The sequence below is a fragment of the Rhodamnia argentea genome, chromosome 5, assembly GCF_020921035.1.
Source record: "Rhodamnia argentea isolate NSW1041297 chromosome 5, ASM2092103v1, whole genome shotgun sequence".
Taxonomy (NCBI): Eukaryota; Viridiplantae; Streptophyta; class Magnoliopsida; order Myrtales; family Myrtaceae; genus Rhodamnia; species Rhodamnia argentea.
The window spans coordinates 29,222,003-29,334,092 of NC_063154.1; the positions used below are offsets into that span (position 1 = coordinate 29,222,003).

General features: G+C 39.5%; 1 protein-coding gene and 6 pseudogenes across 1 annotated transcript; all 7 read left to right on the forward strand.

The window, feature by feature from the left end:
• Positions 1 to 7,124: 7,124 nt before the first annotated feature.
• On the forward strand, positions 7,125 to 8,002 carry LOC115731993 (annotated as a pseudogene).
• Positions 8,003 to 17,244: 9,242 nt separating this feature from the next.
• Positions 17,245 to 20,480, forward strand: LOC125315319 (annotated as a pseudogene).
• A 2,651-nt stretch (positions 20,481 to 23,131) lies between these two features.
• Positions 23,132 to 26,331, forward strand: LOC115733953 (annotated as a pseudogene).
• A 25,129-nt stretch (positions 26,332 to 51,460) lies between these two features.
• On the forward strand, positions 51,461 to 64,200 carry LOC125315320 (disease resistance protein At4g27190-like). Its single transcript, XM_048279770.1, has 5 exons — positions 51,461 to 54,322; positions 58,992 to 59,263; positions 60,375 to 60,681; positions 60,773 to 61,489; positions 64,153 to 64,200. The coding sequence occupies exons 1-5, from the start codon at positions 51,461 to 51,463 to the stop codon at positions 64,198 to 64,200; spliced, it is 4,206 nt and encodes a 1,401-aa protein (XP_048135727.1).
• A 223-nt stretch (positions 64,201 to 64,423) lies between these two features.
• Positions 64,424 to 72,213, forward strand: LOC115731864 (annotated as a pseudogene).
• A 16,713-nt stretch (positions 72,214 to 88,926) lies between these two features.
• On the forward strand, positions 88,927 to 92,201 carry LOC115732290 (annotated as a pseudogene).
• A 2,451-nt stretch (positions 92,202 to 94,652) lies between these two features.
• Positions 94,653 to 97,988, forward strand: LOC125315321 (annotated as a pseudogene).
• Positions 97,989 to 112,090: the final 14,102 nt, after the last annotated feature.

Below are 112,090 nucleotides of genomic sequence, written 5' to 3' on the forward strand. Positions count from 1 at the left end.
GAATAGCATCTTATTGTCCTTTCACGGTAGTTGTCGTGGCTAATTGTGGCCGAGTGTCTCTGGTGCTTTTGGTGTTCACTTTGGCTTCGAACTTGTGTTTGGTCTGTTGCTTTTGAAGGTTTTGTGAGTTGGGTGATGGGTTGGTGGCGTTCCTTGGTTCTATTTGTCTGTTTGCAGTAGATTCTCAAATTGGGCACATCCAATATTTTCTTATCAGTTTCTCAATTCATTAGAATTCGAAGTGAAATCGGGAATGGTGGACGAGATTTTCTGTTTGTCACTAGCTTTGTGGTTAGCCATCTTTGGGAGCTTAGAAGTGAGTGCACAATCGAAACCACTAAGCTGACTTAATTTTGTCATCTTCCTCTGCTTGACTTGATAAAAAGGCTTGTTTTTTTCCTTGTCACACAAGGGATGAGTTGGTCTTTGTCTTTCAAAAGAACATTGTCTGGAAATTGGAGATTTGGCTTTGTCCATAAGTAAACAAAGCATCATGTGCTTTTTGAAGTGATTGGTGAAGTTGATGGCCTGTGTTCACTCTGCAAAATCTTCCTGCCTTTTTCCTTGTTAATTCCCACGACTGATTTGTACATCAGCACTCATATAAGAAGTTGGGAGATCTCTGGTGGGCATCTATATTGGGTGCTTCTCCAGGCATCGAATGCTCCTAACTAGTTGTTTGAAATGATTGACATTTGGTTCCTTCATTTAGAGTTCTGACTTTTAGAGTGGATGCTGCGCCGAGTTTAAGTAGCTTTGAGGATGTACCGAGATTGATGTTTTTGTCGAAGCTAATCCTCATGGTTAAAATCTAAGTGGCCATTTTTCATGCAGAGTTTCCAGGAACTCGAAATCATCCAATTTGCTGCTCCAGGCAAACCATTCTTCGCAAATTGGTTTTCCATCTGATATAACCGCGGTTTCATTGGGTGGTAAATTATCTTCCAGTGGGAGGGGTGTTGTTGCAGCAAAAGCTGCAGTGATACCTGACGGAGGTGAAACTTTGTCTTGTCCTGGTGATTTTGCGGTGAGCGAGACTCTGATTGGTGAGGAATCAGTTGGCATTCAATTGCAGCCTGATGCAGTAGTGTTTGGAGCGCTTGCAGCTGATACTGCACCTATAAGCACTTCTTTCCCCATTGAAGATGATGAATTTGACTTGGACCAACCCACGACAGGCTTTGCATCTGTTCCAGAAGCAATTGAGGACATCCGCCAAGGAAAGGTTGGTATGCTTTTTGTATCACATCGTCGAGTGCATTTTAATTGTTCATCCATAAATGTCTATGTCATGGTTGGAACTGAATTCCAGATTGTAGTGGCAGTAGACGATGAGGACAGGGAGAATGAGGGTGATCTTATAATGGCAGCAGAAATGGCAACACCTGAGGCTATGGCATTTATTGTGAAGCATGGCGCTGGGATTGTTTGTGTGATCATGAAAGAGGAAGATTTGGAGCGCTTGCAACTTCCTTTGATGGTGAATCAGAGGCAGAATGAAGAGAAGCTTCGGACTGCATTCACTGTGACTGTGGTATGTGCTTTTATTACACCATATCCTTTTGCAATACATGAGGTTTTTCTCAAAACTTAGAGTTGAGTTTTTGATTGGAAATTAACAGATGGGGATAATTTGAACTTTTTGTTTTTCATCAATGTGTATTTATTGTTATTCTGTTTTGCTTTCTCAGAGGTTCATGTACTTAAGAAACGGCCCTCTGGAGAGCAAGACACTTTGAATTTTTTCTTGTCCGCAGTCCGTAGAGATCTTGATTTTTGAAGTATTCTTGGAAATGAATGTTAGAAAGAAATGAAGCAAAATGTGGTAAGAAGAGATCCTGAGATAATAGTACTCGTGCAGAATTTGGTCTGGTTAACTTGTGTTAATTATCATACCTTTTGTGTTCTTACTCATAGATCATTTGCTGATAAAAAATCGAACCCCGCAGACTGTGCCACACTGTTTTCTTAAGGGGCGCATCGATGGAAGCATGCAAGCCGCGACTCTTAAATGTTCGGACAGCTCATGACCACCGAAGCTCCTGCACTACACACAACGTGGCTCGGGAACTTCTCTAAAGAAAGGAGATGTCCGCATGTTCAAGCTTTTTAGAATTGATGCTATTGAACTCAAAAGTCTCCCTTTTCGGAAGGAATGTTAAGAATTAGGCGTAAACTTTGGTATGCCTACAAAAAAATTTATGGTCTGCTATGTTTTGTTTAGTGAATCGGATCAAAGAAAGCAAACCTTTCTGCTTCAAGTGATCGAATGGTGATAAAATTTCCTGAGGTTTTTTAGAGACTAGTGAAAATTAGTCAGGGAAATTGCATTTTCCAAAATTCCAATCTCTCTGCATGTTTGCTGTCTTTATTCGACAAAGTATAAATCGAACTCGTCCACAGCATGGGATCGATAAAATAAAAGGTCATAAGCAATCCTTATCTCACGCCAATATGTAGAGTTGAACAGGAACATAACAGAGATTTGAGAATATTTCTTGAAGTAATTTCCTTTACCCTTGAGGTGGTCTTAGAAAAGGAAAGAAAGAATGGTCCTGCACCAACTCTGTTCTCTAGAAAAGTTCGATGATGGAGTGATTCTTTATTCTAATTGGATCTCATCTCCTTAAGATGATAATTTCATGCTCTGCTCTAGTCCTCAGCTGCCTCTGGTTGTCCTACAAACTCTATACAATCTCTGAAACAATCACTCAAATTCATTCCGGCTGCCCGAGAATATGCATGGGGCAGAGTACTCTTCGCAGGTTCATCAAGATACATATTCGGGAAAACAAACAAGTTGCGAGCTCTTAGAGATTTAGAAAGATCGTGGCCGGTGAAGATAAGGAGCTAACCAATCGAGCATGTGGCGTTCTCCTCTGCCGGCCGGCGAGCATTTGCCGCCATTGATGGAGACAATGTAGTAGTGTTCGGAGTCTCAATTTCCGGAGCTCAAGTTTGAATCTAAATTATGGTCTGCTATGTTTTGTTTAGTGAATCAAATCAAAGAAAGCAAACCTTTCTGCTTCAAGTGATCAAATGGTGATAAAATTTCCTGAGGTTTTTTAGAGACTAGTGAAAATTAGTCGTGGAAATTGCATTTTCCAAAATTCCGATCTCTCTGCATGTTTGTTGTCTTTATTCGACAAAGTATAAATCGAACTCGTCCACAGCATGGGATCGATAAAATAAAAGGTCATAAGCAATCCTTATCTCATACCAATATGTAGAGTTGATCAAGAATGTAACGTAGATTTGAGAATATTTCTTAAAGTAATTTCTTTTACCCTTGAGGTGGTCTTAGGAAAGGAAAGAAAGAATGGTCCCGCACCAACTCTGTTGTCTAGAAAAGTTCAATGATGGAGTTATTTAGTCCTTCGAATTCATTAACCGATGTCTTTAACCATTATATGTAACCATCTGTAAATAGTTACAAAAACCTATATATTTCTTGTAAACCTCCCTCAATCAATTACAAAACTCAATGCCTTTTTATAATTAGATTTATCTTCACTCTGCTATAATTTATCTTTCCTTGCGTTTACATGGCTAGCCGCGATTGCGTCTAATGTCCGTAACTTTAAGTTTCTTGTCATTTATGTTCCTGCCCCCTTTACGACCTCTGTCGATTCATACTGATTCATTCATATTCTCGAAGGATCTAATAGAAGGAATTGAACGAGTTGTCGGAATCTCAATGGTGAGTAAGCTAGCCCTCTTAGTCCCCATCGAAGTCAATTAGTTATTCATGGTCTAATTTTGATCAACTCCCACGTCGTCCCACTTTTGATGCCTTCGATTCCCCATGCGTTTTTCTTAACAAGCTTTCTACATATCATTGACTTTTCTTCGTCGTAATGATGAGCTAAGCTGGCTGTGGCCACTTGTATTAGAGAAGATGAACAGCTTCCCAGAGGTAGCTGTCCTGTAATCCCAGGAACAAATGTCTTCTCCAAATAAATGCTTCATCTAATTAAGTTGGCTCATATAAAGCCCCCACAGAACTATGCTATATTTAGATTGTTACACAACTTGTGCTCGAGGGATGACTTCTCGCCTCCAAAGAGAAGATGAACGGCACCGGCGAAGTTTTGCGCCGGAGACACCTTATTTCTGCAAGATCATACCCTCTCACGCACTTCACATTGGAAGGCTTGTAAGTTCTTTTCTTTAAACATTCTTTTGCATTTACCAAGGCTTGGAAGGCCAACGCGTTCTACGAGCTAGCCTTTTCTTTTGAGTCGGTTCGTGTTAAAACATATCCAGCACCGCTTGTTTATGAGAAACTAGGGTATTCCGAAGATGTTTATGAGAAAGTATGGCAAGTATCTTCCCGAAACGGTGCGTTTGATGGTTCCGAACAGTGGAAGTTGGAGTGTGGAATTGGAAAAATGGGATGATATGGATTGGTTATCAAAGGGATGGAAGGAATTTGCGGAGCATTACTCAATCTGTGAGGGCCCCTTCTTAGTCTTCAAGTACGTCGGGGATTTGGATTTTCACGTGCTCATATTTGACAAAAGCACAGTGGAGATAGATTATTCGCCAATGAATGCTAATGACGGCAAGAAATCGAACCTCGGCACCGCCGAATTTGTCCCGCCTAAAATGGGAGACGTTAATGATCATTGTAATCTCGGACTAGGTTCCAAATCGAAAGGCTTCCAAACCGATTAAGAACCGAAGCTTTTAGCACACGATTAAAAAGGTGTGTGAATCTTAGCCTATTAGTAATGCATGTGCTTTGTCTCGTTTGTTTCTTACGTTCTCTGCCCGATCGATTCGGATCGGATGGAAACTTGAAAACATAAGGTGTGCCCTTCCATGCTGGCTTCTTGTACCTTCACTTCTAAACGTTCGCGGGTAACTACGGCTCTCAAAGAAGCCAACAAATACGAGCTACAGTATCCTTCCTTCATAGTAGTTATCCTGTTATAATATGTCTCGAATTTGAGCCCGAAGCCAAAATCTGAATATTTCAAATTGGATACTTCCTATTATCGTAATGTTGTTTTTATCATTACATATATGCATAGTTGTTACAAACTCTCAAACCTATGGTTTCGGAGGCCATTGTACAAGCCTGTGACCACCTATAACAAAAAGATTACGTGATCGAAGCCCACTACACTTCCAAAATAAAACGCTCCGTAAAAGTCGGGAGGCTAACTACTTAGGCCTCGTCCTCGCTATCGTGTACTATCTCATCTATAGTTGCCAACTCGTACTCGTCCATCTCGGGCGGTTGCTCCGCATCAGAAGGCTCCACAACTTCCCCATCCTCTTCCGGCGCCACGACCTGCGGGATGGACTCCACGTCTTCGGGACCAGCGTTGGGGTGCACCACCACGCCATCCGAAGGTGCAGTACTAGTGGGGTCCCATTCCCCAACACCATCGTAGGGAATATTGAAGCCATTCAACGGACCCACTGTCAAATCCTCGTGGCGGTACGTCCACGCCATGTACGTGTAGGTCTTCCAAAAGAGCTCTCATGTGTCCACCCAAATAGTTGTCGCGTGTCTATAGTACACCTAATCGTCCCCAATCGGGGTACTCTATCACTACCGTTTCCATATCCCGGGGAATGCCAAACCTCCGAGGTGGGTCATTCATTGTTGAGGCGGAAGGTCCAAAAAAAAGAGCCCACGATGGGGTGAGAATAATTCTCAGTAAGAAAGTCCCTAAACCTAGGTTAGGGTGCTAGTGTCTCCAGACACGTCCTAAGTGAGCAACTTCCAATAATTCTTCCTTCAATCAAAAATTCCACAACTAAATTCCCGAATACTCCATTCTTTCTCCAAAAATTGCCACACCTTTACAAAAATTCCACGTTACTCCCATATTGACGTTTCACGCCTTAGACTGTAAATAAAATATTCCACGTACTCTAGAGCCCGCGTTTAATGCCTCATGCTATAATATAAAAATTTCACGTGGATCAAAAGCCCGCGTTTAACCCATCAGGCTATCATATAAAATTCCACGTTGGTCTAGAGCCCGCATTTAACGCATCGGGCTCTATTAAGAATATAAGGCAATTAACATCATCTACTTTGGAATCAATTCGTACTTGCAAATACGTCGTGCGACTAGTGAGTACATTGTACTTGGGAGCTCGGTTATGCACCTGTTAGGAATACATAACGGCCACAACCTAAAAAAAAAAAAATGATGTCTCATAGTACCCCGGACATATTTTGTTACATTGGTCTAAATATATCTATCCCTTAAAGGCTATACTTGACATTCTTTAATCCACCATGTATTTACAATTATATCCGTACACACAATAAACGATATAATTGATCGACCGATAAATACATGTGATAGATGAAAAACAACAATAGTCTTCCTTCGCACTCATGTCTCTCTCCATTTCGTAACAACTGATTTCCTAGACACGTCCCATAAAACCATATTAATTTTCATGACCGACGGTAACATGCTAAAGCAGCAACATTGATCCATTTCTTTGAGAACATAGTCAGAAGTAACATAGGATACAAATTGAGGTAATCAATTCATGAATTACCTCAAGGATTCAAACGATGAGTAAGTATGGGTAGTTATACTCATCTCCTTTATTGGTCGAATAAAGCATATGTAGTATGAATTACATACTATAGTGGATTTCTCTTTTCACAAGAGCTTATGTCATTTATCAAAGGGAAAATTCCAATTAAGAGCCTCAAGTGCCCTGATTTTTTCAAATGAGGGCCCAAAATGGATTTTGTTGCAAATAAGAGCCCAAAGTCCTTTATTTGTTTCAAAGAAGGGCCTGGTTTTTGTCTTTTTCTTTTTTTTGCAATTTTGTCTTTCTTTTTTTACTTTTCTTTTCATTTTTTACTTCCCCTTTTTCTTTTTCTTTTTCCCCTCCCCTCCCCGTCCCCAGCCACAGTTCACCATTGATGTCCGCTTCTCTCTCTCGCTCTCTCTAGTCATCCACACTCTCTCTCTCCGGTCTGATCTCTTGCAAGTCTCTGTCTCTTCGTTTTCACCTATTTGAGATTCAAAGAAAACCATCAAAGAAGGAGAGAGAGAGAGAGAGAGAGAGAGAGAGAGAAGCAAACACGCCGGCCGTCGCCCTCGAAGACGTTCTTCCCGTCGGTGTACGGGAAGAAGATGGAGGACGCGACGACCAACCACGATCGCAAGTACGACAGCGAACAGCCGACCATGTTCACGTCATCGCCGAGAGTAAGAATATTTGGCAGAAACAAAAACTTGAGACTGTGGCTGTCGTTGTTTTTGACCTCGGTCGCATCCGGAGGTCGGACGTCAATGGTGGACCATCTCTTTCATCAAGATGCTCAAGGCCCTCATGCCCGTCGCCGTCCACTCCATCGGCGTCTTGCTTAAGAGAGAGACCTTCAAGTCCCAATCCATGCTGAACATGGTGTCAATCTCGCTCGGCGTAGCCGCCTACAGCGAGGCCAATTCGACGCCTGGGGCGTGACCCTCCAGCTCGGCGCCATCGCCTTCGAGGCCACGAGGTTGGTCGTGATCCATATCCTACTCACCTCCACGGGGATCCAGCTGAACCCCATCACATCGCTATACTACGTTGCGCTATGCTACTTCGTCTTCCTGCTCGTGTCATGGGTCTTCATGGAGCACCCGGTGCTCGTCAAGTCCTTGAGCTTCCGGCCCGACCTCTTGGTCTTTGGGACCAACTCGCTCTGCGTGTTCGTGCTCAACCGGGCAGTGTTTCTACTCGTTGGGAAGACCTCGGCACCGATGATGAACGTGGCGGGCGTGGTGAAGGACTAGCTGCTGATCGCCTTCTCGTGGTCGGTGATCAATGACACGGTGACGTCGGTGAACCTGTTCGAGTACGGGCTCGCGTCGCGTACTACAACCACTCTAAGTTGCGGGCGCTCAAGGCGAAGGAGGCGCGAAGAAGGTGGCGGCGCGGGCGGGCGAGGGGAGGTCGGGAGGTTCTTTGGAGCGAGAGGGAAGGAGAGGGGTCGGTGGGAGAGAAGAGGGACTCTCAAGCCTAAGAATGATCGAGTCCTTGAACATTTGATGATCGAGAAGGAGAAATCAAGAAATCGGCGAAACGAAGAACAAAAATGGAGAGAATTTTAAGTGTACCCAACGGAAAAACTAATCCAATGCAGAGTATGCAAATGCATTCTTGCAATTTCTTGCTCGGCTTCACATGCTGGTAATGCTGGAGATCGGACTAGAGAGAGAGTGTGTGGACGAGTAGAGAGAGGGAGAGAGACAGAAGCGTACGTCAATGGTGGACAGTGGCTAGGGGAGGGGAAAAAGAAAAAGAAAAAGGGGAAGCAAAAAATGAAAAAGAAAGCAGAAAAAGAAAGATAAAATTGCAAAAATAAAAAGAAAAAGACAAAAACCAGGCCCTTCTTTGAAACAAATAAAGGACTTTAGGCCCTTATTTGCAACAAAATCCATTCGGGGCCCTTATTTGAAAAAGTCAGGGCACTTGAGGCCCTTAATTGGAATTTTCCCTTTATCAAATATATCCACCACATGGATCTTAGCCTAAACATAGTCATATGCTTTTCATGTACGTATGTTTAGCCCGAGTGCTATATTAGCTCGCTCTCTACAGCGCCCAATTAAACACTCGCATCCGGCTTCCATCGGGCATACATGATTATAGGAGTATCATGTTCGGTCTCATCATATATAAATCATAGACCTCATCTTGATTCCAATCAAGGCGACATAAATATATTATGTACTGAATTTGCTCTTCCAGCATCTTTCATACATACTGTCTCATCTCAACTCGCTTATTACAGCGCTTGAGGTGATTGCTCGTATGAGTGAGCCAATCATTGCCTAGTGACATACTTTTCAACAATATATGTGTGCTTATGCTAGTCTTATAAGGAATTGTACTTGACAATGAAACATCAATTCCTTTAATAATAAGTACAATATGTATATAGTACATATACATAATATAACAATCCTCGACAATAGTACATATTATATTCTACGCAACCCTAAAGACATCTTATGCGTCAAGAACACGTCTCTAGGAACAATCGTAGTAAATGGATCAGCAACCATCTTGTTCATAGAAATATATTGTAGGATTACTTCCTTTTGCGCTATTACATCTCCGATGAAGTTATTCTTTATGTCAATATGCTTTGGCCTACCATGATACTTGGGATCTTTCACATAGGCAATGGCTGCTTGACTATCACAATAAATCGTCACCGATTTTTGAACATCGGTGATTATGACTAAATATTCAAAGAGACGTTTTATCCATACTGTTTCTTGTACTGTAGCAAAGCATCCAATAAATTTAGCCTCCATTGTAGATAAAGCTGTGCATGTCTGTTTCTTGCTACTCTAAGAAATCGCACTTTCATTAAGGAAGAACGCATATCCGGATATTGACTTGCGCTCATCAAAGTCTCCTCCCCAATCAGCATCGGAGTAACTAATTAAGCGTAAATCAACTTCTTGATAACAAACTCGATAGTCCATTGTGCCTTTCAAGTATCTTAGGATCCTCTTGATCGCTTTCCAGTGTTCTTGGCCAGGATTTGACTAGTAGCGACTCACTATCCCTACGGCATGACATATGTCGGGTCGAGTACACATCATAGCATACATTAAACTCTCGATAGCACTAGAGTAAGGAACAATTTCCATTTCTTTCTTTTCTTGTGGAGTCTTAGGACACATATCAGAACTCGGGCGTTCGCCTTATATGATAGGGTATCAATGGGATTACAATGCTGCATATTGAATCGTTCAAGAATCTTTTTAATATAAGACTCTTGAGATAGAGCAAGAAGGTATCGTGAACAATCTCTTTCTATCTTAACTCTCAAAATATGAGCAGCTTCTCCCATGTCCTTCATTTCAAAAGTGGAGGACAACCATTCTTTTATGATGATAACTAGACCCTTATCATTCCCGGCTAACAGAATATCATCCACATAGAGTGATAAAATCACAAATTTATTCTCGGATCGTTTGACATACACATTGTGATCTTCTTCAATCATCATAAACCCAAAAGAAGTTATGGCTTGATGAAAACGAAGGTACCACTATCTAGACGATTGCTTAAGGCCATATATCGAACGATGAAGCTTGCAAATTTTTCGCTCTTGGCCTTTAGCTATGAAAACTATCGGTTGCTTCATATAGATTTCTTCATCTAGTTCTCCATTGAGAAATGTTGTCTTCAGATCCATTTGAAGTAATTCTAAGTCTAAATTTGCGACTACGGCTAGGATAAGGCGTATGGAGGCAAACCTTATAACTGGTGAAAAAATTTCCTCATAATCTACACCCGCTTATTGAGTATAGCCTTTCACCATAATGCGAGCCTTATACTTTTCAACGGATCCATCCGCCCTACACTTGATCTTGAAAATCCATTTATTTCCAATTGCTTTGCGTCCGAGTGGTAGATCAACCAAGTCCCGGACATGGTTTGCTTTCATAGACTCCATTTCATCTTCCAAAGCATTTTTCTATTCTTCCTTGTCAAGAGATGACAAAGCCTCTTCAACTGTATTAGGCTCTGCATCGTCTTGTGAAGCAACCATAAATGCTTCCACTTCAATCTCAAAACGACGACAAGGAATGCTTGTACGATTATTTTTACGTAACTCAAGTCCTTGTGAGTTCGGTTCATTAGACGATGCAACACTCCCACTAGGTCCAGTATGTTGAGGTAAATCATTATTTTCTTCATCAACATTAGTGGGTACATTATTAGTATTTTCCATCTCATATAATCTTAAATCCTTATCGATTTCACCTCTACTAGGAAAATCGTTCTCTAAGAACGTGACATCTCATGATTCCATTTCAGTCACACTTCCATCAGCCCGTTCACCTATGAACACATACCCTTTGGAGTGCTCAGAGTATCTAATAAAGATACATTTCTTCCCTCTAGGACCTAATTTTTCATATTTATGGGAAGAGTCATGAACATCTCTTGCGCACCTCCAAGGTCGCAGTCTAGTTAAATTTGATTTTCTACCAGTCCATAATTCATAAAGAGTGGAAGTGACTGACTTAGAAAGCACATGGTTAAGTATATATGCGGCGATTAATAATGCATCTCCCCAGAATGAGATCGGTAAATTTGCTTGTGCCATCATAGACCTAACCATTTCTAATAGGATTATATTCCTTCTCTCAACTACCCCATTTTGTTGTGGGGTATAAGGAATAGTCAATTGCCTTTTGATACCCTTTTCATCACAAAGAGCCTTGAATTGCTCGGATAGATACTTACGCCCGCAATTAGTTCTTAATATTTTTATTGTTTTATCTAACCGGTTCTCTACTAAACTCATATATCGTCTAAAGCAATCTAATGCTTATGACTTATGGGAGATCAGAAAAACATAACTGAAGTTTGTGAAGTCATCTATAAATGTGATGAAATATGAGGCTCCATGCCTCGCCGTCACATTTAATGGACCACAAATATCGGAATGTACTAATTACAATGGAAATTCAGCCCTAGTTCCTTTATCAAATGGTTTTCTAGTTGCTTTTCCTGCTAGACAGCATTCACATGTGGATAAATCGATATTAGCAAGTGACCCTAAAAGGCCTTCTCTAACTAATCTTTTCATGCTATCTAACCCAATGTGACCCAGTCTAGCATGCCAAATATTTGCATCAATATTCACATTTTGAGAAGATGCAATTAAAGAAAAACAATCATTTACATTAACATTGTATATATTATTGCTAATGTCTAAAACCATAAAACCATTCAATACATAACCGGAACCATAATAAGCTTCTTCAAACTTAATGTCAACGCAATCACCATGAAAATTTAAAACATAACCTAAGCCTAGAAGAACAACTACAAAGACCAAATTTCGCCGAATATCGGGAGCATAGAGGACATCATGTAGGAGCAGAGTTCAACCACCATGTAAATTTAATTTACATGTGCCAACACCCTTCACTTCAATTTTGGAGTTATTTCCAACATATATCCATCTTTTTCTTGGTAGTATCCGACGATACTTCACAAATGCTCATCGGTCTCTAGCTACATGGTCTGTGGCTCCTGAGTCTATAGTCCAAATAGGATGTGATTCAGCAAGTATTACAGTGCTAGAAACAAAAGCATTACTTAAAGTAATGGAGTAATCTGTTACCTTCTTTGGCTCGGTGCATTCACGAGCGAAATGACCCATTTTGCCACAATTGTATCGGATCATTTTGGCCTTATCCTTCTTCCCGGGACGCTTCTTGCCTTGAAGGGTTTTGGCTCTTTTGGATGCCTGATCGGTCTCCTTCTCTTTGTTGTTGAACTTATAGTTCCTTTTACGCTTAAAGCTTGAAGCTTTGCGCGAACTAGTTTGAGCAACATAAGCATGCGTAGAAGATTTAGCAGCCTCTAGGCACTCATCTTCTAACTTCAAATGACGCGCTATATCATCAAAAGTTGTGATATTCTCATTATGCGTCATGTTGATTTTCATATGCTCCCAACTTTCGGGAAGAGACTTAATAACGGCTTGAACTTGCTGCTCATCGGTTAGGATATGGCCTGTTGTCTTGAGCTCTCGTATCATGTTTGACATCTCCCGAAGGTGTTGCCTCATATTTTGATTTTGATGCTTTCAAAAGGTGTCAAACTTGATAGTGAGCCTCCTTAATTTAGTAGCAGACGTGCCCCCAAACTTTTCTTTCGGAACAGTCCAAATATCTTGAGCATTCGCAAGTCTTTCAAACTCGCACATGAGATCATCCTTCATACGGCTCAGCAATGTGATGCGAGCAATGCTATTTTTCTTTTTCCAAGTTTGATAAGCTTCTAGATCTCTTCTATGTTGAGCTGAATTTCCTTGCTCAGGTTGATCCATGGTGTGGTTGAGGGTTTTCAAAACCTCTTGTTCTTCAAGGATGTCTTGAACCTTTCGGTGCCAAATATCATGATTGTCACCGTTTAGTTTTTCACTCTTATTGATGTCGCCCGGGTTTTACATGCAGAAGCCATAGTCAATGACAATTCTATATTGATAGAATAAGCACAGAATTAATACTAGTACATCTTTCACATTAACACATATAATTAATTTTGAAGCAAAGAGCAACTTAAATAAATGATAATTGGACAAAAGACACCGAAACGAAAGTTTACCACGTTCCCAATTAACTTCTGTGTTATAATTGTCTCACTATCATGCATTTAGTTCAATTCGCACAAAATTCAAGTTCTAGGTGAGAATTCCATCGAATTCTACCAACCTACGAACTCCCACTAGAAAAAATAATCAAGACACATGATCCATTGATCATTTATCTCTTAATCATATAGGCATAGCATGATACATGCAATTCATGCATCAATCATAATCAAACGCAGAATATAAGATAACATAATCTCCTACCATTGTTCAAGTTTGCTTCGAACTGAAATTACAAGCATTTTTATACATGCTATCTCCGAACCATGAGTGGTCATGTACATGAAAGCAATATTCTGTATTTTCAAAAAATATATATATAGGGAAACATAGCTAAAAAAAATGCAATAATATCCCAAACTATACCCGTATTTTTCATATGTATTTTTAATTTAAGGCAAAACAGGAAATTTACGTGCTCAAAAAAAAATATCGCAAAATTGTCACCCAGTTGCAAAACAGGAATATTCTTGCGTGAGGGAGGGCAGAACCAAAAAAATATGCAATCTGGGAAAACAAAACATTCCGCTACAGCCGCTCGCACGCGCCCACACTGCTGACCCTACACATAATCTTTGGCGCATGGCTTGCACGCGCCTGCAGTTGGAGTGGTGCGTGCAACGCACGCGCTGCTCCATTATTCTTTTGCGCCTATTGACGCAACTATTCCCTTTCCTTTTTTTTTTTTCACTGCACGCCGAGCCAGTGGACCAATTTCTTCACTGTTCATCCGGCGCGACAATTTTCTTTCTATACGCATCCAGCGCGTACGTCGTTCCCATAGGACTATCACCAATCGTTTTTCTCGTCTCAACGAGATTTATCTCACTGTGCGATAAAAAAGTAATTTTCATGAACAAAATTTCTAAGAAAATCGACGATCAATACGGTGATTTATCGCGCTAGAATCGTTTGTAAATATTCATGCAATAATCTTAAAACTACCGATCAAAACTCAACATCTTGAATCTTCGCAACATCAAGCACTGAGGGATGGTTCCCATGAAATTGTCGTTGGAAAGGTCAAGTACAGACTGCGCTTGGCAAACTGATCCTGGCCTAAATAGCACCGACACCGATACGCGACACGGGACACGACACGGCTCGACACTCCGACACGTAATTTTTTAAAAATAAGAAATTTCGATACGTCGGGGACACGTTATATATTAAATATATATTTAAAATTAATATTTTGTAATTGATTTATTCAAATACATAAATAAAAAAAACTTAAATGAATTTACATTAAAATTGGGATAAATTGTAATCTCGTTAACCCAGATAGAGTCCTCTTCACCAAAAAAATATCAAAAATCAAGGAAAAAAAATCAAAATGGAGTAAATAGATATTTTTGTGTACTGCAGCTTGGCTATTGCCTCTTGCGTTCCAGCTCATGTGATGGGACACGTCCTTTTCTATTTGCACAGCCACGTCTCTTATCGTCTCCTTCACTTTCTCTCTCCATTTTCTCCATCATCTCTCCCCGTCCCTCCATCCAGGCGGAGACTTCTTCCTAAGCAGAGGACGGGTTCGATCGAGATTTGGATCTGGCCCCGCTCCTCCGTCAGCCTTCTCGCAATGCCTACCTCGCCTCCTTTGAGTGCCACCTCTACCGAAGACCTAAATGGAGGCAGGTCCCTTCCAGACACCTCTTTCCTTCCCTTTCAGCTTCCACCACAGCCTCAACGGCGGTGGCTGCTTCTATTTCTCGCCGATTCACTTTTCTGGTTGTCTCTTGATCCTCGAAGTCGACTCCCCCTCTTCCGCCGATCTCTGCCCTCCAGTTCCGTTCTTTGCCTGCTCTCCTTCCTCAACGACGCGCGTGTCGCCGGCGAGTCGCCTGTGTTGACCAGGTGTCGGATGTCCGATACGCGTTGACCGCGTGTCGGACGGGTCTCGGAGCGTGTCGGACCGGTGTCGGTGTCCGACACGTGTCCGATACCGACGCGACGGCCTTCCAGGCGTGTCGGTGCTACCTAGATCCTGGCACAGGGCCATGGAAATGATTCTTTGAGAGAGAGGAGAAAATTCAGGAACCGAACTCAGTTGACAGGAAGACGGGTTTATAGTGTAAAGAGTAGTGGAACCGAACAAAGCAGAAGTGGATGCAGAAGCATCAATTGACAAACAATTGTGGGAAATATCGAGATAAGTGAGGTTCTTGAACGGCTGAAACACATCAATGTGCAATGAGCCACTGAAATTATTAGGAGAAAGTGAGAGTTAGTTAAAGTCCTTGGAGTTCAAAAATAAACACTGGTATGGGTTCCTTTAAATTGTTGCTGTTCAAATCGAGCGCGTTTAGTTGACAGCAAGTGACATTTAGAGAATCACTCAGCTCACCAGAAAACTGATTGTTGGAAATTTCTATCGCCTTAATTGAAGCAAGTGTAAAGAGAGACAAGGGAATGGTTCCGTCGAATGAGTTGTACCGCAAATCTACTTTTACAAGGCTCAGAAGCTCTCCAGTTAGAGCATTGCGGGATAGCATAATCCGTGTCGGATGCTTGGACATACTAAATGAAGAAACCGAACCCATAAGATTGCTCAAAGACATGTCGAAATGGAGGTCGGGATCGATCCACTCAAACCGCAATTAACAATTCTAAACTAGACGAACTTCCGAGATTTTGCTGAGGACCACAAGATCGAGAGAACTATCCTGCGGAAAATTGGGCAAAGGACCCTGAAGAAGTTGGTTGCAGCAAAGGTCAAGGGTCCGAAGTGTCTGCATTTGAAAGATTTTAAAAGGAAACTCTCCATGCCACCCACAATAAATCGGACGAAGAGTAGTTAGATTGGGGAATCTAGCGAAGAACTCGGGAACTGTGGTTGACAGGTTGTTGCCATTGAGTTGAATGAATGACAAATTATGAATAGACATGCTCAACTGAAGTTTTTGCACTGAAGAGGACAATGCGTTGCACCATTCAAAGTAAAATTTTTTGTAGATTAGTGGCGACTCCAAAGTAAAATTTATTGAGGTGTCTAATCGACACATCGTAAAAAGATTGGTGACAACTCCAAGGTAAAATTTTTTGCATGTTGTAGCATAAACCATAAGTTGCGATTTGTTATGGACTTGATTAAGTCCAAACTAGGTTAATTGAATAATTAGCTCGATAATGTGAGTAGGTAGACTCCCATAAGAACCGGTAACTTACATTTTCCGACCATCACCGACCGCCGGTGGTGGCGGGCACCCACCAAGTCCTTCACCTCTCCTCGCGTCTTTCTCGGTCTCCCACTCTTGGTTGAGAATAGGGTAGAGTTACAGGAGTTGATTCCATAAAGAAATAAAGGATCCAATTGCACAAACAAAATAAGTGTAGATACTCCGGACAAAGCGGGAGAGAACTAGAGGCAGAGGTTCCCGATAAGAGCGACCTCAACACTCCGGACGCGAGCCGTACGTGTTGGCGTTGGCTTCTATAGGGGGTCATCGGAGCGATGAGAAAAAGAAATTTAAAAAATGATTAAAAGAAAACAAATTGAATAATGAAAAAATGATTAAGAGAAAACAAGAAAAAGAAGAACGAGCGAGTGAACGAACAAACAAGTGAGCGAGGCGACGGGGTCGCGAAGTCGAGGCACGTCATCATGGTGCACGAGCAAGGCGATGAGAAAAAGAAATTAAAAAAATGATTAAAAGAAAACAAATTGAATAATAAAAAAATGATTAAGAGAAAACAAGAAAAAGAAGAACGAGCGAGCGAATGAACAAACAAGCGAGCGAGACAACGGGGCCGTGGAGTCGAGGCGCATCATCATGGTGCACGAGCGAGCGAACGCACCAACGAAGCGACGGGGCCGCAGAGCGACGAGAAAAAGAAATTAAAAAATGATTAAATGAAAACAAATTGAATAATAACAAAATATTAAAAGAAAACAAAAAAAGAAATTAAAAAATGATTAAAATAAAATAATAAAAAAATTTAAAAAAATGTTGCTCGGCACTTAAGGTTCAGGCAGACCCCCAGGGGGAAATTTTCCGTTCTTTTATGACAAGGTTGCTCAAGAACGCAAGGGCAAATCGCACAAACCACCACCACCTCCTCCTCCTCCTCCTCCTCCTCCTCCTTCAGTGACCCCACGTGACACTACCGTACATGGCTTGCGGTCGGCGTCGGCGGACAGAAGATGGAAGTGCCGGGCTAGATATCGCGACTGGACCACGTCTTGAGAGTCCTCACTTCTTCAAGATCATTCTCTCCGACACCCTTCAATCTGGGAAGCTCGTAAGTTCAACATTTTCGCAGTCTGTTTCTTATGATTCAGCTCCAGTGTCTCGACAGTATCTGTCTTGGTTTAGAACTGTCGCCCTCGTGCTGTGTACAACCAATCTGGAGATCTTTCTATGCGTTTGGCTTTGTATCAACATTTTGATTCTTGCGAAAAGAAAGAAAGAACCACAACCCCGAAGAAAAAAGTGTTCAATTTTGAATTATTCTAGATAAAAATCAGCGCTTTAACTTGGAATTGAGGATTGATTGGCTAAGGATACTGTGGAGTGGAGAAAGGTGTTGAGTCTCCAGCTTTGTCTCTCGTCAAATGAAGCAACTATAACTGGAAGTCACCCTTACTTGCCCGGTGACACCCTGCTTGTGTTCAAACCGATCTTTCATCGCCCTGTTGCAGAATCTAAAATTTGCCCAGTGCTCTTCCTTTTTTCCCTGCACTTTCGATTTTGATGAATTTGAGTCCTGGACCTATAAGCTATAACTTGAGTTTTCCTTAATAGGGGATTCCGAAAAAATTCTTAGGAAGATATGGAAAGGATCTCTCAAGCTTGGTGCTACTCAAGGTTCCGGGCAGTTTGACCTGGACTATAGGAGTAGAAAAGCGAAACAATGGCATTGTTTGGTTGTGGAAAGGGTGGCGAGAATTTATGCAGCATTACTCCATTGGTCATGGTCACCTCGTAGTTTTCAAATATGAAGGGAACTCCACTTTTCACGTGATGATATTCGATAAGAGTGCTTCGGAGATCGATTATTCGTCGAGTGGCATATCGAACCTTGGGAGTGGATTTATCTCGCCAAAGAGAGAGTATGTGGTAGAAGTTGAAGTTTCGGAGGATTGCGCTCCTCGTCAAAAAATGAGGGTCGAATCTCATTCACCATGTTCTCAGTCGAGTCCATGCTGCTCATTACAAGATCTCGAAGGTGTGTCTTGTCATTTTGTGAGTCTTGTTTCTTCTTACAGAGCTCTCTCCTTTGCTAGTTCTTTTTTTAGTACTTGAGAACTTTTTGATAAGCTTGTTTATGTTGACTGATAACATTATGATTTCCGTCATGCTTATCGTGGTTAAGTAGTTACAACTTCTTTGGTGAAGAGAAGCGAATTTTTCATTTGGTCAACTTATCTAAATCTGATTTCTATGACGGTAGTTTCTTCCATTCTGCGTTAAATATGTTCATGGTAAGTAAATCAACTAATGAAAATTTCAAATTGGCGTAATCTATATATTTCATTGTTTTTTAGGAATAGACAGGGTCGAAGAGTCTAGAAGCAGAGCTAGCCATTCTAAGCCAGTTTTTGGTGGTTCTACAAGTTCGTGGCCTCTCTCTAGTTTTGAATTGGCTAGCAAATTTGACTCAGAGTATCCTTTTTTCAAGTTGGTGATCCGGCCATCTCACATTAAACATGATATAGTGGTAAGATCGAGAGTTTAATTCATTACTATTTTGGCTTTTTTCTTAAGCTGATTGGATTTCTGCAGGAAACTACATAGCATTTTCCTTGGATCTATTCGTTCCCATTTGTTTAAAAAGGCATAGATCCTCTACCCCTCATGCTAATTCTAAGAGCACAGACTTTGACGTTCTGTCTTTTGTCCTGTTAAGACTATTTAAGAGTTACTAAAATTACCATATCTATCTACATTTTGCTTGCTTGCTTGGATAAGGGAATGCTTCCTCAGTCTTTCTTTTTAAAGCATGGGTTGTTCAAACATGTGTCAGGGCAGAATGTTCCTCGTAGTTTCATCATGCAGCACATTCGACAAATCAAGAAAATCGCGACTCTCAGGCATTCAGACAGAACATGGCCAGTGAAGCTTAGTAGCTATCCTAGTGGGGCGATGTTCTCTTCTGGTTGGATGGCATTTGTGAGAGGAACTCGCTTGCATGTAGGAAATGTCTGCATGTTCGAGCTAACTGATAGAGATGATATTGTGTTCAGAATCTACATTTTCAGCGGCGCAGGTAGAAACTTGATTTACTTTGTTTGAAGTGAAACTTGTTCTATGCTAAAGATCTTCATCGTCAATTGAAGAACTATTCACACCAATAATGTCTCTTGAAGTTCTCGTTTTAACTCCAGGCAGGAACAAACAGTCTAGATGCAGAGTGAACCATTCTGAGCCGGTATTTTGTGATCCTACTCCTCCGGAGGCCTCTCACTACTCCTGAATTAGCCAGTGAATTTGATTCGGAGCATCCTTTCTTCAAACTGGTGATTCACCAGGGTCATTTCAAGAGAGCGGTACAATCTTGAGCCTAATCCATCACTGTCATATCTGAAGTTCGATTACGATCTCTATCTAATCTTGCCTCGATTTTGTGCTGATTTGGTTTGTATTGGGAACCATATAACATGCTATTTTCTTTGGAGTGATTGTGGGGCATCCCAGTGGTGGAGTGACGTGGATTCAGGAAAAACAGAACTAAAGGCTGTAATTAGGAGGTCGGGACTATCCATTCACTTGGATATCCTAGACAAGCTGCTCCATCACTTTCGCGTGAAAGGATGGACGGTCACTTGAATCGAGTACTAACCTAAAGTGGCAATATATGGCAGTAATTCGTTCAAAATGCTTTGCATCGCGGGTTAAGACCGATGGCTTTCATGAGCCTCTTAAGACTAAAAGCGGGTCTGATTATGCCTATTCTTAATCCTAAATGGGTAAAGCTCCCGAAACTCACAAAAATGGCCTTATGTGTGTGTGTTTTTTTTAACCAAGAGTGCATGCATACGTTATTGTCCTTCTTTCAGCATACATTGATCGTTCAATGTTGACTCATGTGCAGCATGTCCCTCGTCGATTTGCCGAGCAACATTTTGAAGAATTCGAGGGAACGGTAACTCTTAGGTATTCAGATAGATCGTGGCCGGTGAAGCTCTTAAGATTTACGCACCAAACCCCGAGTGTACTTTTCTGCTGGTTGGGCTGCATTTGCCAGAGAAACTCATTTGCGTGTAGGAAATGCCTGCGTGTTTGAGCTCGTTGATAGGGATGTTGTTGTGTTTAGAGTTTCCATCTTCGAAAATGGTGGTGAGGACCAGATTCACATTGATTGAGGTGATCATGAAATGTGTTACTCTAGGAAGTTCCCAGCATTGATATGAGTTCAGGATTCTTGACCATGTCTTCTTTATTCAGCAGTGGCGAATCAATCGAAGGAAGACTCTTGTCTGTTCGTGTTTTGTTGTTTTCCGGTGCTAGTTTCGATTCTGTACCGAAGACTCTTTTCCCGACATCCGCATTTCATTTGTTTCACGAAAAATGGATGATTTGCAAATTATTTTCTTAAAATTGATCACTTGGCATAATTAGTTAATAAAAAATGATTTCATTTGACGACAACAGTTTTTGTCTAAACATTTTAACGGATAATAAAAATATTTTTTGTTTATTCATTTTTATAAGCGATATAAGCAATCATTTTACTCTATTTGCTAAGCCATATTCAAATTTACATGAATGTACCGGTTCAGAAATTGAGAAATCAGAGCTGAGAAATTAAGAACTGATTTTTGAGTGTTAACACTCTTAAATGCTAAAATAGCAAGAATTTTCTGATTACGGGCGCCACGTGAGCACTTACTTGGTGCTTTATCAATCTGTCCATCATAAAATAAATTTGAAATGGCCACATTGGATTTTGGACTCCACTTATTTCGCCAAAAATGCGTCATTTGAAAAAAATATTTTTTTCAAAATACTCGCATGTGTATCACTTAAAATAATTAGTCGATAAGAAATATTTTCATCATCGATAACAATTTGATGCTTTAATTTTTTATTTTTTATTTTTGTGACGGGGACTATCTGTGGGCTCGGAGTGGCCATGATCGCTGGAATTTCGAGCTACGAAGCTCACTACTGCGTGGGCGATGGAGTTCCGAGCCACGAAACTCGCCTTGGCCGTGGCCACTATGCATGATGAGTGAGCAGAGAAAGCAAGCGGACAGAGCTCTGTTTTTGTTCACTATTCTCTAGTGGGATGGCCGGAGCGTCAATCAAACTTGTGAGCTTTGAGGTGAGTAGTGCCGTATGGCCGGGCCGGCGTCGTCCCTCTCTCTCCTCCCTTGCTTGTCCCCATCTGTGTTTGCTCGCGTGCCCCGCTCCGTCATCGTGTGATCGGGGTGACCATGGCGATCGCGAGCAAGCGGACGAGCTCTGTTTCGTGCTCGCTACGATCGCGAGCTTGGGGCATGCGCGGCCCGCTAGAGGCTTAGAGCTTGAGCGGCCGTGGCCGCCTCTCTCGCTCTCTTATGCTTGTTTGTTTAGCTGAAAGTGAGACATTTTTCGACAATATTTACGAGAGAATGGAAAATAACAAATTTTTCATTGTTTGACTAAAACTTCTAAATGAATAGTAAAATATTTTTCGCCCTTTGATATTGAAAATCTAATTTAATTTTGTAGGGAAAATTTATCAAAAATTTTGAATTATTTATTATTTTCTTCTCTATTTTCTTTTTCCCTCTTCCTCGGTTGGTCGGCCATGGCGGTAACTAGCCGCAAGTGAGGGACAAGCATGCCCAAGTCCGGTGGCCTCATCCCTCATCTGTTGGCTCGTAAGGCGTAGTCGCTCTTCATATTCGATCATACAATTTTTAGTATTGTTCTCTCTCATCACAGCTCGGTTGTGAATCTCGAGCTGCGTCACAAGCTCACGGCTTCCAAATTTGAATTCTTAGAGGTTTTTCCTCCCGCTTTACAAACTTCGAGCTAAAAGCTTCTAAATTCGTCCTAATTTGAGCGGAATCGGTGGGTCGTCGAGGCAGATTTGAGTACGTGGACGTGATTTTGGCTTTTGCAATCGGATTGTAAAATTTGAGTTGGAGATTGATGGGACAAGGCGGGGTTGCGGAGTCTTCTTCAAAGAGGCAGCAATCGGACGCAGCCGTAGGGGCTTGGGGGAGAGTAACATGGGGAAGAGAAGGGGAGTGGGAATATTTTCCTCTTTGAATGTGTTTTTTTATTGATTGAAAATGTTTTTCTTGACTACTTTATTTTTGTGAATTAAACGCCAAAAGTTCAAAAAAGATTTTCCTAAAAGTTGTTTTTTTGTTATATAAATGGACCTAGTTTTGTGTTTTTTCAATTCTTTTTCTCTTTGTTTGACCCAAAAAAATTATTTTTCTCTTTTTGTCTCTTAGGTTTTCTTTCCCTTATAATTTATGTTGTCTGATGTGGCAATACCATCACCTTGAATAAGTAATGGTGACTTGGACGACCATTATAGATTTGAGAATCAAGTGAAAGTTGGGGTTATATTTCGAGATAAAAAAAAATTAGAGATAGATTTGAGATTATAACTAAAGTTTTGAATTTCTTAGAGAATGAAGCCGGATCGAGGATGTGGCGTTTAATCTGATAAGATAACTCTACATGGCACTTGGGCAAGTAGTGATTTTCTGTAGAGAATTCTCGATTTATGGAAATAGAGTAATGGAGGCTATATTTGACTAAACAATAACTTGATGTGCCTCCTTACCGCGGACTGGATTGATGTTTGGAATTTTCTGTTTGGAGTAACCAATTTGTGCCTTTTCGGGGAATTAATATTATATGGTTTTATCATTTGGCGACAATAACATTATCAATCTCGGTAAGTTTCTTTTGTGAGAAGGTCGCCTCAAGAACAAAGGCAAATCGCACAAACCACCACCAACCACCTCCTCCTCCTCCTCCTTCAGTGAGCCCCGTGACACTACCGTACATGGCTTGCGGTAGCCGGCGGCCGAGGGAAAATGGGGGTGCCAAGCTAGATGTCGCGACTGGACCTCGTCTTGATAGTCCTCACTTCTTCAAGATCATTCTCTCCGACACCCTTCAATCTGGGAAGCTCGTAAGTCCCACGTTTCCAAACAGTCTGTTTCTTATGATTCAGCTCCAATGTCTCGAGAGTTTCTGTCTTGGTTTAGAACCTTCGCCCTCGTGCTGTGTACATACAATCTGGAGATCTTTCTATGCATTTGGCTTTGTATCAACATCTTGATTCTTGCGAAAAGAAAGAAAGAACAAAAACCCTGAAGAAAAAAGTGTTCAATTTTGAATTATTCTAGATGAAAAATCAGTTCTTGAACTTGGAATTGAGGATTTGTTGAGTAAGGATAGTGTGGACAAAGGTGTTGGGTCTCTCTAGCTTTCCACTCGTTAAATGAAGCAACTATAACTAGAATTCAATCCTTAGTTGCCTGGTGAAACCGTGCTTGTGTGCAAACCGATCTTTCATCACCGTGTTGCAGAACTTAAAATTGGCTCAGTGCTCTACCTTTTCTCCCTTGCACTTTCGATCTAATTTTGATGAATTTGAGTCCCGGACCTATAACTTTTGAGTTTTCCTTAATAGGGAATTCCGAAAAAATTCTTGGGAAGATATGGAAAGGATCTCTCAAGCTTGGTGCTACTCAAGGTTCCGGGCAGCTCGACTTGGAGAATTGGAGTAGAAAAGCCTAACGACGGCACGGCTTGGTTGTGGAAAGGGTGGCGAGAATTAATGCAGCATTACTCCGTTGGTCATGGTCACCTCATAGTTTTCAAATATGAAGGAAACTCCAGTTTTCACGTAATGATATTTGATAAGAGTGCTTCGGAGATTGATTATTTGTCGAGCTGCATATCGAACCTCAGGAGTGGATTTATCTCGCCGAAGAGGGAGGATGTGGTAAAACTTGAAGATTCGGAGGATTGCACTACTCGTCAAAAATGAGGGTCGAGCCTCATTCACCATGTTCTCAGTCGAGTCCAAGCTGCTCATCACAAGATCTCGAAGGTGTGTCTTGTCATTTTATGAGTCTTGTTTCTTCTTACAGAGCTCTCTCCTTTGTTAGTTCTTTTTCAAGTACTTGAGAACTTTTTGATAAGCTTGTTTATGTTGACTGATAACTTTATCATTTCCATCATGCTTATTGTGGCTAAGTAGTTACAACTTCTTTGGTGAAGAGAAGCAAATTTTTCGTTTGGTCAACTTATCTGGATCTTGATTTCCATGACGATATTTTCTCCATTCTGCGTTAAATTTGTTCATGGTAGTAAATCAACCAATGAAAAGTTCAAACTGGCGTCATAGAAATATTTCTTTTTTTCAAAGAACAGAAGGGATTGGACATTCTAGATGCAGAGTGAGCCATCCTGAGCGGAATTATGGTGGCCTGACAAGTTCACGTCCTCTTCCTAGTTTTGAATTTGCCAGCGAATTTGACTCAGAGTATCCTTTTTTCAAGGTGGTGATCCGGCCATCTTATATTGGACATGGTACACTGGTAAGATCGAGAGCTTAATTCACTACTATTTTGGCTTTTTTCCTAAGCTGATTGGATTTCTGTAGGAAACTACTTAGCGTTTTCCTTGGGTCTGCTATATCCCATATGTTTAAAAAAGGCAAAGATCCTCTACCGCTCATGCTAATGCTAAGATCAGAGACTTCGACATTTTGACTATTTTCCTGTTAAAGACTGTTCATGGAGTCGCTAAAACTACCATATCGGCCTACATTTTGCTTGCTTTCTTGAATAAGGGAATGCTTCCCCAGTCCTTCTTATAAAGCACGGGTTATTCAAATGTGTGCGGGCAGAATGTTCCTTGTGGTTTCATCAGACAGCACATCCGGAAAATGAAGGAACTCGCAACGCTTACGCATTCAGACAGAACATGGCCGGTGAAGCTTAGGAGCTATCCAAATGCAGCGGCATTCTCTTCTGGTTGGATGGCATTTGTGAGAGGAACTCGCTTGCGTGTAGGAAATGTCTGCGTGTTCGAGCTAATTGATAGAGATGACATTGTATTCAGAGTCTACGTTATCAGCAGTGCAGGTAGAAACTTGATTTACATTGTGCGAAGTGGAACTTTAGGCTGGTTATGGCATGACACAAATTCTATGCTAAAGATCTTCATAGTCGGTTAAAGAAATATTCACGGCAATAATGTCTCTTAAAGTTCTCATTTTATCGCCAGACAAGAACAAATGGTCTAGATGCAGAATGAACCATTCTGAGCCGGTATTTCGTGGTCCTACTCTTCCGAGGCCTCTCAGGACTACTGAGTTAGCCAGCGAATTTGATTTGGAGCATCCCTTCTTCAAAATGGTGATACAACGGTCCCATTTTAGGACATTGGTATAATCTCGAGCCTAATCCATCACTGCCATATCTCAAGTTTGATTACGATCTCTATCTAATCTTTCCTCAGTGTTTTCCTTGGTTGATTTGGTTTGTATGGGGAATCATATGACAATAGATAGTTTCCTTGGAGTAAGCGCGGGGCATTCCAGTGGCGGAGTAATGCGGAATCAGGAAAAAAGGAAGAAAAAACAGAAGTAAAGGCTGTAATAATGTTGGGACTATCCATTCACTTGGATATCCTCGACAAGCTGCTCCATCACTTTCCGCATGAAAGGATGGACAGTCACTTGAATTGAGTACTAACCTAAAATGGCAATTAATGTTCTGTAATTTGTTTGAAAATGCTTTACATTGCGGGTTAAGATCGATGGCTTTCATGAGCCTCTTAAGACTGTTGGCTAAAGCTCCTGAAACTCGCTAATATGGCCTTGTGTGCTTTTTTATCCAAGACTGCATGCTTAAATTATTGTCCTTCGTTCAGTATACATAGCATACGCTGGTTATTCAAACGTTTACTCATGTGCAGCGTGTTCCCGGCAAATTCGTCCGGCAACATATTGAAGAAAACAAGAAAACAGCAACTCTTGCGTATTCAGACAGATCATGGGCAGTGAATCTCTCAAGATATAAGCGGGACGCCCGAGTGTTGTTCTCTGCTGGGTGGCCTGTGTTTGCAAGAGAAGCTCATTTGCGCATAGGAAATGCCTGCGTTTTTGTGCTTATTGACAGGGATGATGTTGTGTTCAAAGTCTCCATCTTAAATAATGGTGACGAGCGTGTGATTCACCTCGATTGAGGTGATCGTGGGTCTGTGTTACTCTAGGCGGTGTTCGCAGCATCGATGTGAATACATTATTCCTAATAATGCCTCCTTTATTCAGCAGTGCCGAATCAATAAAAGGAAAACTCTTTTCTGTTCATGATTTCGTGCTAGCTTCGATTCTATACTTCCATTTTGGCAAGAGTTTAGCAGATTTGGCGCGTGTTTAAGGGTTCTGGCTGCTTGACTCACCTGAAGTGTTCATTTGGATTCTCCTAACATCTCATTGTTATGTCTTAACTGCCAAAGCTTTTTGTAGGAACAAAACAGTACACAGAAAGCAGTCCATTCGTTTGGTTTTTGCATTCCTCGCCTTTTGGCCTATCAACATTATGTATTGTTTATATTGTTTTATGGCCAAATGAAAACAAAATTAAAAGAGCATTTATAGAAATTTGCATGGGTAAGGCTTGATTGTACAGTGTTCCAATTCAGGTTATACATGAATGAACCGATTGAGAAATCAATGCTGTGAACTTAAGAACTGATTTTTAGGTGTTAACACTCATTTATCTCTATACAAACATAGGATCGCGACCACAATGGGTGAGTCCTAACCATATAGTTGGCTAGATCTCTAATTGCTATCAATTATTTGGCTTACCGAATGAATTAGGCGACCCTTTTGTATGTTAATTGGTTGTTTCAAAACAACTCTAATTAGGGGTGATTGGTTCCCAATTAAGTCCAATCCGATCCGATTTCGGATGGTCTAATCATTGGACCGGTTGCCTTTTCTTTTTCTTTTTTTGTAATTCGTTGTTAAATTTTTCTTGCTAACTTCATATTCACCGAACAACCTTTCGTTAATTATATTGCATTGTCACTACGCTTGAAAGTTATACTAGTAATCTTAGATTAGGTTTGGATTTATGTTTAGGAAAATTTTTTAAAGAAGAAATATTATTCAGATCGGTTCGATTCCCCTTGAAATTGGGAACCGGACCCAATTTTATGAAACCGGGAATTGGATCGAGGTCTCCGGGAATCAAACCAAACAGACTAATCCGATCCGGTTCCGGCGCTTCTCGATTCGATCAGTCCATTATGCTCGGTCCTAACTCTAATTAAAGTTATCTAACGAGCTTAATATCATCAACCTGTAAATTTTTAATTTCCAACCCAGGGGCTATCAAGCAGGTTGACAAGTCAAAAGTTTGGATATGACGTGTTCCTGATTTTTTTTTTAATTGTTTGAATCACTATCGGGGTATGTGGTTTCTTAAGGAATGTTTTTTATGTTGATTTTGTACTGTTTAGGCACTGGTCCGGGCCGTACTGGGCCCAAACTAAACCGGCCCATCTGCCATCCCTACTTTACTGGTTATGTCCTTAGTTTAGTCCATTTCGAAGACTGGATATGATCTGGCCGGAACAAATAGACCTAATCGCCGGAACTCATCCACGAAACAAGCGCTAACTCAACATAAATTTGGAGATACTACACTTGCAAATCGAAAATAATCGGCCTAATGCTAAAAGAATTTGATAACGTAGATGCAGCAAAAACCACTTAACATTCTTTGTGCACAGTAACGAAATAAGGGTGGCAATGGGACCACCACCACCACCGGATTCCAAACTATGACTTATTATGGGTGCCACATATATACACTTGCTTGGTGCTTTATCAATCTCAACCGTGATTAATGAATTGGTATGGGTTCTCGGTGTGTGATCTTGAATCTGGTGATCGGCCGTCGAAATTTTGTGGTGGTAGATCTGTTCTTGAAGGATGAGAGTGTACTTCTAGTTGCAGAATATGTTTTGTTATTTGCTTTCTGGTATTTGCCTTTTTTTGTAGTTATTTGGGAGCTTAAAAGCATTTTATATACCTCTCGAGTATTATCCCGATCAATGAATGGAATCTTTCTTTTGACAAAAAAGAAAAGTCTCCATGGTCGTCAAATAAATTGGAAAGACCACATTAAATTTTGATCACAATATAATTTAGTTCATCCTCACACATGAGTTAATTCGGAAAAAGTGTACAAAAGGTCTTAAACCTTTTGCATTGATGTCAATTGTCCGAAACTTTTCAATTGTACCAATTTAATCATAAATATTTTTATGTTTGTGCTAATTTAATCTATTCGACCAATTTTGGTCAAAGATATGGACATCTTCCGTCCTACATGGCGTGGCCGAGGCTGACGTGGATACCATTTAGTAATTTTTTTAATTTTTTTTTAAATTTTTTTTCTTGTTGAGGGCCCAGATGCCCTCACCGACTATCTAGCGAAAACCAATAAGCCCTTGCTGGCCATTAACGAGGCCACTATGCCCATGGCAAATAATTAAACAAATTACTTTGTTAAAAAACTTATTAAAGAAAACCCACATCAGTACCGGTTTCACTACATAGACGGACGACGTCCACGTCAGAACCACAACATCCTTTGAACAGCACTATTCAGCAGTTCGGTTTGAGACTTGTAGCTTTAATTTCTTTATGATAGAAATTAATTCCAAAAAGTCTATTGATAAAACTTGGAAAGTATCTCTCAAACTCGATGCTTCTCAACGTTCGAGGAAATTTTTGAAACACCCCCCCCCAAAAAAAAAAAAAAAAAGGTTCAAGGCAATTTGACCTAAACTATAGAACTAGCAATGTGTAATAATTATTGGGGCTAGCGGTATCACCCAGAGAGAGGTGAATAAGTGATTTCAAAGAACTTTAAAAATTAATGCGAAATTTTAAATAAATAAGCTCAGAGTTAAGTTTAAAGTTTGAGCAAGAGCAAGATCTAAGATGTCCTCAGAAGCAGTAGCGTGCACAATTCAACTATCAAATGAAAATGACAAGCGGTTCAAGGGATAAAGAATGTACACGTAGAGTTTATAGTGATTCGGCTTTATTCAAGCCTACGTTTATTTCTTCACGTTGACAGTCAATCAGCTGGATTCCATTCGTGAATAGCTTAGAGGTTACAACTCAATGATGATTCTCAAGTCAATAGACTTCCCGTCTATCACTTACACACTTGAATGAAATCCTGCAAGTATTACAGTGTTTAGATCAAGAATAAATGAAGGATGTGAAGCTCTTTTGAACTTTGAAATTTAAGATTCTGGACTATCATGTTCTCTTCAGCATTGAGATATCCTTTTATACTCTTTCACCTTCCAACTAGCCATTGCAAAGTCTCCAAAGGATAACTCTCCAAACCTTCCGTTTGGAAGAGATTGTATACAAAGGATTTCATTACCGTGGAGAATATCAAAAGAAAGAGTCTCCCATTCAATTAGATCACCCATATAATCGTGATCGGGGTTTCCCAAGATGGAGTTATTCGTATGGTATGCCATCCTCGTCTTCCGTAATCCAAACTCTTGAATGATCTTCATGATTGGTAATCTTCAAGAATAAATTCAGCTTGATTTATAGCTATTGTGATAATATAATATCTCAATTATATCATCTCGAATGTATCGCATAATAGTATGATCGTTGCATATGAAATACTCCCTCAAAGCTTGAGCTTTGCGACAACATCTGAGCTCGTCTTGCATCAACGTTTGAGCTAGTACAAACTTCAAATGCAATATGCAGTGCTTCACTTGAGTTTCCATCTTTTGGTCTATTCCAGCATATTAATAATCGTGGCTCTACCTTACTGTTCACCTATCCAAGGTCCTTCCAAACTTTATTAAACTTCCTTTTCTAGGTTTGTTTACCTTGTACTTAGGTATCTCCAGTTTGTAGACACCTCTACGTCCAATACCTTATTCACCATTGATAGAGAACTACCAACCTTCAAACGTTCTGCTAAGACAACATATGCATAACAGCTTGTGCATCTTTCACCTAGCTCTACTCAATCAATAAATGCGTCAGTAGCCTTTGATTATTTGATCATCTTCAAAATATCATAAGAGATTTCTCCTGACAATAATAATATCATTTCGTTGTTGAAACGGTGGCAGGAATTCACGGAGCCTTGCTCCATTGGTTATATTCACCTCGTAGTTTTTGAATATACATAGGACTCCCTTTTCGTCCAATATTATTCAACCAGAATGCTTCGAAGATATTATGACGGGAGTATCAATTATCATTGTCCAAAAACGCAATCATTAGGTCAAACTAAGCATGCAATTCAGTTAAATGGTGTACATTCCAAAGGCCACTCAATATGTGCATGAGTTCAATTGTACATTGACATGGCACTAGCGTTTTCTTAGATCGGCCTTAATTGACATGTAGCTGCAAAATTACGGCACTCCATTTAATTTCAGTCTCCTGCAAGGACATTTTAGTGTATCAATGAATAGCAATATGGAATAACAATATGAAAAAAAAAAGTAATCAAAATATTACGAACATAAAAGTGTGGTAACAATCCATAGCGAGGAGTTGCGAGTAAAGAAAGTTCCGGTCATGGATCAAGTTAGGCCCGGTTGTGAACAAGGTCGCATGCATGCCAGCAGCGGACCACTGCACGTCTCGATCACATAGGAGGCCCCATCCGGTCACGAATCAAGCTTTGTCTAGTTGTGGCTTGATTCATTCTTTCCCTTTTTCAATTACATGAAAATTATCCCTTTCCTTTGTCAATTTTAGCGTTGCCACTGCCTTGATTCAAACTTTTGCTTGAGGTGATCCAAAGGTGGCAAGGAGTCATGCCCAAGTATTGTATGACTCCACGCCATTACGTTTGGAAGGAGGGAGGGGCCGGGCAATCCAAAACGGCTTACAGACCTGACCTTCAAAATCAAAATGGATTAGCGCTTTGCGTGCATGTCAGTGGGTCTTCTTGAAAAACCACATTAATCGGTACCGTGAGGTCTTGAAATACTTGCTTGAAATTTTGAGACGAGTCGCATATCGATCCCTTTTTTTTTCGATGAAGTTGTTAACAAACTTCAGTTGTTTTAGCCAAAAGAATATCCATAATTTCTAAATTTGAAAGAATGCTTTTATATAATGAGAACGTGAGAATATTCAGTTGAGAATGAGCCTTGACTTTTCATGTATTAGGGATGAGTGATTTCGGGTTCCATATAGGTTTCACTTAAAATCTGAAACCTACCCATCGAAACAGGTTCCTCATTTTTGGAAACTTGGAACCTACCCTGCATGCTTTGGAACCTACTTTGCATATCTTGAAATTTGAAACTTACCCTGCATACCCTGAAACCTGAAACCTACTCTATCACGGGTTTCATGATATACTCAGGTTCCTCCAGTACTTTTAATTGAATGATTGCGGTGAATCATCATGATTAATGACCATAATTTGCTATTACAATCCATCGACCACAACTCATATTTAATCACACGAATAAATATGAAACATTAATCTCATTAATCAATATCGCTAAAAATAAAAAGCTCAAACTAGTAGTTCCATATACACATTCATCACCGGATGACATGAAATACCATAGGATTGTGCAAAGACATATACCAATAATAACACAAAAACATGTTAAGGTTCCATCTTTCTAGAACTTGGAATCTACCCGTTGGAACATGTTCTCCAATTTTTAGAACTTGAAACTTATCGTGCATACTTTGAAACCTAGAAGTTGGAACGTGGAACCGGATGCGGGGTCGGGTTCCGGGTTCTACCTTAGAACCATGCTCGCCCCTAATACATAAAAAGTCAAGGCTCAAATTTTTCCTTAGAACCATGCTCACCCCTAATACATGAAAAGTCAAGGCTCAACTGATGGTCAATGTTAATTAGATATAAGGGTCTAGGGATGAGCATGGTTTGGGTCGTTCCGGCTCCTTAAGGAATCGGGGACCCGACCGGTGGTCCCGATTCCCAATTTTAGGAAATCGAGGACCACACCATCGATTTGATCCTAATTCAATTTGAGCAGTCCAATGGAGCCGGTCGAAAACTAAAATAAGTGAGTTATGCATTCTATCTTTATAGCAAGTCATTCTCTCTCATTGTATCTCCTAATCGATGTGGGACACTAAAGAGGGAATGACTTGCACAATGAGCAAATAATTTGCTATAAGTATTTAGCCCACCCATTCTTTTTGTGAAGTTGAGCCATGGTGATCCGTTTTCTCATCCACATAGATGTGATGTACGAAAGCATAAACGAAGGAGGCTAAATTAAGTTTATGTTTAAATTTAATAAATAAAAAAATAAATAAAATTTATATGCTTTGGGCAGTCTTGTTCCTTCTTGGAATTGGACCGATCATAACCAATTTCAATTTATGAAATCAAAAATCAGACTGAAGCCTTTAGGAACTGGACCAACCCGATCGGTTCGGTTTGGGCGATTCCCAATTTGGGCGGTCCATTATGCTCAGCTCTATAAGAGTCTAAGCTAGCTCAAGTGTAATATGTCAATATGTAGAACATTATGTCTAGAGAAACTACCAATCAAGCATTTTCGAGAGGCGTTTATGCTTAAACTAGAAATTAGTATATTCCTGATTCAAGGTGGTTATTGCCTTTTTTTTCAACCCTATGACCTTGTGTCCTAATTTATGCAAAAGGCCATGAACACTTCAAGAAAGGAAAAATTGACCAAAAATTCCTAAACCTTTTATATTGTGGCTAATTTAGTCTAAATCTTTCGATTTTGCTAATTGAATCCTAAACCTTTCCATGTTTTGCTAATTGAGTACATTTGACCCTTTTTGGCGGGAAATTGATTGCGTGGTCACTAATCGACCTTACGAAGCATGGGCGGCGCCGGTGTCGACATTTGAGTTTTTTTTTTTTGAAATTTTAATTTTTTTTTTACTTTTTGTCCTGTGCTTCACCAACTGCGGGTGAGGACTGCGACGCCCAGATCCGATGAGGGTGTCGTGGCCCTCACCCAAAGCCCACAAGGGCTATGACACCCTCGCCTGGTGCGTGCGTGGGTGGTATGCTGGCCCTTAGGCCCTCCGACCATCGCCTGTTATGCCATGTAGGACCACCGACGATCAAGTCATCGGTTTCCGGCCAAAATTAGCTGCATGGACTCAATTAAAAAAACATGAAATGTTTAGGACTCAATTAGCAAAATTAAAAGGTTTACAACTGTATTGATTAAAATACATTAAGTCTAGGATTTTTTAGATAACTTTTCCCTTGAACGAGCATAACATGTCCTGTGGTTTCTACAGAAGCAAATTAACTTGGGAAAAATGTTTGGATAGTGGGGCACAAATGTAGAATGGGTAACATTCATAATGGACATATGCCAGTTATGAAAGGAGATCGGGGCCTTAGCACCATTACCTTCTTCAGAAAAGATGGTCCCATCCCATTCCAATAAAGGGATACTCTGATTTGAGTTATCTAGCTTTTCTCAAGGACAGTGAAAGGCTCAAGCATTTAGAACCATGGAAAAGATGCTCGAGAGCTCACTAGACATTTAGCTCTTGATTCAACATTTAAGAAAAGCCTTTGGAAAAATGTAAATGCTTTTAATCTAAAGGGATTTGGAGAAATGCATGACTATTTGATAAGCTGTAATTGCAAAGTGCATTGAAAAGCAACTTTAGACTAAATGTTGTTTGGTAAACATTACAATTGGAAAGCCCTTTGACGTGACAAATTTTAGTTTATTCATTTTAATTTGTTTAAAATTGAAAAAAATGACTGTAAACTTTTATATTTAGTGTTGAAGTAATGTAAAGAGACATAGCAATAAATTTATACAAGAGAGTCACTTCATTACAATAAATATGTTCACATATGTCCCCAACAAAGTATGTTATCAGAACCAAACACACATGCTGCATATTACAGACCATGAAATGCACAGATCTAACCAATTGAAAGCAGATCCCTCGGCGTCCCGGGGGGCGCTGGTTGTGGGAGGTAGAGAGGAACTTGCAGTCGAGCAAGCGGCGCAAAGCTAAGCGAAGCGAATGAGCAGTTGAGAGCGAGAAAGGCGATAAATTGAGCTAAGCATTCCTAGAAAATAGGGTTTTGATTCTAATAGGGAGAAATTGGACTTTCAATAATATTTTGTTCGGGAAAAGTACACTAGAAATGCCATAACTTTTGTACGGCGTTCACTTGAGTGCGATAACTTTCAAAAAGTTCACTTAAGTGCCATAACTTTTAAAAATTGTTCACTTGAGTGCCATGTTGACGTGGCAGCCGGAAAAGTTGACGTTGCAGCCGGAAAAGTTCTTGTAGATGCCGGAAAGTTATTGTACCACGCCGGAAAAGTTACTATAGCACTCAAGTGAATGATTTTGCTCCGACGTAACACTCAAGTGAACGATTTTTGAAAGTTATGGCACTTAAGTAAACGTTTTGAAAGTTATGGCACTCAAGTGAATGTTGTACACAAGTTATGACACTTTTAGTGTACTTTTCCCTATTTTGTTCGGTTGGCCCTAGACCATTTGGTCCAACTGTACAAAGGGAAAAAAGGAGAATACTGATGAGATTGAAACTAGTTCAAAAAAGAAAATAAAAGCCAAAAGTAAATGATGGTCGAATTCCTAAAAACATCAAACTTTAGGTCTAGTCGCAATTTTACCCCAAACTTTTTTTGTCCGAAAAAGCCCCAAACTCTGGGTCCAGTCCCAAATCTATCCCTAATTTTTTTTTCTCAAAAACACCCCAATCTTTAGGTCCATTCCCAAATTAACCCAAAACTTTTTATTTTGTCTAGGAGAAAAATCACCCATTTTTACTCTAATCTCAAATCTGCCTCATCAGCCCTTTGTCCAAAAACCAATGTTAGACGTCCCTAATTTCATATCCTGGAACAATTTCATTTTGTATAATTTCAATGATTTTTATTGTGGTCCATTTGTTATTCATGTGGAAATGTTAGGTTGGTCCGTACCTATTGCCCCATTACTTTGCTAATGTTAATTTTTCTATCAATGTGAAAATGTCACATCAAGTTAGAAATGGAGCACGGGGTCTATTTGAGAATAAATTGAAAGTTTATGATTTTTTTAAACAAAAAAAAATTTGGGGCAATTTTGAGACTGTAACTAAAGTTTAGGATTTTTTTTGCGACAAAGAGAAATTCAAGACAAATTTGATATTGGACCTAAAGTTTGAGGGTTTTTTTCGAGATAAAAAAAAATGGGGTAAAATTGAGACAAGACCTATAATTGAGCATTTTTTAGGATAACTTTCAATTGGCTTATCACAACCGAGTATACGACAGACACGTATTGGTATACTATTATGCAGCCTCAACTGAATCTTCCTTTGTTCATCTCGGTCGACCTAAATGAGTTTCTTACACTTACCGGGAGGCCAACCTCGATCGGATTGTACACTGGAGGCCAACCTTGCCTTCAAAGATCTTAAGGTATGTATTCTATCTAATCCTAGAACTCATAGCACAAATCGTCATGATAACACTCCTACAAACCCAGTTGACTCTTACCCTCTACATCGCTCACTCACTATGTTTGATGACAACAAGCATCACTTCAAGGTTTACGAGTGAGGAAGGACCTGACGACACCAATCGCTCGATCCCCCGTATCGTACGAGGGTCAAGAAACTCGCGGCCTGTGTCATTCTTTCCACTCATTTCCGCAACGCCCTCATTGTGAATTATGTCGCTTCCTTGCCCCTTTTCCTACCATCAACTCCAATGGAGTCGCGTGCTCGCCCAACAGAACTATTTTTCCTTAACATCGATAGCTTCTTTTTGTTTTCTTTTGTTTTTGTTTTGATGGTCGTTTGGGTTTTCTTTGGTCACCCGTGCGATTCAATGTGGCACTTTGGCCAACTGCTTTTCCCCTAGTAGCAACGTTTTATAGTCACCGTCGCTTTCAAAGTGTGACGCTTTGGCCAACCGCACTAACCTGGCAGCACCTTTCTTTCTCCCTAATAAGCACTTTTTTTTTTCTTTTCTCTCTTTTATATTTAGCTAACCAATGGAGGGTTTTTGCTTATTTATAACATGGTAGAGGACCCATCTTGTGATTCGCCAAATGGATCCAAGAATGTTTCCCATTTCAGTGAGGAACCGGTTTCTCTCTATGCCCCCATTGGCATCCTAGAAGCAAGTCAAAAGCCACACATTGTCCGAGCCTTTCCTTTTTTTTTTTTTTTTTTTTTTTGTTTTGGCTTTGGCGATTCACTCTTTGCACTCGTAGGACCAAGAAGACCGCAAGTTTCTTCCGATTCACACACCTACCGGAGGTATTCTTGCTAATATGCCATTTGTCGCGGGCTCGGAGATTCTTTGGCTGCGGAACGGCTTGTGGGGCGCCCGGCGAGTTGTGCAAGACCAGGTCAGCCCTTTTTCTTTAGGTATTTATGGAACACTCGGGCAAATGTCTTTCTCGTATCGAGTCATACCATGCTCACCTTAACTCGGGCATCCTTTGTATTGAGCAATAACATGTTGCATTAGGCACTACAACTAGTTTCGGCCTGCCATGGCATTATCGGGAGAGCAACATCATCTTTCGACCGGTTTGTATACGGGAGGTCATCCTCACCTTCAGAGCTCCTAAAGGATGTATTCTATCTAATCTTAAAACTCCTAGCACAAACTGTCATGACACTACTTCTACAGACCCAGTTGACTTTTACCCTTTGCATCACTCACTCATTATGTTTGACACCAATAAGCATCACTTCAAAGTTTACGAGTGTGGAAGGACACGACGACACCGGTCGTTTGATCCCTCGCATCGTATGAGGGACACGAAACTCCTGGCCCGTGTCACATACATCTGATTTAGACAAGTTTCTCTCTCGAACGCGGGCCAACCACCAGAATAAAGTCAAGCAAACACTAAAGAAAGATGGCAAAAAAAATGTCCATTTTCACTAGCCTTTTCTAGAATAAAAATCTGAAGTCCTCAATCCCAACCTGGCAATTTGAAGCCAAAATGCCATTAATATTTCGAACTCCTATAGTAACGCTTAAAGGATTGCTAACAGTGATCGTCTCTATCACATTCTCTCGGTTTATAAATCATATATGTCTTCTTTCGGTATACCTTTTTAAAAGAATCAAAAAGACGATCACCTCTAATTGGTAATCGTATGAGCCCATAAACTAAAGGAAGTGAAATTTTTCAAACCGACAGAACTTGTCGGTTGCTTGCGAAGCTGAACTATCAGTTGAAGCTTCCCCCAAAATCGACATTTTCAATCGTTGCCATCAGAAGAGAAGACCGGTATCATGCTGAGGCCTAAGGTCGACGGAATTGACAATGTGGTGCCCGTACGCTTAGAATTTAGGGCTTTTGTCAACAGGAAAAGCCCAAATCAAATCTAAGCATGCAATTCAGTAAAATTGTGTAGATTCTGAAGGCCACTCAATATATGCATGAGTTCAATTGAACATCTGCATGGTGCCTGCGTTTTACTACATGAGAGTAGCCTATATTGACATGTAGTTGCAAAATTAAGGTACCCCGTCATTCAATTACGCTCCCTCGCATAGTTGTATGCCAAAAAAGGTAATCGAAATATGAGGAATAGAAAATCGTGGTCACAATCAATTAAAACAAATGGCGAGTAAAGAAAGTTTCAGTCATGGATCAAGTTAGGCCCGATCGCAAACAAGGTTGCCTGCATGACGACAATGAACCAGGGCACGTCTCGATCATGCAGCAAGCCGTCACGGTCATTAATCGAGCTCTGTCTAGTTGTGGCTTGATTCATTCTTTCCCTTTTACAATTGCATGAACCTTATCCCTTTCCTCTGTCAAGTTTGGGCATCCCCACCTTCCACAAATGCCTTTCATTCGAACTTTTGCTTGAGGTGACCCAGTCCTCAGGTGGCAAGGAATCATGCCCATTCCATGGCATTACGGTTGGAAGGAGAGAGGGGCCGGGCTTCAAAAGGGCTTTCAGACCTAACGTTCAAATTTGAAATGGGCTAAGGCTTCGCGTGCATGTTACGAGAGTCTTCTTGAAAAACCACATTAATCCATGCCGCAAGGACTTGAAATACTTAAATGAAATTTTGACTTGGGTCATATATTGATCTGGTTAGTAAAATCCCGGGTTTTATCTTAAAAAATATCCATATTTCCTCAATTTGGAAGAATACTATTAAAGAATGAGAATGTGAAAATATCAAGTTTGGATGTTTTTATTTAGTCATAACATTTCTTTTTGTTAGAAATTAGCCGTAAACTTTTTCAAATAGTAATAACCATTATGGTTGGCAAGAAACTTAAGCATTTTGAAATGTTTGTTATGCACTGAGTTTTTATTTTTTCCCCTCATTTAAAGGGATGATTCGAGGGCTTTTGGCCAACATATGTGCAAGAATTTGAAAGATAATACATGACTAATGGTCAATGTTAGTTAGATATAAGGGTCTAAGTTAGCCCCGGGCTAATATGTCAATAAGAAGAAGGTTATCAGAAATTGCTATATATATTAAACGACCATTTTCCATTATAATGAGTGTTTTCTTAATTTATAATCTAGAAGTTTATGTTATTCTGATATGGAAAGCCGATAAAGAGAGAAGTTTCCAACTGATTGTGGCATTAGAAGAAGATAATCAAACAATGTCTAATGTATGACATGAATGAAATCTCTATATGATAAGTAGGAACACTTACAAGGTTAAGCAGTTGAATGAAAGGGCAGGGGCCGGAAAAAAGCACACAAGTGAACAAAAAGATTTGGATTTGATAAATACTCGTTCCTTACGCAACTCATAGAACAAATGCAAGGAGCCTTAACATTCAGAGCTCTTACACTATACTTTCGTTTTCTATGACATCCTTATCAAAGTCATTATTTCCAAAATAGCAGCCATGCATTATTACAGAAGTCCAAAAATTGAACCATTCATGCAAAAATATGGTCCACATGTACTCTTTTGTCTGATAAAGCTCTGTCAATTAAAAAAAAAAAAATAAGAGCTACGCACGCTGCTCAGGACCAGAAGATGCAATAATTGGAACAGACATAAGATAGTGGGGTGTCCCATCTCCATCCCGGGTCAACCTTTGGAAAAGATGCTTTATGAAAAAGCTAGAGAGTCCAAAGCGACGATTACTCGGAAATGGATTAGCATGTGGAGCATCGCACACAAGACACGTTTGCTACATTGTGGAAATAAACCAATAGATTAATGTTTAGCCAAATTGGCTATTATTGTAAAATTACGTGGGAACCAAATGATCTTGCAATTTAAATCCTATGTGAGAGAACGACATCACTATAGAAATTAATCAAGAATAATAAATAATACGGGAGATTTATGTAGTTCAATCAGAATATCAGTACATACTTCATGGGTGAGTCAATCGCAAAGCATATACTTATTAACTGGAGAATTATAGAGTTCTAGTTGCTCACGTTCAAGTATTTTCTAGCCCTAAAATACATCCAAGCCCACCGTGTTGGTGTCATGATGTGTTTATCTCACCTTTTTTCTTGGGAAGGACCTAAGTTTGGTGTTTCTCAAGCTTCCATTGGTTGTGGCAATGGCATAGTTTTAAAACATATCAGCATAATATGCATGAATATGGTTTCATGGTAGAATCGAGAATCAGATAACCAAACTAGTGAAAAATGGTAGGTTTCGGGTTTCAAGAATTGGGGTATTGGCTTTGACGGGTAGGTTCCACGTTCTAGAAAGCGGAACCTGGAACCTAGAACAAGTCATTGTGCTTTTTATGTTCTATGTCTGCGAGCGATACTATGGTATTCTACAGCATCCGATGATGAGTGTGTAATCAAGAATCATTTGTTTGAGCTTCCATTTCGGGCGATATCTACGATCGAGAGTTTTACTTTATTGATGTTTCATATTGTTATTGTGTTTAAATATGAGTTATGATCGGTGGATTGTAACGTCAAATTGTGATTATTAGAGGTAGTAATTCACTACAATCATTAATTGAAAATACAAGTAGAACTTATGTAGCCTCTACAACCGACCCGGAACCCTGTGATCGGGTAGGTTCTGGGCTTCGAAAAAAGGGGAATCGGTTTTGACGGTTAGATTCTAGGTTCTAAGTGGAATTTGAAAGAAGCCTAGAATCGCTTACCCCTAATATTAGGGGCTTCCATTTTTCACACAATAATATTTGGTGAAAGTGCTCCAACGATATATCATTCCTTCATTTCTAAGTGTTAGTTTTAATCTATTTTGCTTTTATTCATACTTCAATTTAACTATTTTTCTTAACCTTCTGAATTTTAATTGGGTCCTTATCATGATTATTTGTTAATTTTTTTTTACTGAAATTACAATATACAACACATCATATGGACATTCTTCTCGAGATAGAGAAATATTGTTGGCCTCATACTTTAACATCTCGATTGTCGTGAAATTAAGAATACTATATAAGGTATTTTTCAGAAGTTAAAATAAAGTTCCGGTAAAATATAACTTGAAGATTAATGCAGCCTATACTTTGAACTTGATGTTGCTGTAAAAATACGCTTGAGAATATTAAATTACTCAATCGAGTAAGAAAATCAATGACGTCTTCAACCTCACATTTTTACAAAGCATAATCCATGACAAAATCCATGAAAGACTTGTGCATGTATTTAAGAAGATCGCTAGTAATTAGTGAATCTCCTCCCTTCTAAATTTGGATTCAAAAAATTTCCAATATTCCATAATCTCTCACTTTTCCTTTCCCAACTATGGGAATTACTTTTAAAAAATGGGTCAAAAATCTTTACATATTTTTTTTAATGATCCAAGATCCGTCGGTCGTAATCGAGTTTCACCATTTCCGACGGTGACTATACCTGGAGGGAGGCTGGCCCCGCAGCCCATCAGCAAGGGCATTCCACTTAAGTCCGAGAAATACGTTGGGAGAGTTTCGAACCCTTGACTGTGGCTTACCCCGGCACCAAAGGGTTTGATTCTCACCAAACACGCCATGCCCGTGGTGGGTTACATACTCTTTTAGTCTGTAACATTTTGATTTTTCTCACCATATCTCTTCACATGCAACGCATATGCTCTATTTCTAATACTAATTAGAGAACAATTTAAAATGTAAATAAAATTACCACAACTTAACACGTTCATGGAGCTTGTAGGTCATGTTTCATATGATTCTAGGTAGCCGGGCGACTCGGGCCTTAGAATTTTCCCACCTGGATCATAAAAAGAAAAAAAACCAAAAAAAAGAAAATAAAATGGACTTAATAAAGCCATGTTTTCTTCCATGGTCGGTTGCAAATACAAAAATGCGGACATGCATTTTATTTTGAAGTAAATCTGCGTATTTGTCATGTCCAAAGAGAACATCCCTCTCGAGTTTAATTAGTCATAACTATTTGTGGTTAGAAATTAGTCATAATCTTTTCAAAGAGTCATAACAAATATGGGGATTTAGGAGTAAATTATGGTTGCCAAAAAAATTGAACAGCTTCAACTTTTCCTTATCAATCACGTTTGTCTATTTTTAGGGGAAAATTGTACTAGAATTATAAAACTTGTCGCGAAAGTGCAATTGAGCTCCAAAATTTACAAAAAAAAAGGCAATTGAGTAATAAAACTTGTCAAATTGATGCAATCAAGTTCTTTCGTGCATAGTATTTTCACTGTATACTTTTACTATTTACTGCGTGTATATTGTCTAATTCACGAGTTCTGAGAACTTCCTTGTTCTTTGCCTATAATGGCCAATGTGTTGTAATGGTTTGGGGCAGACAGGCCCTCCCCGAAATAAAAAGTGTGTTTCAATATTCCCATGGCTTTTTAAAATCTCTCTTCTTCTCCCTAGAATGATGTTGTCATCTGGTTAGAGTGGTATTGTTAGTTTGAAATGATGTTATGGTTATAAGTATGCTCTCCACCTTCCACTCGATGGATTCTGTAGAATCGAAATTCTAAAGCCATACGAGTTTTATAGCATAGTTTCATGATGCTTGAGAAAGTCCCTAGTTATGGCTTGAGGTAGCCATGTAACGAGGGATAGCATACCTACTGTCAAAGAAAATCGCGACATCTAAATTTCGAAGAAGAGACGTCGTGCAGAGCTCGAAAGAGTGAATAAATATTGCTAATTTAAAACATAGTACAGGGCAGATAAAGATATGGGGGACATGTGGGGTCTAGACTAAAGTCACATCACATCAAAGTCCTGACCATTGCACTCGCCCTTCATTGCAGTCTTTGAAGACAATACAATAAAAAACAAAGACTTCTTTTCAACTAATAGTCAAGCTATAATCATAGCGACTGACAGTGACAGCCATCTTTCTTTAAATTTTATTTTGGCCCAGTGACGACGTGGAGTAGTCTGCTACCATTCAACTTCTTGAGTCCATCTCCTCCCTCGGCATTACATTCCATGCCCATCTCTCCTCTTTCTTCCTCGGCGTGGCGTTTGGGTCGTTCTTAAGGTTCTAGATCGTTGGATTGCTGGTACTAAATCTTCGCCATCGATCCCTCGTCCTTTCCTGGGCACAACCATTCCTACTTAATTTTTTCCTGAAAAAAAAAACCTAAACTTTAAATTCAGTCTCAAATTTATGTCGAATTTTATTTTGTCTAAAAAATCAGAAGTTTACAATGTGTATCTAGTGATCCTATCCCAACTTGACGTGACATTTATACATCAACAAGCATCGGCAAAGTAATAAGACAATAAGTACGGATGGATATGACATTTTCATGTATGAAATAATTCTACCCCAATAAAGAAGTCCTCCAAAATTAAGCCATTCTATAATAAGAAAATTACAGACTAATGGCGATTTTAGGACAAAGGGCCAACAAGGCAAAATTGAGACTAGAGTAAAAATCGATGATTTTTTCTTAAATAAAAAAGTTCGGGATAAATTTAGAAGCGATACTAAAGTTTAACGTATTTTTTGAGATAAAAAAATTTAGAATAGATTTGAAATTGAATCTAAAGTTGAAGATTTTTTCGAGTAAAAAAAAAAGTTCTAAGCGAATTTAGGACTTAATCTAAAATTGAGAATTTTTTTTAAGAGAATGAGGCTACTTTTTATCACACAAAAAAAAGGACAGTTGTCAAAGAAAATCGCAACATCCAAATTTCGAAGAAGAGAACTCGGGCAGAGCTCGAAAGAGTGAATAAACATTGCTAATTTAAACCATAGTACAGGGCAGATAAAGATATGGGGACATGTGGGGTCTAGACTAAGGTCACATCACATCAAAGTCATGACTATTGCACTCGCCCCCAGCTGGCATACACTTCAATGAAGTGACCTCATTGCAGCCTTTGAAGACTACAAGAAAAATCAAGACTTATTTTGAGCCAATAGTCAAACTATAATCATCTACCGACTGACAGTGACAGCCATCTTTCTTTAGATTTTATTTAGCTACCATTCAACTTCCTCTTTCTTCCTCGGCGTGGCATTTGGGTCATTCTCAAGGTTCTATATCGTTGGATCACTGGTACTAAACGTGAATTTGGTTCGGCATTTAAAATAAGTTTTGAATAAATATAAATACTTTTAATTTAAGAAATTTAGAAAAATGTTAATTACGTTTGATAAAATTTCATTTGAAAATAAGCTTTAAATTGAATGGTATTTCGTAAAAGTAACATTCCACGGGGGCTTTCAATGTAATTTTTTAACTTTTAATTAAAAAAACTACAAATTACCGGACCGGCAAAGAATATAAACAATAAAAAGGAGGACAAAATATAAATATAGAGAATTGATGAGGTTAGTTTTTGAAGAAAAAAAATCTCTCGACATTTGATCAAATACTGAAAGCCCAATGCGGGTTACCGGTATTAGGCTTTCAACATTCCCAAGATCAACATTTGATCAAATGCCGACTTGAAGCTAAACCAAATGTTCAGCATTCTTTCAATGAGTATTAGGAGCTGAAAGCCTCTCGGGAATACCGAACCAAACACACCCTAAATCTATTTAGTCGTTGATCCCTCAATACTTTCTTGTGCACAACCATTCTTCCCCCTCCTCTCCTTCTCAAGTACCAGTGTCATCATTCTCTCTCTCTCCATTTTCTCGCTCCTTTTTAGCTGCATTATTAACTCATTACTTTACTTAGTCATAACATCTTTTCTTTAGAATTTTATTGTAGCCTTTTTAATTAGTCAAAATGTTTATATAGACACATTGAATTAGGAGAATTTGACATTCTAATCTATGAATTATAGTTGGCAAAAAAATGTAAACAAATTCAAACCGAGTTGTTCACTTAAAAAGAATGATTTGAGGGGCTTTTTGTCAACGGATCTATGAGAATTTGAAAGATGATACTTATTTTCAATTAACGGCCAAAATGTTGATTGGATATACGCATCGAAGTTAACCCAAGTCTATCATATCAATAGATAGAAAATTATGAAAAAAATTGTTGTTCAGTACATGAAACAGTAACATTAAACTTCATTATTTCCCTATATCTTAATTATAATGTTACTTCTGTATTGTTGATATCATTTCATTGACCGCGAAATGGGCAGGTTTAGGACTAGTACATAATCAATGTTTGTCCATTAACATGCCGGAAAAAATGGAAAGGATGGATTGGGAATAGTACATAAGGATGAAAGGACCGTTTTCGGTGGGGAAGGATGAAAGGATAGACAACTCATCAACATTTGTCCGTCAAAGGTGGAGGAAAGAGTAGGAGACGTGGACTGTGGTGATGGTAATTGGTCAGTAAATGAACAAAAATGCAACAATTATCCATTTCTATACCAAGGGATTGACTGGTGTTCGGTTAATGCATTAACTAAGGTTAGGTTAGCATCTCTATTATGCAATTATTGAATTATCCATTTCTATACCAAGGGATTGAGATTGACTGATGATTTTATTTTATTTTATTTTGTCGATTTGATGATTTTATGCTGACGTTATCATTTTCTCGAGAAATGATACAGAATGCAGAAGAAATGTACTTACTTTAACATAATGATAACTTTAAATGGTAGTTTGTTCATATGCACTTGTTCTTGATAAACTAGGTAGTTATTATGCCAAAGATCCTCGTCAACTTAATTAGAAAGAGAACATCCCTCGTAACATTAATGAGTCATACCATTTCCTTATTAGAAATTAGTCATAACATTTTTAAAAAGACAACAAATATAGGAATTTTGGAGTAATTTAACATTTTGATCTAAAAATCATGGCTGAGATTGAGAAAATGCGTAAAAGACCCAAACCAACCGAAGCATTTGCGATAACTAGAATCAAAATGAGGGGCCACGAAGCAATGTCAGTCGTGGCTTGTTATCATTTCCCATATTAATTTTGTTGTGTACAGAGCATCAGTATTTAAGAAAGCAAACTAGTTTAAAATGTTAATAAAAAGCAGAAAAAGTTTCATCTCATTCGAAGTTATGCTCTAACAATTCCAATTGAAATTTCGTCTAATGTGACAATCACAATTGACATTCTAATATAATATATTAGCTTAATTGTAATGTTACTTCCATATTTCAAATATGGTTTTGTTGACCTGTGCAAGTAGGACTAGTACCTCAATGCTTGTATTGATGGTGGAGGAAACCATGAAAAGGATGGACTAGGACTATGACATTATCAATGTCTGTCCACTAGAGGTGGAGGAAAGGATGAAGACATGGACGAAGGTGATGACTAGTTCAATAAAGGAAATCATCCATTTATATATAATGAATCAATTGGTGTTCAGTTAAGGCCTAAACTAAGATTAGGCAACCAAGCTCCGCAATCTGTACTGATCTCATCTTTCTTCCTCGTGGTGTGCATCTAATATGTCAGTAAGCTATTCAATATAAATAAATAACATGACTATGTTACATTTTAAAGCTATTTCCATCTTGATATCATTTTGAAAATTAAACTTTATTTTTTCCCTATTCAAGCAGCTTAATTATAATGCTACTTTTACTGTGTTAACATGATTTCATTGATCCACACAATAAGCGGGTTTTGGACTGGTATCTAATCAATGTTTATCCTTCAACGAAGGAGAAAGGATGAAAATACTAGTAGACGATTAATGTTTGTCTATCAGTGATGAAGAAATGGATGGAGACTAGACATTGTCGATGGTGATTGGTCAAGCAAAGGAGTAATACTGCAAAAAATCATCCATTTCCACGAGATTCATTTTTTTTCCTTTAAGATTTATATTCATAGTCATATTGACAATGTTGTTCAGAATGATTGTCATGAACTCGGAATATGCAAGAGTGATTCTGAAAAGATTCCATCATCATTTTTGTCGGACTTCTACAGTTAACTTGTTCTATATGTTTAGACTTTTTAGGTACATTTTTATGTGTTTTACTTTCCCTAAAAAAACTTGAAAAGTACAATAACTAGGTTTTATAGATTATGAAAAAACATACTAATCTACTTGTGAATAATTGTATGGTTTTGAAAGCATAAAAAACTGCAACATCTGGAAAATGAATGTTAGAAGTAAAGACTCCAAACGGACCCAAGCATTTGTGATAACTAGAATTAGAATGAGGGACCACGAAGCAATGTCATGGTTCACAATCAATTTCCTTATTAACTTTATAAAGTATGGAGTAGCAATATTCAATACAAATTATGATCTATCAATTCTGATTGAAGTTACATCTAATGTAACAGTTACAATTGACATTCTAATCTAACAATTATTTTAATTATGACGTTGCTTCTATATTCCAAATATGATCTCATTGGCCTGTGCAATGAGCGGGTCTAGGATTGGTACCTAGTTAATATTTTTCTATTAACTGTGGAAAAAAGGATGGATTAGGATTATTACATTAATGGTGGGAAATGACGAAAGGATGGAGATCTCATTAATGCATGTCCATTAGTAATGGGAGAAAGGACGGAGACATGGATATTGATGATGGTGACCGGTCCATAAAAAAAATAATACCGAAAATAATCCATTCCTATAGTTGAGAAATTGACTGGTGTATAATTAAGCCATAAACTAAGCTCCATAGTATGTACCAATCTCCTTTTTTCTTTCTCGTGGTCCGGCTCTTTGCTAAGGCTCTAAATTGTTAGATGTCTGATACTAGTCATCAATAAAAAAAAAAGTTGTGTTTCTATCACCAAAAATATGAAAATTATTTATATTTCAATAAATAAAATTTGACTCACTGGGAAAAGAAAAAATGATGTTTATTTATAAAGACTCGTCATATATGTCTTTCTATCACCCTTTATTAAAAATAGCACACATTATTATTATTATTTTTTTTTTGGTAAGGATTAGCACACATTATTGGTGCCCCTTTATTCCAAGAAATCAGGAGTTAGACCCTTCAGTGAAGGCTTGGGGTTTAGAGAAAAGTCATGATTCTGTCCCACCATTACTATGCACTGTAGAGGCAGAGTGTGAAAAACACCAAGGGCCATGTTGGACTTTGTCTCACTATGCGTACGTCCATCTTCACTTACCATTGCCCCGAACTTAATTTTTCTCTTGGAAAAAAGCTTAAATTTTAAGTGCAATTTCAAATCTGTCTCGAATTTTATTTTATCTAAAAAATCACAAGTTTGAATCCCAACTTGACGTGATAATTTCACATTGATAAAAAAAAATCGCATTAGCAAAATAATATGACGATAGGTATGGACCGATATTGCATTTTCATGTGGATAACAATTCTACCTCAATAAAGAAGTTCTTCAAAATGAAGTCGTTCTAGAATACGAAAATTAGAGACGATTAACGGTGATTTTTGGACAAAGGGCTAATGGAACATAAATGAGATTAGAGTAAAAATTGATAAACTTTTTCCTTAAATAAAAAAAAAGTTCGGAGTAGATTTCGGACCGATACTAAAGTTTAGGTATTTTTTGAGATAAAAAAAATTCGGGACAAATTTGAGATTGAACATGAAATTGGAGGTTTTTTTTGAGAAAAAAAGGTTCGAAATAAATTTAAGACTTAATCTAAAATTGAGAATTTTTTTTAAGAGAATGAGGCTACTTTTTATCACACAAAAAAGGGCAGTTGTCAACATTCAAATTTCGAAGAAGAGACCTCGTGCAGGGCTCGAAGGAGTGAATAAATATTGCTAATTTAAACCATAGTACAGGGCAGATACAGATATAGATATGGGGACATGTGGGGTCTAGACTAAAGTCACATCACATCAAAGTCATGACCATTGTACTCGCCCCAGCTGGCATGAACAAAAAAAATCAAGACTTATTTTCAAGTAATAGTCAGCTTTTATTGAAATGTAATGATCTACCGACTGACAGTGGCAGCCTTCTTTCTTTAAATTTTACTTTTGGCCCAGTGACGACGTGGAGCAGTCTGCCACCATTCGACTTCCTCTTTCTTCCTCGGCGTGGCATTTGGGTCGTTCTCAAGGATCTAGATTGTTTGGATCGCTGGTACTAAATCTTAGCCGTTGATCCCTCATCCTTTTTTGGGCACAACCATTCTGCCTCCAACTCTTTCTCTTCTTCTCCAGTATATGTGTCATCATTCTCTCTCTCTCTCCGTTTTCTCGCTCTTTGCTTCTGGTATTGAGAGATATGTTGTCAACAGAAACGAATTAGATTGTGCTAACATAATAGTTTTTGAGTATTTATGAGAATAAAAACACACGTAAGATATAAATTCTTAAAAGAGTAAACCTCATAATGATACTTAATTAATTATTTTTATTTTGTGGTCCAAAATAGACTATTAATTTTACAATCATCCAAAATTATTACATAATCAATTCTCAAATGAAATCTACTTTTTGTCCTGTAAAAAAGACGGCTATCAAAGAAAATCACCATATGTAAGTTCCGCCTTGTTTGCACTGTACATGAATGAGTGACTCGCCCCAGCTTGGACACACTTTTGTAAACCTTTTTGAACTTCAACTGTCCGGGCAGGAATCTAAGCCTAGCCTACTACCTTCATTGGTTTGAGTCGTTTGACCATAAAAACTGCCCCAAAATATGTTTTTCGACATGAGGCTATTTTTATTTTGCAAAAAATAAAAAATTCGAAAAATATTTTTTAAAATATAATTACTTGTATGGCTTGAAATAATTAGCTAATTAAAAATATTCTTATTGTGGACGATAATTTATATATGGATATTTTCGTGAAAGATAAAATATATTTTTTATTCATTCATTTTTATAAGCGATATAAGTGTTCATTTTTAGGAAAATATTTTTTAAATCATTCGTTGATTTTTGTTGATATTGCTATGATAAAACAAAAATAGCACTAAAAATAACATGTTTTTGCCATTAACGAATGTCTCTACAGCATATGAAAGTTTTACCATATATGAAAATCATTTACCCCTATAATAGATACATTTACCAAGTACAAGTAGCACACATTTAGAGTAATACGCAATCTTATCAACATATTATAAATTGATCGGTACGGATTGCTTTTCAACGGCAAACATCTAATTTTATGGTTAGATTAGTTGATGATGGAAGCCCCTCTTAAAATATAAAAAAAGTACTTGAGGATGTACTGACCAATCACAATGGGGTTTTTCGTTTTCCTAGACACGCCGAGAAAATTGAATTTTATGCACTACTAACTAGGATATACTTATCATGCTAATTACAAAGAAATATGTGCCTCATGGCTTTTATTGTTTTGACTTAGTCAAAATACTTTCGAACGGTGATAATGCATCTACCCAATTGGGGGTAAATTGACCTTTCCAACCTAACAATCTTGTTTGGACCAAAAAAAAAAAAAAAAGAGAACAATTTTGATGGGCATGTTTGTCATGTGAGATTAATATACGCATAGAAATTTAGCAAGCTAACATTCAACTATATCCACGGCCAATATGATGAATACCCATCATATGCTACTATTACTTTAACATTATACTTCTTGAGCATCTCTCTCGTACAATTATTGAAAATATGTAGTACGGTAATTTTTACGTTGACATAATCATTTTCTTAAGAAGTGTTGCGGAATGTAAAGTAAAATTGCTCGTTACTAAAAAAATGTCATGCTTACTTAACTCCGGGATTGGTGCAATTGGTTAAGGCATAGCGAAAGTTTCAGCTCGAAACTGGGGAATTGTTCGTTTGAATCCCACAAATTGTGTGCATGCTATTTGACCTACGCAGGGGCCTAAGCTTAACTGATTTTGCAGGATATTTCATTGGCTTAACCTCCACACCTATGGCCCTAGATTGTAGCGAAAACAATTGCGTACTTTGGGAGAATGTTAATTTCATATGGTAATTTTTTTTTCCTAGTATGTGCACTTATTCTCCATATATTAGGTAGTTACCATGCAAAAGGTCCTTATCACCTTAATTACAAAGTGAACGTCCCTGATGACTTTAATTAGTCAAAACATTATTTTTAAAAATTAGGCATAACCTTTTCGAATAGTCATAATGGACATACAGATTAAGGAGTAATTTCACATATTCTAATCTAACACTTACGGTTGGCAAAATAATTAAACAACTTCAATATTTCCTTCTGAACTGAGTTTTTTTTTTTGTCACCTGAAGGATTGATTTGAGGTGCTTTCTGTTAATAAACCTCTAAAAGTTCGTAATATGACACATGAAAAGTCAAGACATATTGTTACCTAACGGTCAACATTAATTGGATATTAGTACATGACCAATTAACAGTGGAGGAAAGGAAGGAGACTTAGACATTGGTGAGAAATAATCAAATGAAAGATAAAAACATTATAATTTTTGTACGGCAATCACTTAGATATCATAACCTTTTTTAGATCACTAAGTGCCATGATTTATATATGATGCTCACTTGAAAATCATAACTTTTTTTCGATCACTTAAATGGTATGTAACTTTTTCAAAGATCATTTGAGTGCCATTAAATTTTGAAACAACAAGTGGCTTGTCACGTCGAATTTCCGAGATACATGAATGAATGTTCCTAAAATAGTTTGGCCATCAAGCTGTGATTTGAAAATTATCGCACTCCCGTCAACGTTAAACATATAGTTTGCAAGTCCACGTTGGTGGCTCGACAGATGGGACCCACTGCGGTCTTTCTTTTATTTTAAATCGTTGGATCTCCAGAACTGAAGCTCACCCATTGATTGGTCATCCTTTTCTGCACTCAAAATCTTATTCCCTTCTTCGTCTCTCATTCTTGCTCTGTTTCGCTCTTTCTTCTCCTCAGCCAAGCCATCCTTCTTCTTCTACTTCACTACCTGCTTCTCTTTCTCTTCATTCTATCTCTCTCTCGGTCTCCCCGTTTTATCGCTCTTTCTTTCTCGAAAAAAAAAAAATAAGCAAAATTGTCGATGGATTGGTGTTTTTCTATTGCGTGGGATGTCTTGAAGTGCCTAGTTGTTCCCGTCAAGCGTCAATTCGGATACGTCTTGTCCTCCAAGAGCTACGCAAACGGTCTTCAGGAGGAAGTCCAGAAGCTGGCAGACGAGTCTCAGAGGGTCACCTCTCTTGCGGACGTGGCCAGTAACAATCTTCGGGTTTTCTACAGGGGCTTCACGGAGTGGCAGGCAAGTGCTGAGAAGGCCTTGGTAGAGGCGAAAGACCTGTCGGGCAAATTTGAAGGGGCGAGCAAGAGTTGCTGCCGCGGGACTCTTCCCGACCCCGTTTGTCGCTATCGGTTCAGCAGGAAGGCCAAGGAAAAGATGGAGGCCCTCCGGCAACTAACTGAAAAATGCAGTGAATTCAAGGAACCGAATGACATCTCCTCCAGCCTTCCTGCTCGGGGGAATGTCACTGCTCCGACTCCGGGCAGGAGAGAGGGCAAAGAAGTCATGCAGTCGACCGCTGCGACGGCCTCTGCTTCTTCAGCCTCTACTGCGATTAAGGACGATGGTGTCTTCGAATCCAGAGCTCAGATCATAAGAGACATCATGAAAGCTCTTGCTGATAACAGCAACAGAGTGGTCGGGGTTTACGGGATGGCCGGGGTTGGCAAGTCCACCCTTTTGGTGGATGCCGAAAGGAGACTAAGGGAAGAGAAGTCGTTTGATTGGGTCGCTAAGGCCAACGTGTCGGAAAATCCAGACATCGAGACCATTCAAGGAGATATTGCGGACGCCTTGGGCCTTACTGACATTAAGAACAAAGAGACTCCCGGCGGGCGAGCGAACTTTCTGCGCGACAGGTTGAAAGCCGAGGAGGAGAAGAACAAGAAGGTGCTCATAATACTGGATAACCTGTGGAAGGGGTTGGACTTGAAATCAGTCGGCATTCCCTGCGGACATGACAACGAGGTCATAGGGTGCAAGTTGTTGTTGACGTCAAGAGATCGTGTTGTTTTGCGAACTAAAATGGGCTGCGACAAGGAGTTCCCCCTTGGTGAGCTGAGGGACGAAGAAGCAAAAAGTTTGTTTGAGAGGCTGGTGGGAGACAAAGTTCATGATGACGAGTTCAAATCCTTGGTGGATGAAGCCCTCCACAAATGTGCAGGTTTGCCTTTCCTTATTGTCCTTATGGCGAAAGTTTTTAAACGTGCTGAGTTTTCTGACTGTAAGAATGCTTTGAAGCAAATTAAGTTGTCTAAAAACGAAGGAATCGGTGAGATGATAAATGAGAGTTTGCAATTGAGTTATAACAACTTAAAAGACTCGGATAAGTCATTGTTAGCGCTCTGTGTTGCTTATGGCACCTCTAAGCCCTCTCTCGAAAACTTGGTGAGGTACGCCGTGGGTTGGGGGCTCTTTCGAGAAGATGACATGGAACAAGCTAGAGAGAGTTTGAGATCAGGGATTCGTGCTCTTCAAGACTCCTCCCTCCTGTTAGAGGATGAAAATGCTTATGGTTTCAAGATACACGACTTGGTTCGTGAGTTTGTTGCCTCGGTCGCTTCAAGAGATCATCCTCTTCTCGTTTTGAATGAGAAAGATAAGTTGTTAGTAGAACAGTTAAAGGACAAGCTCAAAAGTTGCAGGGCAATATGCTTTCCCCACGTCTACATGAAGGAGCTTCCCGAAGGGTTAGATTGCCCCGAAATGCGGATCTTTTTGTTGTTCACAAACAATAAAACTCTTAAGGTCCCGGATTCTTATTTCAACTCCATGAGAAAACTCATGGTCTTGCATCTTTCTCGGGTGCGTCTCAGTCGTTCACCTTCGCCATTTCAGTCCTTGGAGGACTTATACACTCTCTGTCTAGATGGTTGTTCATTAGATGATGTAGCCATGATTGGCGAGCTAAAAAGGCTGCATATTCTTAGCTTTGTCAACTCCAATATTCAACGATTGCCAAAAGAGATTGGACAATTGGTACAGCTGAAGTTGCTAGACTTAGACAATTGCTCACGACTTGAGATAATTGAACCGGGAGTGCTCGAAAGCTTGACGAATTTGGAGGAGTTGTATATGAAGAATAGCTTTGATCATTGGAATGCCGTGGAGCAAATTCCGCCAACTAATGCCAGGCTCATTGAGTTGAACAAATTGAAGAATCTCTATACTTTGCATGTGTCCATTCTCAATCTGAGTGTGCTCCCGGAGGATCTAAACGTCGAGAAACTAACCAAGTACCAAATCCGGATAGGTGATGTGCCACACTGGCGAATTCGCAATGGATCGAGCATATTGGAGCTTAAGTTGGATCCAATAAGCGATATTCTTCAGAAAGGATGCATACAAACTTTATTAGGCAAAACCGACGATCTCTTCTTAGATGGATTAAACGGAATTGAGCAGACTATTTGCGTGTTATCCCAAAAAGGTTTTTCGAAATTAAAGCACCTACAAGTCAAGAGTAGTCCCTCCGTCCATTACGTCCTCCAATCTCCATCACATACGGAGTTTAAGATGTTGGAGTCGTTACTTCTCGATAACCTCATCAACTTGGAGAAGATATGCAACAACCATATCTCCTCCAATTCCTTCAGTGCATTAAAGGTAGTACGAGTTGAAAACTGCAACAAGATGGAAGTTTTGTTTCCTCTTTCATTGTTGAGAGAACTTCCACAGCTTGAAGAGATGCGAGTTGTTGAGTGCCACTTAATGCGGGAGATTGTAGAAATTGATGATAGTGGAAAAGTTGAGTTGCCAAATTTGCGGGTATTGGAATTGCGTGACTTGCCAAATATAAAAAATTTTGTCACCGACGGGACGGCTCCTTCAAGTAGTACGCCAAATGACCAAGTTGGCCCTCAAATTGCATTCTTCAACGGGCAACAGGTAACTTTCTATCAAAACAATCTGGTATGTGTTGATCTTTTGTTCATTTGCTAATTAGATGTGACATAGATTATTATCCTTACTCTCTTTTTTTTGGGTTCGTTTTCTGCCTAGTTACCTTATCCCGGTCATGCCTTCTCTGTAGTTGCATGAAGCAATCTTCTGTTACTCTTCATTGCGTAGAAGTCCAGCTAATTGAATGAAATCCATGTAAATTTAGATTGTGATAGGACTTGAGTTATTTTCAGCTTACATGTGGCAAGTAAAAAAAAAAATCTGATATTTAGATGACTTAGGTAAAAATCAATGCGAAGAATGGCAAGGGGATTGGGTTTTCAAATAGTAGCAATGATGCTAATCTAATTGATGCACGTCTTTTCCCTATCGTGTGTTTCAATAAGCACTTAGGCATTGCATAAGTCCTACAAGTATAAATGTACACAATTACATGCATGTTCATACATGCAAAGCATATAACAGATATAGATATATGTAAGCACTTTCGGCATAACAAAGATAAATCTTCATTGCGTTTTTTTCCTCATTTTTCTTTATTTATATTGGAAATTTTCAACTCATTGTAAAAAATCACATGTGACAAATAGGTGGAAATTGTAGTTAATTGTTTAACAATTTTTTAGTGTAGTAGGTAAGCTGTTAAATCGGTTATTGTTAGTAATAGAAGTAAGTAAACTAAGGACAAACAGTGACAATTATCATTGAAGTTGATGCTGGAGTTCAAGGCTCGTGCAATATATTAGTTTCGCAAGTTATTAAACATGAGCTTACATGGAGAGAAATTTAAGTTGCCATTATAAATTTATCAAAGTATGAAAGGAAATTAGCCCGTCGTAGATTTATTCTTATTATATAAATTACAATATTTCACGCATAAATTGATTGGGTTTGGAAAAGCCCAAGCGGGCTTAGGTGGATGGCGAAGGCGTCAAAAGGAAGTTACTTGCAGTAACTAAACTTTTATGACAGTAATTTCCCTTATGATATACTAAATTACTTTTCAAGATTGCTAATTTTCCTTAGGTAGGTAGTAAATTAGACATACCTTTCTGTAATTCAGGAATTATAGCATAATAATTTACTTCTCGTGATTGAAACTTGCCTTGTTGATCACTCCATGAGATGTTGTCCTTTGTTTGTAAGTTGCCTATGTCTTTCATAACCACGGTCATTCTACAGTTTCTATATAATTTTGTCGTGGTAGTAATGTGCATTGTGAGATAGTGTAGTACTTTTTGGCAATCATCCGACAAAATGAGCAATGTAACATCAAAGTAGTAACATAACCTAAGAGTGAGTGGTTTACCTTATAGGAAGGAATTTATCTTGAATGTACTTCCTTTTGCTTTAAGGATCACTAATCTTCGTAGTCATTAGCAAACTGAATGAATGCTATTTCTTGACGACTGTAGTTTCCCTTATTGTTAATAAATTGCAGACAAACTCTAAACCGTCCACGAATATATTGCAAATAAAAAAAAATGAAGTTCATTAGTTGTTTTTGTGGTCGTGAAATGCCTATTCTGATTGTAAACTAGCCTTTGTTATCATAGATTTTTGTAAATGCAAAAATTATCCTAAAGTCTGTAAATTTTCTTCCGCAACCATTTGTCATAACCTGCTATCGCACGTATGCTGATGGGTCTATCCGTCAGGTTTCAATCCCATCCTTGGAGTCCTTGACAATGGCTGGACTTCCTAATCTGGAAGATATATGGACCGATGAATCTCCATTGGGGCTAAGCAGTCTCCAATTTCTTGAGGTCTCTTCATGCAAATCTCTCGCAAAGGTCATCAACTCCTGGTCGCTGGTAAAACTACACGAGCTACACACTTTAAAGGTAGAAGATTGCGTTTCGGTGCAAGAAATTTTTGACCTCGCCGGTCTAGGCACCAGTGCAAATATCGAGACTCTTTCTGAGCTAGACACCATCTATATAAGAGGATTACCACGCTTGAGGTGCATATGGAACAAGAATCCTTGTGGAATTGTGAGATTCCATAAATTAAAGCAATTGAAGGTGTTTGGCTGTAACAGCCTCGAGTTTCTGTTTTTCCCATCCATGGTTCAATCTCTCGCACAATTGAGACAACTAAATGTACAAGATTGCAAGAAGATGGAGACGATCATCATAGAGGATGAAGGGTTGGGATTAGACACATCAACAACTCTAGTATTCCCGATGTTAACCAATTTATGCGTTGCACGTTTGGAAAGTTTGACGTGCTTCTCTCGCAGAAAGTGTAAGATTGATTTTTTTTTTCTGGTTTAATCGTTAAAGATCTTCTTAGATTAATTCATCATTGCAATGCAAAAGATGGCATTCCTTTCATCTAATTAAAAATCGATGATAGGTTCCCGAGAAGCTTGGAGTGAGGATCGTGTCAAATCACGCAATACTACCCTCTTCAATCAAGAGGTACGTAACAAACGCTACGTCAAGATCTTAAATATAACAAAAATCCAATCATTGCATCAACTTTACGGGCATAGCACTTCACAAGTTTACATGCTCTGTATTTCAAGTTGCCTAGCGTTACAAATAATTGGCTAGTTTCAATTCACATCAATGAGGGTTGGATCAATCACGGCAAAGTATTAAGAGATTGTAAAAGATGATATATACATATGGATAATTGTTATGCCAGCCAGCTAAATAAGTAAAACTAACAAATAAATAGTTATATTGGAGACAAAGCATGATCGTCAAGGCCCACTTTGGTTAAAATTGATTGCTTTCCATATGATCACCGCACCATAGAAGCTGAATAAGCCAAAGTAGAGTTACTCCTCAAATTGTGATTTTGAATTGAAATGAAGAATATAAAGTAGAGTCACTATACATACAAAAGTTGGATAATTAATCTCCAAGGAGCTCAAGTGCCAACTCTCGGATTCTGTGGTTAAAGTCACTCCCGATAATCGTATAGTAAAAGATTGTGATATAGCGATGTCATTGGAGAGCACTATATTTTTGAATTTTTATTATAAAATTTATGTGTATGAAGTTCATATCAATTCATGTCATTTATGAATTTGTTAGATAATCATTTCAAAACAAGTTAATTCATATTGTAAATTGCCAGCCTTTCAATTTTTATTTCTTTTAGCTACATCCTCATGCAAAAGGAATGTGGTTCTGGTTGAGACTTTCTTTCCGTAAAGGGACGTAGGACGTTCACAGAGTGCTTACTTCATGCTTTCTTTACTTCTCTTCTTTCCCTCACTGCACTCGATCAACGATATACCTTATACAATCCAAGAACCCGTTAGTCCAGGTCGGTATTGTTGTCCAATCCATGCTTTGTGTTGTAAGCTTTTTCCAACTCGATTTCTTTGGCTAGCATTCCTCTTCTTCTTTTTTTCCTTTTCATGGGCAGCACCGAGTGACAAAACAGAACATGCTACTCTCTTGATATCCGAGGTTTCCCACGTGCAATGGATCTCCTGCCATTGTTATTGCAAGCATCTCATATATGCTATCTATGAACCTTGAGTGGTCATTTACAAGAAATCAATATTCTGTATTTTCAAAAAACATAGGGAAACATAGCTTAAAAATACAATAATATCCCAAATTATACGTGTATTTTTCACACGTATTTTTACACCTTTAAATGCTTCAAACATGTACAAAAATGTACCACAACATAGAGCATTTCAATATGAACACGTCGGTACCAAGAATGCGCCGATCGGACCTCATACGCATATTTAATTTAAGGCAAAACAGGAAATTTACGTGCTAAAAAAAAATATCGCGAAATTGTCAGCCAGTTGCAAAACAGGAATATTCTCGCGTGAGGGAGGACAGAACCGAAAAATATGCAATGTGGGGAAAAAAAAAATTCGCTACAGCCGCCCACACGCGCCCACACTGCTGACCCTGCACATAGTCTTTGGCGCATGGCTTGCACGCGCCTACAATTTTTATCTAACAATTGGATCATCCAACACGGTAACAAAGCAATGAATCTTAAAAGGGCAATTCAATCAATTAAGTATATTGAGTTCTTTCAAGTGTAAAATGATATAAATAAGTTTTGTTCGTTTTGACCCAAGCAATCCCGTCTTCATTGTTTTGTTTTTTGACTTTTTCAATTTTTTTAGAGTGATATAATATTGAATAAAAATGATTGATATTGACTTTAACCGGAAGTTATGATGTCCCCGACATACTTCACGTATATTTTGGAGAAATTAAAGATTATTACTTAATAAATTGTAATATTATTTATATCGCACATGTTTAATTTGAGTAAATTAATAGAAACCTAACAGGTTAACTAACATAGTATGGGGAATAATACACTAATTTTGAAGTTAAACTTGTCCAAAATGAAACATTGAAACTACTTCTAGTAAAATGAAAAAGGAAATTTGCTAATATGGACAAATCAAACAAATTTGAGGAATATCGTCCTTTTTGTTTTCAAATATTTCATGTTGTCTTTTGAACAGTCCTTAAAAAACATGGAGAGACTAATAATATGTCAAAACATAAACAGAAAAGCTTTGGTATGACCTTTGCAAGATGAGGATGCGGCCACAATCGATAGACCAAGATTGTTAGGACCGCCGCTTCTTCCATATGTATTCATGAACTTTTCGAACTAACGGAATCACTAATTTCATGAGCGAATACTGCAGGTTGCGTTTCCTAGCTTGGAGACATTAACCATCTGGAGTGCGGATAGCATTGAGACAATATGGGACAATCAAGTTGCTGCGGAGTCTTTCCGCAAACTAAAATCGCTCAGAGTTTATAGATGCGATAAGCTAGAGAACATTGTTCCTTCTGACATTCTTGGAAGGCTCAAGAGCTTGGAAAGTTTGGAGGTAGAATCATGTGATTCGCTTGAAGTTGTTTTCAAACTGCAGCCATTGAGTCCTCTAGACGGACATCCCATTGCTTGTTTCCCGTTAAAAATGTTGAGGATAGAGGGATTATCAAAGCTAAGGCGTGTATGGGATAAGGAACTTCACAGTCAAGTCAAATTCCAGTGTCTCCATTATGTTACCATTTCCAAATGCAAGAGCCTCACCTCTCTATTTCCAGCCTCAGTAGCTAGGGATCTAATGCAACTTGAGGTGTTGAAGATCGATGGATGTGGTGGCATTGTGGAACTCATCGAGAAGGAAGGACTAGTTCCCAGGGATGTGTTCCCAAAGTTAACCTCCCTCAAGCTTAACCATCTACCAGAGTTGAAATGCATCTACACAGGAACACATGCTTTACGTTGGCCGGCATTGAAGACCTTGGAGGTGGATGGCTGTAGCAAAGTGGAGATACTTGCTTCGCAACTTGAGAATGAGATGCCACCTCATAAACAACCTCTCTTCTTGATAGAAAAGGTACGACCCAAGATTTTTTAATTAATTAATTTCTTGCTGCTTCGCCGGTAAATTGCGATTGTGATTACAATTGAGTGCAAACGGGAATGTAGGGATTTACTTGAGTGCAAACGTGGGTACAAGAAGTCAAATGTAAAAGATCCGTGATAACGTCTATTGCATGGGGTGCATTTCCTTCCGTCGAATTGCATGAGACTCAACATCTTAAAATGCAGGACTTATACCACAATACACGAACACTCTTTTAACTACGCTGGTTTTAATTCTGATTTGACTAATTTCTCAGGGCGCATTCTCAAATCTGCAAGAGTTAAAATTAGATTTATATGGAGGGATGGAGATATGGCATGGGCATTCTCATGACAGAGAATTCTTCGGCAAGGTTAGAGTTCTCAAGCTTCATCATTTCTCGAAGGAATCTACAATATCCACATGTCGTCTTGTTCGGAGTTTAACCAGCTTGCAAGAGCTGGTTGTACACAATTCTGATATAGAAGAGCTGAGCAACATTGTGGAAGCCAAAGAAGGCCCCAGGCACGAGCTAAAAGTAATACCACCATTTTCCAGATTTTTCCAACATCTCAAGACTCTAGATGTGTCATTTTGTGATGGGTTATCAAAGATGTTCACACCGACAATAGCTGGAAATTTGGTGGGACTCACGAAATTGAGGATAAGTAAATGCAAAATGTTGACAGAAGTCATTTGTGACGATGGAGGTGAGGAGGGGCTTCCGGTGGTTTTCAATCAATTGAAGTATATGGAGCTTGATGGGTTGACGGGGCTGAGATGTTTCAGCTCAAGTAAATGCACTTTGAAGTTCCCACTCTTGGAAGATGTCATTGTGAGTGGATGTCCCAGCATGAAGTTCTTCTCTGAGGGACCAATAAATACGCCAAAGTTGGAGAGAGTACAAGCATCAACAGAAGCGTGGTTTTTGAAGGAAAACCTCAACATCACCATCCAAAATATGTTTAAAGAAATGGTATGCATCGGTTAGCAAATTCTGTGAAATTAGATGTCCTTGTTGCATTTTGCTAACTAGAGTTTACATTTAACGATGCTTTTTCAAACAGGCTACGGTTGCGAGAGTAAAGTTGATGCGGCTGTCCGAGTTCCCCGAGCTAATTGAAAAATGGCACAGCGAACTTATTCCCATCAAGCCCTCTTGGCAATTAAAATCATTGGTGGTGGATAAATGTCCATCATTTACTAACGCTATGCCATCCAGATTGATACCTGTTTTAAACGAAGTGCGAAGATTGCATGTGCGCGATTGCGAGTCGCTAGAAGAAGTATTCAATCTTGAAGGGCTGGAGGGCGTGCGAAGCACTCGGGTGCTACCTAGTTTAGCATGTCTAGACTTGGTCAACCTACCAAAGTTGCGGCGAATATGGAACAACCACCTCCAAGGGACGCTGCGCTTCGATATGATAGATAGCCTCACCCTTTATAAATGCAGCAACTTGAGACATGCTTTCACTCCATCGATGGCTCGGTGTGTTGCCAATCTACATGAGATGGAAATAAAGGAGTGTGGTCAAATGGAAGGAGTGATCGCAGAGGAAGAAGGACAAGGAAGCGCAGTGGAGAAGATTACATTCCCGAATCTTTATTGCATGAAGCTGGAATGCTTGCCCAATATGACTAATTTTCTCTCGGGGAAGAATCCTCGGCTGGAATGCCCTAGATTAGAAGAGTTGACCATTGCCTCTTGTCCCAAGATGAGAAGCTTAACTTGGCAACCTTTGATGGAGATCGACCAACGCACTCCTTCACTTTTTACTCCGGAGGTCAGTCTTGTTTTTCTTTATCCAATGCTTTTGATGTTTAAAATTAAACATCTTGTCAAATGGAAGCACCAATGGAAGTTGCAATGCGACATCCGCTTTTTTTCTTTCATTTGTTTTTGCCTCCGAAATCCTCAACACGCCACACAATGTCATCAGTCAAGGATAAGAAATTGGTTACCCATTACAAATTGATTAAGCTTAAATTGTAGATAGGTATTACCACCAACTAAAACTTCATAATTTTAAACCCATTCACAAATTGGATAAACTGAAATCTTCCCTATCTCTGAAATCAAAGATAAAGAAGCATGAAACTAGTCACCTGATTTTTGGTAGGGACAAGTGGTAATAGCGTAATTCACGACCAAATGAAAATTCCATATGGGCTCTTAAGTGAACAATTCATAGCAGCTCATACAATCGTTTCATTTTTTTTCGTATTAGAATCTATTTTTGCATAACATGTTTTATTTGTTCACGAAGACTATTTGCATTTTCCCGGGGATCCTTGTTAGTGTAAGAAACATGCCTTAAAATTTCTTTTCACGCGAAATTTTTAGGAAAATTGCAAAAGTATTCATGTGGTATTTGGGGTCGTCATTTCGTTCTTTGGATCGTAATTCAGTGAAATGTTCTCCTATCTTTTTTGTGCATGAGTTTTAACGGGTGGTACAGGCTTCAAGGTACTTATTTTGTTGCACCGCACACGGCCTTAGTCATTAGTTCATTAAAGTGAAAGCATCAAGCAACCTCTCCTTGATTGTGTCACTAACAAGTTCTAGAATGTTGTGATTTGTGGGAGGACAGTAAGTTCATAATTCAATGTCATCAAATTTATGGTGTCATTTTTTCAAATATGGCAGGTACAATTTCCTAAGCTTCAGTCGATATTTCTCTCTCACATGGAAAATTTGAGCAAAATATGGATAGACAGTCCTCAAGATACTCTCACTTTTGAACATTTACGGAAAGTGAAAGTTGATAATTGTAAGAGCCTTGAAAATCTGTTTCCGCATTGGGTGGCTACAAGTCTAAACCAATTGGAGAAACTTCGAGTGGAGTTTTGTGCAATCAAGGAAATAGTCGCAAGTGGGGATAACACTCCACACTCCACTACTGCTCAAGCACTTTTCCCACAATTAACCTCTCTGGTGTTCCATACTATGCCACAACTCAAGCGTTTCTGCCCTAACTTGTCTACTTTGAACTGGCCATTCTTGAAGAAATTGCGAGTGACACATTGTGACAAACTGAACATGTTTCCTTTGGTGGCAACCATGAACAAGTGGCCTCAGAAAAATGATCATCGGGACATTTCGGACCAAGAAACACGCTCTTCATTTGAGAAGGTATGACTTCAACTATTCTCCCTCGGTTTCTACTTTGTTCTTTAAAGCACTTACTAATCTTATGTTCACTGCATATTAATCATATCATGATACTAACATGATATCCCTTGCCTATTAGTTTGTAACATAAGATATTCCTTAAATAATCTAATTAAATATAATGTACTTGGGAAGGTCAATGAGAACTTGACACATGGTCCTCTCCATTGTTCTCACGTTTCTCACCATTGAACTTTTCTTCTCTTTTTTATTTTGTACAATCTTTAAAAAACATACTCTAATTTCATTTCAAAAATTAAAGCATTGGAACCCTAATTCACCGTATTCTTCTTTATTCTTTAATTCACCCCATTATGTTCCACGTCCATTGCATACTAACGAAAACTCGCAGCCCCCTTACTTATAATTTTTAGACAACGTAAGGAACCCCATATGTTTTAGTAACACTATGAGTGCATCTCGTGACTTAGGTCTGCCTTTTACAGCACATGATTTCTTGCTGAATCTTGTTGAATTTACTTCTCTCATTGTATTGGCAATTTTGCAGGGCATTTTTACCTTAGAGAGACTTTCATTAGTCGATAAGGATATTCAAATGATACAGAATGGAAAATTTTCTGAGGACATCTTTGGCAAGCCAAAAGCACTAACATTGGCATGTTTTCATGATGAAAATGCCATCTTTCCTCCCGTATCCCTCTTACAGAGATTTCGGAACCTACAAAGCCTTGAGTTCTTTTGTAGTGCTTTTGAAGAATTATTCCCGAATGATGGGCTTGTTGATGAGGGAAAATGTTTGGTGCTTGAACATTTAAGAGAACTCAAGTTAAGCAAGCTACACAACATAAAGCATGTATGGAGGAAAGACCGTTTAGTGTCCAAAATTCTTCGGAGTATTGACAGACTTGAGGTTCGGGAATGTCCTAGTTTGACAACATTATTTCCAGCCGAGATATCCTTTCGGAATTTGACGGAGCTAGTGGTGATGAATTCCTCCGGATTGGTACATTTAGGAACAGCTTCAACGATCGCAAGTTTGGTGCATCTCGGTAAGATGACTATAATAGAATGTGAAAGAATGAAAGAAGTAGCGGCAAAAGATGAAAATGAAGAAGGAAAAGTGATTTCTTTTGTGAACCTAAAATGGTTGATGCTAAAAAAAATGCCAAGCCTAGAATGCTTCTCCTCCACCACAAGTTGCGTCTTGAGGTTTCCATCCTTGTTGAGTATTCAAGTGGAAGAGTGCCCCAAAATGAACATCTTTTCTAAGGGTAAGCTAAGCACACCAAGACTACATTATGCGTCACTGTTCAGATACAAGTGGGGCTGGCCCGGCTGGGGGCAATGGGAGTCGGAGGGTGATCTCAATGCAACGATACAAAGGTTATCGGCATAAACAACCAAACGCGCACGGAATAAGTAAGGCCCAATTAATGCAGCCATTCTCATCCTTTGGTTTTTCTCTTTCCTTCTGCATCATAAGATTCTGAATTTCTTCGTGTTCTTGTTCTTAAAGCACACATGCTCTCTCTCTCTCTCTCTCTCTCTCTCTCTCTCTTCAAATTCAACCAACGCACGCCTCTCCAGCTCGCCCATGGAGACGATGCAGAACGGACAAGCTACAGAGGAGGCCACGGCAGCTCGGGACGGCTCTCTTTGCGGATACGAGTCGCTCCATCGCCTCCTCCGCCACGATCTCAACCCCCAAGTCTTTCAGGTTTTCCCTTCTCCGTTGCATCTCTCTCCTCAGTGTCGCTCGATCGGTACTGGCTCGCGGAGCAGTATCCGGTCGATTTGAATCCTTGTCGCTGTTGATCCAATTGACTTGGCGTGTATTTCTCGAGTGTTATTATTCGATTGGATTTTCACCTGAGCTTATTAAGGAAACGAAGTTGATTCCGTGAAATCCACGGGATTAGAAACGACATAGTTTCGTTTTGGGGAAGATGTTCTGGCACTGGTGCTTTTTTGTAAGCTTGATGGTGCTAGCATCTACAGATTTCGAATTGTTGCTGATCAGGAAAGGAAAGGCTTCATGGAGAAGGATTGCTGTAGTAAAATCTTGGAATGAAATACGCAAATGATGTGGTCAGATTGTACTATTCTGTTCTGCTCGATTTGTCTCGTCTCTCTGCTCGCCTTTTCCAATTAAACTTAGGCTTTGTTGTTTACATGAATATTGATGTCATTAGTCAATCTAGGAGAATGTTTGTATCTGCTCTGCATCTTGCGGGTCTGCATATGTAGACATACCATTTACTAGTCGAGTTAAATAGGAGCTGGACTTCCGTCAGAAAGGTGGATCTTAGGAATTCTAGTGGTATTATTCCGTTAGTTTTCACGATTGGAATGGTTGTGGCCTCCCGAATCATACGACTGAACACAAAAAGAATTACAAGAAGTAAGGATAGACAGCTTAAAAGTCTTAGTATAGAAAGTTGGAGTTGATCGAGTAATTTCTATTCCGAATGAATTTTGAATTGACACGGATCAACTGCCCATGAAAATATTTGTTGAGACAACTTTAACGACTGAGCAATCGGTGCCTTCTTCCTAAAATGTCAAAAACTCAGAGCATGCCATTCCATTGTGATACAATCTTACTTTTTTGTTAAATCTTTTTGATATTGATTTCAGGAAGTCAGTCGTTTACATATTGGATTGAATTGTGTAAGGACTCTTCAAGTTGATCCTCTGGCGGATTCTGCAAAAGCTCTCTCATCTGAATGTAAGTTTGACATACAGGTGATCCTACTACTGTTTCTGTTTTTGTGGTGCTTACTGGATGTGGCGATTTAAAGGTTGTTGCTAAGAGTCCTGGTCACACTACTCTGCACTGTTTCATGTGCTTCAATACCATTAGGTTGGAGTTTGATAAAGACTCACTATAAATCAAATATGTTCCTCATGTAAAATAGTTTTCTTGATAGTATGAAACTTGTCTTCTCAGCACATTCCTGCTTGGAGCATATGGCGAATCTGAGTGTGTGCATAAGAAATACTTGCTTGTCATCGGTGAGATGACTGAACATCCTGAAACGATTGAACAAGCTTTTTGGCGTACTTCTCTCTAGGGAAATCAGTTTCAATGCCTCATGTTCGTTTTGGCAACCATGGCAGACAAAGTTGCTTAACTCCACCCAACAAACACTCAATTTATGATTGCCTTTATCTAATGTCACCTCAATAGCCTCTGAAGCAAGTTCCTCCAGCATTGCTCAGGCCTGCAAATGAAAGTTCAGGCCAACAATTGTTTGGAAGTTCTCTGAGGGACATGAGCAAAGACCTTCCGATGTGTGCTCCTTGGTCTCTCTGCAAAGGGGCATAGGGAACTTCTATTTATAACTCAGTAATCTTTCATTCCTGTGATAGATAAAAGAGCGTGGACCGACTAATATTATGTCACTGAGATTCATACATATGGTCCTAACTGGGGAAATATTTGTTTAAAAGCAATGACTTGCAAAGATCTGGTCCAGATGTCCTTTGGCAATATTGAGAACTTATCACTAGGGAGGTCTTGAAGAGCATAGTCCTGGAAATGAGCTATTCTGAAATCTGTTTTAGCATAGATTCTTGGTTCTGAGTTTTTCTATGAGATGGAAGGTGTGAGAAAGTCTGACTAGCATAGTCTTGTGCCATGTTGGGATTCTGTGGAGTTGGTGAGCCAATGGATAGAGTAATGTGCAACGTTTGATGTCGTCGAACCATTCTAGTTGATTAAACTTGCTATCGTTGAAGCTAAGAAGTACTCTTACATATTCTTTGTGGCAGTCGCTATTTGGTAGTTGTTTGCTCTTATTGAAAAACATTACTGCAGTTCTTGGCAGGATCCTTTGATTTTTATTCATCCTGACCAGTTTTGTGGAATTGATCAATTTATTCTGATTTTCTTTCAGGCATTTCGCTTTACGGCAGACATGGAGTAATTAAGAGAACCACGAGTTGTCATAGTTGGGCTTGTTCAAAACTCTATAATTCTTCCCACAACTGCTTCCTTTCTGGATCACGAGAGAATGAAAGATGCTGCCGGTGCTTCAGGAGTGAACATCTTATGCTTGCATGTTAGTCACGTCATGAAGCTTGAGCTGTACATTTTTTGGTTTGTCCTTTTGGACTTGAAAGACTGAAATTCAACTACTGAACTAATCTGCAATCTAGGAAGCGTGGATGATGCCATTTGCCTTTTGCACTGGAGAGAAGAGGCGGCGTGAGAACATGTTCATTGTCAATCCTATCCTTGAGAGGGATCGCTGCCGTTGCCAACAGTTCATTGATCGGGTAGGAACAGAATCATTTTCCAATCTGTTCACATCAGGTGACGGAAAGCCACGGCAAGCTGATTTCGGGCACTTTTATGGATCCAGTCACTTTTCAGCTCCAGATCCTCCGTGCACACGCCCCTGCAGAGATGGACCAGTGGTCTAAGACATGGATTTGAACCTCTGTAGGCAGCTGAAAGACAAGTGGGGGCTCGGGATGATTGCGCAGTACGGGCTCTATGCAGATATGCTCGCTCGGTATCTGATCCCTTGCTGCATAAGAAGTCCTCTTAAGTTCTTGATTTACAACACTGTACATTCAGGGTTGACATTATCTGATCGTCGTTCATGTTCAATCAACGTGTTTCCATGAAATTCAAGGACACGACAGTTCAATCAAAATTTATAGCTCAATCATCATGCCTTCTCAAATCTTGCGTGATAAACCAATGAATAGCATCTTGAATAGCATCTTTTTGTCATTTCAACAGCATAATTACGTTCTTATTAAAACGAGAGAGCGAGGGTTGGGACGCTATGAGGAAAATGACCTTATGAAAATTCTATATCGAAGGTTAAGATGAAAGCAAAATGGAAATGCCTCCCAAGGTGCCCGAAGTGCTGGCTAATGCATGGAAATTGCTAAAAGAAAAAATCCTCGTACTTTTACAAGTTCTTTAATCAAATTCGTTCAACACCAAATTCAACCAGTGGGGCAATAGGTCGAAACGATTTTGTGACGTGAATAAAATTTGTCCAATGAGAACGTCCACTTGGGCATTGGCATTGGCTAAATTTTAGAAAAAACATGAATGAGTATAAATACAAGTGGGACTGCGGGGAATGGGAGGGTGGTCTCAATGCAACCATACAAAGGTTATCAGCATGAAATTGGTGAGCTCCAATTAATGCCATTCGTATCCTGACGTGCGAATCACAATAAGTTCTAAACTCTTTTATCTTTTTAACCTTCTTTAGTCACCGACAAATGGAAGCTACTGATGCAGAGTCGGAGGTTGAGATGAGGAAGATTTTTATCCAGGTAAGTGATTCTATTTTCAATTTCCCTCTTTCCCATTGACTGACAGTTTTGAAAAAGAAGAGGGAGCTGCCGATAAGAACTGAAGATTAGGGGTGGAATAGTCTCTTCACCTACATGGTAAAAAGCTAATTCGCATTAGCTAATAAACAAATAAAATTAGGCATAAATGACTCTTAAAATGATAACCGATTTCTAATTGATTGACCATTAGTGTGCCGAATAAGCAAATCCTCTATCGAAGCATCCCATTTGATTTCTTTTTCCTTTCCTTCAACTCTCTTAACGTTTGATATCCATTGTTTTCTTTTCGTTTCTTTTCTTTTTTTATTGTGAGAAATTGCATAAAAAAAATCTTGACATTTAGCTTAATGTACAATCAAGCTTTAAAATTTGAAAAAGTGCGATTAAGTCATAAACAATTTGAATTAGGTGTGTCAAATCCTTCCTAATGACCACTCAACCAGATTTGCTGACGTCACGTGCTTCAATTTTCTAATAGGTATTTAGTGACCAATACGCAAGTAGATTCAGATTATAGTCTATTGATCACTTACTGAAATAATCAAGGATGAATATCAAAATCCAGCATTGACATTGAAGGAGGAAGTTCCATAAAAAGAATGGTCTCTGTGACGCTCGGGAAATTCGAACCACGTAATTTGCCCAAATTCAATAAAGAGGAAGAAATTGAATTTTAATCGGTGCAAATTTTTGGATTGCAAGGACATAAGTGACGATTTTTCGACGTTTCCCGAAATGTCGTTCGATTTCGATCGGGTCTCGAAATCGTGGTCGCCGCGAATTAGGATTTTTATTCGTCGCGCCTAAACTTTCCCAAACCGAAATTAGCCCGTGAAAATCCAAATTTTATTCCCAACCGGTTGAGTCAAAATTCTGATCAGTCCCAATTTATCAAAAGACCGTTTCGCCCCTGGATATTATACGTATATGACGAAAACATTTATTTTGAAGAGATGGCTGGGCCCCACCTTTGGTCAATTCAGCCCCCACCAGTCAAAGCCATGTGACTTCTCTCTCTCTCTCTCTTTCCTCTTGCTCCCTCATCCTCCTGTTGCTCGCGCGAGAACAGCCCCCACCCCCTCACCGAACATCCATTCTCTTCTCCTCCGGCCATTTTCGTGCGACCAACACCCCAACCACCACCACAGACCCCTAGCCACCTCCGCCCGTTGCTCCACCTCCCTCCGACGCCGTCGCTGGTCGCCGGACTGCCGTGAAAGCCGCCGTGGAAGCTCTGCTCTGTTTTAGCGCCCTTGAAGCCGAGACTTCCAACTCCTCCTCCGGTCGTTCACGACACCGTCGAAGCCAACCACCACCTCAACAACGTCCACTAGCCTCCTCACCACCATCCCGACCCAACCTCGCTGCTCGTCGTCCACCGGAACCGCCGCAAACAGCCCTGGAAATCGACAACCCTCTTTTTTCGGGTTTTGCTGTTTTTGCTTCTGTTCCAGCTCAAACCGCCCCCTTCCGCCGCTCACCACCGCCACCGACGACCTCCTTAGAGTCCTATCTTGTCCCTCGGAGCTTGTGGTGGTCGGCCGCCGCCCGTAGAGCCCGATTTGAGCCTCGATCGGACCTCCCCTGTTCGCCCGCTTTTCCTCTGTTTTCGCGCGATCATGATGCATTCTGCTGTTCCGCCGCTTCCGGCCACCGCCCCCAGCTGGTCCCGAAGGTCGTCCTCGACACAGTAGGTGAGTCCCCGAGCCTTCCCCGGCCTTGCCTCGATCCGTGAGATCGTTTTTCCCCCAAATTCAGCCCGGTTTCCCCTGTTTTTACCTATGTCGGTTCTGTTTTTCAGCTTCCGTCGCTCGCCGGACCTCCAATCGCCGAGCCGCCACCGTTTGCAGCAATTTCACCGCCGAACTTGTCACTGTTTTCGGCCGTGAACAGTGTCTCCCGAACAGTGCCGCCGGTGAACAGTATTTCCGGCGTGAATAGTGATTTTCGGCCCCGGTCTCAAAAATCGTGCCCGACCCGACCTCGACCACCGTTTTTGGTGAGTTGACCCTAATCCTTGGTTAGGGCGCTAATTGCGCCTAGGATTAGTTAGCTAGTCGATAGGGTATTTAGGTAGATTTGATTATGGTCGGATTAGTTAGAAACCCGGTTTAGGGTAAATGGCCATAATCGATTAAATTAGAATTTTCTGTGGCTAATTAATGTTAGTCGGATGTGATTGTGTATTGTGATTTGATCGCGAGCGAGCGATAGGTTAAGGACGAGCGATCGATTGGCGATTATAAATCAAATTGGCTAATTAATTACTCTGGCACGAAATTGAGCCTTTATGTGGCCTAATCGAATTGGTTTATTCGTGTTGAATTGAGGACTTGGTGTGGGCGGGTCGCCCCGTTGAAATGTTGATTTGAGTGTTCTGATTGCTCGTTAAATGAATTGGTGTTTGCTTGGGAATTAATTGTCCCGTGTGTCCTTGCGGCGTCTATTTGGTAGTCTGCATATGCATATGACCGTGTGCAAGATCAAAGACATATTTTAGCATGAAAATGGCCTTGGGCCGAGTCTTTGAGCACGTTTGTGTGAGCATCCGGCCTAAATCAAAGAGAATAAATTGATTGATGTGTCGGGTGTGCTGTATGGTCATATGACGAAACGATGATGGGTTTTCCTGGCAAGTTCGTCCATACACATAGTACACACCGTACCATTTTTATGGAACCACACGACTTGCCGGAAGCACGATAATTCATGCCCCGTATGGTACGTACGGTTTTAAGGGATTATCGGATGCCGGTCGCGGCTTGTGATGGACCGAAGCCCCGAATAGGGATGCCTACTTGCCGTGCCGTGCGAGGTGCCTTGGACACACTGCTTGTAGTAGCCGTTGCCGAGAGGGAAAAGGAACGTAGCCGGGTCCTGCCGGAAGAATGCGGGATCGCATTATTTGTGAGAGTCGATCACGCCGGTCACGTGGATCCTCATCACTGTGGCGCCAAGAGCGCGATCATCGTTAATAAATGGACTCGTGTGGTGTCCAGTGCATGCTTGTGAGTGTGATGCGTGTTCGGTTGGTCGTCTGATGTGGCTGTTGAGTGGAGTCAAGCATTGCATTACGTGTGGCTGAAGGCTGGTAAGTATGCATGTGGGTGATTATTGTCATATGATATGATGGCTGGATATATGTCTACATCGTGATTGTTTTTATAATCCTCGTGTTTAGGAGGTTACGGGTGAATCGGTGTCCTAACCGAGCTTAGGCTCGATTCACTGAGATTTATATCTAACCCCGTTGTGGGAACCACTTTCGGGTCCCAAGTGATGGAGCTTTGCGAATACCAAGGCCAGGTTATGAGAGTAGTCTTTTGGAGTAGATGAGAAGTTAACCTTATCTGACCTAGTAACCTTTTGAGGTCTTAGTGAGCTGCCTCGAAGTATGGGGTTGTATATATTTACGTAGCTCGGTAGGGTTAAGACTCATCTGCTGTCTTGTAACTACGTATGCTATTTTTGATTATCCGCCTTGGTATGTATCTCCTGCTATGCTATCCCTGTTTGTTTATATGTTGTCCGGGAGTAAATCGTTTCCGCATGCGTATATAGTTGATAGGTCGATAACGCGCCTGGGACGTTATCCTTCGTGACCTCGTGGCGATTTGGTAGGGATGTCACGGGCTCGAGAGTCGGGGCGTGATAGTCTCTCACCTTTCCAGCTTACGGCTAGAGGTGGAGTTTGGCCTCACGGCATAGTCTGCCCTGCCCCCATCACTTCGTGAACTAATTCTATGGATTTCAATCTCAGTACCTCTAACGCTATTCTTGATACATTTTCGATCGACTAACAGACTGTCCGAACTGATGAAGGAGCAAAGCTTCAGCGACAAGACTCGGAATGTCTGTCAATCTTATCCTATAAGTGATTATGCTCTCTACCTGACTAATTCAAGTAGGATGGAAAATTCCAAACACGAGGTGAGCCCTGGCATGCTGTCTCCTCGTAGTTCTTCTTGTCAGCGTTTGCAGGCAACTACATCTCCCGAAGCAGCTAGCAAGTCCAAGTTGCAGAATCCTTTATTCACAGTAGTCAACTGATCACGTAACCTATTGAAGCAAAATGTGGTAAGAAGAGATCCTGAGATACTAGTACTCGTGCAGAATTTGGTTTGGTTAACTTGAGTTAATTATCATACCTTTTGCGTTCTTACTCATAGATCATTTGCTGATAAAAAATCGAACCCCGCAGTTTCTTAAGGGGCGCAACAATGGAAGCATGCAAGCCACGACTCTTAAATGTTCGGACGGGTCATGACCACTGAAGCTCCTGCACTACACACAACATGGCTCGGGGACTTCTCTAAAGAAAGGAGATGTCCGCATGTTCAAGCTTTTAGAATTGATGCTATTGAACTCAAAAGTCTCCCTTTTCGGAAGGGATGTTAAGAATTAGGCGTAAACTTTGGTATGCCTACAAAAAAATTTATGGTCTGCTATGTTTTGTTTAGTGAATCGGATCAAAGAAAGCAAACCTTTCTGCTTCAAGTGATCTACTGGTGATAAAATTTCCTGAGGTTTTTTAGAGACTAGTAAAAATTACGAAGGGAAATTGCATTTTCCAAAATTCCAATCTCTTTGCATGTTTGCTGTCTTTATTTGACAAAGTATAAATCGAACTCGTCCGCAGCATGGGATCGATAAAATAAAAGGTCATAAGCAATCCTCATCTCACGCCAATATGCAGAGTTGATCAGTAAATGAACACGGATTTTGGAGTATTTCTTGAAGTAATTTCTTTTACCCTTGAGGTGATCTCGGAAAAGGAAAGAAAAAATGGTCCCGCACCAACTCTGTTGTCTAGAAAAGTTCGAAGATGGAGTGATTCTTTATACTAATTAGATATTATCTCCTTAAGATGATAATTTCATGCTCTGCTCTAGTCCTCGCCTGCCTCTGGTTGTCCCGCAAACTCTATACAATCTCCGAAACAATCACTCAAGTTCATTCCGGCTGCCTGAGAATATGCATGGGGCAGAGTACTCTTTCGCGGGTTCATCAAGATACATATTCAGGAAAACAAACAAGTTGCGACCTCTTAGAGATTTAGAAAGATTGTGGCCGGCGAAGATAAGGAGCTATCCAATCGAGCATGTGGCGCTCTCCTCTGCCGGTCGGCAAGCATTTGTTGCCATTGATGGAGACAATGTAGTAGTGTTCAAAGTCTCAATTTCCGGCGCTCAAGTTTGAATATAAATTCTTCTTAAAAAAATAACTACTTGACTTAAATCTAGATCTACAATCATTTACAAATAAGGCAATTTTTCTAATTCCCTATCTACATTACTCTGCTAAATATTAGAATCTGATGGACAATTCAAAGCATGGCTCTACTAATATGATGAAAAGAGTGATCTCGAATAATAAGTCTACTAATTCGTCATGAGCTAGACCTGATATTCTCGATGGGCCAAACCCATCTTAAGAAGGCAAGGACACAATAATGCTTTTAGGCCCGTCAATATAGGTAGATCGAGGTTCAATATGGGCATTTAATACACCAATGATAAAAAAGTTTATACGCATTTTGTTGCTTAATAGTAGGAAATTATAGAATGATTTCTTGTAACCCCAAATAGGATTAGCGAGTTATTTAGTCCTTCGAATTCATTAACCGATGTCTTTAACCATTATATGTAACCATCCGTAAAATAGTTACAAAAACCTATACATTTCTTGTAAACTTCTTTCAATCAATTATAGAATTCAACGTCTTTTTATAATTTTATTTATCTCTACTTTGCTATGATTTATCTTTCCTTGCATTTACATGGCTAGCCACGATTGCGTCTAATCTCTGTACCTTTAAGTTTCTTGTCATTTACGTTTCTGCCCCCTTTACGACCTTTGTTGATTCCTATTGATCCATCCATATTCTCGAAGGATCTAATAGAAGGAATTGAACAAGTCGTCGGAATCTCAATGGTGAGTAAGCTAGCCCACTTAGTCCCCATCGAAATCAATTAGTTATTCTTGGTCTAATTTCGATCAACTCCCACGTCGTCCCATTTTTGATGCCTTCGATTTCCCATGCGTTCTTCTTAACGAGCTTTCTATATGTCATTGACTTTTCTTCGTCGCAATGATGAGCTAAACTGGTTGTTGCCACTCGTATTACTGAACATGAACAGCTTCCCGGAGGTAGTTGTCCTGCAATCCCAGGAACGAATGTCTTCTTCAAATAAATGCTTCGTCTTATTAAATTGGCTCACATAAAGCCCCCACGGAACTATGCTATATTTAGATTGTTACACAACTTGTGCTCGAGGGATGACTTCTTGTCTCCGAAGGGACGATGAACAGCGCCGGCGAAGTTTTGCATTGGAGACACCTCATTTCTTCAAGATCATACTCTCTCACACACTTCGCCTTTGTAAGTTCTTTTCTTTAAGCGTTCTTTTGGATGTACCAAGGCTTGGAAGGCTGATGCGTTCTACGCGCTAGCCTTTTCTTTCGAGTCGATTCGTGTTAAAACATATCCGGCACTGCTTGTTTATGAGAAACTAGGGAATTCCGAAGATGTTTATGAGAAAGTATGGCAAGTCTCTTCCCGAAACGGTCCGTTTGAGGGTTCCGAACGGTGGAAGTTGGAGTGTGGAATTGGAAAAATGGGATGATATGGATTGGTTATCAAAGGGATGGAAGGAATTTGCGGAGCATTACTCAATTTGTGAGGGCCACTCCTTAGTCTTCAAGTATGTGGGGGACTTGGATTTTCACGTGCTCATATTTGACAAAAGGCAATGGAGATAGATTATCCGCTAATGAATGCTAATGACGGCAAGAAATCGAACCTCGACACCGTCGAATTTGTCCCGCCTAAAATGGGAGATGTTAATGATGACCGTAATCTCGGACTGGGTTCCAAATCAAAAGGCTTCCAAACTGATCAAGAACCGAAGCTTTTAGCACACGATTAAAAAGGTGTGTGAATCTTAGCCTATTAGTAATGCATGTGTTTTGCCTCGTTTTTTTCTTACGTTCTCTGCTTGATTGATTCAGATCGGATGGAAAGTTCCAAACATAAGGTGTGCCCTGCCATGCGGGCTTCTTGTACCTTCACTTCTAAACGTTCGTGGGTAACTACGGCTCTCAAAGAAACCAACAAATACGAGCTGCGGTTTCCTTCCTTCACGGTAGTTATCCTGCTATAATATGTCTCGAATTTGAACCCGAAGTCAAAATCTGAATATTTTGAATTGGATACTTCCTATTTGAAATTGGAGTCCACGCAGAAAATAAACATAAAAGGAAAGTGCAATTGAATTCAGATAAGGAATTTTTTATTGGATGCACTTTGATATACGGTTTTGATCTTGGCTTTCAATTGGAAAGTCCAAGCGGACTTTGTTTTCTTTGAAGTTTGACTTGGTCAATAAAAGATAAGAAGAAAAGGAAGATACGGGTCCTTGCAAAAGTCGGTCTCGGTACATATATATTATAATATGTACTTGTGATTTGAAGGGAGACACGAAAAAAAAAAAAACGTGAAGTCTTCAAGAAGTGCTGGCAACGAGTCTTGGCAGTGGGTTAACTTCATCGTGGATTCTGTCCGTGGAATTACTTGAATAACTTTGTGTCCTAGTTGAGAAATTCTTGCGGTAAGAATTTGTATTTTAATTCATTTGTGAGATTGAGAGATTATTTTACTAGGAATTGGGGGCTAAACACTGTGTGCGTTATTGGATGTAATTGGGCTGGGAAACACTGAGAGTGTTTAAGTTACTCGAGTTTGGTCTGTAATCTCCGTATATCACTTGATCTATAGTGAAATTCGTTGCTGCTCTTCTCGTGGATGTAGGTCTCTACGATTGAACCATATACATCTGGTGTCCGATTTATTTTCTTGTTCTGTCTATTTTATCATTCGATCACTTGTTCCGCGCAATAATTGGTATCAAAGCTAGGCTTATCGAGTTGAAGCAAATCGATGGCGACAGAATAATTAAAAGTGAAAATCGACAAATTTGAGGGGAAGAACTTTGGTTTTCGGAAGATGCGGATTGAAGACTATTTATACCGGATGAAGCTGCACTTGTCCCTGTTTGGGGAGAAACCGGAGACGAGGAAGCAAGTTGATTGGGAATTGTTGGATAAACGAGCGCTGGGTGTTATTCGACTTACGTTGGCTCGTAACGTTGCGTTTAATATCGTCAAAGAGAAGACCACTACGGGTTTGATGAAAGCCATGTCGGATATGTACGAGAAGCCCTCTATGATCAACAAAGTCTATTTGATACGACGTTTATTTAATTTGAAGATGAGCGAAGGTGTGTCATTTGCTAACCATATCAATGAATTCAATGTGATTGTTAGTCAATTGAGTTCAGTTGATATTGACCTTGAAGATGAGGTATGTGTTTTGATTCTGTTATCTTCATTGCACGATAGTTGGAATACTACTATTACCGCTGTTAGTAATTCCTCTGGGTCAATAAGTTTGACGTTTGATGGTATTTGAGATTTGATTTTAAGTAAGAACAACTGTAGAAGAGAATCTGATGAATATGTATCTACTGTTTTAGTATGTGAAAATAGAAGAAGAACTAATATTCGTGGTAGCAGAAGTAGTATGAACTCGAATAGACGTAGTCAGTCTAGGACTAGTGGTGATGTCTGTTGGAATTATGGCGAGAGATGGCATCTTAGAAGGAATTGTTTTAAGTTGAAAAATGAAACAGGCAAGGGAATTATAGTTGAATCTGCAGATGATATTGTAGCTATAGCTGACAATTCTGATGGTGTCAATAGAGTCTTGTCTGTCACTGAGAATTCATCATTTGACAGATGGATTATGGATTCCGGTTATTCTTTTCATGCTACACTAAACAGGAACTGGTTTGCTACTTATCGGTGCACGGATAGTAATAAAGTGCAATTGGGGAACAACGTTGAATACGATGTTGTGGGAGTTGGTGATGTTAAAATTAGGATGTATGATGGTATTGTGAGGATATTGACTGGAGTAAGACACGTTCCAGAATTGAAAAAGAACTTAATTTCCTTGGGTGCCCTAGATTTAGCTGAATGCGGGTATTCTTCACAAGGTGGAGTTCTGAAGGTTGTTCGAGGTGCTCTGGTGATAATGAAAGGAATCAAGCATAGTGGCATGTATGAACTTCAATGTGAGACATTGATAGATTTGGCGATCACTAACGCTTCGTTTGTCTCGCAGAAAACATCTTTCAAAAAAATATTTTCCTCATTGTCCTGCGTTTGGGGCATGAAAAATGAACAGTCAAAAAAAAAAAAAATTCGGCCGATAGAAAATGTGTTTTTAAATTAGGGAAAATTATTTCCTTTCCAAACATTGGACATTACCTTCTGTTTGATTTTTAGGTTTCAACCAAACACAAGAAAATATTGTTATTTTTCTACAAAATGATTTCTTGAAAAATATTTTTCAAAATTTTTACATTCTTCGCGAAATAAACGGAGCCTATCTATAGTTTCTTTCCAAACATAGAATCGCCACCATAATTGATAAGTACAAACTGTATAGTTGAAAAGATTCCAACTACCATCAATTGTTTTTTTTTTCTAGAGAATGAATTAAGTAGCCCTTTTATTTATGTATTTTTTTTCAGGCTTTTCTTTATGTATTAGATAAGTCAATTTCTAGCAATCTCTTTAAGTCAAAACTAATCAGAGTTATCTTCTTCTTCTTCTTCTTCTTCTTCTTCTTCCATTCCACAATTCTGGACGACGATGATAACAAAGAAAGGGGAGTGTCATTCATGTAGGTAATTCCGCTCTCCGATCTCAACGACATCGTCTTGAGATGCAGGGACTCGTCAAAGGCGTGAGCGGTGGAGTGAAGAGATGGATATTAAGATTGAAATTGAGATTGAGATTATATAGAGGTGTTGAAATTTTAACATTGAGAAATTCTACTAACCTCTATCGATGTTCCATTACGGAATTTACCCAAAAACTTCGTTGAATCTCCGAAGCGTCCTCCACGAATCTTCAAACTCACGACAGTCCGAATACAATCACGTGCGGAAAGTATTCTTGTTTCACAATATCAATGCAAATCGATTCTCAAAGTAACGGTGAATTGCCTTTCGTTTGTTTTATGGTTCTTGAGAGAGGGAGAGAGGGAAGGAGAGAAAAACGTACATTCGTCTCTTTTAGTTTTCTAATCTAACGTTAGTTTTCTCATCTTCTATCTTCGTGCCCCTTCACATCTTACCTATAAGAAGATAAGAAGGCAACATTTTGAAAAAGCACATGTTCGTGGGGTCCTCTCAAATGCACCCTTTGATGGACGTATCAAATATATCTCTTCATGTACGTATTATTACATCTCCCACTCGGACATGAAGGGCTTGATAATACTCTATTAAGAATATAAGGCAATTAACATCGTCTACTTTGGAATCAATTCATACTTGCAAATACGTCATGCGACCAATGAGTACATTGCACTTGGGAGCTCGGTTACGCACCTATTAGGAATACATAACAGCTACAACCTCAAAAAAAAAAAAAATGATGTCTCACAGTAGCCCGGGCATATTTTGTTACATCGGTCTAAGTATACCTAACCCTTAAAAGCTATACTTGACATTCTTTAATCCACTATGTATTTGCAATTATATCCGCACACACAATAAGCGATATAATTAGTCGACCAGTAAATACATGTGATAGATGAAAAACAACAATACTCTTCCTTCACAGTCATATCTCTCTCCATTTCAAAACAACTGCTTTCCTAGACACGTCCCATAAAACCATATTAATTTTCATGACCGCCGATAACATGCTAAAGTAGAACATTAATCCGTTACTTTGAGCACATAGTCAGAAGTAACATAGGGTACAAATTGAGGTAATCAATTCATGAATTACCTCAAGGACTCACACGATGAGTAAGTAGGGATAATTATACCCATTTTCTTTATTGGTCGAATAAAGCACATGTAGTATAAATTACATGCTATAGTGGATTTCTCTTTTCACAAGAGCATATGTCATTTATCAAATATATCCACTACACGGATCTTAGCCTAAACATAGTCACATGCTTTTCATGTACGTATGTTTAGCCCGAGTGCTATATCAGCTCGCTCTCTACAATGCTCAATTAAGCACTCGCATCCAGCTTTCATCGGGCATTCATGATTGTGGGAGTACCATGTTCGGTCTCATCATATATAAATCATAGACCTCATCTTGATTCCAATAAAGGCGACATAAATATATTATGTACTGAATTTGCTCTTCCAGCATCTTTCGTAGATCTTGTCTCGTCTCAACTCGCTTATTACAGCGCTTGAGGTGATTGCTCATGTGAGTGAGCCAATCATTGCATAGTGACATACTTTTCAACAATATATGTGTGCTTATGCGAGTCTTATAATGAGTTGTACTTGAGAATAAAACATCAATTCATTTAACAATAAGTACAGTACATATATAGTACATATACATAATATAACAATCCTCGACAATATTACATATTATATTCTACGCAACCCTAAAGACATTCTATGCATCAAGAACACGTCTTTAGGAACAGCCTTAGTGAATGGATCAGCAACCATCTTGTTCATAGAAATATATTGTAGGATTACTTCATTCTGCGCTATTACATCTCCGATGAAGTTATTCTTTATGTCAATATGCTTTGTCCTACCATGATACTTGGGATCTTTCACATAGGCAATGGCCGCTTGACTATCACAATAAACTGTCACTAATTTTTGAACATCATTGATTATGACTAAATTTTCAAAGAAACGTTTGAGCCATACTGCTTCTTGTACTGTAGCTGAGCATGTGTAACGGCTTGAGCCCACCGTGCTTCTGCTGCACCACTTTGCAAGATATTGTCCGCTTTGGACACACAGTCCTCACGGTTTTGTTCCTCCGAACGTCGCCCATACAACGCTCGGAAAACGAGTCTTGCAAGTCTAAGGGCACCCCAAGGCTTATAAAGCCTTCCCAAGACCTCCTCCTAGGCAATGTGGGACTAGAGAGGAGTTGTGACAAACTCCCCCCTCAAAGGCACAGTGTCCTCGTTGTGCCCTCTAGCACTAGTAAGAGCCCGCTGTGGCCCCACACGCCGTCGAAGGTCGACTTTGATACCAACCGTAATGGCCTAGGCCCACTGCGCTTCCGCTTCGCCACTTTATAAGATATTGTCTGCTTTGGACACACAGTTCTCACGATTTTGTTCCTCCAAGCGTCGCCCATACAACTCCCAGAAAACGCGTCTTGCAAGTCTAAGGGCACCCCAAGACTTATAAAGCCTTCCCAAGACCTCCTCCTAGGCAATGTAGGACTAGGGAGGAGTTGTGACAGCATGCAATAAATTTAGCCTCCATTGTAGATAGAGTTGTACATGTCCGTTTCTTGTTACTCCAAGAAATCGTACCTTTATTAAGCAAGAACGCATATCCGGATGTCGACTTGCGCTCATCAAAATCTCCTCCCCAATCAGCATCGGAGTAACCAATTAAGTGTAAATCGATTCCTTGATAACAAAGTCGATAGTCCGTTGTGCCTTTCAAGTATCTTAGGATCCTCTTGATCGCTTTCTAATGTTCTTGGCCAGGATTTGACTGGTAGCGACTCACTATCCTCACGGCATGACATATGTCGGGTCGAGTACATATCATAGCATACATTAAACTCTCGATAGCACTAGAGTAAGGAATAATTTCCATTTCTTTCTTTTCTTTTAGAGTCTTAGGATACATATCGGAACTCGGGCGTTCGCCTTGCATGATAGGGGTATCATTGGGATTATAATGCTGCATATTGAATCGTTCAAGAATCTTTTTTATATAAGACTCTTGAGATAGAGCAAGAAGGTGTCGTGAATGATCTCTTTCTATCTTAACTCCCAAAATATGAGCAGCTTCTCCCATGTCCTTCATTTCAAAAGTGGAGGACAACCATTCTTTTATGATGATAACTAGACCCTTATATTCCCAACTAATAGAATATCATCCACATAGAGTGATAAAATCACAAATTTATTTTCAGATCGTTTGACATACACACTGTGATCTTCTTCAATCATCACAAACCCAAAAGAAGTTATGGCTTGATGAAAACGAAGGTACCACTATCTAGATGATTGCTTAAGGCCATATATCGAACGATGAAGCTTGCAAACTTTTCACTCTTGGCCTTTAGCTATAAAACATATTAGTTGCTTCATATAGATTTCTTCATCTAGTTCTCCATTGAGAAATGTTGTCTTCGGATCCATTTGATGTAATTCTAAGTCTAAATTTGTGACTATAGCTAGGATAAGGCGTATGGAGGCAAACCTTACAACCGGTGAAAAAGTTTCCTCATAATCTATACCTTCTTATTGAGTATAGTCTTTCGCCACAAGGCAAGCCTTATACTTTTCAACGGATCCATCCACCCTACGTTTGATCTTGAAAATCCATTTATTTCCAATTGCTTTGCGTCCAGGTGGTAGATCAACCAAGTCCCAAACATGGTTTGCTCTCATAGACTCCATTTCATCTTCCAAAGCATTTTTCCATTCTTCCTTGTCGGGAGATGACAAAGCCTCTTCAATTGTATTAGGGTCCGCATCGCATTGTGAAGCAACCATAAATGCTTCCCCTTCAATCTCAAAACGACGACAAGGAATGCTTGTATGATTACTTTTACGTAATCGAAGTCCTTGCGAGTTCGGTTCACTAGACAATGCAACACTCCTACTAGGTCTAGTATGTTGAGGTAAATCATTATTTTCTTCATCAACATTAGTGGGTGCGTTATTAGAATTTTCCATCTCATATAATCTTAATTTCTTATCGATTTCACCTCTACTAGGAAAATCGTTCTCTAAGAACGTGACATTTCGTGATTCCATTTCAGTCACACTTCCATCAGCCTATTCACCTATGAACACATACCCTTTGGGGTGCTCAGAGTATCTAATAAAGATACATTTCTTCCCTCTATGACTTAATTTTTCATATTTATGGGAAGAGTCATGAACATATCCTCCGCACCCCCAAGGTCGCAGTTTGGTTAAATCTAATTTTCTACTAGTCCATAATTCATAAAGAGTGGAAGTGACCGACTTAGAAGGTACACGGTTAAGTATATATGATGCAGTTAATAATGCATCTCCCTAGAATGAGATCAGTAAATTTGTTTGTGCTATCATAAACCTAACCATTTCTAATAGGGTTCTATTCCTTCTCTCGGCTACCCCATTTTGTTGTGGGGTATAAGGAATAGTCAATTGCCTTTTGATATCCTTTTCATTACAAAGAGCCTTGAATTGCTTAGATAGATACTTACGCCCGTGATCAGCTCTTAATGTTTTTATTGTTTTATCTAACTGGTTCTCTACTAAACTCATATATCGTCTAAAGCAATCTAATGCTTCTGACTTATGGGAGATCGGAAAAACATAACTGAAGCATATGAAGTCATCTATAAATGTGATGAAATATGGGGCTCCACGCCTCGCCTTCACATTTAATGGACCACAAATATCGGAATGTACTAATTACAATGGTAATTCAGCACTAGTTCCTTTACCAAATAGTTTTCTAGTTGTTTTTCTTGCTAGACAGCGTTCACATGTGGGTAAATCGATCTTAGCGAGTGACCCTAAAAGGCCTTCTCTAACTAATCTTTTCATTCTATCTAACCCAATGTGACCTAGTCTAGCATGCCAAACATTTGCATCAATATTTACATTTTGAGAAGATGCAATTAAAGAAAAACAATCATTTACATTAACATTGTACATATTATTGTCAATGTCTAAAATCATAAAACCATTCAAGACATAACCAGAACCATAATAAGCTGTTCCAAACTTAATGTCAACACAATCACCATGAAAATTTAAAACATAACCTAAGCATAGAAGAACAACTACAAAGACCAAATTTCGCCGAATATCGGGAGCATAGAGGACATCATGTAGGAACAGAGTTCAACCACCATCTAAATTTAATTTACATGGGCCAACACCCTTTGCTTTAATTTTGGAGTTATTTCCAACATATATCCATCTTTTTCCTAGCGGTATCCGATGATACTTCATAAATGCTCCTCGGTCTCTAGCTACATGGTCTGTGGCTCCCGAGTCTATAGTCCACATAGGATGTGATTCAGCATGCATTACAGTGCTATAAACAAAAGCATTACTTAAAATAATGGAGTAATCTGTTACCTTCCTTGGCTTAGTGCATTCACGAGCGAAATGACCCATTTTGCCACAATTGTATGAGATCATTTTGGCCTTGTCCTTCTTTCCGGGACGCTTCTTGCCTCAAGGGTTTTGGCTCTTTTGGATGCCCGATCACTCTCCTTCCCTTTGTTGTTGAACTTATAGTTCCTTTTACGCTTAAAGCTTAAAGCTTTACGCGAACCGGTTTTAGCAACATAAGCATGCATAGAAGATTTAGCAGCCTCTAGGCGCTCATCTTCTAACTCCAAATGACGCGCTATATCATCAAAAGTTGTGATATTCTCATTATGCATCATGTTGATTTTCATAAGCTCCCAACTTTCGGGAAGAAACCTAATAATGGCCTGAACTTGTTGCTCATCGGTTAGGATATGGCTTGCTGTCTTGAGCTCTCGTATCATGTTTGACATCTCCTAAAGGTGTTGCCTCATATTTTGATTTTGACACTTTCGAAAGGTGTCAAACTTGATAGTGAGCCTCCTTAATTTAGTAGCGGACGTGCCCCCAAACTTTTCTTTCAGAGTAGTCCAAATATCTTGAGCATTCTCAAGTCCTTCAAACTCACACATGAGATCATCTCGCATACATTTCAGCAATGTGATGCGAGCAATGCTATTTTTCTTTTTCCAATCTTGATAAGCTTCTAGATCTCTTCTGTGTTGAGCAGAATTTCCTTGCTTAGGTTGAACCATGGTGTGGTTGAGGGTTTCCAAAACCTCTTGTTCTTCAAGGATGTATTGAGCCTTTCGGTACCAAATATCATAATTGTCATCGTTCAGTTTTTCACCCTTATTGATGTCACCCGGGTTTTACATGCAGAAGCCATAGTCAATGACAATTCTATATTGATAGAATAAGCACAGAATTAATACTAGCACATCTTTCACATTAACACATATAATTAATTTTGAAGCAAAGAGCAACTTAAATAAGTGATAATTGGACAAAAGACACCGAAACGAAAGTTTACCACGTTCCCAATCAACTTCTGTGTTATAATTGTCTCACTATCATGCATTTAGTTCAATTCGCACAAAATTCAAGTTCTAGGTGAGAATTCCATTGAATTCTATCAACCTACGAACTTCCACTAGAAAAAATAATCAAGACACATGATCCATTAATCATTTATCTCTTAATCATATAGGCATAGCATGATACATGCAATTCATGCATCGATCATAATCAAACGCAGAATGTAAGATAACATAATCTTCTACCATTGTTCAAGTTTTCTTCGAACTGAAATTACAAGCATTTTTAGACATGCTATATGCGAATCATGAGTGGTCATTTACATGAAAGCAATATTCTGTATTTTCAAAAAATATATATGTAGGGAAATATAGCCAAAAAAATGCAATAATATCCAAATTATACCCGTATTTTTCATATGTATTTTTAATTTAATGCAAAACAGGAAATTTACGTGCTCAAAAAAAAATCGCAAAATTGTCACCAAGTTGCAAAACAGGAATATTCTTGCGTGAGGGAGGGCAGAACTAAAAACTATGCAATCTGGGGAAAATAAAAATATTCTGCTACAGCAGCTCGCACGTGCCCACACTGCTGACCCTGCACAGAATCGTTGGCGCATGGCTTGCACGCGCCTGCAATTGGATTGGTGCGTGCAACGCACGCTCCTTATGCACGCACTGCTCCATTCTTCTTTTGCGCCTACTGACGCAACTATTCCCTTCTCTTTTTTTTTTTTTTACTGCACGCCGAACCAATGGACCAATTTCTTCACTGTTCATCCGGCTGGACAATTTTCTTTCTATACGCATCTAGCGCGTACGTCGTTCCCATAAGACACTACCGATCAATACGGTGATTTATCGCGCTAGAATCGTTTGTAAATATTCATGCAATAATCTTAAAACTACCGATCAAAACTCAATATCTTGAGTCTCCGCAACATTAAGCACCGAGGGATGGTTCCCATGAAATTGTTGTTGGAAAGGTCAAGTACAGACTGCACTTGGCAAACTGATCCTGGCCTAGATAGCACCGATACTAATACGCGACACGGGACACGACACGACTAGACACTCCGACACGTAATTTTTCAAAAATAAGAAATTTCGATATGTTAGGGACACGTTATATATTAAATATATATTTAAAATTAATATTTTGTAATTGATTTATTCAAATATATAAATAAAAAAAGAACTTAAATGAATTTACATTAAAATTGGGATAAATTGTAATCTCGTTAACCAAGATAGAGTCCTCTTGGCCAAAAAAATATCAAAAATCAAGAAAAAATCGGGGGAAAAAAAATCAAAATGGAGTAAATCGATATTTTTGTGTACTGCAGCTTGGCTATTGCCTCTTGCGTTCCAGCTCATGTGATGGGACACGTCCTTTTCTGTTTGCACAGCCACGTATCTTATCGTCTCCTTCACTGTCTCTCTCCATTTTCTCCATCATCTCTCTCTCCCTCCCTCCATCCAGGCAGAGACTTCTTCCTAAGCAGAGGACGGGTTCGATCGAGATTTGGATCTGGCCCCGCTCCTCCGTCAGCCTTCTCGCAATGCCTACCTCGCCTCCTTTGAGTGCCACCTCTACCGAAGACCTAAATGGAGGCAGGTCCCTTCCAGACACCTATCTCCTTCCCTTTCAGCTTCCACCGCAGCCTCAACGGCGGTGGCTGCTTCTATTTCTCGCCGATTCACTTTTCTGGTTGTCTCTTGATCCTCGAAGTCGACTCCCCCTCTTCCGCCGATCTCTGCCCTCCAGTTCCGTTCTTTGCCTGCTCTCCTTCCTCAACGACGCGCGTGTCGCCGGCGAGTCGCCTGTGTTGACCAGGTGTCGGATGTCCGACACGCGTTGACCGCGTGTCGGACGGGTCTCGGAGCGTGTCGGACGGGTGTCGGTGTCCGACACGTGTCCGACACCAACGCGACGGCCTTCTAGGCGTGTCGGTGCTACCTAGATCCTGGCACAGGGCCATGGAAATGATTCTTTGAGAGAGAGAAGAAAATTCAGGAACCGAACTCAGCTGACAGGAAGGCGGGTTTATAGTGTAAAGAGTAGTGGAACCGAACAAAGCAGAAGTGGATGCAGAAGCATCAATTGACAAACAATTGTGGGAAATATCGAGATAAGTGAGGTTCTTGAACGGCTGAAACACATCAATGTGCAATGAGCCACTGAAATTGTTAGAAGAAAGTGACATTTAGAGAATCACTCAGCTCACCAGAAAACTGATTGTTGGAAATTTCTATCGCCTTAATTGAAGCAAGTGTAAAGAGAGACAAGGGAATGGTTCCGTCTAACGAGTTGTACCGCAAATCTACTTTTACAAGGCTCAGAAGCTCTCCAGTTAGAGCATTGCAGGATAGCATAATCTGTGTCAGATGCTTGGACATACTAAATGAAGAAACCGAACCCATAAGATTGCTCAAAGACATGTCGAAATGGAGGTCGGGATCAATCCACTCAAAACTGCAATTAACAATTCTAAACTAGACGAACTTCCGAGATTTTACCGAGGACCACAGTATCAAGAGAACTATCCTGCGGAAAATTGGGCATAGGACCCCGAAGAAGTTGGTTGCAGCAAAGGTCAAGGGTCCGAAGTGTCTGCATTTGAAAGATTTTAAAAGGAAACTCTCCATGCAACCCACAATAAATCAGACGAAGAGTAGTTAGATTGGGGAATCTAGCGAAGAACTCAGGAACTGTGGTTGACGGGTTGTTGCCATTGAGTTGAATGAATGACAAATTATGAATAGACATGCTCAAGACCTGAAGTTTTTGCACCGAAGAGGACAATGCGTTGCACCATTCAAAGTAAAATTTTTTGCAGATTAGTGGCGACTCCAAAGTAAAATTTATTGAGGTGTCTAACCGACATATCGTAAAGAGATTAGTGACGACTCCAAAGTAAAATTTTTTGCATGTTAAAGCATAAACCATAAGTTGCGATTTGTTATGGACTTGATTGAGTCCAAACTAGGTCAATTGAATAATTAGCTCAGTGATGTGAGTAGGTAGACTCCCATAAGAACCGGTAACTTACATTTTCCGACCATCACCGACCGCTGGTGGTGGCGGGCACCACCAGGTCCTTCACCTCTCCTCGCGTCTTTCTCGGTCTCCCACTCTTGGTTGAGAATAGGGTAGAGTTACAGGAGTTGATTCCATAAAGAAATAAAGGATCCAATTGCACAAACAAAATAAGTGTAGATACTCCAGACGAAGCAGGAGAGAACTAGAGGTAGAGGTTCCCAATAAGAGCAGCCTCAACACTCCGGCTGCGAGCCGTACGTGTTGGCGTTGGCTTCTATAGGGGGTCATCGTCGTTGCCCCTTCCCAGCGTTCAAACCAAAACAGGGCCCCCCCCAAAAAAAAAAAAAAAAAAAAAAAGGAACTACGTAGGCTCCAAAGAATGTCATATCCGAAAAAAAAATTATTTAGTGTTTTGCGTGTCGCTCGGCATTCAACATTTTGATTTTTGTAATTTTTATTATTATTTTATTTTACTCATTTTTTAATTTCTTTTTCTTGTTTTCTTTTAATCATTTTTTATTCAATTTGTTTTGATTTAATCATTTCTTAATTTCTTTTTCTCGTTGCTCCGTGGCCCCATCGCCTCGCTCGCTCGTGCAACACGATGACGCACCTCGACTCCGCGGCCCCATCGCCTTGCTCATTTTTAATTTCTTTTAAAAAATGATTAAAAGAAAACAAATTGAATAATGAAAAAATGATTAAAAGAAAACAATAAAAATAAAAATGAACGAGCTAATGAATGAACAAACGAGCAAACGAACGAGCGAGGCGACTGGGCTACGGAGCAATGAGAAAAAGAAATTAAAAAATGATTAAAAGAAAACAAATTGGATGATAAAAAAAAATGATTAAAAGAGAACAAGAAAAAAGAAAAATGAGCGAGCGAATGAACGAACTAACGAACGAGCGAGGCAACGGGACTGTGGAGTTGAGGCGTGTCATCGAGTGAACAAACGAGCGAGGCGATAGGGCCGCGGAGCGATGAGAAAAAGAAATTAAAAAAATGATTAAGAGAAAACAAGAAAAAGAAGAACGAGCGAGCGAACGAACAAACAAGTGAGCGAGGCGACAGGGTCGCGGAGTTGAGGCGCATCATCATGGTGCATGAGTAAGGCGATGAGAAAAAGAAATTAAAAAAATGATTAAAAGAAAACAAATTGAATAATAAAAAAATGATTAAGAGAAAACAAGAAAAAGAAGAACGAGCGAGTGAACGAACAAACAATCGAGCGAGACGACGGGGCCGTGGAGTCGAGGCACATCATCATGGTGCACGAGCGAGCGAACGCACGAACGAAGCGACGGGGCCACAGAGCGACGAGAAAAAGAAATTAAAAAATGATTAAATGAAAAAAAATTGAATAATAACAAAATATTAAAAGAAAACAAAAAAAAAGAAAAGAAATTAATCATTTTTTTTTCTTACCAAAAAAAAATGATTAAAATAAAATAATAAAAAAATTTAAAAAAAATGTTGCTCGGCACTTAAGGTTCAGGCAGACCCGCAGGGGGAAATTTTCCGTTCTTTTATGACAAGGTTGCTCAAGAACGCAAGGGCAAATCGCACAAACCACCACCACCTCCTCCTCCTCCTCCTCCTTCAGTGACCCCCCGTGACACTACCGTACATGGCTTGCGGTCGGCGTCGGCGGACAGAAGATGGAAGTGCGGGGCTAGATATCGCGACTGGACCACGTCTTGAAAGTCCTCACTTCTTCAAGATCATTCTCTCTGACACCCTTCAATCTGGGAAGCTAGTAAGTTCAACATTTTCGCAGTCTGTTTCTTATGATTCAGCTCCAGTGTCTCGACAGTTTCTGTCTTGGTTTAGAACTGTCGCCCTCGTGCTGTGTACAACCAATCTGGAGATCTTTCTATGCGTTTGGCTTTGTATCAACATTTTGATTCTTGCGAAAAGAAAGAAAGAACCACAACCCCGAAGAAAAAAGTGTTCAATTTTGAATTATTCTAGATAAAAATCAGCGCTTTAACTTGGAATTGAGGATTGGTTGGCTAAGGATACTGTGGAGTGGAGAAAGGTGTTGGGTCTCCAGCTTGTCTCTCGTCAAATGAAGCAACTATAACTGGAAGTCACCCTTACTTGCCCGGTGACACCCTGCTTGTGTTCAAACCGATCTTTCATCGCCCTGTTGCAGAATCTAAAATTTGCCCAGTGCTCTTCCTTTTTTCCCTGCACTTTCGATTTTGATGAATTTGAGTCCTGGACCTATAAGCTATAACTTGAGTTTTCCTTAATAGGGGATTCCGAAAAAATTCTTAGGAAGATATGGAAAGGATCTCTCAAGCTTGGTGCTACTCAAGGTTCCGGGCAGTTTGACCTGGACTATAGGAGTAGAAAAGCGAAACAATGGCATTGTTTGGTTGTGGAAAGGGTGGCGAGAATTTATGCAGCATTACTCCATTGGTCATGGTCACCTCGTAGTTTTCAAATATGAAGGGAACTCCACTTTTCACGTGATGATATTCGATAAGAGTGCTTCGGAGATCGATTATTCGTTGAGTGGCATATCGAACCTCGGGAGTGGATTTATCTCGCCAAAGAGAGAGTATGTGGTAGAAGTTGAAGTTTCGGAGGATTGCGCTCCTCGTCAAAAAATGAGGGTCAAACCTCATTCACCATGTTCTCAGTCGAGTCCCTGCTCATCACAAGATCTCGAAGGTGTGTCTTGTCATTTTGTGAGTCTTGTTTCTTCTTACAGAGCTCTCTCCTTTGCTAGTTCTTTTTTTAGTACTTGAGAACTTTTTGATAAGCTTGTTTATGTTGACTGATAACATTATGATTTCCGTCATGCTTATCGTGGTTAAGTAGTTACAACTTCTTTGGTGAAGAGAAGCGAACTTTTCATTTGGTCAACTTATCTAAATCTGATTTCTATGACGGTAGTTTCTTCCATTCTGCGTTAAATATGTTCATGGTAAGTAAATCAACTAATGAAAATTTCAAATTGGCGTAATCTAAGTATTTCATTGTTTTTTAAGAATAGATAGGGTCGGAGAGTCTAGAAGCAGAGCTAGCCATTCTAAGCCAGTTTTTTGTGGTTCTACAAGTTTGTGGCCTCTCTCTAGTTTTGAATTGGCTAGCAAATTTGACTCAGAGTATCCTTTTTTCAAGGTGGTGATCCGGCCATCTCACATTAAACATGATATAGAGGTAAGATCGAGAGTTTAATTCATTACTATTTTGGCTTTTTTCTTAAGCTGATTGGATTTCTGCAGGAAACTACATAGCGTTTTCCTTGGATCTATTCGTTCCCATTTGTTTAAAAAGGCATAGATCCTCTACCCCTCATGCTAATTCTAAGAGCACAGAGTTTGACGTTCTGTCTTTTGTCCTGTTAAGACTATTTAAGAGTTACTAAAATTACCATATCTATCTACATTTTGCTTGCTTGCTTGAATAAGGGAATGCTTCCTCAGTCTTTCTTTTTAAAGCATGGGTTGTTCAAACATGTGTCTGGGCAGAATGTTCCTCGTAGTTTCATCATGCAGCACATTCGACAAATCAAGAAAATCGCGACTCTCAGGCATTCAGACAGAACATGGCCGGTGAAGCTTAGTAGCTATCCTAGTGGGGCGATGTTCTCTTCTGGTTGGATGGCATTTGTGAGAGGAACTCGCTTGCATGTAGGAAATGTCGGCGTGTTCGAGCTAACTGATAGAGATGATATTGTGTTCAGAATCTACATTTTCAGCGGCGCAGGTAGAAACTTGATTTACATTGTTTGAAGTGAAACTTGTTCTATGCTACAGATCTTCATCGTCAATTAAAGAACTATTCACACCAATAATGTCTCTTAAAAGTTCTCGTTTTAACTCCAGGCAGGAACAAACGGTCTAAATGCAGAGTGAACCATTCTGAGCTGGTATTTTGTGATCCTACTCCTCCGGAGGCCTCTCACTACTCCTGAATTAGCCAGTGAATTTGATTCGGAGCATCCTTTCTTCAAACTGGTGATACACCGGGGTCATTTTAAGAGAGTGGTACAATCTTGAGCCTAATCCATCACTGTCATATCTGAAGTTCGATTACGATCTCTATCTAATCTTGCCTCGGTTTTGTGCTGATTTGGTTTGTATTGGGAACCATATAACATGCTATTTTCTTTGGAGTGATCGTGGGGCATCCCAGTGGTGGAGTGACGTGGATTCAGGAAAAACAGAAGCAAAGGCTGTAATTAGGAGGTCAGGACTATCCATTCACTTGGATATCCTAGACAAGCTGCTCCATCACTTTCACGTGAAAGGATGGACGGTCACTTGAATCAAGTACTAACCTAAAGTGGCAATATATGGCAGTAATTCGTTCAAAATGCTTTGCATCACGGGTTAAGACCGATGGCTTTCATGAGCCTCTTAAGACTAAAAGCGGGTCTGATTATGCCTATTCTTAATCCTAAATGGCTAAAGCTCCCGAAACTCACCAAAATGGCCTTATGTGTGTGTGTTTTTTTTTAGCCAAGAGTGCATGCATACGTTATTGTCCTTCTTTCAGCATACATTGATCGTTCAAATGTTGACTCATGTGCAGCATGTTCCTCGTCGATTCGCCGAGCAACATTTTGAAGAATTCGTGGGAACGGTAACTCTTAGGTTTTCCGATAGATCGCGGCCGGTGAAGCTCTTAAGATTTACGCACCAAACCCGTGTGTACTTTTCTGCTGGTTGGGCTGCATTTGCCAGAGAAACTCATTTGCGTGAAGGAAATGCCTTCGTGTTTGAGCTCATTGATAGGGATGTTGTGTTCAGAGTTTCCATCTTCGAAAATGGTGGTGAGGACCAGATTCACATTGATTGAGGTGATCATGAAATGTGTTACTCTAGGAAGTTCCCAGCATTGATGTGAGTTAAGGATTCTTAACCATGTCTTCTTTATTCAGCAGTCGCGAATCAATCTAAGGAAGACTCTTGTCTGTTCATGTTTTGTTGTTTTCCGGTGCTAGTTTCGATTCTGTACCGAAGACTCTTTTCCCAACATTCGCGTTCCATTTGTTTCACGAAAAATGGATGATTTGTAAATTATTTTCTTAAAATTGATCACTTGGCATAATTAGTTAATAAAAAATGATTTCATTGACGACAACAGTTTTTGTCTAAACATTTTAACGGATAATGAAAATGCTTTTTGTTTATTCATTTTTATAAGCGATATAAGCAATCATTTTACTCTGTTTGCTGAGCCATATTCAAATCTATATGAATGTATCGATTCAGAAATTGAGAAATCAGTGCTAAGAAATTAAGAACTGATTTTTGAGTGTTAACACTCTTAAATGCTAAAATAGCACGAATTTTCTGATTACGGGCGCCACGTGGGCACTTACTTGGTGCTTTATCAATCTGTCATAAAATAAATTTGAAATGGCCACATTGGATTTTGGACTCCATTTATTTTGCGAAAAATGCATCATTTGAAAAAATATTTTTCTGAAAATGATCACATGTGTCACTTAAAATAATTAGTTGATAAGAAATATTTTCATCATTGATAATAATTTGGTGCTTTAAATTTTTTTTTTTTTTTGTGACGGACTATCTGCGGGCTCGCAGCGGCCATGACTATCGGAATTTCGAGCTACGAAGCTCACGGTTGCTATGGCTGATGGACTTCCGAGCCACGAAGCTCGCCGAGGATGTGGCCACTCAGCATGATGACCGAGCAGAGAAAGCAAGCGGACAGAGCTCTTTTAGGTGAGTAGTGCCATATGGCCCGGCCGTCGTCGTCCCTCTCTCTCCTCCCTTGCTTGTCCCCATCTCTGTTTGCTCGCGTGCTCTGCTCCGTCGTCATGTGATCGGGGTGACGATGGCGATCGCGAGCAAGCAGACAGAGCTCTGTTTCGTGCTCACTACCATCGGGAGCTTGGAGCATGTGTGGGCCACTAGAAGCTTAGAGCTTGAGAGGCATGGCCGCTCTCTCTCTCTAATGCATACCTCTCTCTCTCTAATGCTTGTTCGTTTCGCTGAAAGTGAGACATTTTTCGACAATATTTTCGAAAGAATGGAAAATGACAAATTTTTCATTGTTCGACTAAAACTTAAAAATGAATTATAAAATATTTTTCGCCCTTTGGTATTGAAAATCTAATTTAATTTTCTAGGGGAAATTTATCAAAAATTTTCAATTATTCATTATTTTCTTCTCAATTTTCTTTTTTCCCTCTTCCTCGGTTGGTCGCTAGCCATGGCGGTAGCTAGCCACAAGTGAGGGACAAGCATGCCCAAGGCTGGCGACTTCATCCCTCATCTGTTAGCTCGTAAGATGCGGTTGCTCTTCATGTTTGACCATACTGTTTTTGGTGTCGCTCTCTCTCATCATAGCTTAGTTGTGAATCTTGAGCTCTGTCACAAGCTCACGGCTTCCAAATTTGAATTCTTGGAGGTTTTTTCCTTCCGCTTTACAAACTTAGAGCTAAAAGCTTCTGAATTCGTCCTAATTTGAGCGAAATCGGCGGGTCGTCGAGGCGGATTTGAGTACGGGGACGTGATTTTGGCTTTTGCGGTTGGATTGTAAAATTTGAGCTGGAGATTGATGGGACAAGGCGGGGCTGCGGAGTCTTCTTCGAAGAGGCAGCAATCGGACGCAGCCATAGGGGCCGGGGGAGAGTAACAAGGGGAAGAGAAGGGGAGTGGGAATATTTTCCTCTTTGAATGTGTTTTTTCATTAATTGAAAATGTTTTTCTTGACTATTTTATTTTTGTTAATTAAACGCCGAAAGTTCAAAAAAGATTTTCCTAAAAGTTGTTTTTTTGTTATATAAATGGACCTAGTTTTTTGTTTTTTCAATTCTTTTTCTCTTTGTTTGACCCAAAAAAATTCTTTTTTCTCTTTTTCTCTCCTAGTTTTTCTTTCCCTTATAATTTATGTTGTCTGATGTGGCAATACCATCACCTTGAATAACTAATGGCGACTTGGACGACTACGATAGATTTGAGAATCAAATGAAAGTTAAAGATATATTTTGAGACAAAAAAAAATTAGAGATAGATTTGAGATTATAACTAAAGTTTTGAATTTCTTAGGGAATGAAGCCGGATTAAGGATGTGGCATGTAATCCGATAAGATAACTCTACACGGTATTTGGGCAAGTAACGATTTTCGGTAGAGAATTCTCGATTTATGGAAATAGAGTAATGGAGGCTATATTTGATTAAACAATAACTTCATATGCCTCCTTACTGCGGACTGGATTGATGTTTGGAATTTTCTGTTTGGAGTAACTAATTTGTGCCTTTTCAGGAAATAACATTATCAATCTCGGTAAGGTTCTTTTATGAGAAGGTCGCCTCAGGAACAAAGGCAAATCGCACAAACCACCACCACCAACCACCTCCTCCGCCTCCTCCTCCTCCTCCTCCTCCTTCAGTGACCCCCGTGACACTACCGTACATGGCTTGCGGTCGGCGTCGGCCGAGAGAAGGTGGAGGTGCCGAGCTAGATGTCGCGACTGGACCTCGTCTTGATAGTCCTCACTTCTTCAAGATCATTCTCTCCGACACCCTTCAATCTGGGAAGCTCGTAAGTCCCACATTTCCAAACAGTCTGTTTCTTATGATTCAGCTCCAATGTCTCGAGAGTTTCTGTCTTGGTTTAGAACCTTCGCCCTCGTGCTGTGTACATACAATCTGGAGATCTTTCTATGCATTTGGCTTTGTATCAACCTCTTGATTCTTGCGAAAAGAAAGAAAGAACAAAAACCCTGAAGAAAAAAGTGTTCAATTTTGAATTATTCTAGATGGAAAATGAGTTCTTTAACTTGGAATTGAGGATTGGTTGACTAAGGATAGCGTGGACAAAGGTGTTGGGTCTCTCTAGCTTTACACTCGTTAAATGAAGCAACTATAACTAGAATTCAATGCTTAGTTGCCCGGTGAAACCGTGCTTGTGTGCAAACCGATCTTTCATTGCCGTGTTGCAGAACTTAAAATTTGCTCGGTGCTCTACCTTTTCTCCCTAGCACTTTCGATCTAATTTTGATGAATTCGAGTCCCGGACCTATAACTTTTGAGTTTTCCTTAATAGGGAATTCCGAAAAATTCTTAGGAAGATATGGAAAGGATCTCTCAAGCTTGGTGCTACTCAAGGTTCCGGGCAGCTCGACTTGGAGAATTGGAGTAGAAAAGCCTAACGACGGCACGGTTTGGTTGTGGAAAGGGTGGCGAGAATTTATGCAGCATTACTCTGTTGGTCATGGTCACCTCATAGTTTTCAAATATGAAGGAAACTCCAGTTTTCACATGATGATATTTGATAAGAGCGCTTCAGAGATTGATTATTCGTCGAGCGGCATATCGAACCTCAGGAGTGGATTTATCTCGCCAAAGAGGGAGGATGTGGTAGAACTTGAAGATTCGGAGGATTGCACTACTCATCAAAAAATGAGGGTCGAACCTCATTCACCATGTTCTCAGTCGAGTCCAAGCTGCTCATCACAAGATCTCGAAGGTGTGTCTTGTCATTTTATGAGTCTTGTTTCTTCTTACAGAGCTCTCTCCTTTGTTGGTTCTTTTTCAAGTACTTGAGAACTTTTTGATAAGCTTGTTTATGTTGACTGATAACTTTATGATTTCCATCATGCTTATAGTGGTTAAGTAGATGCAACTTCTAAGGTGAAGAGAAGCGAATTTTTCGTTTGGTCAACTTATCTAGATTTTGATTTCCATGACGATATTTTCTCCATTCTGCGGTAAATATGTTCATGGTAGTAAATCAATCAATGAAAAGTTCAAACTGGCATCATAGAAATATTTCTTTTTTTCAAAGAACAGAAGGGATCGGACATTCTAGATGCAGAGTGAGCCATCCTGACCGGAATTATGGTGGCCTGACAAGTTCGCGTCCTCTTCCTAGTTTTGAATTTGCCAGCGAATTTGACTCAGAGTATCCTTTTTTCAAGGTGGTGATCCGGCCATCTTATATTGGACATGGTACACTGGTAAGATCGTGAGCTTAATTCACTACTATTTTGGCTTTTTTCCTAAGCTGATTGGATTTCTGTAAGAAACTACTTAGCGTTTTCCTTGGGTCTGTTATATCCCATTTGTTTAAAAAAGGCAAAGATCCTTTACCGCTCATGCTAATGCTAAGATCAGAGACTTCGACATTTTGACTATTTTCCTGTTAAAGACTGTTCATGGAGTCGCTAAAACTACCATATCGGCCTACATTTTGCTTGCTTTCTTGAATAAGGGAATGCTTCCCCAGTCCTTATAAAGCACGGGTTATTCAAACGTGTGGGCAGAATGTTCCTTGTGGTTTCATCAGACAGCACATCCGGAAAATGAAGGAACTCGCAACTCTTACGCATTCAGACAGAACATGGCCGGTGAAGCTTAGGAGCTATCCAAATGCAGCGGCATTCTCTTCTGGTTGGATGGCATTTGTGAGAGGAACTCGCTTGTGTGTAGGAAATGTCTGCGTGTTCGAGCTAATTGATAGAGATGACATTGTATTCAGAGTCTACGTTATCAGCAGTGCAGGTAGAAACTTGATTTACATTGTGCGAAGTGGAACTTTAGGCTGGTTATGGCATGACACGAATTCTATGCTAAAGATCTTCATAGTCGGTTAAAGAAATATTCACGGCAATAATGTCTCTAAAAGTTCTCATTTTAACGCCAGACAGGAACAAATGGTCTAGATGCAGAATGAACCATTCTGAGCCGGTATTTCGTGGTCCTACTCTTCCGAGGCCTCTCAGGACTACTGAGTTAGCCAACGAATTTGATTTGGAGCATCCCTTCTTCAAAATGGTGATACGACGGTCTCATTTTAGGACATTGGTATAGTCTCGAGCCTAATCCATCACTGCCATATCTCAAGTTTGATTACGATCTCTATCTAATCTTTCCTCTGTGTTTTCCCTGGTTGATTTGGTTTGTATTGGGAATCATATGACAATAGTTAGTTTCCTTGGAGTAAGCGCGGGGCATTCCAGTGGTGGAGTAATGCGGAATCAGGAAAAACGGAAGAAAAAACAGAAGTAAAGGCTGTAATAATGTTGGGACTATCCATTCACTTGGATGTCCTCGACAAGCTGCTCCATCACTTTCTGCATGAAAGGATGGACAGTCACTTGAATTGAGTACTAACCTAAAATGGCAATTAATGTTCTGTAATTTGTTTGAAAATGCTTTACATTGCGGGTTAAGATCGATGGCTTTCATGAGCCTCTTAAGACTGTTGGCTAAAGCTCCTGAAACTCGCTAATATGGCTTTGTGTGCTTGTTTTTTTCCAAGAGTGCATGCTTAAATTATTGTCCTTCGTTCAGTATACATAGCATGCGCTGGTTATTCAAACGTTTACTCATGTGCTGCGTGTTCCCGGCAAATTCGTCCGGCAACATATTGAAGAAAACAAGAAAACAGCAACTCTTACGTATTCAGACAGATCATGGGCAGTGAATCTCTCAAGATATAAGCGGGACGCCCGCTTGTTGTTCTCTGTTGGGTGGCCTGCGTTTGCAAGAGAAGCTCATTTGCGTGTAGGAAATGCCTGCGTTTTTGCGCTTTTTGACAGGGATGAAGTTGTGTTCAAAGTCTCCATCTTAAATAATGATGATGAGCGCAAGATTCACCTCGATTGAGGCGATCGTGGGTCTGTGTTACTCTAGGCGGTGTTCGCAGCATCGATGTGAATCCAGGATTCCTAATAATGCCTCCTTTCTTCAGCATTGGCGAATCAATAAAAAGATAACTCTTTTCTGCTCGTGATTTCGTGCTAGCTTCGATTCTATACTTCCATTTTGGTGAGAGTTTCACAGATTTGGCGCGTCTTTTAAGGGTTCTGGTTGCTCGACTCACCTGAAGTGTTCATATGGATTCTCCTAACATCTCATTGTTATGTCTTAAGTGCCAAAGCATTTTGTTAGAATAAAACAGTACACAGAAAGCAGTCCATTCGTTTGGTTTTTGCATTCCTCGCCTTTTGGCCTATCAACATTATGTTTTGTTTATATTGTTTTATGGCCAAATGAAAACAAAATTAAAAGAGCATTTGCATGGGTGAGGCTTGATTGTACAGTGTTCCAATTCAGGTTATACATGAATGAACCGATTGAGAAATCAATGCTGTGAACTTAAGAGCTGATTTTTAGGTGTTAAACACTCTTTTATCTCTATACAAACATAGGATCGCGACCACAATGGGTGAGTCCTAACCATATAGTTGGCAAGATCTCTAATTGCTATAAATTATTTCGCTTACCAAATGAATTAGGCGACCCTTTTGTATGTTAATTGGTTGTTTCAAGACAACTCTAATTAGGGGTGATTGGTTCCCAATCAAGTCCAATCCGATCCGATTTTGGATGGTCTAATCATTGGACTAGTTGCCTTTTCTTTTTCTTTTTTTTTTCTTCTTTTGTAATTCGTCGTTTTGTTAAATTTTTCTTGCTAACTTCATATTCACCGAACAACCTTTCGTTAATTATATTGCATTGCCGCTACGCTTGAAAGTTATACTAGTAATCTTAGATTAGGTTTGGATTTATGTTTAGGAAAAAATTTTAAAGAAAAAATGTTATTCGGATCGGTCCGATTCCCCTTGAAATCGGGAACCGGACCCAATTTTATGAAACCGGGAATTGGATCGAGGTATCCGGGAACCAAACCAAACAGACAAATCCGATCCAATCCCGGCGGTTCTCAATTCAATCAGTCCATTATGCTCGGTCCTAACTCTAATTAAAGTTATCTAACGAGCTTAATATCATCAATCTGTAAATTTTTAATTTCCAACCCGGAGGCTATCAAGCAGGTTGACAAGTCAAAAGTTTGGATATGACGTGTTCTTGATTTTTTTTTTTTATTGTTTGAATCACTATTAGGGTATGTGGTTTCTTAAGGAATGTTTTTTATGTTGATTTTGTATTGTTTAGGCACTGGTCCGGGCCGCATCGGGCCCAAACTAAACCAGCCCATCTGCCATCCCTACTTTACTGGTTATGTCCTTAGTTTAGTCCATTTTGATGACTGGATATGATCTAGCCGGAACAAATAGACCTAATCGCCGGAACTCATCCACGAAACAAGCGCTAACTCAACATAAATTTGGAGATACTACACTTGCAAATCGAAAATAATTGCTAAAAGAATTTGATAACGTGGATGTAGCAAAAACCACTTAACATTGTTTGTGCACAGTAATGAAATAAGGGTGGCAATGGGACCACCACCACCACCGGATTCCAAACTATGACTTATTATGGGTGCCACATATATACACTTGCTTGGTGCTTTATCAATCTCAACCGTGATTAATGAATTGGTATGGGAGTTCTCGGTGTGTGATACCGAATTTGGTGATCGGCCGTCGAAATTTTGTGGTGGTAGATCTGTTCTTGAAGGATGAGAGTGTGCTTCTAGCTGCAGAATATGTTTTGTTATTTGCTTTCTGGTATTTGCCTTTTTTTTGTAGTTATTTGGGAGCTTGAAAGAATTTTATATACCTCTCAAGTATTATCCCGATCAATGAATGGAATCTTTCTTTCGACAAAAAAGAAAAGTCTCCATGCTCGTCAAATAAATTGGAAAGACCACATTAAATTTTGATCACAATATAATTTAGTTCATCCTCACACATGAGTTAATTCGGAAAAAGTGTACAAAAGGTCTTAAACCTTTTGCATTGGATGTCAATTGTCCGAAACTTTTTAATTGTATCAATTTAATCATAAATATTTTTATATTTGTGCTAATTTAATCTATTCAACCAATTTTGGTCAAAGATATGGACATCTTCCGTCCTACATAGCGTGGCCGAGGCCGACGTGGATACCATTTAGTAATTTTTTTAATTATTTTTTTATTTTTTTTCTAGTTGAGGGCCTAGATTGATAGGGTTTCGGCATTGTAAAAACACAGCGAGATATAAGTCTAAACCTAAACCCTAGACGGGATCCATGCGTATATTGAAATCAATCGAAGTTCAAGGCGTACCTTTTACGGATCGAAGTTAAATTGACGAACAGTTGTGTCTGGATTAGCGCCCCAAGTGTTGCGCCTCTACCGGTATCCACACACGCCAATTGAAGTCTCCAACGATTCAAGTGCTAGCTTACAAATCTTGGAACTTCTCCTCCTTGATTGCTTTCTTGATCTCCGAGACTCTCTCAAAGATCTCACAACAGAGAATGGCTCTCTGCGTTTTTATTCTCCTCCACCTCTCTAGGGTTTTTCCACATCTTTATATATGCGTCAATATTTACGCGTAATAAAAGAAGTGGAGTTGGGTGGCTCGGGCTCGCTAAACCGTCTATCTCCAATAGTGCATTTCATTGTTATCTCATAACACGTACGATCGCGTAGATATTTAGAATAAGAGAATAAATGAAAATCTACTTCTTAAGTAGATCAAGGCACAGAGAAAATATAAACTCGGTTCGCTATTGTGTGCGATCCTGTAGGTTCACTAGACATTAGCAGTGTGCCCAAAACCTTTTTGGCCCACAAGTCATAAGCGGTCTCTAGCAACACATTATGACTACCTAAGTATAGTGAATGTCATTTTTCGACACAACCTAACCCACAACTAATGTTAGAGCATCAACGTTGATTAGTTCCTAGGGCGGACCGCTAACAATCTCCCACTTGCACTGGAACCAATCTTACAAACTAAGTCCCTTTGTCACTTGATGTCCGAGTCAAGCATAAGGTAGGACAAGTGTCATCCTTATATGGCTCAAACTCATTTTTTTCGATATTGTAGTTAGATTGTCAAACCAAGTAGTTGACTCCTCAACTCACTTGAGCATGGCCATGCATTTCACGGTCTCAACTCTACGGGAGACCAAGATATCATACTCTCGTTATATGAGAGGGACAAATCCCATCTTGTCTACTCATATCCCTCAAGACGATTTATGACATGCCCAGCCATTACTTTTATAATCACCTATTACAGGTGACGTTTGGTAATGTTAAAGCATGTCAATGTACGTCTAGGAAACGACGGCAGACTCGGGTCAAAAGACTATACTCTATAGCTATGATGAGAAATACCGATGACATTATATAACAATCCTACAGTATTCTCATGGCGGGTCTATCTAATTCAATGTTCTCCAACATGTATTCCATGTGATCAACTTTATATCTCTATATTCATGACTCATGAAACTTGGTCATCAATTGACGTACATGCTAGTCTCAAACACCATTAGCGTCCCAATGCTCAATGACAATTGACTAGAGACATTTAGAATATTAATATCCATTATATTAATAGAGTTTCATGATCAAATCAAGCATTTGATTATCTATTAAGGATATTCAATATTCGGGGGACTAAGATTTCGCATATAATCATATACTCAAATTAAATCGTAATCAAATATAACATATATTCTATTAATGAACAATGCAAATGTATATTACATATACTCCCACTCACATCAAGACCAATCACTAATGTGTCTAAGGCCTAAAGCGTTACAATGACACTCATGCTTAGATTGTGGAAGAGCCTTCGTCGGCGGATTAGCTACATTCAACTCCGTTGCAACTTTGCACATCTTGACATCACCTCTCTCAATGAATTCTCGAATGAGGTGATACTTTCCGAGTATATGTTTGGTCTTCGGGTGAAACCTAGGCTCTTTAGCCAAAGCTATGGCCCCATTGTTGTCACAATAAAGGTCTACTGGATTCGAACTAGTAGGATCGATTCCTAGTTCTTCTATGAACTTTCGAATCCAAACAGCTTCCTTTGATGCTTCACAAGCAGCAATATACTCAGCTTCTGTCGTAGAATCGCAATGTTGTTCTCGTTTGGAACTCTTCCAGCACACCGCTCCACCATTCACGCAAAAGACAAATCTTGACTGCGATCGAAAGTTGTCTTTGTCGGTTTGGAAACTAGCATCGGTGTAACCACTTACAGTGATCCGTTCCTCACCTCCATAGACTAAGAATAAATCCTTAGTTCTTCTCAAGTACTTAAGGATATTTTTAACAGCTATCCAATGAGGTTCTCCTGGATCTGACTGGTATCCGCTTGTTATGCTCAATGCACAAGCAACATCGGGACGAGTGCATAACATAACATACATGATGGATCCTACAGCAGATGCATAAGGAATCCTACTCATGCGGTCTCGCTCATCCTGTGTTGTAGGACACCGAGTCTTGCTAAGACTTATGCCATGTGTCATCGGGAGGAAACCTTTCTTGGAGTCTTGCATATTAAACCTATTGATGACTTTGTCAACATATGTACTTTGACTCAGCCCAATAAGTCTCTTTGATCTATCTCTATAGATCCCGATTCCCAAGATATAGTTTGCCTCTCCCATGTCCTTCATGGAGAAACATTTTCCTAGCCATGTCTTAACCGATTGAAGCATAGGAATATCGTTTCTAATGAGTAGTATGTCATCCACATACAACACTAGAAACATAATTGCGCTCCCACTAGACTTCTTGTATACACAAGCTTCTTCTTTGTTTCTAATGAAGCCAAACTCTTTGACAGTTTCATCGAAACGGATATTCTAGCTCCGTGATGCCCGCTTCAATCCATAAATAGAACGTTGAAGCTTACAAATCTTCCCAGCATTATCTAGTGATGTAAAGCCTTCGGGCTGTGTCATATACACATCATCATCCAGGTTTCCGTTGAGGAAAGCTGTTTTTACATCCATTTGCCATATCTCATAGTCATAATATGCAGCAAACGTTAGGATAATCCGAATAGACTTAAGCATAGCCATTGGTGAATAGGTTTCATCATAGTCAATACCATGAGTTTGTTTGAAATTTTTAGCTACCGGCCGTGCTTTATGGATGTGAACTTTTCCATCCATATCAGTTTTCTTCTTGAAAACCCACTTGCACCCTATAGGTCTAACACCTTCGGGTGGATCAACCAAAGTCCAAACTTTATTTTGATGCATTGAGTCTATTTCGGATTTCATGGCTTGAAGCCATTTATCGGAGTCTGGGCCCATCATAGCTTCTGTATAGGTCGTAGGCTCGTCATTTTCTATTAACAATAGATAACGATATTCTGTTACATGAAAACCATATTTCATAGGCTCACGATGTGTTCTTTCGGACCTACGAACTATAGGCGCCACTGAAATAGACTCTACAACTCTTTGTAGATCTAATTGAGGTTCTTCATGAACTAGAACACTCTCTTGTGGCACAATAACTTCTTCGAGGTTTACATTACTCTCACTGGATCCTTTAGTAAGAAACTCTTTCTCTAAAAAGATACCATTGCAAGCACCAAACACTTTGTTCTCCGATGGGTTGTAAAAGTAATATCCTTTCGTTTCCTTAGGATATCCCACAAAGAAGCATTTATCAGATTTGGGCCCAAGCTTATCAGAGAGTAAACGTTTTACATAAGCTTCGCAACCCCAAATCTTTAGAAAAGACATACTATGAACTTTTCCTGTCTACATCTCAAATGGTGTCTTCTCTACAGCTTTTGATGGTCTTCTATTTAGTGTGAAAGCAACTGTCTTGAGTGCATATCTCCAAAAAGATAATGGAAGATCTGAATGACTCATCATTGATCGAACCATGTCTAACAAAGTTCGATTTCTCCTCTCGGAGACACCATTCCACTGTGGTGTTCCGTGGGGAGTGAGCTGTGAAACAATTCCACACTCCTTGGGATGGTCATTGAACTCTTGGCTTAGATATTCTCCTCCTCGATCAGATCGAAGAGCCTTGATATTCTTGCCAAGTTGATTTTGTACTTCATTCTGAAATTCCTTGAACTTTTCAAAGGACTCGGATTTATGTTTCATCAAATAAATATATCCATATCTACTAAAATCATCAGTAAATGTAATAAAGTAGCGATAACCTCCTCTGGCTATAGAACTTAGTGGTCCACATACATCGGTATGTATAAGGGCCAATAATTCTCGTGCCCTTTCGCTTTGATTAGTAAAAGGAGCTTTTGTTATTTTTCCAACTAAACAAGATTCACACGTATCAAAAGATTCAAAATCAAATGAATTTAATAGCCCATCACTATGGGGCTTGTGAATTCGTTTCTCGTTTATGTGGCCTAATCGACAATGCCATAGGTAGGTTGGATTCAAATCATTAGATTTAATCCTTTTTGTATATATATTATAGATTGGCACATCAAGATTCAGAACATATATCCCATCCACAATATGGGTGCTACCATAAAACAATCCATTAAGATAAAATGAACAACTATTGTTCTTTATATCAAAATAGAAACATTCCTTGTCCAAACACGAAACAGAAATAATATTCCTGCGTATAGCAGGTACATAGTAGCAATTGTTCAGTTCTAAAATCATGCCGGAAGGTAAAGCTACATCATATGTTCCTACGGCTAATGCAGCAACTCTTGCTCCATTTCCAACGCGTAGTTCCACTTTACCTTTTGCGAGTGTTCTACTTCGTTTTAGTTTCTACACATTCAAACAAATGTGAGTACCACAACCGGTATCTAATACCCATGAAGTAGAACTAGTAGTAACATTTACTTCTATAACATAAATACCTGAAGTGGAAGTCTCACTTCCCTTCTTCTTCTTCGGATCCTCCAAATATTTCTTACGGTTTCTCTTTCAATGTCCATTGTCACCACAATGGAAGCAGACAACATCAACAATTGGGCCCGATTTGATCTTGGATTTAGGTTTGGGCTGAGTGCCCTTGCCCTTACCCTTGACCTTAACTGGCTTCTTAAAGCCTTTCCCCTTTTGAATCATGAGAACATTAGGGGTAGGGTCCTTCTTGAAATTCTGCTCAGCAGTTTTGAGTATCCCATACGGTTCAGTCAAAGACTTATTAAGATTATGCATGTTATAGTTCATAACAAACGTGTCATAATCACGAGACAATGACTGAAGAATAATGTCAGTAGCTAACTCTTGACTAATGGGAGAGCCCGGTCGTTCCAGGTTTTCAATATAACCTATCATCTTTATGGCATGTGGGCTAACCGAGCTTCCACTTGCTAGCTTACACTCAATTAAGGCCTTTACCGTCTGGTACCTTTCGGTGCGTGCCTGCTCTTGAAATACATTTTTCAGGTTCATGATCATATCATAGGCATCCACGTTCTCAAACCGCTTCTGAAGGTCCGAGTTCATAGTAGCTAGCATTAGACATGATGCATCTAATGCATCATCTTTATGCTTCTGGTAAGCATTTCTTTCAGCATGGGGAGCATTGGAAGGAGGTGCCTTCTGGGGAAGTGGTTTCTCCCGAACATAATCCTTTTTCTCCTGCTTGAGAACAATTCTTAAGCTTTTATACCAGTCCAAGAAGTTTGAACCATTCAATTTGTCCTTCTCAAGGACAGATCACGATGAAAAACTTGATGCAGAGCTATTTGCCATTATCTACAACAAATATGCAAAGTGAATTGTTCATTAATATTATTAATAATAAACTCCCACTATACTTTCATAATATGTGTCCCTATAAGTATAGTGGACCAAGATCCATATTTCACCAAGATATGAGTAAACTTTGGTTTACCGCTCAAGACTCGGTTATATAGGTAGACAACTCTTTGTCAATTGTATCGAATACAACTCTTGATTTTTGGGGTTAACATCTCATGTCTTATCCCCAAACTCTATGCCTCAAGGCTCAAAACTGTTTTGATAGCCTCGTTAAGTAAACCAATCTTGACATATGGATAACTATTACCCATCCTATCTTACTCAAATAGTTAAAGACATCCTACTTTGGCAGGCCCATCTTTTGACGATTCAAGTCTTGACAGGTGTATAATTGGAAATGCATCATTGTATTACTTAATTTTATTTGGGACTTTTGCAGTTTTATTTAGTGATGAACATATACATCTTATGGACATAAACAAAATATCACTAATCACAACAAGATACATCAATCAATGGGTTTAATAACAATTGAACAAACAATTCCATCGCGGGGTCAAGGGGGCAACGCCCCCTTGCTGGTCCGAGGGGCAGAGCCCCTTGCGGTGGTCTCGTTGAACTATCCCCGCTAGGGCGGCCGATTTCAAAGGAAACTAACCGTCCCCTTGAACTATCCCCGCTAGGGCGGCCGATTTCAATTAAACTATCCTTAAGGCCATCCCTATTTCGTTTCTTCTCAATTCCGTAAACTGAATTCGTAATTCTGTTTTCTTAAAGAAACGCCTTTGGATCAATCACATTAATCCACATCGGTGCAGGAATTCAAATTTGTTTCAATGTGAAATTACTCAAATTGATCATATCAATTCGTATTTTCAATTCATCTAACCCTAATCAAGAATCACTTCGGGCATACATCATATGCATCGATAATTAGGGTTTGCAATTCAACTTCAATATATCACAAGGGGCTCTAATACCACTGATAGGTTTTCGGCATTGTAAAACACAGCGGAATATAAGTCTAAACCGAAACCCTAGACAGGATCCATGCGTATATTGAAATCAATCGAAGTTCAAGGCGTACCTTTTACGGATCGAAGTTAAATTGACGAACAGTTGTATCCGGATTAGCGCCCCAAGTGTTGCGCCTCTACCGGTATCCACACACGCCAATTGAAGTCTCCAACGATCCAAGTGCTAGCTTACGGATCTTGGAACTTCTCCTCCTTGATTGCCTTTTTGATCTCCGAAACTCTCTCAAAGATCTCACAACAGAGAATGGCTTTCTGCGTTTTTATTCTCCTCCACCTATCTAGGATTTTTCCACGTCTTTATATATGCGTCAATATTTACACGTAATAAAAGAAGTGGGGCCGGGCAACTCGGGCCCGCTAAACCGTCTATCTCCAATAGTGCGTTTCATTGTTATCTCATAACACGCACGATCGCGTAGATATTTAAAATAAGAGAATAAATTAAAATCTATTTCTTAAGTAGATCAAGGCACAGAGAAAATATAAACTCAATTCGCTATTGTGTGCGACCCTGGAGGTTCACTAGACATTAGCAATGTGCCCAAAACCTTTTTGGCCCACAAGTCATAAGCGGTCTCTAGCAATACATTATGACTACCTAAGTATAGTGAATGTCGTTTTTTGACACAACCTAATCCACAACTAATGTTAGAGCATCAACGTTGATTAGTTCCTAGGGCGGACCGCTAACACGGATGCCCTCACCGACTATCCGGCGAAAACCAATAAGCCCTTGCTGGCCATTAACGAGGCCGCTATGCCCATGGAAAATAATTAAACAAATTACTTTGTTAAAAAACTTATTAAAAAATACCCACTTCGATCTTGGTTTCACTACATAGTCGGACGACGTCCACGTCAGAACCACAACATCCTTTGAACAACACTATTCAGCATTTCGGTTTGAGACTTGTGGCTTTAATTTCTTTATGATAGAAATTAATTCCAAAAAGTCTATTGATAAAACTTGGAAAGTATCTCTCAAACTCAATGCTTCTCAACGTTCGAGGAAATTTTTGAAACACCCCCCCACCAAAAAAAAAAGGTTCGAGGCAATTTGATTTGAACTGTAAAACTAGCAATGTGTAATAATTATTGGGGCTAGCGGTATCACCTAGAGAGAGGTGAATAAGTGATTTCAAAGAACTTTAAAAATTAATGCGAAATTTTAAATAAATGAGCTCAGAGTTTAGTTTAAAGTTTGAGCAAGAGCAAGATTTAAGATGTCCTTAGAAGCGTGAGCGTGCACAATTCAACTATCAAATGAAAATGACAAGCAGTTCAAGGGATAGAGAATGTACACGTAGAGTTTATAGTGATTCGGCTTTATTCAAGCCTACGTTTACTTCTTCACGTTGACAGTCAATCAGCTGGATTCCATTAGTGAATAGCTCATAGATTACAACTCGATGATGATTCTCAAGTCAGTAGACTTCTCGTCTATCACTTACACACTTGAATGAAATCCTGCAAGTATTACAATGTTTAGATCAAGAATAAATGAAGGATGTGAAGCTCTTTTAAACTTTGAAATTTAAGATTCTGGACTATCATGTTCTCTTCAGCATTGAGATATCCTTTTATACTCTTTCACCTTCCAACTAGCCATTGCAAAGTCTCCAAAGGATAACTCTCCAAACCTTCCGTTTGGAAGAGATTGTATACAAAGGATTTCATTACCGTGGAGAATATCAAAAGAAAGAGTCTCCCATTTAATTAGATTGCCCATATAATCGTGATCGGGGTTTCCCAAGATGGAGTTATTCGTATGGTAAGCCATCCTCGTCTTCCGCAATCCAAACTCTTGAATGATCTTCATGATTGGTAATCTTCAAGAATAAATCCAGCTTGATTTGTAGCTATTGTGATAATATAATATCTCACTTATATCATCTCGAATGTATCTCATAATAGTCTGATCGTTGCATATGAAATACTCCCTCGGAGCTTGAGCTTTGCGACAACATCTGAGCTCGTCTTGCATCAACGTTTGAGCTAGTACAAACTTCAAATGCAATATGCAGTGCTTCACTTGAGTTTCCATCTTTTGGTCTATTCCAGCATATTAACAATCGTGGCTCTACCTTATTGTTCACCTATCCAAGGTCCTTCCAAACTTTATTAAACTTCCTTTTCTAGGTTTGTTTACCTTGTACTTTGGTATCTCCAGTTTGTAGACACCTCTACGCCCAATACCTTATTCACCATTGATAGAGAACTCACAACTTTCAAACGTTCTGCTAAGACAACATATGCATAACAGCTTGTGCATCTTTCACCTAGCTCTACTCAATCAATAAATGCGTCGGTAGCCTTTGATTATTTGATCATCTTCAAAATATCATGAGAGATTTCTCCCGACAATAATAATATCATTTCGTTGTTGAAACGGTGGCAGGAATTCACGGAGCCTTGCTCCATTGGTTATATTCACCTTGTAGTTTTTGAATATATAGAGGACTCCCTTTTCGTCCAATATTATTCAACCAGAATGCTTCGAAAATATTATGAAGGGAGTATCAATTATCATTGTCCAAAAACGCAACCATTAGTTCAAACTAAGCATGTAATTCGGTTAAATGGTGTACATTCCAAAGGCCACTCAATATGTGCATGAGTTCAATTGTACATCGACATGGCACTAGCATTTTCTTAGATCGGCCTTAATTGACATGTAGCTGCAAAATTACGGCACTCCATTTAATTTCAGTCTCCCGCAAGGACATTTTAGTGTGTCAATGAATAGCAATATGGAATAACAATATGAATATACGAACATAAAAGTGCGGTAACAATCCATAGCGAGGAGTTGCGAGTAAATAAAGTTCCGGTCATGGATCAAGTTAGGCTCGGTTGTGAACAAGGTCGCATGCATGCCAACAGCGGACCACCGCACGTCTCGATCACATAGGAGGCCCCATCCGGTCATGAATCAAGCTTTGTCTAGTTGTGGCTTGATTCATTCTTTCCCTTTTTCAATTACATGAAAATTATCCCTTTCCTTTGTCAATTTTAGCGTTACCATTGCCTTCATTCAAACTTTTGCTTGAGGTGATCCAAAGGTGGCAAGGAGTCATGCCCAAGTATTGTATGACTCCACGCCATTACGTTTGGAAGGAGGGAGGGGCCGGGCAATCCAAAACAGCTTACGGACCCGACCTTCAAAATCGAAATGGATTAGCGCTTTGCGTGCATGTCAGAGGGTCTTCTTGAAAAACCACATTAATCGGTACCGTGAGGTCTTGAAATACTTGCTTGAAATTTTGAGACGAGTCCCATATCGATCCCTTTTTTTTTTTTCGATGAAGTTGTTAACAAACTTCAGTTGTTTTAGCCAAAAGAATATCCATAATTTCTAAATTTGAAAGAATGCTTTTATATAATGAGAACGTGAGAATATTCAGTTGAGAATGAGCCCCGAATTTTCATGTATTAGGGATGAGTGATTTCAAGTTCCATATAAGTTTCACTTGAAATCTGAAACCTACCCATCGGAATAGGTTCCTTATTTTTGGAAACCTGGAACCTACCATGCATCCTTTGGAACCTACTTTGCATATCTTAAAATCCGAAACCTACCATATATACCACGAAACTTGAAACCTACTCTATCGGAGGTTTCATGATATACTCAGGTTTCTCCAGTACTTTTAATTGAATGATTGCAGTAAATCATCATGATTAATTATCATAATTTGCTATTACAATCCATCGACCACAACTCATATTTAACCATACGAATAAATATGAAACATTAATCTCATTAATCAATATCGCTGAAAATAAAAGCTCAAACTAGTAGTTCCATATACACATTCATCATCAGACGACATAGAATACCGTAGGATTGCGCAAAGACATATACCAATAATAACACAAAAACATGTTAAGGTTCCATCTTTCTAGAATTTGGAATCTACCCGTTGGAATATGTTCCTCAATTTTTAGAATTTGGAATTTATCGTGCATACTTTGAAACCTATAAGTTGGAACGTGAAACCGGACTGGGGTTAGGTTCCGGGTTCTACCTTAGAACCATGCTCGCCTCTAATACATAAAAAGTCAAGGCTCGGATTTTACCTTAGAACCTTGCTTACCCCTAATACATGAAAAGTCAAGGCTCAACCGATGGTCAATGTTAATATAAGGGTCTCGGGATGAGCATGGTTTGGGTCGGTCCGGCTCCTTAAGGAACTAGGGACCGACCCGGTGGTCCCGATTCCCAATTTTAGGAAATCGAGGACCACACCGTCGATTTGATCCTAATTCGGTTTGAGCAGTCCAATGGAACCGGTCGAAAACTAAAATAAGTGAGTTATGCATTATATCTTTATAGCAAGTCATTCTCTCTCATTGTATCTCCTAATCGATGTGGGACACTAAAGAGAGAATGACTTGCACAATGAGCAAATAATTTGCCATAAGTATTTAGCCCACCCATTCTTTTTGTGAAGTTGAGCCATGGTGATCCGTTTTCTCATCCACATAGATGTGATGTACGGAAGCACAAACAAAGGAGGCTAAATTAAGTTTATGTTTAAATTTAATAAATAAAAAAAGAAATAAAATTTATATGCTTTGGGCGGTCTTGTTCCTTCTTGGAATTGGACTGATCATAACCAATTTCAATTTATGAAATTGAAAATCAGACTCAAGCCTTTAGGAACTGGACCAACCCGATCGGTTCGGTTTGGGCGATTCCCAATTTGGACGGTCCATTATGCTCAGCTCTATAAGAGTCTAAGCTAGCTCAAGTGTAATATGTCAATATGTAGAACATTATGTCTAGAGAAACTACCAATCAAGCATTTTCGAGAGGCATTTATGCTTAAACTAGAAATTAGTAGATTCCTGATTCAAGGTGGTTATTGCCTTTTTTTCAACCCTATGACCTTGTGTCCTAATTTATGCAAAAGGCCATGAACACTTCAAGAAAGGAAAAATTGACCAAAAATTCCTAAACCTTTTATATTGTGGCTAATTTAGTCTAAATCTTTCAATTTTGCTAATTGAATCCTAAACCTTTCCATGTTTTGCTAATTGAGTACATTTGACCCTTTTTAGCAGGAAATTGACTGCGTGGTCACTAATCGACCTTACGTAGCATGGGCGGCGCTGGTGTCAACATTTGATTTTTTTTTTTGAAATTTTAATTTTGTTTACTTTTTGTCATATGCTTAAACTAGAAATTAGTAGATTCCTGATTCAAGGTGAGGACTGCAACGCCCGGATCCGATGAGGGTGTCGTTGCCCTCACCCAAAGCCCACGAGGGCTATGACACCCTCGCCTGGTGCGTGCGA

Bases quoted from the DNA above. Each gene is read 5' to 3' on its own strand.
- LOC125315320 (XM_048279770.1), top strand. From the start codon at position 51,461: ATGGATTGGTGTTTTTCTATTGCGTGGGATGTCTTGAAGTGCCTAGTT. The intron at 59,264-60,374 runs GTTAAAAATGTT...ATTGAGGATAAG, and splicing joins CATCCCATTGCTTGTTTCCC to TAAATGCAAAATGTTGACAG. The intron at 60,682-60,772 runs GTATGCATCGGT...TTTTTCAAACAG, and splicing joins AAAATATGTTTAAAGAAATG to GCTACGGTTGCGAGAGTAAA.